We start from the raw sequence: 144,179 nt of genomic DNA, 5'->3' as shown, positions 1-144,179 counted from the left end.
TATATTTGAAGAGATGTGGACGTGTGGCCCCAAAACATAGTTATATAAACTAACATCACAGTAAAAAAAACAAAAATATTATAGAATATTAAAGTTATTTCTAATGTGGAGACTGGAGAAATAGTACAGAGTGTAAGATGTTTGTTTTGAACAAGGTCACGCCTGGTTTGATCCTGGGTATCACATATGGTCCCCTAATTCCAACCAGGTGTGGTCCCTGAATGAAGTCAGGAATAACCCCTGAGCACAAATGAATATTCCTCTGCCCCCCAAGTATTTGTAATTTGTAAAGTTAATATATGTATATATAATAGTCAAGGGATATTAATAAATGTTAATTATCATTTAATCTTTAAATATTTGTATATTTTCTTAAATATTATTCATTATTTCAATGGTGGACTGGAGTGATAGCGCAGCATGTAGGGCATTTGCCTTGCACGCAGCTGATCTGGGTTCAATTCCTCTGTCCTTCTAGGAGAGCCTGGCAAGCTACCCGTGGCATATTCTATATGCCAAAAACAGTAAGAACAAGGCTCAGAATGGAGACATTACTGGTGCCTCAGGAGCAAATCTATGAACAATGGGACAACAGTGCTACAGTGCTATTTCGATGTCAGAAAAATAATTTGCAACAATAAAGTATCTACTAGCAAATTGAAGCAATGATTCAGCAGTTTAGAATACAGCATCTATTCTAAAATTTTAATTGCTAGAGACTTACCAGCACCTGCGCGCTGTCAGTGAGAGCACTGTGGGCGCCCCGTCTGTGCCTTACCAGCCTGGCTGCACAGCCTATAATGTCACTGTACCTAAAAAATATTTTTTGCATTTTTGTTTATTGAATGAGTGAGAGGCTAGAGAGAGCAGTGGGTAGGGCGTTTGCCTTGCACTCGGCCGACCCAGTTCGATTCCTCTGTCCCTCTTGTAAAACCTGGCAAGCTACTGAGAGTACCTCGTCCGCACGGCAGAGCCTGGCAAGCTACCTGTGGCATATTCGATATGCCAAAAACAGTAACAACAAGTCTCACAATGGAGAAGTTACTCATGCCCACTCGAGCAAATCGATGAGCAATGGGATGACAGTGACAGTGACAGTGAAAATCATAAATCACTATTAATCATTTCATATTTTATAATTTTTCTGTTAGATATACTTTTGTTTCTTTATACTTTGTTACACTTTTCTGTTTCTTGATTTATTTATCCACAATATCATTTGCTACTTTTTAACATATTATTATTCACCCTTTTGGTATCATTTATGGCAATGATGGAACTGATGACAACAATAAATGGAAAACTTTTTTTATATTCTGGTCATAATATCAAGGATTAATGCAGCAGTTGACTATAATTTACATAGTATTCATTCTTCAGAAAAAATAATTCATTAACGGAAGATGCCAAAGAGAAATCAGAAGCCAAGACTCAAATAGACAAACTAACTCTAAGATATTTTGGAACTCTTAACTCTTTAAAGAAAACAAAATGAGCAGTTCTTATAAGAACTAATCTTTATTTTTTTAATTTTTATATTTTATTTTTAAAATTTTATTTTAATAAATTATTCACAATAATTCATTACATTTAATATTCGAACACAATACCACCACCATTGCACCTTCCCACCACCATGTTTCAAATGTTTCCACCCCAAATTCTAAACTTCCCCCTCAAAGCAGAACCGAAATAATTGATTTTGTATTGCTTGTTATTAATAATCCATTAAAAATGGTCCACTAAAAATGGTCCAATAAAGTTTCCGTAGAGGAAAGTGTGTGAAGATTATTGTATTTCATCCTGGAACCTGTTGCGTGCTACTGTAGCCCAATGGTATTTGCTCACTCCAGGAACACAAAGAGCCTCAACCATTTGTTCAGGGTTTTGACAAAGAAGTCTGACCATCTCATAGGTGGGTAGCCAGACAGTCTTTTGACGTCCCATGGAATCCAGTTGGTAACAACTCTAGTCCAGCCATCGTCTCTAAATTGCATTATGTGTCTGGCCCATCTGATTTTCGACGTCTTGGCAAATAAGACAGCATCCCTGATTCTTGATCATCAAGGAAGTTTGGAACTCTGGATTCCTTCTCTCATTTGAGTGAAACATGATATTCCAAGCAGAGCTCTCAATTCCTCTTTGAGATACCCGAATAGCATTCTCATCCTGCTTTCGTAGGGCCCAGGTCTCTGAGGCATATGTTAGTAGAGGAAGAAACATGGAGTTGAAAAGATGTGCCCGGAGCCAGAGGTTCTTCATCCTCTTAACCACTTCTTCGATGCTCTTGAAGGCCTTCCATGCTGCTCTCTTCCTCCTGTGCAGTTCTGATGCCAAGTCATTCCTCACGTTGTGTTCTCAACCCAGGTATACGTAGCTGCTGCATTTGGAGATGTTGGTTCCATTGAGAGCAAATGGAACATCAGGGACTAGATTTTTATGAACACTGTTTTGGTGTGATTCAGCTGCAGTCTGACATTTCCGCACTTGAGGTCGAAGTCGGCCAGCATTTGTGCTCCTTGGCTAATATTTGGTGTTATTAGAATGATGTCACCAGTGAAGCGGAGGTGGTGTCGTTGCCGACCATCTATCTTCACTCCCATTCCTTCACATTCCAGTTGTTGCATGATGTCCTCGATGGTGGTACTGAAGAGTTTCGGTGAAATGGCATTATTGAAACTCTTAAATATTTAATTATTAAATGTTTACTCAATTTTTATTTTATTTGTTTATATTTTATTGAATCACCATGAGAAAAGTTACAGAGCTTTCAGGGTTAAGTATCAGTCATACAATGATCAAACACCCATCCCTTCACCAATGCACATATTCTACCACCAAGAACCTCAGTATACCTCCCATTCCAACCCCTTACCCCCCACCTGTGTGGCTGATGATTTTCACTTTTCTCTCTCTTTACTTTGATTACATTCAATATTTCAACAGAAAACTCATTATTATTATTTAGAATTTTTCCCCAACAATCAAACTTGCTGAAAAGCTATCATTTTATAATTTGTTTTCCATTGCTGAGAATGAAGAACATATGAGGCTTTGGATTTCTGGTATTTTAATAATTAAGTCCAGAGAAATTTCTGCCAGAAGTCTCGTCTCTTCAAGCTCATACCTCTGTATAGTGGGCCTTATAAGGTGGTGGTTGCCAGGCCGCCACCGAAAGGAAAGGCCAAGAGAGAAAAGCCTCCCGGGGCGGCACGGGGCTGTAGCTTAGTTCACAGTCTAGAGGCATTTTTGCAAGAAGCTGCTGGTTTCTGAAAGTAGTTAGTGGGCCTCCAGGATCATGGGCATTCAGGAACAGAGGAGCCATTCTTGTGCCACCACTTAGGGTCTCATCTGGGCAGAGAGTGATTTACTCCATTTTTAAATACAGATTTTTTTCATTGCTAAAATATACCAGCATATATTTGCAACATTACCGTTCTGTCACAGTAAATGATGACATTTCTTTTAATTACTGCTTGCATTCATTTTGGCAGGTCACATCCAGCTGTGTACAGGGCATACTAGTGTCTCTGCACTCAATCACTGTTGGCTGAGCTTCTGTCCCCATATGAAGTGTCAGTAAATAAATCCAAGTAAGCTGCATGCAAACAAAGTGACTTACCTGCTGTCCTATCTCTACAGCTCTCCTCGCTTGCACCTTAATACATATACATTTCTCCCCCATTTATCCTGGTACTTTTCTAGAAATGCAATATACTATAGAGGTTTCAAACTCGGTAGTTAGTAAATTAACTTACCCAGTTGTCCTCATTAATACTCTAGAATATTAAACAAATTCAAACCACATAAGCTCTATTATGACATCTTTACTTAATATCTATTATTTATGATACTTTAAAGAATAATTTATGTACTTTGTGTTTGGTCCACACCCTACTGTACCAGGGCTTTCAAACCTTACTATATGTTCAGTCACTGCAGTGAGGAGTCCTGTGTGGTGCCAGGATTGGATTTGGGTTGGCCATATCACAAGGCAAGTACCCTACCTGCTATACTATCTATCCAGCCCTCATACATACTTAATTTTACTTAAAGCTTCTAGATAAAATCTTTATAATGGATAGACTTTTAGAAAGTTATTTTAAATATAGGCAAAATCATAATATTAAATATTAAAAACATTTTATTTTTATGCATCATGTAGGAAAATGACTTATTGCTAATTTTCAAGGAATATATAAACATTTTATTTTTTATGCATCAAGTAGGAAAATGACTTACGGCTAATTTTCAAGGAATATTTGTGAATGCACCTTTCATATCTTAACAGACACACTTAAATAAAAATCTTAAAATATTGCATAAAACATCCTTTAAGAAAAATGTGATTATGTATATGTTAGATATGACCTGAGAGGAAATGCTGACAATTATTTGTCTGAGAAGCTTTTTTTTTTTTAAAATTTAGGTAATATTGTTACAGTAGTGTTCACTTTCATGTTTTTTTTCATGAAGGGCTGAAGAGTGGGCCACACAACAGTGCTATGGAGTTATTCCTGGTTCTGTACATAAGAGTGACCTTTTGCAGTGCTCAAAGAACCATATGCAATACTGGCAGTTTGGGTCAGCTGCAATGAAAGTAAGTACCTTATTGCCTGTACTATCTCTCTTACTTTTCACAGCCTTAACATACAAAATTACTGCACTTTCATCGCCTCCAAATTGTTCATGATCTTTCATGACTATCTCCATATTAGTCTACTCCATCCTTAACCTTTACCTGACTGCCTCTCTTCAACTGCTTAGTGTCAGTTCTGTCAACAAAAGCCTAAGGTTTATTCTCCTTTGAATGATCTATTTTCTCTTATTTTGTTCTCTATATACCACAGGTGAATGAGATTGTCTGGTATTTCTGTCTTTCTTTTTCTGCATTTTTTTTTCTTTTTGGATCACACTTGAAGATGCACAGGGGTTATTCCTGGTTCTGCACTCAGGAATTACTCCTGGCAGTGTTCAGGGGGCCATATGGAATGCTGGGAATCAAACTCAGGTCAGCCACATGCAAGGCAAATGCCCTAACCGCTGTTCTATAGCTCCAGTCCCTTCTGCTTTATTTCATTTAACACAATATCCTCCAGGTAAGTTGCAATGAAAGAAAAATTTCATCTTTTCTTACAGCTGCATAGTTTTCCATGTGTGTAAAGATCAGGTCTTTTTTATCTATTCATCTAACATTGGGCAATTTGGTTGTTTATATCCTGGCTATTGTACTTACCACTAAAATGAAAATAGATGTCCATAATTTTTGTACAAATTTTTGTGTGTCCTTGGGATAGATGCCAATAAATGAGATCACTGAGTCATATGGAATATCTATACTTAATTTCTATAGGAAAATTAAATAAAATACATTAATAAAATGGTCACTATACCTTAATTATTTAGATAGAGCATATATAAATATTTTCACAGGCCAGAATTCCACATCAAATCATCAAACAATCCAAAAATCAAGTTAATATACATTTACATTCTATCTTGAAATTTCAGGATTCCACCAATTTCAGTCCTTGAGTCCTTCTTTAAGCCCTAAGAAACAAGCCTTCCCCATTATATTGAAAGAGAAAAAAAATATCACAAATCAAAGGAGATGAATGTAAAAAAGAGAGCAAAGAATGTCACATATGCAGCTTGCCACTGTTGTTGGACTTATTTTCCTTCAGCTGGGTCAGTGACCTCCCTGCTTGTGACTGTCAGGTGAAATGGTCTGAGTGACACCTGTTTTCCCAAAGCCCTTGACCTGCCTCAGCCTGCTGCCCTGACACACCCCCATGAAATGCATAGCAATGGAGTCAGGAAAATGGGCAGCTGCCAAGGGAATTTTGCCATACTTTTTGACTAACCGTATGTATTATCTCTCACCTCATTTGTAATAGAGAGAAATGCATTTTGGAAATTGAAGAGCAATATTGATTAGTCTAAAAAGCTTTAAATTGGGTTTAAAGGTATCATAGCTTTAGACACTAGCATTAGACACATATGCCAGGAAATATGACTTTGTCAAATATTTGAACTTCTTTCTTTTACAAAATCACTTTGGTTTTTTGTACCTTAGTATAAGTAGCCTAGAAGAAACATTTAGATCACTATTTCCTATAAAATTACATAGAAATTCTATATTTTCCATACAAAATTTAATCTACTTTAAAGAAGTGAGAGATTAAGAATTTCTGTCTAAGCTAAAATTTATATGAAATATTAAAGTGTTACTACAATATCACTTGAATTGCTTTCATGATTTTACTTTCTTTTCTTCAGTTTAACTTTTTCAAAATTCACTCAGTTTATGTATTTGGTGCATGGATTTTGTTATTGAGATGGCCTACCTAAAGGCTGGAATATAACACATAACACCTTGCATGTGTGAAGCCCTGGATTTGATCCCTAATAAACACACACACACACACACACACACACACACACACACACACACACACACACACCAGAAACTGATCAAATTGCCAGTAAAATATGAGTTTAGCTATATTTTCATGTATGAATGGGTTTCAGTACCAGTTTAATATATAAAAGGTGCAAACATAATATATTTTTCTAATATTTAAAAGAGAAACATCTCTCTCAATAAAGACATCATCTAAAAATAATCTTCACTTTAATCAACTACCCCACATTATAAAAAGGGGAGGAATTTGGAAATGCAGAAGCTAGCTACCATAAGAGATCAAGAACCTTCTAAGAATTAATGTTCTGAAAGATAAAGGGAAGGCAATCTTCTTTCTAGCTCCACTTCATTTTTTTCCAAGCTCAGAAGACTATGTACTACACACTGAAATAAGGGTCATAAAAGGCTGGAATCAGAGTAGTATTATAATTCTCTAGCCTAGTATCATCAGCAGACTCTCCTCTGGTCAGCTTAGTTGGCAAGACCAAAAATATGTTTAGACATCTAAACCCTTCTCTCTCTAGATAATAAGGAACTTAAAGTGATTATGCTAAAGTGAAGAAAGAAAGACTTTTATAGGGTGACTTTATTCACTATAGAACATTAATTACTAAAGCAAATGAAATATCAAGAAACAATAAAAAAAAATCCTAGACTGGGAAAAACTGTGAGGGTTATTAGAGGTATAAGGAAGGGGAATGGAGGAACAAGCAGAGGTGGTGGTAAGGTATTATAAATTAGGGTGGCAACTACAAGTATTACAAATAGAGGTATTAAGCTAACACCAGGAAATGTTATAACAGTGAAGACCAGTGGTAAGTCAGTGCAGGGGAGAAAGTTTGACTTGGAGAAATGCACACAAAGAGGAAGCAATACAGTGATTTCAGCTTCACACAGGATTCTACATTAAAAGACTGATTAATATAGAACAGGGCAAACTAATGTAGAACAAAGTACATACCAAAGATGTCAATTCTTCCAGGATCACACATTCTTGTGTTCTTAGTATCAGTTACTCTGGTAACTTTGTGAAAGTAACAGTTACTGCTATTCCAAATGAAATTACAGTAATATAAATGTTATATTATATAACACTATTGTTAAGATATATTACACAATATTATATGTTAACATAAATGTTAGTTACATTAGTATAAATGTCACAGAAATATAAACACATTTAGAAAAATACCAAAATCCATAACAGGCATATTGGGAAACCATGGAAGTGACATATAGTCAAGGTAAAAAATCTTGAATTTAGAAATTGGCCTATAATGTAGTAGCATTAGAGACAACCTAAAATAAAGATGTTCTTAGAAACAGGACTATCTTGTGATAATTTGATTATTTTTAAAAAGCAAAATGAAAGGAATTTTATCTTCAACTGATTATACTGTACGCTGTTATGAAAAAGTTTAAAGCTAACTATAACTATATTAAACACCTTTATTTAGAATCACACCTTAATTTAACTTCTGAAAATCTACACATATACTATTGTCATGTGTTCTCTCAAAATAAAAGCTTCCAAAAAATGAATCAATTACCTTTAACATTTTTGTGTTCTTGTCACAGACATTGTTGGGAAAATATATCACAATATATTAAAATTTCTCACAAAATATAGATTGTGACACAAAGATTTTCTTCATATGTTGCTTGTAACTCACTCATTCAAAAAACATTTGGGAGAACTTTCAATTGGCAGAGCAATGCGACTTCTGTTTAGGAAATATAACTTAAATGTCTTAAAAAAGTGTAGTCATTAATGATTATGTACAAGCTATTATGCAGCTATTAAAATTATGTTTATAAAATATTTGATAACTTAGAAGATATTAATGCTTCAATACTGAATTATAAATAGTACTTACCATATTATCTGAGACATGTAAATATTTCATTAAAAATGAGAAAATACTCCAAAATACTCCAAACCCTAAAGTAATTGCCGTTAGGTGATGGATAACATGATGCATTTCTTATCTTCTGCATTAATGCTTATAAAGAACAAGCATTTATTTAATAATTGTAAATAAATATTCAGAATTTTGTCAACTAAAAGATTAAAATTTGAACTAATGGACCATCTTAATCAAATTTTTATCTTTAGGTCTAATGTTTTGATTAAGTCTGAAAGAACAGACAATGCTCACACAACATTTTCAGACATGCTTCTCTGGAGTCAAAGTCCTTGACTTTGTGGATTTTCTGTACCTTGCTTCATGTTCTTGAAATGCTTCATATTCCTAGGAGCAAACTGATACATTTTAGACTTTTTATTAATAAACAAAAGCCAGTTGACATGGTTCTTACTGTATTCTTTTGAGGAGTATATATTTTACATAAAATTAAGTGCACCAATTTTAAATTTTAAGAGCAACTTTTGATAAATTCTGGCAAAAAAAAGATTCAAAAATTCTAATAAAAACACATAATATTTCCATGATCCCCCTAGGTTTCTTTGTATTTTGCTGCTTTGCAGGCAATCCTTAACCCCATTCTTGGCACTGAGCAAGAATGATCTACTTTAAATTTCATATAAATAGAATCATAGAGTACATATTCTTTTGTCTGTGATTTATTTACTTGAAATAGCTTAAAGTTTTTGAAATCTGTCCTTGTCCTTGCATGGTTCAGTATGTGATGTCATTAAATATACGTTTGAATGTCTAAAAATAAGAAAAGATTTATGATAACAAGTGCTGGTGAAGAAGTGTATGAATTCAAAATCTCACTGCCAGTGGGAATAAAAGATGGTTTATTCACTTTAGGGGAAAAAATGAAGTTTCTCAGAAAGTTAAATATACATTTGATACATGACAAAGAAATTCAAGTCCTAAGGTTTTTTTTTTATATTTTTGCAAGTGAAGCAAAAATGTTTTAATAGAAAGAATTTGAAAGAGATGTAAGGGAGAGAGACAGAGACAGAGACAGAGAGAAAGAGAGGTTCAAGAGAGAACACAGGCTTCTCCAGAGTGGAAAAAAGCAAGAGAATGCCTTTAGGGTGAATGCTATATACAATTTCTTCAAATTGTCTTGGCCTGGAGTTCTCTGCATAGATAAAATTAATTTGGGCATTTCCTCAGAGAAAGCCTTGGATGTTGATGCATCTTTTATGTAGTTATCACCTAGACTCTCCTGTAGCTTCTTCTGACCTTTAGGGGTCAACTCTTCTCTGAGTGATGCCTAGGTTTTTGCATCTTAAAAATGCAAAAATTGCGGCCGCGGCTCGGGGCTTCTCCTGAAGCCCCTGCCTGACACCTGTCCGCCGCCGCCGTCGGATCCTGACCAATCTCCATCCTGCAGGTAAACAGGCAATCCCTTGGAGAGCCTGCCTCAGCGCGGAGAAGCCCCCTCCCCGCCCCCTGCCCGCCGCGGCTCGGGGCTTCTCCTGAAGCCCCTGCCTGGCACCTGTCCGCCGCCGCCGTCGGATCCTGACCAATCCCCACTCTGCTGCTTAGGGGCGTGTCCTCATCTCAGGGGGCGTGGCCTAAAAAGTGAGCGTGGCTTCTTTCCGGAGCACAGGCCGCTAACGCGGCCGCAGTTATTCTTAGCTACCTCAGCTCAATCCGTACTGTGTATTCCTTTGAAAACTCACTTTTGCGATCTCAAACATTTACGCAAAATACCCATTAGCTTAGGCTGACACTATAAAAGCTATCAGTGAATAAGGGAAGTTAAGCACAATCGGAGCCCCTTCTTCCCACAAAAGGAAGAGGAATAAAGAACTACAAGGTTCCAACTCTGCACTTCCGTGACAATATGAAGAAACAGCGAAAATCCCCTCCACCAAGAGAGGGAGAAGAAAAGATACTAGAAACCTCAAAACAGTCTCCCAACATCTACGACCTCTCAGATAAACAATTCAGAGAGGAAATATGGAGGAGAGTCGACCTACTCCAAGCAAATATGGAACAGACATCCAATAAATTAAGGGAGGAGATGAATCAAGCGCTGGAACAGTCTACCAAGAAAATACAGGAAGAAATCAGAGCAGAAATGAGAGCAGAAATTTCAAACCTTCGAACCGAAGTCTCACAAATAAAGCAATCGGTAGATGAAATAAAAATCTCACTAGATGCCCTCAACAGCAGAATGACTACAGCCGAAGACAGAATCAGCGAGCTTGAGGATGAGCTGCAGAAAGCTTACAGACAGCAACAAATCATGGCCAAAGACCTCAAAATGGCTATAGAGCGAATCAGAGCCCTGGGGGATGACTTCAAGAGGAACAACATAAGAATCATTGGAGTACCAGAACCACAGGGAAGTAACCCCAAAGAAAAAAACATAGTCAAAGACATCATCGCTAAGAAATTCCCAGAGCTGGAGAAGGCAGGCGTCCAGATACAAGAAGTCCGAAGAGTGCCAGCAAAAAGAGACCCAAATAAAAAGACTCCAAGGCATATCATAGTCAGAATGGCGGATGCTGTAGATAGAGACACAATTCTACAAGTAGCAAGGTCAAAGAGGGAAATCACATACAAAGGAACACCCCTCAGATTTACGGCCGATCTGTCAGAAGAAACCCTCCGAGCCCGAAGACAATGGTGGGACATAGTGAAAAAACTCAACGAAATGAATGCCTCACCAAGAATACTTTATCCGGCTAAACTCTCACTCAAACTCGAAGGAACCATACACTACTTCTCGGATAAACAACAGCTCAGGTCCTTCATAGACTCAAAACCAATCTTGAAAGAAGGTCTAAAGGGGCTACTGTAAGGCAAGGAGGAGCCCCATAAGAACAACAAATCCCACAGAAAGATGACACAAAACCACATCACAATAATCTCTCTCAATGTCAATGGCCTAAATGCACCTATCAAGAGACACAGAGTAGCTAAATGGATCCGGAAATTAAACCCAACATTCTGTTGCCTGCAAGAAACACACCTGAACAAACAGAGTAAACATAGACTCAAAGTCAAAGGATGGAAAACAATCCTCCAAGCAAACAACCCCCTTAAAAAAGCTGGAGTGGCCATCCTGGTATCCGACAACATAGATTTCAGGATGAAAAAGATCAAAAGGGACAGCGAAGGTCATTTTCTGTTTATCAAGGGATATGTACAACAGGAAGAAATCACACTCTTAAACGTATATGCTCCTAACGAACGACCGGCTAAATATTTAAAACAACTCCTAACAGACTTCAAAGAGGACATCACTAACAGCACAATTGTAGTCGGAGACTTCAATACGGCCTTATCACCTCTAGATAGATCCACAAGAACAAAACTCAACAAGGAAACACTGACCCTGAATGAAGAAATTGAAGAGAGAGGCCTAATAGACCTATACAGGGCCTTACACCCCAAAAAGAAAGAATACACATTCTTTTCCAGTGCACATGGAACATTTTCAAAAATAGACCATGTACTGGGCCCCAGAACATACCTCAATCGAATCGGAAAAATAGAAATTGTATCAACCATCTTTTCAGACCACGATGCGCTGAAGATAGAAGCTAACCACCCACAAATACGGAAAATCAAATCAAACACCTGGAAATTAAACAATTCCATGTTGAACAATGAGTGGGTCAAGAAGGAAATCAAGGAAGAAATCAAAAGATACTTAGAAACAAATGAGAATGAAGACACGAGCTACCAAAACCTATGGGACGCAGCTAAAGCCGTGTTAAGGGGAAAATTTATAGCTCTCCAAGCATTCCTCAGGAAGGAAGAAAGGACCCACATAGATAGCTTGACTTTACAACTCAAGACCCTAGAAAAGGACCAGAAAAAGGACCCCAAACCAGACCGAAGGAAAGAAATAATAAAAATTAGAGCAGAAATTAATGACATCGAAACCAAAAAAACAATCCGAAAGATCAATGAAACAAAGAGTTGGTTCTTTGAGAAAATAAATAAGATTGATAAACCGCTAGCAAGTCTCACAAAGAAAGAAAGAGAGAAAACTCTAATAAATCGAATCAGAAATGAAAAGGGGGACATCATAACAGAAACCAGTGAGATTCAAAAGATCATTAGAGACTACTTTGAAAGTCTTTACGCCACAAAAAAGGAGAACCTAAAAGAAATGGATGGATTCCTTGATTCCTACAATCTCCCAAGACTGAAGAAAGAAGACCTGGAATACCTGAATAGACCCTTCAATGTTAAGGAAATTGAAACGGTAATCAAAAACCTCCCCAAAAACAAAAGCCCAGGCCCAGATGGTTTCACTGGCGAATTCTTCCAAACATTTAAAGAAGACCTATTGCCTGTTTTCCTCAAACTTTTCCAGGAAATTGAAAAAACAGGAACTCTCCCAAACAGTTTCTATGAAGCACATATCTCCCTAATACCAAAAGCAAACAAAGACACCACTAAGAAAGAAAATTACAGACCAATTTCCCTGATGAACACCGATGCGAAGATCCTCAACAAAATACTAGCAAATAGGATCCAACAACTCATCAAAAAGATCATACACCACGACCAAGTGGGATTCATCCCAGGGATGCAAGGATGGTTTAACATTCGGAAATCAATCAACATAATCCAGCATATCAACAAAAGGAAAGATAAAAACCATATGATCATATCAATAGATGCAGAGAAAGCATTTGACAAGATCCAACATCCTTTCATGATGAAAACCCTTGCCAAAATGGGGTTTGGAGGAACTTTCCTCAAGATAGTCGAAGCCATCTATCACAAGCCTACGGCAAGCATTATCCTCAACGGGGAAAAACTAAGGGCCTTTCCTCTGAGATCAGGCACAAGACAAGGATGCCCACTCTCACCACTCCTCTTCAATATAGTACTGGAAGTACTTGCGATAGCTATTAGACAAGAAAAAGAGATTAAGGGCATCCAGATAGGAAGGGAAGAAATCAAACTCTCACTATTTGCAGACGACATGATACTATATCTAGAGAAGCCTAAAACCTCTACTAAGAAACTCTTAGAAACAATAGACTTATACAGTAAAGTTGCAGGCTACAAAATCAATACCCAAAAATCCATGGCCTTCATATATGCAAACAATGAGGCAGAGGAAAGGGACATGAAAAAAGCAATCCCATTCACAATCGTGCCCCAGAAAATCAGGTACCTCGGAATCAGCTTAACCAAGGAAGTAAAAGACCTTTACAAAGAAAACTACATAACGCTACTCCATGAAATCAAAGAGGACATGAGGAAATGGAAACATATACCCTGCTCGTGGATAGGGAGAATCAATGTTGTCAAAATGGCAATACTCCCTAAAGCATTATACAGATTCAATGCGATCCCTATAAATATACCCATGACATTCTTCAAAGAAATGGATCAAGCAATCCTAAAATTCATATGGAATAACAAACGTCCAAGGATAGCTAAAACAATTCTTGGGAAAAAGATGATGGGAGGCATCACCATCCCCAACCTCAAACTTTACTACAAAGCAGTAACAATTAAAACAGCATGGTACTGGAACAAAGGCAGAGCCGTAGACCAATGGAACAGGGTGGAATATCCCTACACACAACCCCAAATGTATGACCATCTAATCTTTGATAAGGGAGCAAGAGAAGTGAAGTGGAGCAAGGAAAGCCTCTTTAACAAATGGTGCTGGCACAACTGGACAACCACATGCAAAAAAATGGGTTTAGACCTTGACCTGACACCATGCACAAAAGTCAGATCAAAATGGATTAAAGACCTCAACATTAGACCACAAACCATAAGGTACATTGAAGACAAGGTCGGCGAAACCCTCCACGATATTGAAGATAAGGGTATCTTCAAAGGTGACACGGAACTAAGCAATCTAGTAGAAACAGAGATCAACAAATGGGACTACATTAAACTAAAAAGCTTCTGCACCGCAAGAGATACAGTGACCAGAATACAAAGACTATCCACAGAATGGGAAAGGATATTTACACAATACCCATCAGATAAGGGGTTGATATCAATGGTATATAAAGCACTGGTTGAGCTCTACAAGAAGAAAACATCCAACCCCATCAAAAAATGGGGCAAAGAAATGAACAGAAACTTTACCAAGGAAGAAATACGAATGGCCAAAAGGCACATGAAAAAGTGCTCTACATCACTAATCATCAGAGAGATGCAGATCAAAACAACCATGAGATACCACCTCACACCACAGAGACTAGCACACATCCAAAAGAACAAAAGCAACCGCTGTTGGAGAGGATGTGGGGAGAAAGGGACCCTTCTTCACTGCTGGTGGGAATGCCGACTGGTTCAGCCCTTCTGGAAAACAATTTGGACGACTCTCAAAAAATTAGATATTGAATTCCCATTTGACCCAGCAATACCACTGCTGGGAATATATCCCAGAGAATCAAAAAAGTTCAATCGAAACAACATCTGCACATGTATGTTCATCGCAGCACTGTTTACAATAGCCAGAATCTGGAAAAAACCCGAATGCCCCAGAATGGATGACTGGTTGAGGAAACTTTGGTACATCTATACAATGGAATACTATGCAGCTGTTAGAAAAAAGGAGGTCAAGAATTTTGTAGTTAAGTGGATGGGCATGAAAAGTTTCATGCTGAGTGAAATGAGTCAGAAAGAGAGAGACAGACATAGAAAGATTGCACTCATCTATGGTATATAGAATAACAGAGTGGGAGACTAACACCCAAGAACTGTAGAAATAAGTACCAGGAGGTTGACTCCATGGCTTCGAGGCTGGCCTCACGTTCCGGGGAAAGGTCAACTCAGAGAAGCGATCACCAACTACATTGCAGTCGAAGGCCATGTGGGGGAAGGGAGTTGCGGGCTGAATGAGGGCTAGAGACTGAGCACAGCGGCCACTCAACACCTTTGTTGCAAACCACAACAGCTAATTAGAGAGAGAAAGCAGAAGGGAATGCCTTGCCACAGTGGCAGGGTGGGGTGGGGGGGAGATGGGATTGGGGAGGGTGGGAGGGACACTGGGTTTACGGGTGGTGGAGAATGGGCACTGGTGAAGGGATGGGTTCCCAAACTTTGTATGAGGGAAGTGTGAGCACAGAAGTGTATAAATCTGTAACTGTACCCTCACGGTGATTCTCTAATTAAAAATAAATAAATTAAAAAAAAAAAAAAAAAACAAAATGCAAAAATTGCATCTAAAAGAGTTGAATGCTACATGCATAATGGTTACTTCAGTGCTGGCCAATTTCTTCCCAAGTTTTATTATTTTTTCCAAAATTCATTACCAGGGTCTCTATTTCCTGCAACATTTCTAGCCTGGAGATTTGACCCTTAAATCTTTATGAGATATGTGGGTGAAAAAGGTTTGTTGTGTTCTGTAATTTCTTCATGCTGATAAAGGGACATGGATCCTGCCTATATAAGGATGTGAAATCTCATGCTAATGTCATATTAAAGGGGTCCAGGCAATGGTTTATTAGTTTTCAGATAAGTTTCTCGATTCTTATCCAAGAGAAATATAAGCATATATCCACAAAAAATATATATATTTAGGGATTGGAGAGATAACTCAAAGGACTAGAGAACAGATTTGCATGCAGAAGTTCTGAGTTTGATTTCTAGCACCAAATGGCTCTTTGAATGCCACTAAGCAAGACCTTGCTGCCCCCTGAGCATAGCTGAGGGACCACAGATACATAATATTTTTATATATGTATATATACATACTTATAAAACATATAAAGTCATATGTAAAATCACCATAATACCTGAACTAAAAGTATATAATTAGCCACTTTCATAAATAGAAACAACCCAGTGATTTTAACAGAGGAAAAAACAATTCATGAGATTAATATGCATATAGATATATAATATTAATCAGCAATGAAATATTGTCTTTTATAATATAATCTGTTTGTTTTGCTTTGGGGCTAAACTTGCTGTGCTCTCTGCCTACTACTGGTTCTATGCTCAGGGAGCCCTTCTGGCAAAATATAATTTTTTAAGTTACTCTAATAAAATATTATTCTGCTGAAAGGTATCAACAAGGGAAAATTTTGTAAATTCACTCCAATTATATACATACTACTATGAAGAAATTTTTAGAAAACTGTTTATCTTTAAATAAGCACCAAAGTTTAAATTAACAAACACAGCTGTCAATTCTAAAACATGATTACCTATTATTCATTATCAAGATTAATAAATGTTTTCATGATATTTGTTGCACATTTAGGGGAAGACATTAGACTTGTTAAATCAGAAAGGAACTTGAACTGACTAGTTATTATACAAAAACAAATGCATCTTAAATGAAGCCCCAAACCCCTACTGTGTAAACTTCAACTAACTGATGAAACCTAATTTTTTTTCAAATGAAAAACTCCAATAGTTTGAAATAAAATTGTTTCATTTTTCTTTCATTTAAAAATCAACTATGGAACACAGAATCAGATATGGTTCTTGCTCAGTGGGTTTCACAATCTACAATGCTTGCCTGATTTTTTTTAATTTTTCAGCCCAAACTCTATATTAGAGCACATTTGATAGGAACTTGTTTACTATGGCTAAGATGTACTCTTGTGCCTTAATATACTACTGAAAGAAAGTTCACAGTCTTTTGAAAAGCTGAGGCCTTGAGCATGCTCGAAGGCCAGGAATAATAACACACATTTTATCAAATAAAGGAGATTTCTATGTCAAGAATGGAATGCTAATAACAACTGGATTTTTTTTCCAGTTTACTATTTAAAAAAGCTTGACAGAAATATTCATAGGTCCTACAACACTTCTTGATGTGTGAACATCTGTACATCTAGCACAATGTATAGAATGTAGAAAATATTTAGTCAGTGATCAAATAAATTAAAAATAACACTTTAGATAGTTTGTGCCAACAATAACCTTACTAGTCACCAACCACAATATAAAATAATAAAATTACAAATTTTAAAAAAACTTTGAAAATTATGATTGATGGCTAATTCATATCCACTATTTTTATATTCTTCTTCAAATGGTCTCAATTTTTTTGCTGTCAATGGAGATTTTATTCACCATTCCCCCCTATTTTTTTTCTGATAGCGGTTATATAGCAGTGAGAAATTCAGAAATTCACCTTGGATTCATAGCTTTTAGATTCTTACATGGAGTAAGGGGAAAGGAAAAGGAAAGTTGATTGAAAAAATAGATAAATTAGTATATCATGTGTTCAGTGACGATATTAAATGTACTCATTTTCAAAACAATCATGTGACTTCAATATTTTTCTAAGGGATGAAACTGAAAGCCAGAAAATTCACTTACTTTGTTTTCATGTCAAGATGTAGTGTAAAAATATTTTAATTTGGGTCCATTTGATTGGACACTCATTCTCTTTCTCATTATCTATATTTAGAAAAATAATTAAAAGAAAATTACTGCAGTCATAAATTATAACCAACAAGAAAGACATAAAAGGGGAAATTGGAAAATAAAAGAGAAGTAAATGCATCTCTAGGCAAAAACCATGAAACTGGCCAATGTATTTCTCATTATGGAATATGTAGCTGACTGAGGGTCCCACATTGCAATTCCACTGTCACTGTGGCATTTTTTTGAAGATCATGTTCCTCATGAACTGCTCCCAACTAGTACTAGAGAGTAACTGGTATATTGACTTATGCCTATTCCTGGGAGTTACAAGACTCTTCTGGTTGCAATTTGGGCTTCAGATTTCCTGAAGGACAGTAGACACAAGGTCCAGGGATATTGTTCCATAGTTGGAAGCCTGTCTCATGAGCTGGGGGCAGATGAAATGGAGAGGAATAGAGAGGGTATCACTAAGTCAATGATGGTTGTAGGAATCATTCAGGATGGGAGATGTGTGCTGAAAGTAGGTAAAGGACCAAATGTGATAGCCTCTCAGTATCTATATTGCAAAACATAATGCATAATGCCCAAAATTAGAGAGAGAGAGAGAGAGAGAGAGAGAGAGAGAGAGAGTATGGTGGCAATGGTCTGCCATAGAGGCAGGTGGAGGGTTGTAAAGGGGGGATATACTGGGGACGTTGGTGGTGGAGAATGTGCACTGGTAGAGGAATGGGTGTTCAATCATGGTATGAATGAAACTCAAACATTAAAGCTTTATATCAGGGCTGGGGTAATCAGCGGGTAGGGCGTTTGCCTTGCATGTGACCAACCCTGGTTTGATTCTCAGCATCCTATATGGTCCCCTGAGCTCCTCTAGGAGTAATTCCTGAGTACATGATCCAGGAGTAACCCTTGTGCAACGCCAGGTGTGACCCAAAAATAAAAATAAAAAAATGCTTTGTAACTATATCTCACAGTGATTCAATTTAAAAAAAAAAAAGATTTCCTGAAGTGTCCTCTGACGCTTTCTTATGAAATCATTATCATGGATATTTCCTTCTTTCTTTTGCTGGGTTATATAATGGTGCTCCCAAACTCACCTGCCTTTCTCATAATTTTATCTAACAAAAATTCCTGCATAATTAAGCTCATCTTGTTGTCTACTTCTTGAATGAACCAGATAACAGATAACAAAACAGCAAAGCAGCTCTACGATAGGGCTGTAGCATACACCATCAGGCAGGAGAAGATATTTCATCTTAGGACCAAAGGCATAGAGATTCTTTAGCATATCATTGACTGTCAGTAAAGATTTCATCAGGAATAACCTGTAACAATGTTCTGACAGATATTCCAATGGCATCACGAAGCAAACATTTGGAACATTGTGGGGAGGTGGCAGGGTCAGAGGCATAGTTAGAAAGAGGCACACATGCATAGGATGTCATTCTGAAGAGTAATAGGAGACTGAGTGTTTAGCAAGGAGTTCATGATTAAAGGCATGAACCCAGAGCGTCTTAGTTGTAGCTTACAAAGTCTTCATCAACCATATTGGAAATGTTGACCCAGTTAAATGAAGGCTTACCAGTTTTTTGTCAAAACTGTAGACATGTTTGAATACTCAGTTGAGAAGAGAGTATCCTATGTAAAGATGACGGTTCTAGTAGGGAAAAATAAAGAAATGTTCTAAATTTTGGGCTGGGAAACCTGAAATATAACTCTGATGATGCCAATTAATGCTATACCTGGATCTTCTGAGTTTATATAGACAATCCTGCTAGTTACTACTCCATTGAGCAAGAAGGTTAATGCAAAAACTTCTCTCTCAGAGGGTTAAAGGCACCCACTCAAAAAATGTCTCCTACTTCTATTCTGGATGTGAGAGAAAAAAACTTAGGTTAAGTTAAAACATATGAAAGTGCATTCGTTTAATCAGGATAGAAAAACAATACACACTTTTTTTTAATCCCAAGAACTCATTATTTGACATATTCTGGCAAGAGTGAAGTCAGAGCTCTATGGATTTGTTTTTGTGAATGTTTGATCACAGGGATAAAAATGGATAGTTGTATAAGCAATAATAAATTGCATTTCATACATGGTCTTAAGACAAGGCACTTAGCATCCTAGCAAGAGTTCCCAGTATCAGACAAACTTGCTGCTAGGGTGACTTTTAGATAACTGTAAAAATTGACAGATGATGCTCAGAAAAGTACCTAAATTTTCTGGCAAAGAGAAGAAGAAAATGTAAGGTTGTGGGAAGTGAGAACACCCAAAGAAATGTTATATAAGACCTTGAGATGTAAGAGAGCATATATACACATACCCAAGGCCAACTGCATTGTACTAGTAAAGAACAGCACCAGAAAACTAGGCAAACTCAGAAGCTTTTCACAGGCCAGGGATGAAGGTAAGAGGCAGCTACTGAAATAGGTTAACTTGTGCTGTGATAGTACTCTCCTCCTAAGTAATAGACACCAGGAGTTGAAACTTAATTTCCAGTGCTAAGTGTCTTCAATTGTCACAGAGACAGAAGATTGTAAAGAAACTATGAAAGGATTTAATCTTCAGAAGGTTATGGAAAAAATTACTACAGGTGTCCAATATTATAGGGGTCAGAGATCAACATCAAGTTCTTCTTGGTATCTAATATATGAACAGTCAGCGAATATACAAAAATGTAGGAATCATAGTACCTCAATACTGAACCATCTCCCGCGTTGGCTCAATATCACTAAGAAAGGCTTCCAGATACATGAGTATAGCATGGATGGCCCTTCATTCGTCAATATAAGAACAAGAATGGTTACGGTAGCAGGTAATTTTAGCCATGATGCAACCAAGCTCAATATCTGATTCATAAAGTACTCTACAGTGTTGGAGGATATGGCAGACCTGATAGTATGATGTAATATGTATGGATGTAAAAGCATTAGGCAAGACAGAATGTCAAATTTTGTAAAAACACAACACAGTTCTTTGGAATTCTGTGGGTAATATCAAGCACTGTAGAGATTATTAATTCTCTGAGAAGTGGCTCTTGTACTCAAGTAAATACAGAGCAATTGATCTTAGAATACCTACTGGCTCTATACTTCAAACCGCCCACCAGAAAACGGATTTTGTAAGACAAAGTCATAATATCAAAAAAGGCTCAGGCATGGTGCATTGGCCATAAAATTGCCCTTATGACATATAACATAGCAGTAAAATTGGATGATTTAACTGTGACTCTCACTGGACTTGCCCAAATGATTATACATGAGTATCTGCGCCACCTGTTTGAAGAGAAAAAAACCTGAGACTGACTTTGGATTTGATTGCCTCAGATGTTGGGGTGATCTCACAAAATATAATGAGAGATTATATTCACATTTAGTTTTGGTCTTGAAAAGCAGTCTAGAGAAGAACAAAATCTTTGCAGTGGGAGCACTATGAACAGTGAACTTGGCCATCCATTTGTGTGTGTGTGTGTGTGTGTGTGTGTTTGTGAAAAGAGAAGTAGTTGAGGTAAGAATTCATGTAGATTTCTGCATTTAAAATTGAGAATACTATATTCAATTTGGAAGTTTTGAAAGAAAGGGAACAGAAGAGGATCAGAAACAGAAAAGTATTTGGCAGAGACATTTGGAAGGATACAAGATACATAGGCAAAGGCACAAAGTGTGAACATTTTTGCATCACCCAAAAAGCATTCACTGAGAAAAAAGCACCATCAAACAACCAGAAAAATGAAATGATTTATGCAGCTTCACATCAAACAGACTTCATTATCAGCCAATCCACAACTGAATAAATGGGCAACCAAAAGAAATGGCCACATTCACAAAGATAGAAGCAATACTTTGATCTAATAACATGAACTCCTACATAAAAATTGATTAAAATAATATTGCTTCTTATACCTAAAAACTGCATGGCTCAATTTTCATCCTGGTTCACCTTTCGGGGATAAATGTTATTCTGAAAACGGGTTTACTATAGATTATTCATAGTAATCTTATTTATAGATCTTTACCCTGGCTGGAGCAATAGCACAGTGGTAGGGCGGTCGCCTTTCACGCAGCCGACCCGTATTCGATTCCTCCATCCCTCTCAGAGAGCCCAGCAAGCTACCAAGAGTATCAGGCCTGCACGGCAGAGTCTGGCCAGCTACCCGTGGCATATTGGATATGCCAAAAACAGTAACAATAAGTCTCACATTGAGAGACGTTACTGGCGCCCGCTTGAGCAAATCGATGAACAACTGGACAGATCTTTACCCAGCACTTTTATCCAATTACTTACATTATACCTTGTTCAAAACAGGGAATTCAACACAAAATAGCATCTAACCCATTATACAACAAAGGAGCATGAGGTAGGTGAATGTTTACCAAACCACAAACTTTTATAATTTTCTTTGTCCTCAAGAGGAGGGATGCATGGGGCTGGAGTGATAGCACAGCGAGTAGGGTGTTTGCCTTGCACAAGGCCGGATGCATGAGTCTAAAAATATAGCTGTCATTAATGACTCACTGGAAAATTGTATGGTTCCCTTACTTACATTCTTAGACTTCTTTTCAGGGAACTTCTTTTCAGGGAACAAACTAAAAACTCTATCCAAATATAACTTGTGGTGACCATATGGAAACTTGTTATTAAGAATAGAAAACAAATGCTATTGTAGTATCAAAAATCTTGATAAATATAATTATTTAAGATTGGCGATGTAGTTCAATAATAGAATATATACTCTTTATATATGTTGCTGATTTCAAACCTAGGCAAGAACAATAAATTAAATTTTTTTAAAAAAGATTTCCTTACATAATACATCGGGGAGAGAATGAAGGGGAAACCCAGATTAATTAGTTGAATATATTTTGTACATATTAATTGTACTATGTAAACAAAAACTCATCTTAAGCAACCTGGTCTGTGAAGGGTATGAATAAATGGTGCAGATATTCCAGAAATAATGGTTTGCTTCATACAACCAGGAAAATCAGCAAAAATTCTTCGAGGATTCATGAAGAGAACTGGAAATTAGAGTGAAGGAGATAGGAGAGGATTACAGGTTGCCATTCAGGGATCAATTGCTGTGAAAAATGCTATAGTTTATACTACTCTTTCCTCCTTTGAGTTTCATTCTAGGAAGAAAGGACTATGAAAGCCATAGATGAGTTACTTCAGAGCTATGTGAAGTGGATCTTAATTACCAATATATATGCCATTACAATAAACTTTGCACATCCACCACTATAGGGAGTATAATTAACCATAGATCCCCAACTATTATGCTCTGAAATTTATAACCTTATTTATAATGAGATCCATAATTCATGGACTGCTCCTTAAATATCTAAGAATGACAAGAACAACTAATACAAATTTATTACAGGGAAACATGAGGCACCTATGATAGGGAACTTTGGTCTCACTGACAACTTTGGCAAACCTACTTATATGCCAAAGCTGTTTAGGTTTATACCGACTATCCTACTTCTTTCTTCCCATTGGTCAGGGTCAGATTTGCTTTGTGGTTTAATTAAGACACCAGCTTTTTCCACATCATTTCCTGTTTTCTTGCACAAGGATATTTCCATTAGTAAAATTGAGAATTGGACTGTGCTTTATCATATCTTTTTTGGGTTTATATGATATATAAATTAAATATTAAATATAACTTTCACGTAGCAGTCCCAAATCCTTATTGTACAGCACAAGAAAAGTGGGGGAAACTAGTGTGCTTTTATTTTAATAATTAGTTTTGATCAAAAACTAATTATCAGAAAGGCCAGTGGCACATAAGTGAGTGTGATATAGTATACCTGTATAGATCATACAACACTACATTAAAAAATCAGCATAGATAATCTGTCCAAATATTTTTGTTCTCTATAAAATATACACACAATAACAAGGGAAACTGCACAAGGTTCAGACAATTGGGAAGGGTCTGTTTGCAAACAAAATGCAATGAACATTTTCTAATCCTTATTTTCTTTTCTTTGAAAATCAAGGAAAATTGACTTTGTATTCTATAATAACACTTGGCAAAATCTCGAACTTGCTTGCATCAGTCCACATCTTAAGTAAGTGGACATATTCCCCCTAACTTCCTGTTGATTCTTCACTTTTTGTGCCCATTTTCCTTTCATTAGAAGAGATACCTGATTGTTGAAATCATTTCTAGAAAAATGATAAGATCTTCATAATGATTAGGAACACCATCAATAAGATATTGAAGATAGGATATTGAGATATTCCCAGTATAATTAGAAAGGACTTTTAAATGGTTGAAAATTTTAGTGAGCTATTCAACATGTTGATAGCTAAAGCCACTGGTCATCTTTGAGAGAAGGTAATCATCCTAATGTCCTTTAGCTTTCATTTTCAGTGATTTTTAAGCTTCCCTACATAGAATTCTCGAAATATTCTCTCATTAAAAGGAAGAAAAATTATTAGTTACAGGTGCTTTACATATCATTATCGACAAAACCCTGAGACCTTTTGAAGTCCTTCAATCAAGTTAGCATTTTATTTACATTTCCTTATTTTCTTCTGCAAAAAGCTAAAGATCAATTTCAGTCTGTCATATTGCATTAACTCTGAGTCATCAGTGTCAAAGATGTTATTTTTTATTCACATGAAACTTTTGTCTTTAGTTGGTTTTTATATTTCCTAAAGTAATAGGATTCTAGGATTCAGAATTCAAAAAAAATTTAGCATAATTTGTTTTGAATTAAATCATCACTACCAGGTAATATTTCTTCTGTCAATCAAGAAATGTAAAGTTTTCATGAATCATTCATTTTAGGTGTTCATCAGTATAAATAAAAAATATAAAAAATCATATTTCCTTCTCTTAAGCAGAAATTCTTATTCATGTTTTTCTTATAACTGTATTTATCTTTTAAAAATCTCACTTTAGGTATGTAAAAAGATCTTATTGCAATAAGATAAGTATCCTAAATTTTATTCATAATTAATATTATTTATCATATTTTTCCAGTGTTAGTTCAAAGTAAAAAATAAATTTTATAATAATTTCATGTTTGCTGATGCTGTTTATTTCAATGACAGAATCAACTTAGGTTATTTTGAAACTTTAATTGTTAGCAAATTTTCTTTCTGAGTCAATTGTCTACACAGCAAAAGTTACCATTTATTAGGGTACTTTAGTGTATATTTCCAGACAGGCATTTTTTATATTTACATTTACATTACATTTAGCCTATGTAGATATAGTTTCTTGAAACAAAATTAAGTAATGCACACACTTGATTTTAAGGTGTCAAGCAATGTCATCCTGGACACAGCATAAGAAAATGTATTTTGAACTTCCCAGTTGATAAAAGCTTGTATTTTTTTCCTTTCATCTTTACACAAGAGTCATGTAGTTTTTAAAGGTAGAAAGCTATCTAGCATAACATCAATTCCTTTGTATTACCTCCTTGATTTTTTTCCATGAAATAAAGACCTACACTTTCTAGAAGAACCTGAAAATGCCTTGACATTCCATGTCCTTTTTTGAGTTTTTCTGAAGTAATACTTCAGGCTCATAAGATTCTACTCCTTACATCTAATAATATACTTGTATATATTACAGCTGCTTTCAACACTTTCCAAGAAAAACTATATAATATGTATAGTCATATAATGATAACTCTTTTTAAGTTTGCTTATATATATTATATTTAAGATTGTTTACATGTATATTATATGAGCCCCAATTATTTTAAAGCAATAGATGTTAAAAATGACTACTTCATGTTATAATTGTTTATTTTCCCAAAGAGAGTACCTTTATATTTTACTCAGGAAGAAAATATATTAAAGTAACAGTTGTTGAGCTGGAGCGATAGTACAGTGGGTAGGGTGTTTGCCTTGCATGCAGCCAACCCGGGTTGGATTCCCAGCATCCCATATGGTCCACTGAGCACGGCTAGGAGTGGTTCGTGAGTGCAGAGCCAGGAGTAACCCCTGTGCATCGCCAGGTGTGACTCCCCCCAAAAAAAGGAACAGTTGTCCTTTTCAAACCCCCAGTTAACAAATCACTGTATATCACTGTATCACTGTCATCCAATTGATTATCAATTTGCTTGAGCGGGTACTAGTAATGTCTCCATTCATCCTAGCCCTGAGATTTTAGCAGCCTCTCTTTACTCATTCTTCCCAGTGGTGCAGCATTGGAGGCTCTTTCAGGGTCAGGGGAATGATACCCATCATTGTTATTATATTTGGCATATTGAATTCACCACGAAGAGCTTGCCAGGCTCTGCCCTGCTGGCAGGATGCTCTTGGTACCTTGCCAGGTTCTCCCAGAGGGAGAACTAGGCTATAAGATGCCACTTCCAGGAGCTTGGTTTTAGTCTCTGGATCTTGGCCATTGATGGGATTACATGGTGCCAGGGGCAGTTTTTGGGTGTGGCTGTCAAGCTACTGGAAAATGGGGGTTCTGGATGGAAGAGGCCAGTCCTGTTCTGAGCAGGCTTGGGGATCTCAGCCCGAGGTCCCCACACACCTGGGTTCTTCTGCCCTTCTGCCGGTTTCTTCATGTGTGAGGCTCAGCCAAATGTGTGGAGAGGGGCCTTGAGCATGGCTGTGGCTGGATTCCGGAGGTCTTCGGTTGCCAGCCTCTGCTCGCAGTGCGGAGGGAAATTCAACCTACCCTGCTCCAAGGGGCCCCAATGAAGACATCCAGGTACAGGGGCAAGAGACTCTGCCAGTTAACAAATATGATTACAAAGTGAATTTATAAATGTTAATCAAATGTGAAACATTTATCAACATGTGGAAATTTAATACAGAAACACAGTATGTAAAGCAAATATTAGCAGACCAAAGGGATAAATTGGAAGTAATACAACAATAGTTTTACATTTTCACACCCTCATTATATCAATGGATAAATCAACCAAGCAGAACGTCAGCATGGAAATTTTTTTTCTGTTTTTTTTTTTCTTTTTGGGTCACACCTGGTGATGCACAGGGGTTACTCCTGGTTCTGCACTCAGGAATCACTCCTAGTGGTGCTCAGGGGACCTATGGGATGCTGGGAATCCAACCCGGGTTGGCTGCGTGCAAGGCAAACGCCCTACCCGCTGTGATATCGCTCCAGCCCCACAGCATGGAAATTTTGGTCTTAAATGGCACATTAGACTGATGGAAATCATAGATAAATACAGTATATTCTAAAAGTACAAGAATGCACATTCTTCTTGAATTCACTGGGAACATCCCCAAGGATATACACAAAAACAGGCAGAGAAGTCTCAATAAATTATGAAGGTTGATATTTTATTAACTCTGCTTTACTACAGTAATGGTAAAAATCACAAGAATAATTCTGCAAGAATCACAAAAATCTCTGGGGCTTGAGCGATAGCACAGCGGGTGGGGCGTTTGCCTTGCATGCGACCGACCCGGGATTGATTCCCAGCATCCCATATGGTCCCCTGAGCACCGCCGGGGGTGATTCCTGAGTGCATGAGCCAGGAGTAACCCCTGTGCATCGCCGGGTATGACCCAAAAACCAAAAAAAAAAAAAAAAGAATCACAAAACTCTGGAGACTAAACATCATGCAACATACAACTTAGGGTAAGCAAATGAATCAAAGGATAGATAAAAACATAATCAAAGACACAATCAAACCTGAAAATGCAACTTGTCAAAATATATGAGATGCAGCAAAATATAAAAAAGGAAGTTCATAGCATTACAGATAAACCACAAAAACAAAAATATCTCAAGCTAAAAGAAACAAAATAACACCAAAAATCCATGAACCAGACACTAAGATGGGTCAGGTACTTGCACATGGTTCACTCAGTTTCTCTATGCCACACCCCATAAATTTTCCTGAAAACTACCAGAAGTGATCCCAAAGCACAAAGCCAAAAGTAGACAATGAGACCATTGGGTGTGGCCTCAAATAAAAGCAAACCAAAACAACATACCTAAAATAATTTTAAAAAGAGATATGAAACAAAATCCTACAGGCATAAGAAAAAAATTACTATTCAGAGTGGAAATAAGTAAGAGGGGGGAAAAAGCAATAGTTAGCCATAAAACCACGAACTGGTTTTCTTTTCTTCCCTTCTTTCCTTCCTTCTTCCCTTCTATCTTTCTTTCTCCTTCTTTCTTTCTTTCTTTCTTTCTTTCTTTCTTTCTTTCTTTCTTTCTTTCTTTCTTTCTTTCTTTCTTTCTTTCTTTCTTTCTTTCTTTCTTTCTTTCTTTCTCTTTTTCTTTCTTGCTTTCTTGCTTGCTTTCTTTCTTTCTTTCTATTTCTTTCTTTCTTTCTCTCTCTTTCTCTCTTTCTCTCTCTCTTTCTCTCTCTTTCTCTTTCTATCCTTCTCTCTCTTTCTTTCTTCCTTTTCCTTTCTTTCTTTCTCTCTCTCTTTCTCTCTCTCTTTCTTTCTTTCTTTCTTTCTCTCTTTCTTTCTCTCTTTCTTTCTTTCTTTCTTTCTTTCTTTCTTTCTTTCTTTCTTTCTTTCTTTCTTTCTTTCTTTCTTTCTTTCTTTCTTTCTTCTCTTTTTTTTCTTAATTTCATTTTTTTCATTTTGCTTTTTGGGTCGCACCCGGAAATGCACAGGGGTTACTCCTAGCTTTGCACTAAGGAATTACTCCTGGCGGTGTCTGGGGGACCATGTGGGATGCTGGATACCGAACCCAGGTTGACTGCGTGCAAGGCAAAAGCCCTACCTGTTCCAGTCACCATGAACTTATTTTCTTTGAACAGCAAATTTGGACAGGATTTGAGGGTGAATGGAGGCAAAGTTATATGAACGATAACCTTTCAGCAACAGTCTTGCAAAACACATTGCTAAGTGGGGAGAGAGAGAGAGAGAGAGAGAGAGAGAGAGAGAGAGAGAGAGAGAGAGGGGTGGGGGAAGAGAGAGAGAGGCAGCCTTGTGGAGTGGTGGTGAGGAAAATGGGAACTTTGGTGGCGGGAAATGTACACTGGTGAAGGGATGGGTGTTGGAACATTGTATGACTGAAACTTTTGTAACTAACAGTGATTCAATTAGATTAAAAAAAAGTCAGTAAACTTAAAAGTTTAGTAAGATCACTAAGAAAAAAATGAGAGAAAACCCCCCAAAAAACTTTAGTGAGATCACTAAAAATAAAAAAATAATAAATAAAAAATAAAAAATAAATAGTTAAAAATGAAAGAAGTAATATTACAATGAGCATCAAGAAATATAAAGAAAGAATCATAATACAATACTACTATTAACTAGATCTTTGATAACTGGATATTGGGAATAAATTATTATGCTCTTATAATCATAAACCTTCCAAGATTAAATCAGAAACAAAAATAAAAGTAAAACCGTATCATCTTTCATAATATTGAAGAGAAGGAATGCTTCTATTCATCAACATAGAATTTTATAATATGAAACAGCTACATCCTAAAAAAGTTGTTTTGAAAGTTGCAATTTGTCATTTTCAGTTATCATAAACATATTTTAGGTCCATTTAGTCATCAACATCATTTATAGTAACTGCATACTTTATTATTTGGATGTGCCAACATTTGTTTAAATAATACTTTGTAATTAGATATTAAAACTATATCAAATTGTTTCAAAATTATAAATTAGCCATTTAGTTAATATATAGTCAAGTCTTTTCATACCTAGATAACTTATTCATAACAAGCATTTGAAAGTATAGTTTTTAAACTGGTTAAGTACAGTTTAAAATATTCTTGCCAAGTTCCTATGAGAAAAGTCTACAACAATTTACATAACTATCAACCATGCATAAGAACTCTATCACTGGTCTTTAATGCCTAAAGTTAATTTTTGTCATCTAGTCTTAGTGCTGTAGAAGAAAATAAATACATATGAAAATTGAACTTGTGAAGTTGAGAAAAATATCTCTAGAGAGCAGAAAATTTCATCTTTGTGATGAATGTTGGACTATTCACTAAAAGACAAGATTTTCATCTCAAAAATAGAAGAAAATGGCACTAGAAAATTAGTTTTAACTTAAAATTAAATAGAAGAGAATTAATAGGAAAAATTCGAACTCTCTAAGTTGATCTTTATTATCGTCTCATTTAATTCATAGGTTTTCTTTTTATAGAAAAATATTGGTGGACATTTAAGGACCAGTTTATTTGCTTTGTGACATAAGAGTACTTTGAACTTGCTGAATTATCTGAACTGAATTCAAAAAACTATTTCTAAAATATCTGTCTTCTAAATATTGATTATTTCAAAACTATTAAGATAAAGCTGAAGAGATAGTCCAATGGGTAAGGAACTTGCTTAGCACAAAGCTGACCCAGGTGTAATTCTTAGCACCACAGATGATCTTCTTAGCCCTCAAGGAGTGATCTCTGAGCACTGAGCCAGGAGTAAGTCCCACATGCCTTCAGCAGTGACCCCTGAGAACTACCAAATGTGTTTCAAAACCCCCCAAAAATTATAAAGGCATAAGTTGTATATAATATGCACTTAATAGTACAAATGTATCTATGTATATGTGAAAACATCAGAAAAATTGACATAATAATATAGCCATCCTCCCAAAGTTTCTTCAGTTTCTATTGTAATGATTTTCCCATTCCTTTTGTATATATGTAGTAGCCTCATACCTGACTCCTCAGTAACCACTGATTGCCATATCTATAGATAGACTGTAATTTCTAATTTTATATATGGAAGAAATATTTAAAAATTTTTTCTTGGAATAATTATTTTAATTTTTTTCTTACACATAGTAATTGTTCATTTCATTAACCTAAACCATATATCTGCAAGTGATGTTATTCCACCTCATGTATAATATAAACTCTGAAAATGGTTATTTGAATTGTCCTTTCTTGGCCTGTATCCTATCATTGTAATGCTATATGTGTATGTAATCACTGATGTAATTTTTGCTATTATATTTAATATATTTAATATTTATCAATTATTTTCATATATAAATATTATTTACCAACTATATATACACTTTGTGTATTTATCTATAAAGAATGTATATTATATATGTCATACTATATATCTGTAGATATCTCTCTATATAAATTGTATATATATAAAAATAAATTTTGTGCATATATAAGTATAAATATAAACTACATGTGACTAAAAAAGTGGTCTCTAAAAATTTTGGGTTGGCTACTCCCAGCAGTACACTGTGGATTTATGACTCATTGCACAGGGATCACTCCTGTCAGCTAGATCCTGGGTCAGCACATGAAATGCAAATGGTTACCCACTGTGCTATCTCTCAAACACCCTAAAATTTGGCCATTTTTAAAGTAATTTAATTGCAAATAGTAGTTTAAATTTATATACACTATAAATTTAAACTTCTATGTCTGATATTCTGATATTTTGAAATTATTTGTATAGATCCATATTTCCTTCTCATAAATTTCCCTTCTGTCTAATACAAATTTTAACATTTTATTCCATGTGGGTCAGCTGATGATGAATTATTTCTGCCTTTGTGAATATTAGAAGTTTTAGTTTCATTTTTATTTTACAGTGATACTTCAAATATCAGATGCCACATTTTGTTTTCAACACTTCCAAAGATATTGATCCACTGTCCTCTCACAACTTTTGAATAATAAATGCACCGCCTTTCTTGTCTATGTTTCTCTATGTGTTAATGTGTTCTTCTCTTTAGGCTGCTATTAAGTATTTTCTCACCATCCCTATTTTGCACCAACTTATATTTTATTAGAAAAATTATTTTGTTTATATTTCTCATACGTGGATTTCTTTCTTTTTTTTTTGTTTTTGATTTTTGGGTCACACCTGTCAATGCACAGGAGTTACTCCTGGCTCTGCACTCAGGAATCACCCTGGAAGTGCTCAGAGGACCATATGGGATGCTGGGAATTGAACCCGGGTCAGCTGCATGCAAGGCAAACACCCTACCTGCTGTACTATTGCTCCAGCCCCAATACATTGATTTCTTAACGATTCTTGGATTTGTATAGTTATGGTTTCATACTCCAGTTTACATATTCCAGTAGGAAACATCATTGTTTAGTAGAGGTCACTGATGCAATTTTTGTTATTACCCTTAATATTTACCAATTAGTTTTTCCAGATGATGCTATTTTTACTTATTTTTTTTAATTTGGGGCCATACTCAGAGGTGCTAAGGTTTATTCCTGGCTGTGCTCAGTGGGACCTTTTGTAGTACTGAGAATCAAGCAGTGTTGGCTCCAAGTAAGGAATGAATTCTCAACTGCTTTAACTCTAACTGCATAACTCTCATGCCTCCAGATAGTACCTATTTTTATGTATTCAAGTACATTAATCTTTTCTTTTTCTTCAACTTCTGATGTTCTACTCAACTATTTCAATTTACTCTTGGTGAAAAGAATAATAGCTTTTAGTCTTAGAGTTTTATGTAGATCATTTTATATTTTCTCTATATTTTTTTACTGGAATGAACAAAGGTAATATAGTTTCACTATATTCAAATATTCTTGACTGCTTATTTTAACAATAGTGTTAGTTCTGGTTTGATTTTGATTAAGATTTCCCTCATCATATACTGTGATTTCCTTATATGCTTCTTTGCATGTTAATTAGTTTTTGATTAGATATGAGATTTTATGCATTTACCTTGCTTGGGTGGTAGATGATTTTGTATTCTTAAAATTTTCTAGCCTTTGTTTTTGAATATAGTCAAGTTCAAAGAAATGGTTTGAGTATTTATGAGCACAGTTGGAATTTTTTATTTTTTATTTTTTAATAAGTTTTATTAAATCACCGTGAGATACAGTTACAAACTTGCATGATTACGTTTCAGTCATACAATGATCAAGAACTCATCCCTCCACCAGTGCACATTTTTCACCACCAGTGTCCTTCCTGCCACCCTTACCCCATACCACTCCCTGTCTCTCTGGCAGGTACAATCCTTCTTTCTCTCTCTCTAATTTGGGGTGTTATGATTTGCAGTACAGAAACTAAGAGGTCATCATGTTTAGTCCTTGGTCTACTTTCAGCACATATCTCCCATCCTGGGCGATCTCTCCAATCATTATTTACTTAGTAGTTCCTTCTCCATCCCAAATGCCATTTCTCCAAGCATGTAGGACTGGCTTCTAAACCGTGGTGTGATCCTCCTAGCCCATATCTGTACTGTCGTTAGGTGTTTGTCTCATATATGCTACTTTATATTTCACAAGTGAGTGCAGTAATTCTGTCTGTTCCTATTTTTCTGACTAATTTCACTTAGCATGATATTCTCCATGTCCATCCACTTATATTCAAATATCATGATTTCATGTCTTCTAATAGCTGCATAGTATTCCATTGTTTAGACATAACAAAGTTTCTTTAACCAGTCATCTGTTCTTGGTCACTCGGGTTTTTTTTCAGATTCTGGCTATTGTGAACAGTGCTGCAATATATATAAACGTGCAGATATCATTTCTACTGTGTTTTTTTCTCTTTTTTTGCATCTCTTGGATATATCCTAGGAGTGGTATTGCTGGATCATATGGGAGCTCAATTTCTAATTTGGGGAGGAATGTCCATGTTGTTTTCCAAAAAGGCTGGACCAGTTGGCATTTCCACCAATAATGAATGAGAGTCCCTTTCTCCCCATATCCATGCCAGCACTGGTTGGAAATTATTTTAATCTCTGTATTCACTCAAGTGATTTCAGAATTATCCCCTTTTTCCCATATCTTTGCATAAAATTTGTAGACTCATGTCCTTCATCCAATGACATCTTAGACATTAAGATGAAGTGTCAAACTTCCAAACTTATCATTTGTTAACACTTTACAAAAGAAAAGACATGCTAACTAATAAAGTTCTGAGCTAAGACATTAATTTCACTGATAGAAAATGTTGAAATATGAGATAATGAAATACATGTGATTTATATTATTCAATATATGTGATTTAGATTTAGAAAAGTATTTAATCTCATAAATCTATTATTTTTAGTAACTAAGAAATAATGTTTTTTACAATAGTAAAATTGCTAAATTCATTATTATTCTTTATTACTTTATATATTAATCTTAAAGTCAGATTTCAATATACCTCTATAACATCTTAGAAAATAATTCTTCTCAATTTTTTGCATACACAATTCTATGTGTGTAGTGTTGTTTTCACATTTTTAACTTAGGATAAATTATATGTATAGAGTGATAAAATCAGCAAAGTTAAAAGCATCAATATGTTTATGGGCATATATTTGTATCAGTTCCAACAAAGATTAAGATTGGCATGCATATTAGTCAGTGATTACCATAGTGGTACTGCTTAACATATAGTTCCTAAACTACTCAGTGTTCTAAAATAATAATTTTTTTTTTTTTGCTTTTTGGGTCACACCTGGCGATGCACAGGGGTTACTCCTGGCTCTGCACTCAGGAATTACCCCTGGCCATGCTCAGGGGACCATATGGGATGCTGGGATTGAACCCGGGTCGGCCGTGTGCAAGGCAAATGCCATACCCGCTGTGCTATCTCTCCAGCCCCTAAAATAATAATTTTTTTAATATGCAACTGTTTTATTTTGGATTTGACTGAGTTTTATACCGTGTCATGTTTGCTTCATAGACATAGACTGTTATGTCTATGCGTTGCCTCTTGTACTCATTAACAGGTCAATAAGGTAAAAAGTAAACTAATTTTTGCATGATGAAATATATCCTAATCCCCATAATATATAGCTTTTAGGGATAATCGTGATTTCTTCCATAACTATATGAATATTTGCATATCTTGCTTTAGAATGATGTATGCAATCTTTACATTGTTATTGTGTGATTTTACATTTCCTGAATCTTTACCTACTAACATGACTGTTTAGGACACTACAACCTCATATGCTTTTGAAATTTGTTTTCTCTGAGCCAAATATCATAACATATTTCATGATCATGTCAGTTGTCTCCAAGTTAACCCAAAACAGTAAATAATTTTTCAAGAGAAAAACACTCAATCTTCATAGAATATAAGCAAATTTACCACATAATGTCTCATTTTAAGACTATAATTTTAACATACCTATTAGGAATATAAAACAAGGCAAATATTTTATTTGAATGGGAAAATTATCAAAATGAATAATGGTTTGGAAATTTAGTGGCTTATCAATACTTGACAGAAATCATAGCTTAGTGTCTTCAACTTTATTTAGTGCTATGAAATCGTCATAGTAGATTAAATGCCTGACCATAAACATGATAGCACAATTGCTCATTTTTCCCCAAACTATATTATTAATAAAATGCCTCTTTGTACAACTAAGTCATATGTAGACTGCTACTTGGCTAAGCCTCTTTAGAACCATTGTATACTAATAAAGCTTAAGTAATCATAGTCTTTATGCACACCATGGTAAAAAATGTTGAAAATTAAAATATCTTGTGTTTAATTGCATGCAATGCTAATTTTTTAAAGTCAAGAATAAAAATAGTAGCAATGCAAGCTTGCCTGAAAAAAAAAGTGTTTGCTTTCTGCTATTTGCTGCACAACCCATGTAGTTAGGATATCCTACCTAATACTTTACATTATGAAAGTGGATCGACTTATGTTTACAATGGTTGCCACGTGAAGGTAATAAAAACTTCTTGGACTTTAATAACCTAAACGTTTTGAATAACACAGTCTCTTGGAAGAAAATAAGAAATAAGAAATACTGATTTTCCAGTGAACAGAATAACTACTGAAGTCATATTAGTTCCGGTCCTTATAGACTCTCTCTCTCTTTATGTACGAAAACTTGGAATTTCTCCTAATAGAGACAAGTAACATATTTCATTTCTTTACTTATTTGGGGTTTGGGCTACATCTGTTGATGCTTAAGCATTACTCCTAGCTCTATGTTCAGGGATCACTCATGGCTCAGAAGATCATAAGGAACGCTGGGGATTGAACCCTAGTCAGCTGCATGCAAAGTAAGCGTCTTCCTCATGGTACTATAACTTGGGCCTCTGAAACATATTTTAAATTCTTCAGGGCATATAATTCTCTATTGATTCTTATTTCCTTGTAAATTTTGTTTATTTCTAGATGAAAACCATTTTACCCATTTTTTTCATAATGGAGCATTTTGACCAGACCTAAAAGCCAATAATTCTTGTTTTAAGCAATATAAAATGACTTTTATTTAATATTTTAGCATTGCAATAATATAGGTCAAATATTTAAGAGTTCAATTTTTTTTCTGATACTGCTACTTTTTTCTGATATTGTTACACCCTCCAGAATTACGGCTGCTTCTCCTGGAAGGGAGCATAAAATGAGGCCCCCAGAACCATGCCACTGGTCTCCACACCAGCCAGTTTCCACTCGGGGCACCCCAGAGCGGGGCAGGTGAGAGCCCTCCCTGCCCCAAGGGACCCAACCCCAGAAGCCGACCTCCACTACCCAACCTTGGCCATGTTCCAGGCCACTTTCCACACACTCAGGCCAAGCCTAACACATGAGTGAACATATTCTTGGACCATGTGGCCACTTCGACACATCATCATAGAGGTAAATATATATATATATATACATATATATACATATATATATGTGTTATAAAGAGCCTGACAAGCTATGAGAGTATTCTGCCTACACAGCAGAGCATGGCAAGCTCCCCATGGCGTATTCGACATGCCAAAAACAGTAACAATAACAGGTCTCATTTCCCTGGACCTGAAAGAGCCTCCAATCACTGGGAAAGACGAGAAAGGAGAGGCTGCTAAAATCTCAGGGCTGGGACCAATGGAGTAAATCAGTGAACAAGGGGGGTGGCAGTAATACAGTGATACTGCTACATTCTGCCAAAAGCTTCAAGATAATGTTGAGATTTTATGTAACAATTGGCAACATTGGATTCTAATAACCACAAATGCCCATGTTCATCTAGTTACAGAAATATATAAGACTATGATGTATACAGTAATATTTTCATTCTGATGAGCATTTATTGAGGGTTTACTTACCCAGTGTCACACTCTGAGACTGAAGAAGATATAAAACAATAAAAAATATATTAAATTTTAAGAGATTAAGAGAGAGGGGAAAAATTGAAATGAAGATAGGAAGGAAATAAAAGAATTAAACATTATGACTTACACATTCATACAAGTTGCAAAGATCCTCTTAGCTTCAAAATCACCATGATCTTATTGGCATCTGCCATGAGTCCGGTGCTGAGCACACTCGAGTCAGCTGTGCCAAAGGTTTCCTTTCTGACCTGTCACAACATAAGGAATTCAGCCTAGCAACACCTGTGGCCACAAATTAATTCACAGCCCATGAGTATGAGATTTAGCAGTTCTCAGGCAGGTCAGCTAATTTCTAGTTACATACCTGCTAATGCAATCAACTGTGCTTCAAGTCTGAGAGTGTTTGAAGAAATCAGCATTACACTACTAAACATCACTGCCTAAAATGACCATAATTTAACATTTGTAGGACACATTATCATATAGATGCACAAGTATTTAAAGGTGGCACCAAATACCTATACTTGAAGGGAGTATTAACCTATAAACCTGTAATATTCGTAAAATAATTCATTTTTTGGTTGGTTTTAGGTAAGATCTAATAGTGCTCAGAAATTATGCATGGCATGGTGTTCAGAGAGCCATAAGGTACTGGAGTATTAAACTTAGAGCTCCCTTATGTAAACTATGAATTAAAACCCTTTGAACTATCTCCCAGATCCTGGTACGAAGCATTCCTTAAAATAAATCTGAAGCTTATACATCTTTTTAATCATTCATACTAAAAAATATCTAGGTGCACCAGTGATGTGGGATACTGCGGAGCTTATACTTTGCTCACAGTTTGGTTGCCAATACAATACCCCCCCCCCAAAAAAAAGTCGAAATCTTCACTGTTACTACAATGACTAAGGAAACTTCCATTAAATGGCAGAATTAACACCAATCTCACATTGTTCTAGGCTAGAAAGAAATTGGGCATTTAAAATTTGTCAAAAGTCAAGTGACTTCCATATAAAAGTCACTTAGAAAGCTTGCTTAGGGTTCTGAGAAAGACATTTAATTTTGCATTTGAAACACTTTCTCAAAAATAAATAATAGAAATATTTCAACCACAGTGAAATATTGGGCTGGAGCAATAGTACAGCGGTTGGGCGTTCGCCTTTCACGCGGCCAACCCAAGTTCGATTCCTCCGCCCCTCTCGGAGAGCCCGGCAAGCTACCGAGAGTATCGAGCCCGCATGGCAGAGCCTGGCAAGCTATCAGTGCATATTGGATATGTCAAAAACAGTAACAGTAAGTCTCTCAATGAGAAGACATTACTGGTGCCCACTCGAACAAATCGATGAGCAACAGGATGACAGTGACAGTGACAGTGAAATATTTCTCAAAATTCAGTGACAATGCCAATGTTTTTTCCTCTGATTTTTCAACTAATAATTTTTAATCAATTTCAATCAATAAAAGGTACCTTAATATTTATAAAAATACACAATCTGAGTTATTGTTCAATATTTAAGCCAATTTAATTATGCTAGTATGACTTAGAACTTGGGACTTGGGCTATTACATATTTCATCAGAGTATTTGTAAAAATTGCTTCTCTCCTATTTCTTTTTAGTTGTTTGATTTGGGTGGGGGGGTGTCTAACCAGCAGAACTCAGAGATTACTCCTGGCTCTGTGCTCAGGGATTGTTCCTGATAGGATTCAGGGGACAATATGGAATGCCAGTGATAGAACCTGGGAAAACATCATGCAAGGCAAGTTCCAAACATGCTGTCTATCTTCCAGTATAAATTCTGATGTATTTTCCCTAAATAAATTAGAGTCCAAATACATGCTACAGATTTTCAGGAAAATTTTAAACAACTTTATAAATGTCATTAAAAAGTTAGAGATTAGCTACTGCTAAGGTGAAACACTTTATGAAGAACCCATTTTGAGGATGGGATCCCATTGACCCTTCTCTTGCTTCTGATGACCTGGGACACATAATCCAGAAAAAAACCTTTATAACTGCATGGTAAAAAAATGTCAGTTTGTTTGTTATTCCTACTTTTTGGGTCACACATGGTGATGCTTAAAGGTTACTCCTGATTCCACTGAGGAATTATTCTTGGCAGTGCTTGGGAGATATATGGGATGCTGGAGATTGAACCCAGGTCAGTTACATGCAAGGCAAATGCCCTACCCTATACTATAGTTCAGGTCCCCAAAATACATGTATATATATTTTTTAAAGAAAACAATAAAATGCAAACTTTGAGAGTCCTAAAATCAGTGAAGGGAAAAATACATAAATGACAAACTGTGACTTGTTTTATTTTACAAACATTTACTTTTTTTGAGACCTTAACATTATAATAGTGAATGATTGCTCTGATACAGTTAGAAAATATATAATATCATAATGAGCAAATGTACCTACTGAATATTAATTATCTCATACTATAATAGTCGCTGAACAAAAAACAAAACTGCTCAAGCAGAGATTCTATTATCTAGGAGTTTAAAATTGACACTAACCTTAAAATTGACACTATCAGTTATGTGGCACAATACCTGAGAAGTAAACAGGATATATTCATATGTTAATCTAAAGATAATATATAATGGGAATTACATAAAACAGTGAGCAGAATGCATATGGAGAGAATGTTCCTGCTCTGTACTAATCATGTGTACAAAGAATGCCTGAAAGATAATGGGACTTCCAAGCAATTCAGTTGGGGAAAGAGGCAGATCTGTGACCATAGAATCATATAATCACTTGAAAGAATGTTGGAAAATAGACCAAATTGGAAGAATGTAGGATATTGCATGAGTGAGGGTAAAGAAAAGTGTGCTCAGCAAGACAGGCAAAGTATGAAGAGGGCCAGAAAAACATAAAGTATCCAGAACCAAACTTGTACCTTCCAATGAATACCCCGGGGAAAGAAGTCACTTTTACTCTTAATTTTGGGTCCAGAAATTGAATTTTAAATTGAAGAAATTAGAAACATCTGAGAATTATTAAGAAATTATTATTCAGAGAACAATAACTATAAAACTATAACACTCACAAGTGTGCAAAACAATGCTTGATGCAGGAGTTATGCATATATGATTCCACTGAGAAAACATAAAAATGGTAAGTAAAAGTGCTAATTTTTACACATTATTTAGGACTTCCACTTGAAAATGAAGAACATCTATCATAGCAAAAGATCTGTTAGCTTATAGCTAACATTATAGACCTCTATTATAGACCTTTTCTAGATAAATGTTAAATGCAGATAAATCTGCACTCCCATCTAGAAATAACTCTCCACTCCCTCACACTTAACTATTCTGTACTGATTTTTATCTGTCTTTAATTCACAGGTTCAGTTTGCAGTGTATATTCTTTTAGTAAACTACATTTTGGATTTGAAAAATAACCTGCTTTCTATTGTGTAAAGAGATTTAGAAGGGAAAGATTAGTCAACTCAGAGTGTGAGAGATAGTACAGTGGTTAGGGCACTTGCTTTGTATGCAGACCTTGATTCAGTCTGTGGCACTCCGTATGCTCCAAGTCATAGTAGAAGTGATCTGAGTGCAGTCAGGAGTAAGCTCTGATCACTTCTGGCATGTCCCACCAAAAATAAATATGCAGCTTACTGCATATTTACTTTTCTGATGTTATGAGAAAATATATGAACCAGAGTTGAGAAATAGCCACCACTTGAATTAAATATACTCTGATTTCTTATTAGGAAATCTTATGCGTAGATTTAATTTGAAAAAGACTAAGGTTTTTTTTTTCTTCATTGTTTCTTAATAAACAATGAAGTTCAAAGAGAGGGTGGAGTATTGGACCAAGAGTGAATCAAAGTGGTGTTTTGATAGCAACTAGTAGTGTTATGACTACTGTAATGCTGAATTTAAGAAATATTTGCACTGCATTTCCTATTCCCTTTTCTTTTAGTCTTTGATGGATATATAATAATTATATTTTATAAGAATGCCAGTGGTGACGGAAGTGCTTCTCCTAATGCAAAAGCTGTAAAGCTATCAGGAGAGCTTTAAGCAAATGTTATCTGTTTTACAGAAGAAATCAATTACCCGAAGATTGCTTAAACCAGTGACAGGCATGGTAAGGAATAAAATGTGTTAAGTAGAAAAGTTACAGCCATCAACATGTAAGGAATTACATGATATATGAAAGCAATCACTTGTTCAATTTACCTTCAAAACTAAAACAAGTTCTTCTGCATTGGAAATAAACATGAACCTCTCTGAAAAGGGAACAATTTCTAACTCAATGGAAAAAGTACTGTATAAATTTTAACCAGCAGTAGTGCTATTAGGAACACACAACCAGGTTTTAGAGATAAAGTATGTGAACTGTTTAACATACTTATTTCAAAGTAGGCATCATTTTGTCTTCATTTTCCTGTAATTCAGCGTTATGAAAGTTTTTAGTTATACCTGGAATAAAGGGAGTCTCCTAGAAAATGCTACCTATTTTATAACATTTTAATATTTATATTGTATTGCAAAGGATCTTTCTCATTGGAAATATCTAATAAAATTTTGTTTAAAATTCTATAGCATATGTTTTAATATTTATCCTTCTCTGTTGATGACATAATTTATTATATATATTAGCAAGAAAAGATTTAGAAGTGGGTCTTTTTTCTGTGTCAAGAAGGAAATAAATGTTTCAAAGAGGTTGTGGCTGTTATATTGCAAGGTATGGTGACTTAAAATTCTCATCAAATCTGTTGATTATTCATGTAGAGTCGGTATCTTGCTTGTGAAACAAGGTCACCATGTCTAGTTTTTTATCAGCCCTCTAGGAAATTTTACATTGCACAATTTAATTTTTTAAAAACTTAATTCAGATCACATGTAACATAAAAAAGTGATTTCTTAATATTGCAAAACAGGAATCACTTTACCAGATGTGCCTTCAGAGATATCACAACATAACTATCACGTTTCCCCGTGTGTCATTGTGTGCAATGGCAGTCATGACGAAAGATACCTGCCTAATGAAGAACTTACATTTTTCTTCCCAGGTTCTTCTTTTTTTAAAACCTGAAAAGTGTTTAGAAGAATTTGCCCACATGATATTTTAATAGAATCAGGAGTAATATACCAGCTGGTGCATATCATTCTTCTACAATATTCTGAGGGAGAGTTCTATGCTGATTTAATTTTCTAGGGAATAAAATATGTATATTCAGATTTCATGCAAGTCAATTGTCCTTAATGGACAAATGTTAATGATAAATTTAAAGTACTACATTTGTAAGTTAAAATTTTTGAGGAGAGCCTCAGAAGCAGTTTCTTTCTTTCTTTAAATCCACTCTTACACTGGAAACAATACTGTGCAAATTCCCACATGCAAGACAACACTGCTAAGGGTTTTTTTTTTCTCTGCAAAATTAGCACGTTGATATAACGGTGATGTCCTACTGATTATTCACTACAGACCTTCTAGCAGGAGAATGCATTCTTAAAATATGAACTTGAAGCTGAAATATTAAATATGCATTCCTTCCTCCTATAGGACATGTTGAAATGCCACATGCTGTTGGTGAGAATGACCCATAAGTGTTGGATTTTTCTCCTTCTCGCTCTTTTCCAAAAACAGTTAGTATGGCGTGCAGTGAACCAAATCAACAATGTGATTCAAGCTGTCTCTGTTGCTTCTTGGCCAAAGAAAGGATAAACTATAAAAACTTGCCTCCTACAGCTTTCAGCTCTTGCTTCCCACACTTTAACATCTTCTGTCACCTCTGGCGCTGTTACTGACCCATGCTAAGCTAAACTAAAGGATGATAAGTTTGCTGCCTTTGCCCTTGTCCTGAGGGGCTGCACATTATCCTATCAAGTATCAGTAGCCATTTCTGTGGGATATTTGTCACCCACGAAGGCCTTTAGAACAAATGAAATGGGCAGCAAATTACAAAAATGTCATTCTCTAAAGGAAATGGATGAAGGCTTTTGTTTTTCAGTAATAAATGGATGCCATAGGCTTATAACACTATTTTTATATTAAATTTGACAGGGTTACTATTTCTAGTTCATTAAGGAAACAGCTTGAAAATCATTTCTTTCTGTATTTTAAAGAATAATGTTGTTTCTCTCTTTTCTTTCCAGTAATAAATATAAACAATACCTGCAGTAGATCCTAAAAATCACAAATCATGATTAATTTCTAGTTACTTTTGCTAATGATTGTTTTATGAATGTGAAAAAAATCATTTTAGGGAGGGATTTTGAGATTATTAATGGATTATGTAAGAGGCACCTATGAATGGATTTCAAAATTCTGATTTATACCCATTCCTCCTTTCTTTATAAATCACAAATATATTACTTCCTTTTCTCACTTTTCTCACACATTATAGTTTTACAGGGCATCATGATAAATATGCCATGGACAAAGGTCAAACAAAGGATAATAACTCAATTCCTTAAATGAAAGCTTCAAAGTAAATCCTCTGTGTTTAACAGCAGTACACAGGGGTCAAGATGACAATGTCTCAGACTAGAGAATAAAATGTGCGTTAATACCTTTGAGCCTCAGTACATTTGTTAAATGGGTATACTTGGACTGACATACTTAGATGTGCTTTAAAGTAGAACAAGTGAAAAAATTATGTAATAAACTAAATAGCATCACATATTTTTAGACTGACATGATCATGTAGCTTATCAAGTTGCGCTTCACATTTTTATGAGCATTAAAATGCTCTAATAGAATAGATATATTTCTTCTGTAGCTTCATCTTCCCAAACATTTTGGAATTAAAATGTATTTAATTTGCTAAGCCTATCCTATCAAATAATATTTGTAATATATGATATTGAAAGTGATTCAGGGCTATATATCCGCAATAATTTTATGTCTGGGTATATTGATGAAAATTAATATAGTCTTCATCATTATCAAATAAGAAAAGAAACAAAAATCAAAAAACAAAAAATGGTTTGATATACTCTGAAAATTATTTAACAGAAACACATTTGGGTTCATATCCAAATTTTCTGTTTCTGTGTCTTGAATCATAAATCTTGAATGGATGTATTCATCAATCTATGTTCAAATTTTGAGAAAATTGATAGGTAAAATAATGAAGGCTAAGATAAACCCATTCTAATTTTCAATTATGTCAAAATCATAATTTATTGGAGAAAAATGACTGAAAATTTCAACTATATTTTATTCATATTCATTAAACATATGTCTTATATTTCGGTTAAATTTCTCTTTAAAAAAATCTAAATATATCAGTCCACATCTATCCATTTAACACATGTTGTAAAGCTCAAAGACACTAAGGCACATTTTAATCTCTAGATGAATCAATGCATACTGCTGTGAGTCATCCAAGATCTATCCTTCATTATCCTTTATGTGACAGGTCAGTCTTCGTTGCTTTTGAATTCTTTCCCGAAAACTAATCGGTGATCCCTATACATGTGATTTTTTTTAAAGTGAGGAATATATAAAGATAAAACTACTAAGAGTAAGTGTTCCTTGCAAGTGGAAATGAGTGACTAACAATCCCATCTCCAAATCACTAATAGAATAATCAGGTATCTATTATGAAGAAAGACAGATGAAAATTATTATGGTTAATATAAAAATTTTTTAAATACAGTAGTTTATTCAAAAGGTTGAATAATTGTTTTACCTGTTGATCAAGTGAACTGAAGCTGGAGAGATAGGAGAGAGGTAGGGCATTTGACTATCATGTGACCAGCCTTCATTCCATCTGCAGTACCACATATAAAGAACCCTGAAAACTAATGCTGCCAAGAGTGATCTCTCAGCACAGAAGCAGCAGTAAACCTTGCGTACTGTGGGTGGGTCAAAACCTACCAAAATTAAGAAATAATAATTTAAAGAGTTGACTGAATTCTATTTAATTCCAAAGTATAGATAAGTATCATCTAAAGACTCATTCTTTAAAACTTGGTTTCTAACTTTATCTGAATTTTAACATAAAGGTGTATTCATTGTTTTTTAATTATCAAATGCAAAGACTAATTTAAAATCCAGTGATTATTTTATTTCCTTTTTTTGCATAATTTAGTCAGCAGATCTAAAACCAAGTTTCTTACTGTTCAAAATATCTTTCCCTTGATTTTCCTAGGGAAAAATAATTAATAAAGACAGAAGCATCAAACGATTATAGGACATGGATTAAAGGAAAGGATGCCTTCTTCCATAGCTAAAACAAACAAAAAAGGTAACAAGATAACAAACAAAAAGGTATAAGTTTTGCCACCTATTGATGAAAGTAGCACTGTAGCACTGTCGCCCCATTGTTCATCTATTTGCTCGAGCAGGCACCAGTAACGTCGCCATTGTGAGTCTTGTTACTGTTTTTTGTCATATCGAAGACTCCACTGGTAGCTTGCCAGGCTCTGCTGGACGGATGGGATACTCTCAATAGCTTGCCAGGCTCTCTGAGAGGGATGGAGGAATCAAACCCGGGTCGGTGCATGCAAGGCAAATGCCCTACCCACTGTACTGTCTCTTCAGGCCATTGATGAAAGTAAAGAGTATTAATTACATTCAAATCCAGGACTTCAGAGTAAGAAAATGAAATACTAGCTGAATAGATCACTCACAGTTTGGTAGTTCATGGCAGAACAGTAAGCAAGCCTGGAGTTGCTGCAAAGTCATGGCCTAATACAAAAAAGTTCTGTACCCAAATATTTTTTTCCAAGCTATTTGTTATAGTATGCTTCCTACCAACATACAGAATTGGTAAGAATGTTTCCTGACCATATCTAAGTAAAAGAAAATGTGAAATATATTATTCTTTGAACTTGCTGATATTTAGAACATGTATTTAATCTAGTTGACCAATCAGCAATCAGAAAGGTAGAATTTAGTAGAATAAACCTGGGAGTACAGAGGAGAATATTGAGAGGGAAAGAATAAAAGTTATTGGGTAATTTATTGAATTTATTATATTTAGGGAAATTATATTATCTATGCTAAGAATATTTGCCTTTATATGCACATACTTTGGAGAACAGAAGCAGACATTGTTATAGGGTGGAAAGCTGGGCATTGTAAAAAAATAGTCCCAGATAATTAAGAGAATTTACAAAAATAAATGCTAATTCATTAGTATCAGAGGCACTTATGCTACTTGAACATATTCATGTTGAATTTTACTAAAGCGAGTTGCTCAGTCTCAGCACCAGGGGAGTATTTTAAAATAAACAAGAAAATTAAATAAGAATTAAACTTTTAGAAGAACCAAATCAAGTTTAATAAAGAAAGTACAATTTTTCTTCTGTTTATGTTTTTTAAAAAAGCATGGCCATAATAAAAAACTTCCTTTAATAGAAGAAAGTCTTTGTCTTAGAGTACACAAAGAATCATGAATAACTTTATTTCTGTAAATTTTTAAAAATAGAATACCTCTGTTTATTTAGTCAGCTCTTTTGTCTCATTATTCATGCTCTTCTCTTCAAATTCTGCCTCTTTAGTCTCCCTTTATGTTTTAAATAGGCTGTTATTAACCAAAAACAAGAATATAATTTGAACTAGTTAGGTTTATCTTCAATTTTCCCTATTGTAAGTGATACTTTATAAATAAGTGTCTCCCTTATTCCATTAAGTCCAGTGGAATATAGCATGGGAAACACATACTTTTTTCCTCACTGAACATCGAAAGGTTGCTTTACATTTTTGAGACGCAATTTTCTCTTTCAGAAAAGCAGGACTAATAATAGTCTTTCCTTCGAACAGTTGATATTTTGAAAACACTTGAAATTTTGCAAAGTTTTTCCAAGCTATTTGTCATAGTATGCTTCCTTCCAAGATAGAGAATCGGTAGATATGTTTCCTAACAACATCTAAATAATATGAAATGCAAAATATGTCATTCTTTGAATTTGCTGACATTTAGAACATGTATTCAGTAATATTTAAAATGCTGTTTTGTTACAGAAATGATTTATTTTTCTTTGTTAAGAATATTGTTCTCTTCTTCTGGACTCTGGAGAATTCCAGGTCCTCCCTTGAGCCTCACCTCCCCCCACCCCATCAAGCTCTTTTTTTCTCTCTCCTCATATTTAAGTAAATTTCTTTAAATAAAACTTTTTTTCTTCACTAAAACAAAGTATTATATAGATCAATTTTATACTTCATACTTATATGTACATATGTTCAATACGAACTGGCGCAATAGTGCAGTGGGTAGGGCATTTGCCTTGCATGCGGCCGACCCGGGTTTGATTCCTCCATCCCTCTTGGAGAGCCCAGCAAGTTACTGGGCTCTCCAAGAGTATCCTGCCCACAGGCAGAGCCTGACAAACTACCTGCGCATATTCGATAAGCCAAAAAACAATAACAAGTCTCACAATGAAGACGTTACTGGTGCCTGCTCGAGCAAATCGATGAACAACTGGACTACAGTGCTATCTACAGTGCTATGTTCAATATAAAAGCTCCCCGAAGCACTGCTGAGAATGATCTCTGAGCATAATGGGGTATGGGCCCTGAACCAAACCAAACTAAACCAACTCCCCTAAAATGCTAATTAAATGAATGCCTGGCTCCTGAGGGAGCAAATCACTGCTTTTAAATGCAAAGCCATTTCTATTTTAAATGGAAAGCCATTTCCATCAAACCTGTATTGATAGTAGTTTCTTGAATGGCCAATCTTTAAAAAAAGTTAACTCTCATGGGCAAAGAAATAGTTAAGCTAGTAGAACATTTGCCTTGCATACAGCCAATCTAGGTTCAATTACGGGCCTACATATGATATCCCTTTCCTCTTCAGGAGCGATTCCTGAGCAGAGCCAGGATAGGTCCTGAGCACAGCAGGGTGTGCCTTAAGAAACAAAACTAACTAAATAAATATGAAAGTTTGCTTTCCAAAATTAACTTTGAGCTGCTACACAGCTACCACAGCGGGTAAAAAATTGCTCTGCAGAGTCATCCATAAAATGAGTATTATATATACATTTAATATAAAAAGAATTGTCCAAATCATAATATATTAATTAGCTACATGATATAGCAAACCGGAATCAGATTACTTATTGAACTAATTTAATTTGCACAGTGGCAGCTAATTTAAGGGATGCATTCTCTTTTCAGCCTGTTTTAGTAATTGTTAAATAAATATTAGTCTGTAATTTGAAAAAATTCAACAATTTTTACTCTTTTAAAGGGATGGGTTTTGATACTTATACCTTTGGCAGATATGAAAAAGCAATTATTTTAGGAAATGACAAGAATAAACTAGATGATGAAAATTCACTGGAAAAAGAAAATGAATTCTCTGTTCTAAGATTAGCATCAGATTTTCATCTCTTTATCCCCTTTTAAGGATCTTTTTGAGATGCATCAAAAGAATATACCTTAGTTATATTATGGGGTATACTCAGAACAAGCAAGTGGAGACGGAATGCAGCTACCTACAGGCCCATATACTCGTCTGTGTGTTCATGAATGCTAGAGAAGCAAATATTTTCTTGATCTCTAAGATGCGGAACAAAGAAAGAAAAAAATAAAGATTCCGATGCAAATAATAAAGTAGAATTTAAGTCATTAAGCCAAAATACATGTTGGAGAAATGTTTACATGATTGCCAATATATTTTTATTATATTTTTTTTGTCTAGGGGCATACATCTGGCTCTCTACTCAAGGATCACTCCAGGCAGTGTTCGGGTTATCATATGGGGTGCAAGGAATTAAACCTGTGTCAGCCACATGCAGGGCAAGTGCTTTGCTGCTGTACTATCTCTCTGCCCCCTGAAAACATGTTTTTAAACATTTTCATGAAAAGACTGTTTGAAAAGAACAAGCTTTGATAAGAAACAAAAATTAGGCACATGGCAGAGCCCCAAAGCTGCACATATATATTTTACATTATATTCTAAATAATATCACAGTTCAAATACATGTAATGATTTAGTCTCAGAAGAAAACAAATAAATGTAAGGATAAATATCTCTCATCCCTACTTAAAGTGAGTTCTCCTGGGAGGTTTCAGTAGAAGAATCTGAGATAGTGGTGGAGTGAAAGAGACCGTTGGGTTTGAGTTGGACACTGCACACAGGAAGCCCTCTCATTGACAATATTGTAAACCACAGTGACTCATTTTTTAATGCAGTTTAATTATAAAAAAAGTTAAATGATGCTTCAATTTAATCAGCTTTGCTTCCTCACCAATCTGTGTTCATTTTACTGCTACAATTTATATTTAATCTCAAATCACTCAGAAATATATAGCCGCATTGATCATTTACTAAAATAGACCTTTGACAATAGCACAGCGGTAGGATGTTCATTCGCCTTTCACGCAGCCAACCCGTGTTCCATTCCTCCGCCCCTCTCAGAGAGCCCAGCAAGCTACCAAGAGTATCTAGCCTGCATAACAGAACCTGGAAAGCTACCTGCGGCATATTCGATATGCCAAAAACAGTAACAATAAGTCTCACAATGAGAGATGTTATTGGTGCCCACTCGAACAAATCAATGAGCAATGGGTTGACAGTTGGCAGTGATAGTTCTCATGAGATGTGCATTCTGCAGAATTTTCAAATAATGGAAACCAATGGCAAAACTCTTATCATACTGTTATTGTAGACTTATTTGGGTATTTTTATGTGTGAGAGAGATAAGTACTACTGAAATATGCTTATAAACTCAGTTTCTAAAGTCTCTAAACCCCAGTGATGATTTCAGCTTAAAGTAGACAAATACTAGACATCAAATCACTATTATCACTAAAAGAAGCATTTGTGCATTCTTTATAGACAAAATCTAGATCCAGCTAATGTATTCAAGAAAAATTAAATTCATTAATTCTATTCAAGCCTAAATTTTTATTCTCCTAAGCAAAAAATAAATAAATATGTTGCCTAGGGCCTCCAATTTAATAGAAACTACTTAAATTTCACATATACATATGCTGTTATTTCATGTTGTACACTATAATGCAGATAAAAAATTCAGAATTAATTAAAAATAAAAAGCATAAGGTCAAAACTTTAGATAGAAACATTGTTATTGAGTCAGTTAATCTTATTCTCTTTTAAAACCAGAGTATTTCATGTTTTTGCTTTATTATTGGACTATAGAAACTATTCAGTATGAAATAAATTAATGAAAAAATTGATGCAGAATTTGTGAACTTTATTTGGATAAGAAAGCAGCTGATTTTCTCATATAACTTATCAAACAATGAACTATTGATTATATCAACAGAAGGTATTCAAAATGTTCTGTGAAATAAGAGTAGCTTTGCAAAGCAGTAGTTCTCAATTATGTTTTAAATTAAGGTAGAATATTCTGGTGAACCTCACACATATTTTTATATGACTTAAGAGTGAATTGTCTTCCACATTTTTAAGAGTTCAGATTTTATCTTATATTTCTGTATTCTCATGTGCATTTGTAGATCAATCATATATATAAGAAAATTATCTGCACCGCATGGTGTCTGAAGGAAAAATATGTGACAAAGGCAAGGAAGGAAAATAGAAAGAAGAGACAATGTGTGTGTTACAAGTAAAGAAGAAGATAAAAATATAAATAACATTTTAAATTTCCTTATACCAAATATTTTCACTATCAATCTATACCTTTTGATTAGTATTTCCCCTTTCATTTCTTTTATTATAAGACTGTTATCTGAATCACAGAGTCATCCTGATCTCCTCTTCGTTATTTTCTACTTGGAACCAAATTTCATCTACTAGCTATTTATGGCACATTAAAATTTTGTTCCATGCATTTGGAACAATGTATTTCTTTTCCCTTTGTTTCTCAAACCTAATACTCACATATGCCCTGTTCCCCAATTAGTGAAAGAAGAGGATAACATTAAAAGGAATGATGAGGGAGAGGAACAGACTCAGATGACCTTCCTCATATGTGGGATATAAAGAAATTTCCTAGGGGAATATTGAATGCCCAAAGGCAATAGAAATGAAGAGCAGGAGAACTGGTCTTCTGTAGAAAGCTGGCCACTGGGGCAAGGGTCATGGTAGATAAGGTAGGGTAGGGTACACTAGGTCAATCTTGGAGGAAAATGTGCTTGCCACAGAAGCAGGCTGGGGAATGGGAGAGGAAGTGTAAGTGGGGACATTATAGAGGGTCTGGGACACTGGTGAAGGGATTGATGTTGTGACACACTATACCAGCTACTCAATCACAAATCAATCATACATATCTTTGAAACTTTGTGATTTGCAGTTATTCAATAAAAAATATAAATTTCAAAAAGGAATGATAAAATAACTAGATTTTTCTATCTGGTCTTATCTACTTACATTGCCTTATTGCATTTTAGTTTACAGTAAATTTAAAAAATCATATGACATATGAACGGAGTTAAAAAAGAGGGCAGTAGTTCTAGTACCTTTGTAAAGAAAAAATAGGGGGTGTGGGGGCGAGAAGAGAGGAAGAAATACAGACAACAATCATGGTGACATTACCTGTTTACTGAGACTATACAGGAAATATAAAATTTCAGGCATCTAATAGTTCCGCTGGATTACTAGAATGACTCTACTACTCAACTGTTGGAATCTGTGTGGCTTTATTTCATTGATTCATTACCTGTGATCCTTCAATGTGCATAAAATTAGTAATATTAGCAGTAATTAGTGGTAATTAGTAGTAATAAATACAAGCTAACAGAAATTTTCAGCAGAACTTGGCCTATGCAGTAATAAAGAACTGGTTCCATACCAAGTAAAACTCTGATGTTTAACAATATAGTTAACACTTCACTAACCAGAATGTTCCCAGAATTACAGAAACTCTGTAGTTGTGAGGCTTGAAATAAACTAAAATTTTTAGAATCTTTAAGAGTACTCAGGTGCCCTATTTCTTTTTATTAGACCAGCTTTTGATTAGAGAGAGAGAGAAAAGCAGGCAGATCAACCATAGAGAATGAACTCAGTGGGAAAAAAAAAGATCAAGTCAAAGCAAATGCAAAATTAAGAGAAAACTTGACTTGTTGCATGTTATATGCTAATAACTTACCTGTCCTCTACTACTCATTGTGTTACTCATATTTCTATTGTTATATCTGGGAACTTGAGGACTTTTAATTTTTCATTGTGTTTATTTTATTTATTTATTTTTGCTATAATTTAGATAATATGGTTAACAATAGCATTTGTGGTTATAGTTTTTGTGTACATAGTTACTATACCTTGACCATGAAACAAGTGCTCAGAGCCCTCTGCCACTTGCCGTTCTCCACATCTTGGTAATCTCTATTTGAGCATTAAAGGCTAAGGGTTTGCCATCATTTAATAGTGTCTGTTCCCTTTCTCTATAGCACTGTAGCACTGTTGTCCCATTGTTCATCAATTTGCTTGAGAGGGCACCAGTTACATCTCCATTGTGAAACTTGTTGTTACTGTTTTGAGAATATCGAATATGCCACAGGTAGCTTGCCAGGCTCTGCTGTGTGGGCATGGGTAGCTTGCCAGGCTCTGCCGTGTGGGCAGAATACTCTCGGTAGCTTGCCAGGTTCTTCGATAGGGATGGAGGAATCAAACCTGGGTCGGCCATGTGCAAGGCAATGCCCTACCATTTGTGCTATCGCTCCAGTCCTAGGGAAGCAAAAAAATAGAAGGGTGGGGTAAAAGCATGGCTTATGGGGCGGGGAAGGAGGAAGGTGCACAACAGCTAAAAATGTTCATTTTCAGAATAAAAATTTAGGGTTGGGATTTAGCAATTTGTATTATAATTTAAGTTTATGTGATTACCCCTGTTACAACTTTGAGAAACTCTCCTAAACTGGTAACAATTTAGAAAGTCACTACTATTGATTACCAAATACATATATATGTATATAAAACTATTTAATATATATATAAATAATTTGGGTTCATACAGGGCTTGGGATTGAATCCAAAGTTTCCATATGCAAAGTAAAACACTAGCTCTTGAGCCATCTTCTTGGCCCTAATTACTTAAATAAAAGCTTAGTAATTTTATAAAACCCTGAAGATACAAAAGTTCAAATGAAATCCAGAGGATGACTGTGCATTTTTCTGTTTTTGAAGAATGTAAGAAATGAACTAAAGAGTCAGAGAGATAATATAAGAATTTTTGGGGTACACCTGGCAGTGCTTAAGGCTTACTCCTGGCTGTTCAGCACTGAGTTTACCTTGTATGCACCTGACTTTGGTTAGATCCCTGATCACAGTACCAGAAGTAGCCCCTGAGCACTGTCAGGTATGGCCCTCCTAAAACAAACAGAAAACTATGGGACCAGAGTGATAGTACAGTGGGTAAGGCATTTGCCTTGCATGTGGCCGACCCAAGTTCAATCCTCAGCATCCCATATGTTTCCCAAGAGCCAGCAGAAGTAATTCCTGAGTGCAGAGGCAGGAGTAACCCCTGAACATCGCTGGGTATGAGTCAAAAAGCAAAAATACAGAAAGTTATTTAAAAAAAATCAAAACAAACCTTAATATCTATGCTCTAAGCAATCATCCTATGATACAAACCTTAATTCTTCCCACTTAAAAATGAGAAACAATAGATCTCTCTCCCTCTCTCCCACTCCCTCTCTCCCTCCCTCCCTCCCTCCCTCCCTCCCTCCCTCCCTCCCTCCCTCCCTCCCTCCCTCCCTCCCTCCCTCCCTCCCTCCAACCCCCTCTCTCTCATTGACAGTGCATCATATGTGCTGCCAGGGATCAAACTAGGGTCAGTCACATGTAGGACAAGTGCCTTTCTCTATAGACTATAGATAATGGAATCATCTAATGTTTGTCCTTCCCCCAGTGCATTACCCTACCCCTAGTATCTGCTACCATATTGAGGTGTCTAGAAGACTTCTTATTCTTTAATGAGAAACTTCTCAAAAAGAATTAATTGCCAAAATTATTATGAGTTTAGAATGTGGTTTTGCTCTTCCATTTACAAATATATGCCCCTGCTTTTTTTTTAATTTCTTGGGAAGAAGCTTACTATTCTGTTGCAATCTTCTCTGTGTCCTTGTTTTCAACAATGAATATTCTGAGATGTATTAGAAGAAGGAGTCCTAATGTTTATGTTAAAGCTAAAGTATAAAAAGGAAACTTTAAATTATCTCTAATATTAATAACACTACTGAGATTAAATACATTCATCTTTTTTTGTTCTGCTTCCTGTCTCTGAAACCTAGCTGCACTCAATTCTACTTTTCAAGTTCAGGGGAGTTAAAAAAAAAATCCTACTTAGGCTATCACACAGTACCACTATATTTTTTTCAAGTTTTCTTTGTTGACAAGATATATTATAGAAAATATAAGTAAAACAAAAACATGTTTTTATTATGATAAAGAGTGAAACAACTTAATAAGAAACTCCTGGAGTAAATGGGTTAGCCTTTTCTCACCCTAAAGGATGAGCTGCTAGCTTTCTTGCCCACTAATGAGCTACTTTTGACCCAACTAAAACCATTTCAGGACCCCACTGGTGTCTACTCATTCACAAAGGTCTCCCCAACCCCCATACCATTTCCATCCAATGGGCTGTCTGCCTGATCTGCATGCAATATTGTCCGCCAGCATGAACGATTTACAATAGGCACTTTATTTCTGTAATTTAAAAGGAAAAAGAGAGAGAGAGACAGACACACACACACAACTACTGATGCAAAATATCATTTTTTCCTTTCTAATGGATGAGTAATAGCCTGTAGATTTCTGAAATGCTGTCCAGGGTGCCTGTCAGCGCTGGCAAAATTTCTGACCCAGAGAAATATATTCACAAACAGCCCCTGTGATTATGAGTTACAGGCCCCATTGGAAAATGCTGTTTAGAGAAGTACCGGAGAAATTATAAAACTAGCCTAAATACTTGGCACATAGAATTTACCATTCATACATACAATGTTTCATGAAAGAAAATATATGACATTATATGTTCCAAATTAAATTTAAAACACACACATATATGGATATCGATATGTTATAGAAGTACTCTGCAATGAAGTCCAATTTCAATAGATGCCAAAGGACTAAAATCAGGAAATGGATGTGAATTAGATCAGACTTTGGCACCTATCGAATCCATATTCCCATTAGCCCCAATCCTTGTGCTCCAATTTAACTTGATTCTGAAGATCTTCTTTGTGGTCTGATTTGGAACCTATTACTTCCCTTTTGAGATGAGAACAATAAGGGAGGAGAGAAGGAATATGTGAAGAAAGGTAACAATAATTCCCTTGAATTAAGGGATCATTTTGCTTCATGTTCCCTTTCAGTCCTCCCTGCCCTTGCATAGATCTTGGCAATGGTTGCTGTTCCAGTGCCAATTTAGTGACGGCAGCACTGGGCATCCTGCTCTAGTGGAGAGAAGCAACATAGTGTCTCCAAACAGAAACTGTCAAGTACCAGGAGTGAACACAGGGCTTTTGGAAACTAGGAGTTAAAAAGCAGTGTGATCATTCAAATCAGATCTTTGTTCAACACGGGGGCTTTTCGTAATAGGGTCTGTTCTTGCAGCAGATGCCCCTGGCTAGTGCCCTGGGAAAACTCTGCAACTTAGGCCAAACTTTCCTCTAGCCAGTGTTTCAGAGTGCTGTTCACATCCCAGACTGTGAAAATCATGTCTCTAATAAGTGAAGTCTGTACTTACAAAGGTAGATGCATAAGATTTACTCTCGATTATTTGCATAGGTTGCAGTGAAATTGAGTAATGCAGTGTTTATACAATCACCAAACACATAGAAAGTTTCTTGGATAAAAATCAGTTAAAGTGACAGTTTGGCATCCTGTGGGAAAAACATCTGGTTGGTTGACTGTCTGCAGTTTCATTTATGAATCAGTACATATACAGAGATAATCAGAGATTAATTTTATGACATTATCTGTACTTATTTGTACTTCATTTTTAAATGTAGACAAATATTCAAGTGTGACTGGGGCTGGTATAGTAATGACTTTGCCTGGGAAGTAAATCATGTACATATGAATAGGATAAATCATATAAAGAGTCATTTATGTCTTATTTACAGTCTGCAGAGTACTTCTGTAGGTATTATGTCGGTTGGTTCTCATAATAACCATGCAAGATAGACAGAAAAAGAACTCTCAAATTCAACATTAAAGAAACTTATGTCAAAAAATGACCAGAATCCAAGTAAAAAAAAAAAGTGTCCTTTTTTTGCATATTTTGTTTTTGTTTTTGGCCACACCCAGAAATGCTCTACCCTTGTTCCTGGCTACGCTAGAGCAGAGGTTGTGCAGGGTGTAAGGGTAAGGTGTGTATGCAGTGCCAGGGATCAAAAGACAGTCTGCTCTGTGAAAGGTAAGAAAATTAACCTCTGTACTTTCTCTGGCCCCGCTAACTTTTCAAATAACAGAACTTTATTCCAGGTCATCTGAATCTAATTCTGATTTTTTTCTACTTATGAGGAATAGAGAAGTATATAAAATTTAAAGAAGAGTATGTTAGACAGGATTGTTACTTTTGGTTCATAAGTTCAAGAGCAAGAAGGCATCAAATGTCAAATGCTTCCTCACAATTCAGAGTCTGTTCTAGAATGTCAATGGTACACATTAACGTAAGCATGCATGGTTCTTTCTCTGTGTGATCATGTTCTGCACATATTGATCAGTATTCACATGGCTTAAGTGGTTAAACACTGTGTTGGTAGGTCTGGTCTTACACACTTTGTCACTTTAAACTTGGCCTGCAACAGTATAAATTTCTTAACTTCCACTATTCCTTCTTATTCTTTAATAAGATACACAGCAGAGGTAAATAAAGATATTTCTAGAAGGGAACAACTCCATCAGCATTTTTATCATACCTGGATAAAGACAATTTTCCTCTTTACCATCACTGAAGCTAGAATTTGAATTCTCTATTTTTTGCATTTGAAAACAAATGTAGAACATATCTTTATTTTAATGTGTTTAACAACATTTGAATGGGCCTTCCATTTTTAAAAGCTGCAAAATATTCAACATCCTTATATTTTAAGGCATAGTATTTATATGGTATTCTAAACATAGTGTGCAACTCAGTCAAAATGAAAATGTAGTTTGTTATTAGCCTATAACTTTTCCTAACATGTAAATTTAAAATTCAGAAAATTAACCTTACATACATCTGTGCGCAGAGGAGGTAAAGGGAGTACCTGTACATTACTGAAATAAGAAGATAATATAGAATAGGAATGCCATGAATCATGGTCAGTTATACTAGCTTGATTTTTAAAATTCCTGCTACTTTATTAACACTTGAGGAGTAAAACAACAAACAAAACTAAAGATTGATGCAAAAAAGGGGGGAATGGATTCTTCCCTAAACATTCCATCTTTTCATCCCACACTGACTGGAAAACGGCTTGATGTTTCTGAAACGAAGCAGTGTATTTGCATTTCGCTATATTAGAAGTGCATTTGTAAGACAAGCTCCAAATTTTTGCCATTCATGATTCCTGGTCACGGGGTGATATTCTTCAGTGACACAATCGTCAATGTGTATGAGCCAAAGGATCATTTCTCATCCAGGGCACACGACATAGTTAAGGCGCAGCTGAAACGACCCCTCCCACACCCTCCACTTCAACAACAGCAGCTCATTACCAGGAGCACGTTGCAGAGGGCGGTGCGAGCTTAAAAAAAAAAAAATCAATCTGATTGCCTGTATAGCTCTGCAAAATCATTGCATGGGGAGAAAAAAAGAAAAAAACAGGAAAAAAAAAAAGTAACGTCGCAGAGGAAGGAGAAAAGGGCCTGGGAGGGTAAAAAAGAGCAGGAATGAGGACATCAGCCTTCACAGGCCCATAAGGACTGAAGTTTAATGGCTGAGTGCTTGTTTTGAACTGTGACCTGAGGTTTGGCTGGGCACTAACGGTGGCATGCCTCATCAGCCACTGTCATAGCCACCCCAGGGTATACCTCCAGCAGGGAGTCAGCTCCATATCCTGAATTCTCAACTACCAGCTACCCACTGCCTCCTCCGCACGCACTGCTGAGACCCTGCCGAGAAATCAGCATGCAACCCAAGGAAGCATCCTTTCCTCTGGAATAAAAATTAATATTACTTGTCATATTTCATGTCTGAGCTCTTTTCATGCTTTATCCTCTGGTAATGAGGGCTAAATTACCAATATTAGTAGATTTTCATGGCTAGCACAGAAAGAGCTGTTACCAGAATAAATGTTTGCCTTGCTTCTGTTGGACACAGGCTCTGCTAATGCAGCTTTGCTAATTATTTCTAAATAGGCAATAATCTGCATCCCCTAGTGCTGGATAGTGGATTGGCCACGTACCTGCTATTTCCCTTATTTACATGTTTTACAACTTTATCAACTACACTAATTACACTCTGAGCACTGTTTAAAATTTTCTGTTAATAGAGATACAATGATGCACCAGAGGATGTGTATTTATGCCATAATTACGCCTCTGTTCCTACGATGCAGTCTCCAATTAGCTGTCTACGGTGGCACAAGCAGCTGCCTGATATTCTAAAGCAGTGAAACATCTGCACGGCGGATGATACGCTCACATGGATTTTTTTTTAAGCCTAGAAATTTACACCCAAGGGAGTGCAGACAAATAGGAGCCTGTCATGTGTAGGGATGATTAGAAATCCTCACCATGGCAACATTGGAGCAGCCATGTCACAGAGTGAGGGGACACATGTCTAGATGAAGGCGCTAAAAACATTTGCCATTTTTTTTAAGCTTCAGTCTTCCAAACTTCCCTCCCTCCCCTTTCTCTTTTTCATATTCTTCTCTTTGCATCTAAAGCCAACCAAAACAGCAGGTGAAAAGGCCAAAGTCTGCAGCCATGCAAGGCATATGACACACGGGATTTAGTGTTAGGAAAAACAGTGCACAATCAGAAATGCTAGGCCCAGGAAATAAGCAGGGCCAAGGAAGGGGGTGTGTGTGTTTTGTTTAAAAAATATTGTAATTATTATTTTTTAGTGGTGGGCTGTGTTAAGTGCAAGAGGCAAGATAGAAAATAAATATTAGAGAGACTATAACAGTTGAGGTACCTTATTCAAAAGATGACACCTAATTTAAAATTTCCTTTTAACCCTCATTAACAGTTACAATTTCTGCATGAACAGTTGGCTAGCACACATTAGTGAGAGTAGGGGAAGGCACACAAATGTCTTCTAGTCTGATATTGAATATATTTCTTAATGGCTGCATTTTGATAGGCTTTCCTGCAAAAAAGACAGTGCAAGGTTGTTTTTAACCACACATAAAAGGGCATTAAACTCTATGTGGGAAAATGTAGGAAATGCAAAAATGCAAAAACGCACCATCATGTTTTCTATAATTACTGATTTGTATGCTATACAATCTTTTTTTTTTGTTAGACATAACATTGTAATTTGACTACAATTCAGCTATATTGGCTTCAAAGATGCATTTCTGGTATTCTTTGCTCTATTGTATTGCCTTTATCCCTATATGAAAACATTGAAGTTTAAGTTATTCATTTAAAATTGCTTTTTCAAATAATTATTTTATCAGATGGTCATGGCAACACTTCAAAATTAATAACAAAGACTTGTTTAAAGGTATTTAATTAGCAGAGAGCTGAGAGGTGAAGGGGCCTACTACTAGTGAAATAATTAGAGGGAAAATGCTTTAATATGAAGAGTAATTATAGGTAGGAGCAAAACCGTAACATATGTGTTAAATTATAAGAGTACCACAAGCAATGTGAACTGCATAAAGGATCAAACCTCATCATTTGAAATCAGTGCTTATTCTGGGATAGCAGTATACTGATGAGAAGGCACTAGTATATATCTATTCCTCTGTTACTTAACGTCTTTTTACATGCTACCATAGGATTTATAAGATATGGACATCTCTAAGGAAAAAAAATCCTCAAAGTGCACAATGAAAACATATTCAATTCATCCCCTTAAAAGGAATATAATATTAGGAAATGCTCTAATTATTAAACCATATACAATAGCCTTGGTTACATTAATTAATTGCATATATGTGTATATATATATATAATATATATATATACATGTTTGTAGATAAACCACAGATTGGAAATGCTTTCAAATTAACTGCATACTCCATGACTATAGTGTGAAACCTAAAAGTTCAAGAAGTATACTTTATAGTCAGGGTTTTATAGTTCCTCAATATGTTTAAAATAACCACACAAAACTCTAATACAATTTAAAAAGAAAATATCACCTTAAATTAACAGAATACATTTGTGTTGTCCTCGATTAATGGCAGAAAAGTCTCCCCGCCTACTTCTAATTTCCCAACACTCTGCCATCATCGGGCATATAAAGATCAATATCTTGGCCACCCCCTCAGGTGCCTGGCTTTTATCAGACTATGCCACTAACCTACAGTGTTTACCAATGAAATCATACAATGTTATGTTAACAGGGAAAATGTCTTTCCTCTACTTAACACTTTAGGTAACATGGGACTTTGTCACTTACTCATTTTCAAAACAGAAGCTGAGAGTTGCCTTCATTTCCCCTCCTCTAGCAAGTGAATTCTGAGTGCAGTTAGCTAGAAGCTACATAAACAATTCTTGTCATGGTTCTGTTCTGTGGGTCTCCCTGTCTCTCGCATACCATATTTTGTACAGCCTTATATTAGAGAAGTATGAGACTGAAGATCCACCATCCACCACATCTGTCAGCATAAGGACAGAGTTTATCTGATAAACAAGTCATTTTTGGAAACTGCAGATGCTCCCACTGTGAAGTATTAAATGTGGCCCCGCTAAGATACATAGAATGGGGTTCCGGTTGACTGAACGCGGGCTGATAAGCTCTGCACAGCTCAGAATGCTGTTTGCCCACATACTAATGTTAAACAAAAGAACCGCAGACTGCAGAGAAAGGATGCGGGTCAGACCAGTAAATTGCTTAAACCCTTAGGCAGTCTCCTGAAAAGAAAAGGCATGAAAGAAGCTGATATGAGCTTTTATGCAGAATTGTTCTGTTTATTATCCCTGTTAAGAAAATGATGGCAAGTGTCTTGTTAAACTCTATATTCCCAATAAGACAAGGGACTCTTTCTAAACAATATGTAATGTGCCATTGGTCATCACTTGATAAACCTTGCTTCTGTATTATTTGTACATTATAAATGCCATGAAGGACAACACTAAAGCAGTAAACATGATAACCATAAATGCTATGAAATTTGTATCTTTGTGTTACCCTACCTGATTTGTCACTGGACATTCCAAGTTCATAAGAAACTATCACGGCAGAATGCATTTTGTATACAAATCACAATCTCCCCCTTAAAACTTTGTTCATTTTCAATTATGATGATTCAGTATCCAATGGATTTCTGAGACAATGAATGATAAGATCAGAATAAAATATGTCAGGGTGGCAACATATAAACTTACTGTAAATAGCACAGGTATGATTTTTGCAGTAAAATTCTCCAGTGGAAAATATGAGAGTCAAAATTGAATCCCCCCTCGTGTTAGGAGTTGGAGCTGGTGGGAAGGAGGGGGGTGATTCTTGAGTCCGCTAGACTTTCAATACTTCCCCTTCGTGCAGACCCTCATCAAGCAGCATCTTTTTTGAAAGCAGGTTTTTCTTGTCCTCAGACTCCTCTCTTCTCCCTCCCCTCCTACAGAGACAGTCCTATTCTGATTCATGTATTGGGACAAAGGAAATGAGGAAAGATCCCAAGGCTTAAGGAAAATCTGATGAGAGAAACCTAACAGATAAGCAATCCATTCCATCCACATCACAAAAGCAAGAAAAGATTTGGCAATCAAAGGGCCACTGTACAGGAGGAAGGAATAAAACAACATGATGTAAAGACAGAATAAAGAAAAACACACACAGGCAATTGTGGCAACAATAAAAAATTAAAAATTACCCTTTGCTTAAAAGTAGTAAAACATGTCATTGAGTACTACTTTGACATTTCCCTGCGGCTTTTCTCAACAGGCAACAAATGAAAACAATCTTGAAACCCTTCTGCTAAAGGCTCAGTGTAAGAGGCCTGTCCATACATTGTCATTGGATAATCTTACAATCAAGGTCAGGCTTAACCTGTTTATGCCTGAGGAGCAACAGGTTTTTTTTTTTTTTAAACATAAAATATGCAGCTCTGGACCCACACATTTTAAAACAAACACAAAAATGTAAGGCTCACACAAACATGATGTTTAGTATCAGACTCAAATTTTAGAGGAAAATTAAATGCAATAATTGTCTTGCCAGGGACAGAGAAGCTGTGAAACACTTTAAAACCAATTTTCAAAGTAGTAACAAAGGTAACCCGAGCAATAAGAGGAAGATGGAAAGGAAATGGCTGGTCTGGCCTGCCTGGGTCAGTGTGGCCAGAAATTAGGAGATTCAGGGAAACCTGTCAGGGTCAGTTCAGTTAAGGACAGATACAGAGGAAAAGGGAGGTTCGCAGAAGTGAAAAACATTCAACTCTGTAGTTCAACAAAAATAATAGCAACAAAATTTCATGTACCAGATTCTGACACTGTGACATTGCAACTCTAGTGAATGGTCCGTGGAGGGAGCTGTTGACACAAGTTCCTGGGTGGAGATAAAATGACACCATTACATCCATCTGAAAAGAAAGAAACGGAAGAGAACTTAACTACACAACACATTTGAAATGATTTGGCAGAAAGAACTTTCCTCAAAGTTACAAATCTGCTCTCCAAGGGTGCTGCCTAATGTAGATTCCCTCCCAGGCACCTCCCGGAGCCCTCATGGATCACAGCCCAGTGTCACAGCTTCTGTCTCTCCAGAGCAGAGGCAGATATTCTCCAGATCACAGGAATAAACCTACCACTCCAAAGGAAAAAAACTCTGAGAAGGGCTAAAAGGAATTGAGTTAACCCCTGCAATGCCAGCAAAATTATTAGGCAAATACTTCCTGTGGACGGCGCACCAGGTAAATAGGCTTGTGGGACACCTTCATCACAAAGGTGACTTTCATGCTTTTAGAAGGGCAGTGTCTGAGGGAGGGGTTTCTTTTCAGAGAATGGTTTGACTTCAGAATTACACAAAGGGGACAGCAGTTCAAATATGTTTTATTTCACATATTTTTCCTTTTCAGAGTAACTTTTTTTGGTCTTTTAACTTTTGATGCAAAGGCATTGGTGATTTGATAATGGCTAGACTATATATTTAGACTGAGGAGGATACCTGTATGAGATTAATTCCCCAAAACTTTACCCACCTAATTTGGAGGATCCCTCAGGGCTTACTATTTGCCTAAAGAGTGTTAGAGAGAGGACAGAGCTGTAGTAAAGTGAGAGGGTAGGGCAATGGCCTTGCTTGTGGCCGACAGGAGTTGGACCTTAGCATTCCTTATGGTCTTCTGAGCTCACCAGGAGTTATCCCTAACTGCAGAGCCAGAAGGATGCCCTGAGCATGGTCAGATGTGCCCTCCACCAACACTGCCCTATACCCTCTCTCCCCCAATAAAAATTAAAAGAGTGTCAGATAACAGGATTCTCAGAGTAGCCTGATGGTGGCTCCCTTTTGCTCCATCCCATCTGAGGAAGACCAATAGTAAGAACATGCTAGAATGGCAAACTCTGAAAGCAATAGTGATAACATTGATTTACAAAAGGAGGTCCTGCTCTTTTTTTCCGCAGGGCCATCTGGTAGTGCAGCCCTGACTAGTTTAGTGCTCTGGCCTCAGTCAGGCTGGGAACTACTAGGTCATATCCTGTGAGATAGGGCACCCTGTGTCAGGATCAACTCAAGGCCTCACACAGGACCCTTTGAGCCATATTCCTGGTGCTCAGTTTTTGGTTTATTTGTTTTCAGTTGCAGACTTCCTCCTGTTTGCATGAGTTTGTGTGGGTGTATGTGAGTATGTGTGTGTGGTATGTGTGTAAGCCTGTGGGTGTGTGTAGGTGGAGGGGTAGGGTAAAGAGCTAGCTCAACAGGAATATTTTGTAACTTGTTAAACTTCAATTGTTTTTATATTGTTTTGGAAAATAAAACAGTATTTTTTTTAACACTGCATGTATACTTCCTTTTACAAAACTTCACAAAAAGTTACTGATCTCAAGTTAAAAAATCGTTTTGAGTATAAATATGAATTGAAATGAGAAATTATAATCTTCAACTTTTCAATATATATCTAATTTGCAATCATATCCAGCTATGATCACAAATAATTTCTCTTACTCATAAAATTATGTGTATATTTGAGATGTAAAATATGAATCAGCATGCATATAAAATTTCATATTAAATCTATCTTTGACAACACTTATTGTTGGAGAGACAGTGGGGAAAACATACTGGGGAATTCTTTTTCATGTAATTTTGGTAAAACTGAATGAAAAGATAAGGATCCTATATGAGAGGTCAAGGATGATCTTGATTTGATATTTTCCTTGACCTGTAATGTCTGAGTTATTTAATAATCTACGGAAAATTTTGGACAGAAATCATGATTAACATCAAGTTATTAAATAGGCACATTATGGAAAAATTTAATGACCACTCATTTATGATTTAATTAATTAATAGCTATGTTTTTATTCTATTAATCTTTTTTAGTAGTTCATACATTTTATCGAATAACTGCAAGCTTTGGAATAATTCCTAAGGATCACCATTAATGTATAATCTAATGTTAGTCCTCAAAAACATGGTTCCTATGTGTTATCCATTGCATTGCATTAATAATCTACATGTTGATCTAATTCTTTACTTTTAAAAAGTAATATTATTTTCAGTTTGGTTTTCTTCTATCTGAAATGCATAGGTTAAATTAAATTCTACTATATGTGTGCATGTGTATAAATATACATGTGTTACATATACATTTATATGTTTTATAGAATAACTTCCATGTATATATATTCCATATAAAAATATATGGAAATGTTTGGTCATTTTCTATTAATGTGAATATACTCTAATACTAATTTTATTGGTAGAATCACATAAATATGAGCACCTTTATTAGAATTCAAGACAGTCTAACTTGAAATTTCGCTTCCATAACTTTGTACATTATTATGCTTGAGTCTTGGGAAACAGTGATATCTCTACCTTTCCTATCCAGATTTCCCCTTTTGATATGAACATTAAAAATGCTTTTACTCTCCCCTTCCCTTCCTTAGGCTGTTGTAGTAATAAACAGGGGTTGTATATTCTCAGTTGTGGAGCATCAGAGATCACACTCTTGCTCTATCACGGCTCATGCATGTGTGAGGTCAAACTCTGGGCCTCATATCTTCAATCAGGTATTCCATTCCTTCCTGGATGTAGCCATGTTTACTTCTAACCTACTAGACCTGCCAGGAATCTGTTTCCTCATCTATAAAATGGTTATATTAGTACCGAACACATAAGGTTGATGAGAATAAACTAATTATTTAATGTGACTAAACATATGGTCAATTTTAAATTCTAGTAATGAAATTCTAGTAATTAAGAATTTTGTACTGAATTAATTTCATATTTTTATTTTACTTATAATAGCTCTTGGTTAAAAAAAATGGGGGCCAAAAAAAGAAATCATGCATATGCACGCACCTAACATTGTTATTTTTGAAGTGAAAGTTTTAAAAGTTGGCTGGAAAAAAACACAAAAGAGTCACTGAATAAATATTTGTGGAATACCTTCAATTTCTTCTCAATAGAAAATTCTATTTCTCAGTGTGCTGCTCTGCAGAGCTAATGGGAACTTACCTCCAGATAATCTTCAGCACTCACTGGCATACTTGGAATTTATGATAGCCTAATTTATACATCTCTTACTTGGTTTATAGATTTACCATACAAATAGTTACCTTTGGGAATTTAGGAAAAGCACTGTTGACAACCACCCTCTAAGTACGGATGAAGTAAATCTAGATTCTCTCCAGCAACAAGGACATGTAGTCAATCTATAGGTGTCATTCTAATAGTGGGTGATCAAATTAATCACAAAGTTAAATTAACCACAAAGTTAAGAACTTGTAGGATTATTTGCATACTTAATTAATCACATACTTAATGTTTAAAGCATATTCTGGAAAGTCTTTTATTATAAAAAATAAAATCAAATTTCAAGCAAATTCCTGACTGATTTTAAACAAATAAAATATAACCTATTATATAGTATGAGTAACATCTTTGCACTACTGAAATTGTTTTCTGCAATCACTGTCACTGTGACTGTCACTGTCATCCCATTGCTCATTGATTTGCTCGAGCAGGCACCAGTAATGTCTCCATTGTGAGACTTGTTGTAGCAGAGACCTCTAAAGTTTTCTTAGATTAGTATGGTAATATTGACACACTTATGCATAGAAAATTTTGTTGAATCCACCTAATCAGGGAAGTAGCCTGTAATTTTTTAGAGAATTTTAGGTGTACAAAAGTTTGACATTAATACTGATTTTTGCCTGCATTTAAAAATGAGAACTATTATTACAGAGTACTAAAAAGACTTATCTTCCCTCATTTACACAACTTCTGAACTGGTACCATAAAATTCTTTTGCAGCAGTTATGATGCAACAGAATCTTTCTGGCCAGATGAGGGTAACAAAATCAACTCAGGATTGTTGCAATAGCTCTTCTACTGGGATACAAGATCATCTTGCCATCAAATGTGACCTGACACACTCAACAACAGTTGATATATGTGCAGTAGTTACTAAGGCTAAACTCTTGATCAATATGTCAGATTTCTAAAGCGATTGCAACAAAGTAGACTCTGGATTATGAGGGAGCTGAATGCACAAAAGCAATGGAAGGGTAAGTCAGGCAGGACTGCCTGCATTTTGCATGTCAAAGGACAGAAAGCATGATGCTAGATCCATAAATGCTCCCAGCACTTTGGAAGGCAGTAGTCTGTGGATCACTTGGTGGACTAAAAATGTTTAACGTTACAAGTTAATTATTAGTAAGAAGAATAAGAGAAGAGAAGAGGAGCTTGAGCACACAGAGTTCTATAAACGTGGTAATTCTGCCCAGGCCTGTGACTTGCTCAGACCTCACCTAAGCATCTATTAACATGATAATGCTCATTAATCCCGCCAAACACAACTCATCTGTCATCCTCAGTGGCAACCCATCTGTGTGCATGTTGAGGAGGGAAATTCACAGTCTTAGCTGTCGGGGGATTAGCTTCAGAGGAAAGGCTGATTTTACGTAATTCTTTGCTAGGAAAGCACTCATTTATTTGCATTTATTGAAGCACCTATTTACTTTTCAGCTTTCATCATCTCACCAACATCTTAAGCAAAAGCTAAGCAGAGGATGGATAAAATGGCAATGAAAACATCTCAGGGCAATCAAGCTGAAGCCTAATTTAGTTCTCTCTCAAAGTTTGTGATATTTACTCATATCTTCACTGATCTCAGAAACCCTATCTGTTAAAGCAAAAAGAAAAATACATACAAATTATGTATCTTTAAGTATTGTTCATTAGGCTGCTATGCTCTTCTATATTGCTTTTATATAAATGATGTAAAATTGACAAAATCCATGTATGTTTTATTATATAGTCTTCGTTGTGTGAACAAAAAAGAGAAATGAGTCCTCTAGAAGAGATAAGATACTTTTCTCCCCCTACTTATTTAAAGACAAATACAGTGATTTCTTTTCTTGCCATGAAGCCTCACCAGTGGTTGAATTTGTCTATTCTTTGAACTACCTCTACTTTGAACAAATTACTTGTATATCATGATAAAAATATAAAATCCCGTTAAATGTAACCTAAAAAAATATTAGCAGCACAGCCAAGGAAAACACAGACACAGACACACACACACACACACACACGCACACGCACACGCACACGCACATGCACACGCACACACATTACAATGTCTGAGAGAAAAACCACCTTCCAATTTGTCAAGTTCAGTGAAAATAAAACCGAGTCTCAAGGCATCATGAATGGTTGGTTGACGTAATTGTTCACTTTTCAATGTGCTATCTTGGACTATCCAGCAATGATCTGCTGTGATAAGAAAAATATGAAAATGACCATTTAAAATAAGTCATCACCATCAAAATGTAACCAATTTGGCTTTTTGATTTGTCATATCTATTGGCTAGCAAGCTTATCCAAAATATTATCTTGTTTTATAATTTTTGCTATCACAAAGGTGGAAAATCTCACTTACTTTTTTGTTCCTTGTCTAGAGTATTCTAAATGTGTGTTGTATGATGTTAAAAGATCTAGCTTGCACAAAGTGTTCTATTACACAATACATTTAGTAAAAATTGGGCTTAAAAAAGTGAACCAAGTTAATTCGTGATAGGACTTCTTAATGAATTTTATGTAAGTATTAGTAGGAAAAGATGAGTAAGTTATTTTGCATTTTAAACTGTTTCCTCACCTGTAAAGTAGGAGAAAAAATAGAACCTTAAGCCAATTAATACAAAGCACAGATAAGCACTTAATCAAGTTAGCTAATATGATTAGCATGTATTTTTCAAAGATATTTAGAAAACTGTGGTTTCCTCAAGTACTATTAATTGGAATTACATTTGCAGTACCCCCTCTTAGATCACCACCCTATACTGACTGGAAAACAAATCTATTAGAGATTGTTCCAACAACCAAACCCTCCATATAAAAAAAAGCTAACAGCATGAATTATTTAAAAGTCCATATTAAAGAAAGAATTAAAATTAAAGCCAATGATTTATATATTTGTTTATTCTTTGTTGTTGCCTGTTTGTTTTGGGACCCCACCTGAGAGTACTCAAGGATTACTTCTGGCTCTGTGCTCAGGGTCACTCCTGGTGGTATAAAATCAGTATATTTAAGGAAAAAGGATTGAATTGTAAAAATTGTTACATGAAAACTTCTTTCTCAATACCTTAGTACTGAACATTCATCACAACCTGTCCATCACACCTGGAAAATGAAACAGATGTTGAGAAGCTGACACAGTAAAGTGCACATTACTATTTAGCTTTTGTTTTCTTTTTCCTTCCTTCCAAGATGCACTAATGAAAATGACACAGAAATCTGTGTATGGCAGCACTTCTGAAAAAGAGCATCTATGCAAATAGAGCATGAAGGAAGCATGAAAGAATCTAGCAAGCTCCATTTGGGTCTTTAGACCTAATAGCCCAGATTTGGCCCTCAGATGTGCATGCATGCACAAGGTGATACTGAATTTGACCGAAGCTATGCAAATAATCCAAAAGCAAAATGAGTGTGATGCTTGGTGCCTAAAGTGTTGGAACTGCAATTTCCAAATGAGATTGTCATAGAAAAGCTGCCCAGGCACAGAGGAAATGTCCTGTTTCATTCTCAGTGAGATCAGAGTGACATTTTAAAAAGAAGGAAATGTTTTGAACTTTAAAGTTTGTTTGTTTGTTTTTTCATCCTCAGGGAGCTAATAACCCATATGTGTTTTTTCAAATTTATTTAAATTCATTGAAAGTAAATTTTGTGAAATAAAATGTACTTCCTTTTAATCATTTAAAAACATATGGGTTTTTATGACCTATCAAAGTCAGTAAAAGATTTAAAACTTCCATATGTGTATAGAACTTCAGCTCCCCCAACATGAACACAGCATTTACTTGGACATGCAATGGTGAAATCACTAAAATAAATGTACTTGCTGCACTCAATTAAACATTGTATTGTACACGTGTGTTTATTCGATTGTGTGACGATACAGTGATTGAAACACACATGCTTAGCACATTTGTCTCAATCTGTAGTAAACTTATTTAAATGTACAATCAATCATAGTCTTCTTTTTTTTCAGTTTTTCCTTTGTATTTCTAGAGAGTAATAAATATAAACCACTGTGTACTTGGTATGACATGGTGAAGAGAAGCAAAACACATTACATAGGCAATATAAAATTGGAAATTTCAGGGAAAACTGTTCAACTGGCTGGTTGAATAAGCATCAACTATCCAGTTGAATAGGATAAAAGTTTTATATGCTGAACTCCTCTTGTCAACAAATGATTGTATGGTAATAATAATAAACATTTTATAGTTACTATGGACTGGAGCGATAGCACAGAGGGTAGGGCATTTGCCTTGCAAGCAGCCACCCTGGGTTTGATTCCTCTGACCCTCTTGGAGAGTCTGGCAAGCTACCAAGAGTATCCCGCCCACATGGGAGAGCTTGGCAAGTTACCTGTGGCATATTCAATATGCCAAAAAACAGTAACAAGTCTCACAATGGAAACATTACTGGTGCCCACTTGAGCAAATCGATGAATAACTGGATGACAGTACTACAGTGCTAACAAAATTATGTGAAGTAAAATATAACAAAATTATTGCTTTATATTTGAGTAAATTTTATTGAATAATTTTCTATATGATTATAATCATGCTTATTATTGGACCCATTATATTAATATATTATCTGAGTTTGTTGCAACTCATTTTTCTGCCTGTTATACCTATGACATTTTGCTTACAGTATGTCACGGAGTATATTAAAGAGTAATAATATATTTAGTAGATCTTTACCTGTGGTTTTATAGTCTATTCTATATAATCTGCACTGATTAAGTAAACAGTGTGTAGGTTGTTTTTGTCTGCTTGTCTTTGTTTTTGCTGGACAGGCACACCTGATGGTTCTCAGCATACCTTGAAATGTTGAAAACCCTGCCTTAAAATTCTGGTGTTCCCAGCACAAAAAAATTGTTTTGTTTCGTTTCTAGCCATAGAAAATGGTGCTCAGGGCTGACTCCTGGTGCTCTGTACTCAGGGATCACTCTGGGCTGAGTTCAGGGAGCTAACCATATGCGGTACTAGGGATCAAGCCAAGATTGGCTACATGTAGAATAAGCACCTTAATCCTTGCACTTTTTTTTCCCCCCAGTGCTAAGCACAGTTTTTAATAGTGCTATGTTTTCTAAGCATAAAGAAAATCTATGGGGATCAGAAAATTATATTTCATAAAAGACTCTCCCTTAACTTTACCAAATAAGTTTTGTGCTTTGCAAGGCAGTAAATTGTAGATATTCAAATATACAGCTGTGTGAACACAAAATGGGCAGCATCGCTCTATCTCTCTCCTGCCACCTGAGCCTGAGTTTGGTAGTCTCACACCGCTTTCCCCACCCCGGGGAGGTGGATGGCGATGGGCAGGCAAAAGAAGGAACAGAACGAGGGCCGGGCCAGGCTGGCCGGTCTCAGTTGCAGTTTATTCCAATCCCATCTCCATTCTCCTCTGATTCTCGTCCTGCTTCTCCTTCCCCCATGCTACTTCATTCTCCTTCTCTATCTCTCATCAATTTCCTTCTGCCTCTCTCATTCTCCTTCTCCTGGCTCTGGATCTGGATCTCCATCCCCCAGCCCACTCTTACAGCCTAGTTAAATCCCCAAGCATGAGCTTTGGGACTTACACATAGGTGTGGTCACAATCAATAGGGTTAAAGTTCTTTCCCTCAGGGGATGCTGCTTCTAAAACAGATTCTTTCAGCAGGATGACTCTCCCAGGACTGAAATTCTAAGTATGAGTGTGTTTCTCCTCTCCTTAGTCCAACAAACATATAAACATTCATAATATTAATCATTTTGTATGGACACAGTAAGAGATACATTAAGCTTATATAATTGCTCTCCTGGGGTCATCTCAATCTCAGACTTTAGTGCTCAGGCAAGATTTGTCTTTCTTATCCCTAGCAAGGTCCTAGTCTCATTACTTTTGGATCAAGACAGCATTTGTCCAAGATCAAGATCTTAATATATAGTTAAGAATCGTGGCACTTTGGCCTGGTTCATATCGATGCCAGGGTAGCTCACAGCTTGCCCTGGGTCCACTCAGTCCCTCGTGGGACCCTGCTTTTGGAGTGCTAGGAACTAAGGGCAACTGAGGCTTAAGTCAAGAGAGAAGAAGCCCAGGAGTGAATAATATTCTAAGCCAATTAAACACCGAGTTATAAAAGCATAATATTAACTGTCTTCCTTTGTCCATACAAAAAGGACATTGCTTTAAACTAAACTATTCAAATGACATAAGGAGAGGAGAAAGGCAATATTTCACTCATACACTTAACATCATAGATTTCTTTTTTTTTTTTTGCTTTTTGGGTCACACCCAGTGATGCCCAGGGGTCACTCCTGGCTCTGCACTCAAGAATTACCCCTGGCGATGCTCAGGGGACCATATGGGATGCTGGGAATCGAACCTGGGTCAGCCGCATGCAAGGCAAATTCCCTACTTGCTGTGCTATTACTCCAGCCCTTAATATCATAGATTTCTGAGAAATCTGACCTTACAAGTTAACAGTCTGATTAGAGGAAAAAGGTGATAAACCAGTTGGGGAAGAAAGCATGGAGAGGAGTTTATAGATAAACATAGTGGAATGGAAGTGTCTCAGGAGCACTGTGATAAACCTAAGCTTCCAGTGCAAGGGGAACAGGGCATACCAATGTTGTCCTAAAATGTTTAGAGCTACATTCCAATAAACACAGAGGAAGGGAGGTGCTCCAGGAGCACTGTGATGGGTATCACCTGAAAAACCTAAGCTCTTTGTAGCAAGAGAGAAAGGACAAACTAATGTTATCCTATAGACATTTACAAAAATTATAAAAGATAATGTTGACACTTAAAATTCTGGTAAAAATCAATGTTATTATTAAAAGTAGTTTTGAAAATAAAAATCTGGGGCTGGACAAATAGTACAGGTATTAAAGCACCTGATTTGTAAGAAGCCAACTCTAGCTGGATCCCGGGTACCACATATGATCCCCTGAGCACTGCCACGAGTGATCCCTGAGCACAGAGCCAGAGCATTGCTGGATGTGATCCCCAAACAAAAATATAAACAGAAATGAGACATTAAAATATCTTAACTTTAAAATACTTTACACATTAGAGTTATTATTTCTAACAATAAAGACAACAAACATCTGGAGAAATAGACTGCAGAGAACCAAGTGAAAGTTAAGACTTCACTTTCCCTTATTTGAAACCAATTTTTCTGTTGCGATGATCAAGAAGAAATTTTCTTCTTTATCGCAATTTGGAACACTCTGATATGAGGAGTCTTGGCCTAATCTTTGGCAGAAGCAGCTGTGGGGAGTTCAAGAGAAGGCTAATTTTATCCTTGAAAGTAGATTTCAACAAGGATCATCCAGAGAGTTCAAAGGACTGACACTTCAAGTTTTCTAGGAGTCTAAGCCACTTTTTGTCTTTCACAAAACCTCAAAGAGGTGCACTCTACAACCTTTGGCATGGGATTGCTATGGGCACCAAGAGGGAATGTCTGCCTCCTTCTCCAGGAAGCACCACTGCCTGGCTCATAAGATCAAGGCTGTCAAACCCAGGGGAAATCACTGAGGTCGAATTCTGTTTGTCTTGCAGCTGGAGAGAGCCAGATAGAAGTGGCCATGTTGGTAGATTACTTGTATCAGGACAAAATGTCAGGTGACTTCTGAGGTATTTATCAATTCTTGCAGCTGCTGACTAGCATAAAGCTTACCCTATCTGATGCTTACTACTTGGACTATATCATTTTTGCATAATCCTGACTATTCCATACTACACTGATACTGGAGCAGTCAGTTAGCAGTGCTTCTACTACTGTCCCTTGTTACTAGAACAGTTAGATCTCCCTGAGATAGTTCAATCTTGTACCTACTGCTCCTATGTGACATCCACAACTCCCTTTTTGCTCACAAAGCTGCCTTGATTTGGGAACATAAATTACACAACCATACTACTATATCCTGACTTTAAGGAAACTGCCTTCGTAGTTATTCAGTAGAGAAATGTATCCATAGCTATATATATAAATCAATCACTGCTTTAGTTTATTCAGAAAAATTAACAAGAATTAAAATAAAAACATACTGGCTCATAATACCATGGCAGTTTTCAAGAGCTGTTAAACTGTATTCTCTATAGCAATTCATAAAATCCAAGAAGAATAGTAGAATTTTAACCTTGTAACACTAACAGGAAGATGGCCAACACCCAGAGACTATAAAACCAAGCTCCTGGAAGTCAATGTAAAGTCTCTTGCCCTCACACCTGGCTGTCTTCACGGGGACCCCTCGGAGGGGGTGGGTTGAGTTTCCCTCCTCACTCCGAGAAGAGTCCCGGCAGTTGAAGACCTCTGGAACCCAGCCACAGCCATGCTCAAGGCCACTCTCCACATGTTCGAATGAGCTTTATGCATGAAGGAACCAACAGAGGAACACAGGTATGCGGGACCCGGGGCCAAGTCCACCCAGATTCCCCATTTTCTAGTAGCTAGGCAGTCACATCCAGAAACTGCCCCCAACAATGTGTAATCCCATCAACGGCCAACATCCAGAGAATATAAAACCAAGCTCGAGAAGTTGCAGCCACATTTGAGGCCAAGCGACCTCTGATACCCTAGTTCTCCCTCTTGGGGAACCTGACAAGCCACCAAGAGTTTACTGCGTGGATGAGGGAGCCTGCCATGCTCCCTGTGGCATATTTATGTGCCAAATAAAGTAACAGTGATGGGTCTCATTCCCCTGACCCTGAAGAGCCTCTAATGTGGCACCATTGGGAAGGACGAGTAAAGAAAGGCTGCCAAAATCTCAGGGCTAGGATGAATTGAGACATTACTGGGCCCACTCCAGCAAATCATTGATCAACAGGATGACAGTATATGCATACCTCTCGGATTGTCCAGCAATCTACCAAGAGTATCCCACCCACACAGGCAGAGCTTGGCAAGCAACTTGTGGCGTATTTGATATGCCAAAAACAATAACGATAGGTCTCATTCCCCTGACCCTGATCATTGGGAAAGACGAGTAAGGAGAGGCTGCTAAAATATCAGGGCTGAGAGAAATAGAGACATAACTGGTGCCCACTCCAATAAATTGACGAAGAATGGAATGACAGTGATACAGTGAAACAGTGATCTTTAATCCTAAAAACAAATTTACAACGTAAATTGTTAGAAGAAGATAGATGGGTGGGGAGGCCTGTAATGTGTTTGAGGGGAATTAATATCGCTAAAAAAAAGTTGCCCAGCCCTGAAGCACCCAGAAGACATGAGCAACACATTCTTTTGAGATGCAAATCCTGAACTCTTTGGAGATGCAGAAACTGAGGCAGTATCCAGAGATGCATGTACCTTCACAGAAAAGAAGCAAGAGGAAAATATAAAGTTGATAATAAAAATGTAAAAGGACCATCAAGAGTCCAAGGATTTCCTTGGGACAACACTCAGATTAACTTTTACATGTGCAGAAAACTCTAGGCCAAGACAATCTGAAGAAGTTGTGTATAACCTTGTGCCCAAACCTGTTCTCTGCTTTTCTCACCATGGAGAAGCCTGTCTTCTCTCTTGAACATGTAGCTATCTTTCTCTCCCCTCACATTTCAATAAAACTATTCTGCTTTCTTCTAAAATTATATTCTGTGAGGAACAGCAGCATTCCTTGAATTCATGTGTCACACAGTTAGGAGTTATTTTCTTTTTCCTGCAAAGATTCGTCACTCCAGCCTGAATCCACAGCTTTCTAAGAACTCAGAGGGTGGGGATCAATTTCCTGTCCTATAGAGCAAATGGACTTCAGGCATAACTTGACAATTTCCATGTGGAACTGGTGGGACATGAGCATTTCCCTATGTGACTGAGGTTGGGTAGAGCAATAGGGTAGAAGCAATGGCTTCTTGAGACTACCTCTCTGTGTCCCCACTTCACCCAAATCCACTATAACACAATCATTAATTTTAAAGATGAACAAACCAAGGAATAGCAATACATATGCATACAACTATTGCGCTGAGTGCATGGAGGACCTGTTTGTTCTGCTGAATCACATTGATCTTTCTTTTGCAATTTCAATTTAGTGAGGACCAAAAACAACAAAAAAGAGGAACAACCCTTTTGTTTTAGCAGATTAGTATACAGATTAGTTTTAGAATAACTACATGCTTTCAGTTTCTGTGAAGATATATTTTGATTTTTTAAAAACCAATAAACTGAAAACTTGTCATGCTTCCAAGTCTGAGAGTAGTTAATGAAAAAAGCATATGCCTCATTTCAGTGTTTCTCTAAGATGGTTAAAATTGCTAACACTAAATCAGGCAGTGTTGACTGCACAATCTCCATCTTGCTAGTAGACAGTAGAAGGAGCTGTTAATACATTCAGCATCCAGGTATAACGAATTGGCCAAGGGGAAAAAGGGACCACCAAACAATACCACACATTTCATTTGGCTTTCTTTTTTCATTAAGTGTTTTGCTATTTTATCCCGAACTTCTACTCTAAGAACTTCTTTTAGTCAATTCTGAATGTTATTTGTTAAATATGGCTTTACACACTAAAAAGTTAGCTTTTTTTTTTCTGTTGAGTTTCTTCCTTGGAATCTTATTGTCATTCAGATGAAGTCTGAACTACCTGTCCAAGCCCTGGAGGATTATCACCACTCCACTCTTTTTCTCTCCAGTCATTGTCGCCTCTGACCTTCTCACCTCCTCTCACAATCTCAACCATCTGGAACAATTTTCTTATTTTCTTCTGACGAGTGTCATATCTTACTTAAGAGTCTCTTTAAAACTCTTCCTTTCCGGGGAGATAATTCAAAGTTGCTATGATAGAAATATGGGCATTTTGTGCAAGACTTCTACACTCCTTCGCCAGACACTAATGATGTTTACTGTTCAGTCAGTCAAGCCCCCCTTTTTCACAACCCATGTATATCCCTATCCAAAAAATGCCTGCTAAATGAAGAAGTGGGCTTTCCAAAGAGAGGTTGAGTCCTTTCACTCAAGAATTTCGGTACCACTAAGGTCCTCTACCAAAAGTAAAGCACCTGATCTTTTTGGTTTGTAGAGAGACATTTTTTTTCCTATCTCTGAACACCAAAACCAAGCTTAATCATGCTTCATTTGTCTGTCTCCTCTACATGGTTCTTAAAATATACAGGGAAATACCCCATACTGTGTATTACCTGAATTTCTAAAGTTACAATGCATGCATGGTTTATGACAGAGAGCCAGGTTCTATTATAATTTCAGCAGGGAATCTAAATTGTGAAAGAATTCAAATAATGTTTCATAAATCTGACATCAGGGACCAGGACCAGTAAAAGGGGTAGGATGTATAGAAAAGTATGAGTGAGACTCTAGTTCAATATGGCCCAATGTGGACCTTGGAAAGAGTAGGTCTCCCAAATACTGCCAGGTATGATTCTAGTAGCCCCTAAGCACCAATACATGGTCATGGCCACATAAGGCCTAAGCAGCACAGCATCATTGTGTCCTCTCAATGATCTTCAGGCCTGTTAGTGGAGAATCTCTAGGACCCAATAACCATGAACGACCCCAATCACCTGAGCTGTTAGGAATCTTCTATCCTCTATTGACCCCCCAAAAAAAAACAATTCTGAAATTAATAGATAAAAACTTAAAAGATTCCATGGCCATCTAATACTGGAAAGCAATGCACTCATACTATATAACTTTGTAGTATATAATGAAAAGTAATAATCAATACCAGAATTAGACTGAGAAATTCTCTCAAAATACATATTTTCATTAACAGCTGCCTAAAACTGCCATCATTCTTTTAATTTACATTATACATATTGTTACAAAGAAGTTCTAATAATTCACAGTATATAATTTAACAAAAATTAATACCTAAAAAAAGTTTGGAAACAGACTCAGAAAAGAAATCAAGTACAACTACTGGTCTTCCTAGAAATAAACTTATACAAGGAGAATATTTCTTTCGTATTTCTAACTTGTATTTTGATTCATCAGCGAACCTGAGTCTGTCTTCCCATTATAATCTGTCTTCACCTATGCTTAAATGAATAATTTCTCTGTGCCCCTTTGTAGCACTGTAGCACTGTCATCCTGTTTGTTCATTGATTTGCTCAAGCTGGCACTAGTAACGTCTCTATTGTGAGACTTGTTGTTACTGTTTTTGGCATATCGAATATGCCACAGGAAGCTTGCCAGGCTCTGCCGAGCGAACGGAATATTCTTGGTAGCTTGCTGGGCTCTTTGAGAGGGATGGAGGAATTGAACCTGGGTTGGCCACATGCAAGGCAAACGTCCTACCCAGGTTCAGTTTTTGCAAAAGATCAGTTCCATCAGCAATGCCAGGAGTAATCCCTAGTCTCGAAAATCCAGAATATGTCCTTAGCACCATTGAATGTGGCGCGCGCACACACACACACACACACACACACACAATCAAACTCAATAATAAGAAAAATATATATGTATCAGAGTTATAGGTACAGTGGGAAGAGTGCTTTTCTTGCTCATGTCTGACCCAGGTTCCATCCTTGTCGACCTCTAATGGTCCCCTTAGTTTCACCAGGAGTGACCCATAAACAGAGCCAGGAATAAACCCTGAGGCCTGCCAGGTGTGGCTCAAGAACCAAAAAAGAAAAAAGAAAATGAAAGAAAGGTAAGAAACAGGACTGGAGCAATAGTACAACAGATAGGGAATTTGCCACATATGGTCTCCTAAGCCCATCACAAGTGATCCTTGAATGCAGAGTGTGGAATATACCTCAAACACAGCTAGGAGTGCTCCAAAATCCAAAATAAAAATTAGGGGAAACAAAAAGAAAAATAAATCAATTCCATGTTCAATAATCAGAAAAATGAACATTATTAAATTGGCCAGCTTACCTAAAAATTAAACTACAGATTCACCACCTATTGTCATAGGTGGTGACGTATTGATGACATTTTTCCAAGAAATATTACAGACAAAAGCTGAACATATAGTAGTACAAGGATTAAGGACCTTGCCTTACATGTGGCAGGCCCTAGTTCTGCCATAGGCCCTCAGGTCCCCAGATAACCACCAGGAGTGATCCCTGAACACAGAGCCAGGAGTAAGCCATGAGCACTGCTAGCCCAACAACCCACCATAGAACATACAATTCTAAAATTTGTATGAAACTCATTTTAAAAATGCTCAAGCACAGATGACTGGTTTAAGAAACTTTTCTAACATCTACACAATGGAATACTATGCAGCTGTTAGAAAAGATGAAGTCATGACCTTTGCATATAAACTCTCTGGGGCTGTTTCCCCACCCTTTTTTAAATTTTTACATTTTTTTTATTAGTGAATCACTGTGAGGTACAGTTACAGACTTACAAACTTTCGTACATGTGTTCAGTCATACAATGCTCGAGTACCCATCCCTCCACCAGTGCCCATTCTCCATACTTGATTATCCTAGTAACCCTCTCACCCCCCACCCCATGCCCCACTAACCCACCCAACTTCTGTGGCAGGGCATTCCCTTTTATTCTCTTTATCCTTTTAGGTGTTGTGGTTTGCAATAGAGATATTGAGTGGCCATCATGTTTGATCTATAGTCTACTTTCAGCCTGCATCTCCCATCCTGAGGTGGTCCTCCAACCACACTTTACCTGGTGTTCCCTTCTCTATCTGAGCTGCCTTTTCCTCCAGCATGTGAGGCCATCTTCCAAGCCATGGAACAAACCTCCTGGTACTTATCTCTACTACTCTCCCATTCTGTTACTTTATATTCCACAGATGAGTGCAATCTTTCTATATCTGTCTCTCTTTTTGACTCATTTCACTTATCATGATACTTTCCATGTTGATCCACTTATATACAAAGGTGATAACTTTATCTTTTCTAACAGCTGCCCCTTTGTGGCATAATCTAATATCTCAAAATTATCTCATTTACATACTCTAGATATTATATTCCTTAGTATGGCCTTACTTGACTTGGGTGAACCAAATGTGTAGCGTCAATCTTATCTATAAGAGGACAATGTGCTAACCAAAATGTTTTTTTTTCCCCATTTGGTATCTGACTTTCCAGTCACCTTCACATTATGCTTTGCACCAAATCCTATGCATTTTTACAGACCCTTTCCATAATACTTTTTCCATAAATATTTTGAAGTCTTTCTTAGTAGCAATTCCATAGTGACTATTTCCAAAGAACAATATGAGTGTATTTGTTGCACCTTCAGCAAGTTATATGATGTTCTTTTTAAGGACGTGGTCTGTGTTTGGTTCATCTCAGAAACCTATTGCACAAATAAATTTCACACTATATGACATTAAATCATATGTTTCAAGCATAAAGGCATGTGGGTTCATAGACCTGGATCTTATACCTTCTAGCACTAGTGGCAGTGCTAATAAGACCTAGAAAATGCCATGGGGATTCATATTGCAGGTACAGTTTTGTACTTTTAATTCTTCACGTGAATGACAACATATCATTAAAATTATCATTTCTACAAATTCATCTATTTTTATTTTGTTAACACTTCAAGGATGAGAAATAATGAGATGTGAAATTACTATGTAACTTGCAAAATGCTATCTTTAGATGATTTTTATAAAAGCAACAAACTGTGGACATTATTGTTTCTATAAATAAGTAATAACAAAATGATTAGAGTATGGCATAAGGCAAGGCGACAGACATGAATTTAATCCCTCCTTTAGGGACATTCTAGTTAACCGACCCCATTAAGTGTTTAAACGTCTGTTTTTTCATCTGTAAAATGTCAAACAACATTTATTGAGTACTAGCCATGTGTTTTATGCTGTGAATATAGCTGCACTTAACATATATTACCTTATATATTATATGAATATATTAATGAAATTGTATTGCTATAGTACTTGAAAATTTTAACAAATAAGATTGAGCATTATTAAAAATAACAAAACTAAAGCACATAAATAGCTACTATATGTATGTCAAAGGTAGGAAACACCCAACCATTCAATGGTAAAGCAAAGTTCATTTTATATTTTCTGTTGCAAAAGTAATTGTGATAATTAAATTAAAAGATTATATAAATTACTTTATGTAGCATATTTTAAACTCAATTTATTCAACAGATGTTTTTTTTTCTTTTTCTCTCCCTTTTCTACTCATGCATTACTGGGAATTATACAAAATCAAAGAGGGGAAGACCTGCAATTAGGACATTTTTGTATTACACTATTTTAATAGTGGTCCTTTAAAAGTAGGACAGGAGTTAAAGTGCTCACCTTGCTTGTAAACAACCTAAATTGATCCCTGGAACTACATATGTTATCTGAGGTTCTGCCAAGAGTGATCCCATAGCACAGAACCAGAAGTAATGCTCGAGTAACATGTGATGTGGTCCAAATCCTCCAATGTCCCCCCAAAACTGGAAAATGAGACCACGCATTTTTCTGTTCCTAAAGCCAAAACTGAATTTAGGTAGCTAATATTTCCCAATGAATTTTGTCTAAGTATCTACTACTATTAATCAGTTAAATCTACCTATCATTCATACTTGTTAGTAACTTCCAGAAAAGTCCTATAATTTGAATTTGAGCTTATTGGTCCTTGAGATGAGATTAATATGTTGAGAGAAATAAAGAAAAATTCAGAGACCATTGCTCTTTTGCTCGGTTTATTTTATCTGAGTGGTAACACCTTGTCATATTTTCTTTATACACATACACATACACACATGTACAGACACAAACACACACATAAGCATACACAATGCCAAAAACATGCAGATGTAATGTAAAAAACTTACCCAATCATCTAAATGTTTAAAAAATATCCAGATGTTAGATTTAGAGTAGACACACCATCTGGCAGATCAGCTTAGTTTTTGACTTTTCATCCAGCTGTCGGGTGCTATGGAAGGACAGTCTAGCTCTGTACTTAAAGATGAGAAAAGAAAATGGTGTAAGATGTTTATTGCTAGTCTTCTAGAAAATATTTCATGTAGAAGCAATTTTTATTCAGAATTGCCTACTGTAAAACACTTTTTATACTGAAATTTCAAGCAATTGACTTATACTAGTAAAATTTCCAGATTCATATTTGAAGTCAAATACTTTAAAAAGAAAATTACCATGCATTTGTTTTAATAAAATAGTATGGAAGATATTCTACCAGAAAGCAAATTATCTTTTGCAAAATAAAAAATATCTGCGCAACGTCATATAGCACTGTTAGAGACCAAAAGATGTTCTCCCAACTAATTCTATCCTTCTTTCTACCACAAACTACATACTCACACATGACAATACACAAATTCAAGGCCAAAGATATATTCAACGCCAAATTCAATCTTCAAAGGACAAAGATCGAGGGTGACTATTAGGCATTAAAATTAAGTTTTGTTTTGATTTTAACTTGCATGAAGATACCTCTAGAATTACCTCTAGGATTACCCATTTATTTTAGGTAAACGTCTAGGATGCCCAATTTATTTTTTAATTCACAATCAGAAGAAATTAAGAATTATTTTTTTCTAGATAGTCTAATAGTCACACATCACAGACTTTAATATATAAATATATAATAAAATCTAACATGATACATGTTATTCTACTTCCTATATTCCTTTATGCAAATAAATATTTTGGTATTTACCAAATATTTTGTTAATGACAAAGTAGCCAAAAATCACAATATATACAAGAACCTCTGAAAAAGTACTGAAAGATGTGAAGAGATTAAGTAAGGAGAAATGGTTAAAACCAACAGGAAAGTCAGATATTCTGGAGAAAGCAAGAAGCAAAGGAAGAGCATGAAAATTTATAGACAGTTTGAGGGTAGATTTTCAAAGTGGCATGTGACAGAGCCAAGCACAAATCCTCTTACTTATTAACGGGATTTGTCCCTGTACCTGTCACACAATGCTTTGAAAATATCTGCCTGTGTGAAAGGTATACTGCTTCTCTCCATCAGTTTTATTCTTAAGAGACTAATGTATAATCTCTTTAGGTTTCATCTTTTGTATTTCTGTGCATATGACAAATTGTTTTGAACACTTCATCCATACACATAAGAAGGCAGATACTAAGGGCTTAGCACTACATATCTAAAAATCCCTGAGATAAAATTTTCCTCATTGGAAATAATTATTCTATTAAAATAATATTTAAATTTATCACTGAAACTTGTCCAACTAATGCATTCATGCCTTGATGCCATAAGACAATTGTTCTCAACCTTATTATACTTAGTGCCTCTTTTTATAAAAAAATATTTTGTAACCCAATTACCATACTGAAATAAAAAACATAGTTATTATACTACTTAAAGCACATCTCTTAAAAATCAATACAATATTCCAACTAAAAATAAGAGAGGTATAGAGTATTTCTTAATAAAATAACATATTTTCAAAATGTAAATATTTGAGCACTGCTATATAATGAAAGCATGAAAAAGTCAAGCACTGAAACCTATACAATTTTGCAAATTTGTAAATGCACCAGGAAACTGACACAAAACTGTTTTTGTTGACTGAGCAAAACAGTAGATACTGTAAGTCACTGTGACTAAAGCAAAATTGAAAAAAATAGCACATGAAGCTCCTGTCAGTAACAAGTAGATGGTCAAGTTTACAATATTAAATTCCTTTGAATTTACACATATTTTTGGAAAATTCAGTATCTATAAGCTGTGAATGTATTTTATAATAATGTATAACAGATGGGTGAACTACAGATAACAATGAAATGGTTTTTCATTTATATGAGTGTCTATTAGAACACTCAAAAGTCCTGTAGGATAGGGCAAGTTTTCAAGTACTGGGTCCCTCTGCAAGTTGCACATATTTATTATTCTTGACACCAATCAAAACAGTGGTAATATTGATACCATTAGATTTTTGTAAAAACTAATATACCCTCACAATTCCCAAAATTCTCCTTAAGGTGTGATTTGGCCCTCTCAGAAACAACTGCTGCTATAAGGTTAAAAAGGAAGGCAAAAAACCCAAAACAAAACAAAAATGAGTACTTAGCATCTTTTTCTTTTATATATATATGTATATGAATATATATACATATTGCTTTTGAAAGTGCACAATGCACTTGAAATCATGTTTACACAGTTGCTTCTTAAGGCAGGAGTACTTGAGAGTCTTTTGATAACTTTTAGTAATAAATAAATGGATTTAGCATATCAGTTCAGATTGTCAGTGAAACTGAATGAAGTATTATGCATGCTAATATTGACTACTTAAAAATTGAAAGAATAGCTTTTCCTCCATTGAACTCATATTTCTCTTGTATAAACAATAAATCCATATACAAAAATGTAATTTATAAATCAGAAGATAAAATGAGATGCAGAAGAAATTTGGAGAAAAAGAAATCATGATGTAAAGCGTAGTTTCAAGTAAAGATACCATTGCCACACGGCATGATGTGGTTCTAAATTTATTATTCCATTTATCCTTAAAACAAGCCAGCCATAGACGTTTACCTTAGAAATCCAAAGTTGCATATTTTTGTGTAGTACAGTTCTATAGAACCATGGATTAATGGTTTCATAAGGTATCAGTCACACTTCCATAGCATTTGCTGATATAAATATAAAAGCTCCATTTTAAAAGATAAATAAAGCCACACTATTATCTAAACAGGGTAAAATTTAACATCCTTGTGGTTTGTGGAAATTTTTGATGTGCCTGCTGGCTTTTCAATAAAAATCAATTATGCCTTAAATGCGAGCGGTAGTCAACATACTACAGACTATAAATTCAATTTCATACTCAGAAATATGGATTAGCTGAACTTGATGCCCTTCCATTGATTTCAGAAAGCAAAAGCTGATAAGGTAAATAATAGTAAGAGGCTTTCTGACACTCCACATCAAGTTCCGGATTTCCATATTATTTTTGTAAGAACTTTGCAGTCACCACAATATCCTCCTTGTGAAATATGTATGATGAATAGATATTATATGGATTGCTGATTCATCTCTCCATACAGAATGGATATTTGGCTTTCATAAGTCAGTAAGGAGCACAGGATAAAATAAAGGGAGTATGCTTATTTCCTTTAGCTCAGTACAAGGTATATGTCAACTGATTGTCAATAAATGCAATAGGTAATTAAAGAACCCTCAGATTAAATATTATGTAAATCCCACATGTATATAAAATTATATAAACCATTAGGTTATTGATACTTTACAAATGATTTGGTGTTGCACACAAATGTGTATGTGTATGTGTATGTGTATATATATGTAATATGTATAAGTATATACACTTTCATGTGTATATAAATGCATATAACAACACATATGGAGAGAAATAAGGGGGGATAGGTATGAAAATCTGAAAAAAATTTAGTTCTGTTTGCTCAAAGAGCACTTTAAACTGGCAAGAATCTCATGGGGAAAGGTGTCTATCAGAGAGGGGAAAGAAAGAAATGACTTGGCACTGAGAAACCTAAGGAATGAAGAGGAAGGAAACCTAAGGATGAGGAGGAAGAAATTTAGAATAGTCATAAGCATAAATGGAAATCCAATCACATCTGTAACAATTTTCTTTTTTCTCCCTCAATGTGCAGAACATTTAGGTTTTATAGAATTGTTCAAGTCTACACTTGGAGCATTTTATGATTTAGCCATTCCTTTTTGTAGTAAACCTAAAGAATTCAGCTTAAATTCAAGAGTTCTTAGGAATATTAAGTCCACAGAAAAACTCTCACCTTTTATCAAAGTGTGATACTGGTTTCCTGGTACAAATGACACAAACATTTCTATGTCACACTCTCACAAAATGAGACTAGAACAAATGATGACTCATAAATTTAAACATAAACATTTCTAAAAAGTTATCTACAGCTCCCCTAGAAGCCAACATTTTGATAAATATCCAGAGCAGTCTATTTCTTAAAAGAAATTTTAGTTGAATCTCTCAAAAGAAACTAAGATGTCTCTTTTAAATAAAGCACAAGTAGTTTTATTTTTAAAAAATTAAACATTAAAATAACCTATAAAAGTATCACATATGTAAAATATGGTATATACTATAGAGAAACATTTTCAAGCATAATTTTTTTAGTATATTAGCTAGAGTATTTCTGATCTTGTTCACTTTCTAGAGAAATTGTACTGGAAATGGCAAGTAATTACTGCAGGTTCTACTAACAAATTTAAAAGTTGCTTACACACACAATAGAAACACACACATAAATTGGTGTAGTCCCATTTTGGGCTATTTCATTTATTTATCACCTCAGAATGAAATTTAAAACAAAATACCTTTTTGGAAACTCCTAAGAATCTATGGGCATGAATGTTCTTTTATAAATATATTTTTCTTTATAACAGAGTACAGGAATAAACAGTTTTCAGCATACCCTTTCACATTATCTAAATTTAAATGAAGAATATGACTATAAATTTTATTTTTCTTTTATCAGCACATAGACATAAATCTGCAAAACAGAAATATTTACATGTGATATAAATAAAATATTTACTTGTGAATTGTAAAATTTTAAGCTTCTGTATATGGAACAATATTATCTTTAGAATGTATCTGATAGAAAAATGCCACAACTAACAATTTCTTTCATATGTTGTAGCGTAACTGTAGCATATGAGGAAAAAGGCATCACATTGTTTATGAAAAAACAATTCTTGTAGATACACTTGGAAAACTGCAAACATTCATAAACAGTTACTCTTTGGGGATAGAGAAAAACTGCCATTAAACAGGTGTTAGAATTTAAATGACATCTCATTAGTGACTCCTTTTTGCAGCTCTGAGACAAATAAAACCTTCATTTAAAAGCATTAGTGCTATTCCTAAGGGTTTCTGGTATCATAATGTTTTGTTTTATGAAGATATTTAGTTTCTTCCAGCATTCTTGCTTATTTGTACAAAATAAACCAATTGCATTTCCAAGTTGAACTAAGTGTGAAGTCAAGGGGTGAATCAGGAATTTGCAGTGCTGTAAATACCCTCTCCCTCCAATGAAAGGAATTAAAGTTCCCGGGTCCTAGTCCATTGAGCAAAGGTATTTTTGAGAATCACTTTCACGTAAAGTTAGTTCTTTTGTCCTCACCAAAAGTAGAGTCATATAAAACTCAGACTTGGGGGCTGGAGGGATAGCACAGCAGATAGGGCATTTGCCTTGCACTCGGCCAACCCAGGTTCGATTCCCAACATCCCATATGGTCCCCTGAGCACGGCCAGGAGTAATTCCTGAGTGCAGAGCCAGGAGTAACACCTGTGTATTGCCTGGTGTGACCCAAAGAGCAAATAATAAATAAATTAAATTAAATTAAAAATTAAAAAAAATTAAAAGAAAACCTCAGATTTATTCAGTATCAAATTCACAACTATATTCCCATTTTGCCTCAAAGTAAAATGTGAGACATTTTTTTATAATTTAAGAATTATACCAGATTGGGCTGTGACTGAAAATTTACATACTAATTAGGACACTTATCAGCACTACTATTTTATGCTATACTTACAAAGACAATTCGTTTCCTAAAGTATGGCCGAGCACAAGTCCTAAAAAGTAAGCCAGGATTATAGGAATTTGATTTTCTCATCACCTTGAAAAGTGGCATATTATACAATCTAATTCAGTTGACTAGGATGCTTAGAATTTGATTTATTTTAATTCTATACTATATTTGGGAAAGCATATGCTAAGACAAACAGCAAGGAGACATAAACTTCAAGTAGTTGTTCCCTTCAAAAAGAATTATTATTTAGTATTGAATAAAGGAACTTCAGTGCTGTGCTTTGGAAGTGAAAAGATAATTAGACCATCTCTATTTTGTAATGAACTTAAAATTGAACTGGGAAAACATGGTAGGAAGAAAAGGGAAACTATAGTTGTCAGGAATGTCAGACTTGAGGTGACACAGTCCTGGGAGTGGGAGGAACAGGGATCTTGGACACTTTGGTTGCTGGGGTGTGCAGTAACTTTGCACATCAATACCATAAACATGAACACTACTGTAACTTTATTACTTAAATTATAATTGAAAAAGAACACTCTCTAAGGATTTATAGTATGATTAGATCCGTGAACTGTTGGAAAAAGCAAGAGTGATTTTCACATAAGAAAAGAAAACACTGGCCAGGAAAAAGAAGATATAGCATCTCCAAAAAGTTGTTACTGGAAGAAGATGAATTCATGAACAACAAATGGGTTTGGGGAAAGATAGATTTTGATCAAGGAATTTTCAGATGAAACTGGCCTTGATAATGCACAGATAGTGTTATGTGAAAGAGAATACCCTGAACTTGCTAGGGATAAAAACTTTTGGATGATAAGAAATAAGAAATGTAGGAAAATTTTAAAGGAATGATAATTTTAAAAATTAAGTGTGGAGGAATTTCTTAGAAAGCTACTTTTTGGTGAGTTGGCAAGAAGTCTCTTCATACTAGCATGATAGAATCCTGAAGAGAAGATAGAAACACAGTAGAGTTAGACACCATTGAACAAGGACTGAGAATTGAGGAGTGCATAGGAACTCTGAAACTTTAGCCTGAGTGATATAAAATAAAGGAGCTGGTTTGGGGAAAGATACAAGTATGTGTTTGAGACATTGTATAAGGGACATTAACTAAAGAGTTGTTACAAAACAAATGAAACATTGGCTAAAACTAAAAGACAACTGAGCAGGAGAAAATATTTAGACTTAACACACCAGATAAAGTTTTAATATCCAAGACACACAAAGAACACACAAAGACCAACAACAAAAACTATCAAAAACTTGGAAAGGAAATGAAAAGACACTTTTCCGAAGATGGCCAAGAGGGACATGAAAAAGTGTTCCTTATTACTTATTTGGGAAATCCAAATCAAGCCAACAATGAAATATTATTGCACTTGCATGGAAATGGAACATAGGAGGCAATATTATTAAGAGGAAAAAGATAAAGATATTTTTTTAAAAAGAGGGAAAGGGTGAAATCATGGGGATGGATACATAAAGCAAACCAGAAAACCTGAGTTCAACTTTGTAATGGACCAGGATATATTCAGAACTGTTTATAAATTGGTGAATAAAAATAACAATAAGAAATGATGAAATTACTTATGTAGAATTGCTTATTTAAATAATTGCTAAATATATTCCAGTTGATTTTGACAAGGTTATAACACTGATCATTTCAAATTATCATCCAAATCTCATTTAATCACACAGCTTAAGCAAAATAAAGCCAGAAACAAAAGGGGATGAACAGAAAACCAAAAGGTAGTTTAGACACAGTTAGTGACATTTATTCAAAAAGAACAAGTAGCAGCCTGCATGAAAAAAAAAAGTTTCAGCTGAAATCAGCTTATATTAAAAATATCTGACCCTGTGACCTAAACAGTGGAACATTAGTCTAGGATAACTCTAGAACGACAGAATATAAATATGTGTGACATTTTAAAAAATATTTCTCCTGGAATATAATGAATAGGCACGCATTCTTATTCATTGGCATTATTCTTGTCTCATCTGGGAAATGAATTAGATGTGTATGGAGAAGATGAAACGAAAGAGATTGTTTTAAAAAGTATACAAAAACATTCTTTGGATACTTATAAACACAGGTAATGTGGTTTTACTACTCTGTTTGATACTGAAAACATTTGGACCAAACTGATAGTAGAGCCAGTAAGGTGCTTACCTTGTATGCAGCATACCCTGGTTCCATTTCTGGCATTCTATATCATCCCCTCAGCACCACCAGGAGTGATTCCTGAGTGCAGAGACTAGAGTAACTCCTGAACATCACTGGGTGTGGCCCCAAAACAAACAAACAAACAGCAACAAAAATCAACAAAATCTCAAAATTTGGATTCATTTTATTCTCCCAAGTGTCAGATGCACTCAACTTTAGCACACTGATTCTCTCACAACCAATTTTTAGGCATAATCTCTCTCTTGCTTAATTCTTTTTTTCTTCTTAATACTTTTTCCCGTTTTATTTTCTACAGAATCACTGGGAATTGCAAAATTACAAAGGTATTTATGGTTGAATTTCAGGTGTAAATTGTACCAACTCCAACCTTTTCACCAGTGCCTACTATCCTCCATCAATGTCCCAAGTTTTCCTCCTACCCCACAGCCTGCCTCTGGGGAAGGCACTTTTATCCTCCCCCATTGCCCCAGTGTTCCCATCCCTAACTTTCCCCCTCACCCCTCCCCAATACCAAGCTTCCCCTAGAAGACCATTCCTGCTCTTTTTTTTTTTTTTCAATTGCAATGGGCAGTTGATACTCCCCTGTAAAGTTTCTTTATATCCCACATATGAGAGAGATCATTCTGAATCTGTTCCTCTGCCTCCGGCTTGTTTAATTCACTGTTATACTTCCAGATTCATCCATATTGCAGAAAACTGCATGACTTTATCTTTTCTTAGTGTTCCACTATGTATATGTATAATAGTTTCTTTATCCAGTCAAATGTTGATGGGTACATGGGTTGTTTCCATATTTGGGTTTTTGTATATAGTGCTGCAGTGAACATAGAAGTACAGATGTCTTCTCTGATTTGCGCTTTTGGGGCCTTGAGGTATACTCCAAATAGAAAATTCCTGGGTCATATGGTAGAAAGCATTTCAAAGCAGAGACAAAAAATGGAACTACATTAAATTAAGACTTCTACACCTCAAAGGAAATGATCAGAATATAAAGGCAGTACATACACAGTGAAAATTTATTTTTTCACCACTCATCTGACAATGCCTTAATATCCAAGATATATAGAACACTGGTAGAACTGTATAAGAAACAAACATCAAGCTTATCAAAATATAGAGGGAGAAGAGTTAAATAGGACGTTCTTTTATGTTCTTTTGTTGTTGTTGTCGTTGTTGTTGTTGTTGTTGTTGTTGTTGTTGTGGCCATATCCTGCAATCCTCAGGGTTCTGCACTCAGGAACCACTAACTGCAGTACTCCAGGAACCATATGAGACGCTGGGAATGGAACCCAGGTTGGCCACATGCAAGGCTAATGCTTACCGGTTGTACCATCACTCCAGCCCCTAAATAGGAACTTTCTCAAAGAAGAAATTCAATGGCCAAGAAGTATATAAAAAAAATCCTCTATATCATTAATCATCAGGGAAACGCAAATCGAAACAACAATGAGATATCATCTCACCCCACAGACACTGGCTCTCATCAAAAAGAATATCAACAACCAGTTTGACAAGTATGTGGGGAAGAGGGGACTCTCATTACCTGCTGGTGGGAATATTGACTGGTCTGGTATTTTTGGAAGACAATATGGGCATTCCTTAAAAATATGAATTGAGCTTCCATCTGTTTAACTCTATGTGACTCCAAGTCAACTTCTTACTTTTCATGAACAGATTAATTCAATGACGTTATTTATTACCATACATTTGGCATCTTCCAACTTACTGTGTCTATACTACATTTGCAAACTGTGTTTAATAAAGCCATTTTCCCCATGGTGGTCTTATTTTTCTTGAATTTATATATGCCTAATTGTTGATTAAAAAGTCTTTACCCATTTTATAGAATAACTGGATAATTATGATATAGAGATGCTTGAACAAAAGAATAACTTGAGTCCCTACAATCTCTCACAGTACATAGAAGCTATTTTATTTTATGATTTTTAGTAAAGCAAGATCATTTTTATTGAAGAAAACATGCTTATAATGATATAAGAGGAAGGAAAGAGGGGGAATACATTTAGGAGAGCACACAGGCATCTCCAGAGTGGAAATAAGCCAAGAAATAGAGATAAATAAATGAGATATGTGTTCAAGGGAGGATATGGGCTTAAAGATCAAGCCAAAACTAAATATTTTAGCAATCATCTCTAAACCAGACAGAAGAAAGGAAGAAAGAAAGAAGGGAGAGAGGGAGGGAAGGAAAGAGGGAGGAAGGAAGGAAGGAAGGAAGGAAGGAAGGAAGGAAGGAAGGAAGGAAGGAAGGAAGGAAGGAAGGAAGGAAGGAAGGAAGGAAGGAAGGAAGGAAGGAAGGAAGGAAGGGAGGGAGGGAGGGAGGGAGGGAGGGAGGGAGGGAGGGAGGGAGGGAGGAAGCTGAAAAGGGAGTTCTATTCTGGTTGATTTAAAATACCTTTCCTAACTGGAAAATTTAAAACACACTTGAAGCAATAAAGGGTAAGAATCTTCCTTCTTAAATCCTGTTCAAAGTTTCTTTCTTAGCTAATTCAGATAAGTTAAATTGTAAATGATCACAGAGCTAATGGTTTAGCTTGGTTTCGGTGATACGAAAGAGCTGTCATCTCCTGCCCTTTGACACTGGCATAGGAAGTAATACAAGTTAGAAAGACTGAAAGGATCTTGTTTCCATAGTTGTCTCAGGCACCCAGTGTCATTCTATGGGTTCTGCTCTTTTTTTTTTTCTGCACCTAAATCTAGTTTAGGCTTCTGCTCCAGGATCTGTATCTATTTGTTCAATACTTTACACTGATGGCACTTGGAAACCAGAGAGTAAGTTGCAACTTGTGAATCTAAAGCCATGAAAATTTATTTCCAAGCTGTTGTCCACTCACCTGCTGCCCAGATTACTGATGCTTGTGGCTTTCCTTCTGGTTCATTGCCACTGCATCCTCTTTAATATTTGTAAATGAAAGAGCCCTAATTAAAGAAGGCATATAAATTTTTTAAGGTATAATATTTCTAACAAGTGAAAAAAATAGGATGAAATACCATTTTGATAAACTGGAAATTTCATAATCTCTCACCAGATCTTCAACTCACATGCATATATACAACTACATGTATATATACCATTTCCCCCTAAAACAGTGGCTTTTCAAAACAAAGTGCATGAATCAGCATTACAATCTTCAAGTAAAATAAAATAAACATTAAACAGAAGTCAATACATGTTGCTGAATAGACACAGATAAATTTAGTCCCCCAGCAAGGCATTTAATTACTTATTTTTACATTATACAGATCTTTTAGAGGATCCAAGTGCTATTTTAAAGACAATCATCAAAGTTATGTTTTATATTTTTATATAAATAGGCACATTAATGATCAGAGGTAACATGTCTCATTAACCAGTTGTCCTTGATTGCAGCCCTCGAAGTTCCTTACATGTGATCAGGTACAACCTCAGAATATTCATTTATATCATTTTCTTTAAAAGTTCTTGAATATGGCCATACGTGTATCTCAGTTGTATACTAGAAAATCAAGTACTTAATTTTCATTGTTTTTCTTGTCCCAGAGAGAAAAATAAAATATAAACTTGACCTAAAATAATTACCAACACAAAAAAAATTCTATACAGTCATAGTAGTAACCTTTTTAATCAATCATTAAAACATTTTCCTGACTATCTGGATGTTTAGAGTCCAGCAAAAAAAATACTGGTAGAAGAAGACTTTCTATATTGAAAAATTAGATCCACAACAAGGACTTATAGACCAGATAAAAGTTATCAATAATTGTATCAAAATAAATAGTAAAGTTTATCTTTTAAATGTAACATGCAGTTTATTTGAGCAATTTTAATAGATGTATCTAATGGAATTATTCAATGAAGAGTAGCTTTTAAAAGATCTAATAAAAGAAGCATGAAAATAATGAATTAAAATACTTTTTGGTATACTCATTTCACACTATCTCTCAGTATCTGATGATGCACTACTGTGACCAAAATAAACTTAATCTGAGCAATGCAAAACTAGTTTTCTTGAAACAAAAATAATCAAGTCCTCAGGTTTTTATTTTTAAATTTTGTATAACTTCATTACCTCTTCATATTCACACTTTTTAATCATTCACATTTAATTATAAAGGAAAAACTTTCACAGAACAACCCTCACACGCTTTCTAAGAAGCTAAAAAGCTGCATTATTTTTATTTAAACCACAAGTGCATTCCTTAGGAATGTTTGGATCCTGTGCCTTTGTCATATACTCTAGGATACCAAAGTTCTTACATATGACACTGGCCTGGATACTGCTTAGTATTACATATAATTCAGTGAAGATCCAGTCCAGGATGGCTTTTTTTTTTTTGCTTTCCCCTTCCATTTGCCCTTTTTTAAAAAGGGGGAAACTGTTTTATATCGACAGCCATCTGTGAGGCTGTCTTTCAGACCATCAAACTCTCCCATCCATTACAGAGCCTTCCTCACCTCCGCTGCATGACAGCACAATAAAGATGACATACTAATTCAATGACTTGTAATTTCAGCTAAACAAAGACAAGTGCTGCGGCTTCTTCTTTTGTGTTAACAGTGCCATATCGGTGAAGCCAGCTATGCAAACATAGCACTGGGAGGGTTTTATGACAGCAGTTGAATGGGGAGACTAGCTTGGTGTTGCTTTTTATGGTTTTTGGCTCCATAATTTTTGGCTCTGTGCTGCTGGCCATGGCTATTGTGTCTGGATTCTGTGTCAGCAGCAGCTAATTGTTCCAATAATGTTTATCATAGGGATCCACCAGGGAGCTGTATATGTGGAGATAAGCTACAGGGCAATGATACACACTATCTTACTGATCTCTATACACAGTGCTTTTGCCTCATGCCAAAAAGCTTTTTAGGTTCCCAGTCCTTAAAAAAAAATAATAACAGCTTAATCATCGTGCCAACAATAGTGTCTAAGGGGATGTAATCAGGTTCCTCTGATAATCTTAGCAACACATGAAAGTCATGCGCAAAAGCAGTAATTGAAGCAGTTGGTTCATTCTACCACCTGCTGTTGAAGTCACAGGTTAATCTAAATGAGGTCCCCTTCCGATGAAGCAGTATGCAAGGCACTTTTTATATCATAAATGTGCATTACAGAAGCTTTACAAAATAATAAAGTAACAGCTCATTAAATGAACTGTATGAAGTATCAGAGGCTTGTCCAGCTTCTCCCACTGCTGTTGGACGGCAAGTGTAAATTCTGTCCTCATGTCTATACCCCAGTGCACACTTCAGTTTGCATATGGTCGCAGACAATGGGAGTTCCTGAGACAGATGCCCAAGTGTAACTAAACGTCAGGCAATCACAGGAATCAGCTGCAGGAAAGTGAAACATTTTTCTTTGTCTGTTTTTGATGCTATTTCCCCCAAGATTACTAAGCAGAATGTTGACAAATGTAAAAATAGACATAGAATCAACAATTAAGAAGGTTGCAATAGTCTCAATTAACCCATATACAAGGGGCACATTTTTCTAATTGTGCTTTTAATACTTAATTTATACTTTAAGTTTCCCTCAACTTGTTTTTCTGAGATCTCCATGTGACAAAGAAAATGATAAGATTATACATGTGGTATGATGCTCTTCGAATAGTTCCTTAGGAAAAGTGATTTTCCAAATGAATTAGAAATGTCAAAGTAAGATTCTAATAGAAAAATTTTAAATATAGAAGTGATACCTTCATATCAAAATTTGTGTTTGGTTTTAAGCTATTTCATTGGATAGCAATAACTATCATATATTGAAAGCCAGTTTGGCATCAGATGCTAAACTAGATAATATTATCTTAATTAAGTTTCTTGGACATCCTCTGAAATTGGTATTATATCTGGAAAATACAAGAAAACTAAGTCCTGCATAATAATCCAAGTGTCTGGGTAAATAAGTGAAAGTGCTAAGACTTTTAACAAGCTCAGTCTGAATTTAAAGCATGCACAATTTCCAGCAAGACAAACTGATATAATAAATTTACTGTACAAGATGGGAAAAAAAGAGTGCTAAGTCTGAATCCCCAGTTCTAGATTAGGCACCTACAATAGGGCAAACATAGAGAAAAAATTGTGAACTTAATTTGGCATATTCATGATTTAAAGGAATCATGGACAATTTTTTAAAAACCAAGGTATATTAATTTAATCTAATTAGGCAGTATAGTGTAAAAAGCAGTTAATAGAGTGACCACGACATTGAGGGTGTATAAGAGGTGTTCTCAAAATTAACAAATAAATAAATTCATCAAGAAACACTTACAAAAGCAATTAAAGAAGTTCCTGTATTTCATTCAGGGAAATTTCAGGAGTTTACATCTAATTTATCTTATTTATAAGGACACTATGCTATTTTGGAATTATTACTCCCATTTTACAGATTAGTATATTGAATATTCAAATGATAAAATCACAAATTCATAAATATGTTTACAGAAAATTGGGAAAATCAAGATATGAGTGAAAGATAATCTGGCTCCTCAAAGTTTTTGCCTGAGCAAAGTAATAAATTCATTTTAAGTTAACACGAGTGGTAATGTTCTGTTTGGTCATCAAATATTCTTAAATTATCTACCACCATAATAGTCCTATGTATATGGTAATACTAATGGAAATGTTATTTATTTCAGCAGAATGATTAAGTTCAGGCATTCAGCAAAATTTTTTAAATGGAAGGATTATGAATATCTCAAATACCCTTAAATAATGTTGGAAATAACCTGTTCAGTTTATTTTACATAGAAGGAACTGAATAAAACATCTTTTCCTTTATTTCTTTGACTTGTTTTTGTTTTGATGCCATATTTGTCAGTGCTCATATTTTACTCCTGGCTCTGTGCTCAGAGATTACTTCTGCTGGGGGTTGGGAAACCATATGGAGTTCCAGGATCAAACTCAGGTAGGTCAGGTTCAAGTGTATGTGGGCCTCATAAACTACCTTTAAATATACACCTACAACTGAATTTCTAGGAATAATTGAATGCAATTTTTAAAATAATTCTGTGTGATAGATAACTAATCTATTAAAACATATGATTCTTACATTGTTTCTAGTAATTACCATATTGTCAATATAATAGTAGTGTGTTTCATAAACTGCTTATTGCAAAAGGTATATTCATAAGTCTTGGGTTTTAATATTCTATTAATCAATGCCTGTAGACAACATTCAGTTAGAAGAAATAAAAAGTGGAAGGCAAAAGGAAAGTAAGACAATTTCTCTTAATATGATTCTCTCTTTTAATATCTAAACTAAAACAAACTTCAAACAACCTAACTTTAAAATAAGCTTTAGAAAATAACTTACTGTCTTTATTTATTACTATAGTTGCCAGAGCTGACTAAATCAAAAAATTCATAAAGGCATTAGTATAATTCATGCATATGCTACGGTAACAACTATAATCTCTTGCAAGCTTTGATTCATATGATGTATTGTAAATAGTTATGAAAAATTATGTTCAACAAAATATATGTAAATAGTGTTTTGCTTTTTTGTTGTTTTGTTTTGAGACCATACCTAGCAGTGCTCAGGGGTTACACCTGGGTCTGCATTCAGGAATTACTCCTGAGACCATACGGGATGGGTTTGATGGTTGAACATGGGTCAGTCACATATAGGCAAATGCACTATTTGCTGTATATCACTTCAGTTCTTAATATTTTGCTTTGACACTTAATTTTCTTTTTAGAATTAAAATTGTGAGCATTTAAAATTATCAATGAAGCAAATTTTCTATTATCTGTGTCAGAGGTAGAAGTTGTGACTTATAAGTTATGACTCCATCTTAATAACAAGTGAAAAATTGAGGAAACTGGAAAATCAATAACATTATTTGATCCATTAGAGGAGAGAGGTCTTACATAGGATGAACTGGTAGCCAAACAGACAGATATAGAGATACAAACCCATGGAACAATAATTGTGGTAGGTAATTGATTAAATCTTGGAGGATCAATGTGAACAATTTGGAGAGGTAGGAAACCAACTCATAAGCACATACCCAAACATTTATGAGATTTACAACCAGGAGCTTTAACAAGGTGCCAGAGTGAGTATTGGGAAAACATTTTTTAATGGTCTGGCAGGAGAAAAGAAAAACAAACAATTTAAAATATATTCCTGAGCATCCTGTTCCTCAGAAAAATGTCTTAAAAAGAAAAATTATCGAGTCTCAGCCCGTGGCCAATACCAGCTCGCGCTTCGCCGAGATTCGACCCGGGTGGACATGCTTTTGCACAGCCACTTTGCAGCTGAACGACCAAGATCCAGAGGCCAGCTACACTACTTCTGGTCCCAGCAAGTGCTTGTAGCCATGTCTCTAGACTGTGAACTAAGCCTTTGCCCCATGCCGGCCGAGGAGGGGAAATATCCTTCTTCCTGGCATTTTCTTCCTTTTGTGGGAAGAAGCAGCTTGGGGTCCGCCATATTATGGGACGTTTAAGCAGGTATGAACTTGGTGGCATGGGAAGGAGGAAAATAAAATGTGTTTTGAAATTGAAACAGCAGGACGCTTGGGCAGTTTCGGGCCGGGGCCAACACCAGCTCGCGCTCCGCCAAGATTCGACCCGGGTAGCCATGCTTTTACACGGCCGCTTTGCTGCTGAATGACCAAGATCCAGAGGCCAGCTACACTACTTCTGGTCCCAGCAAGTGCTTGCAGCCATGTCTCTAGACTGTGAACTAAGCCTCAGCCCCATGCTGCCCCAGGAAGGGTAATGATGCAATTTCCAACATAAATCTCCCTGGACTTAATTACTAAAATCCAGACTTCCTAAACTTTGTGGCCACAGAGGTTCATATCTCTTCATTCTCATCGATGGAAAACTAATTATCAAATGCTTCCTTGTCAGTAGGGCCGTATTTTTTGGGGGTAAACTCCAGCAATAATAGTGAGTTATGTGTTGAAATTCCAACAACAATAGTGAGTTTTGTGTTGAAATATAGAATGTAATAAAGGTAAAGAGAAAATGAGTGAAATTTATCAGTTATGCAGGCGGGGGTGGGGGGGCTTGGGGGTGGGAGGTATACTGGGGTTTTTTGGTGGTGGAATATGGGCGTTGGTGAAAGGACGGGTGTTTGAGCATTGTATAACTGAGACATAAGCCTGAGAACTTTGTAACTTTCCACATGGTGATTCAATAAAATAAATTAAAAAAAAAGAAAAATTATCATCAGTGAAAAGGTACTGTGTAATAATAAAAGAGTTAATTTTCTTAGACAAAATTAAAGCAAAATATAATGTGTATTGCCTTAACAAGACATTTAAAATATATTATGTAAAAACATATTACTTTTGAGAGATAATATAAGATTTCATTGCCACAGTCGGATGCATTCCTACTTCTATATAAGAACTGGGAAAATTTATTCAATAATAATGAAAAATATCCCCAAATTGTCTTGGACTATTGGACTTTACTGGTGAATTTTACCAAACATTTAAATAAATGATAATATTATGTTAGATAATGTTAGGAAATGATAGGTATACAGGTAGAAGGAATAACAAAATTAAAATGTCAACATGAAATTATCATATACTATAGAAAATTCAAAAGAAAAACAACAAAATTTTAAAAATACTGGGACTATTACTCAGCAATATCACAAGTCATGATGCTAATATATAAAATTGAAGCCAGCAGGTCACCCTGTGGGGCGAGTGCATCAGCAGCCTGATGGTGCTTTCAGACATCCAGATACCCCAAAATTGCTGCTGTGCTTTTGGTTAGACCCCAACAACTGAGGGCCAAGTTTTCCAAGAACTTAAATGGCCAAAAGTTACGTATCTGGAAGACACACCCACAAACCACCTCCAGCTCATCTATTTAAGCTCAAGGCCTCTGCCCCTCTCGGAGAGCCTGGCACACTATCAAGGATATCCCGCCTGTACAGTAGAGCCAGGCAAGCTACCCTTCACATATTTAACATGTCATAAACAGTAACAACAATGTGCTCTTCATGATCCTGGAGTGAGCAAGACACCATTGGGCTACACTGGAATGCAACAGGCACGAATGGAGATGTTACTGAAGCCCGCTTGAGCAATCAATGAGCAGCGGGATGACAATGATACAGTGATACAGTGAAAAATAAAAATAACGGAAATTGAAAACATAATACCATTTACATTAGAACCCAATAAAACTCCAAATACTTAAGTAAATATGTAACAAATACATCAAGTTTTATGAAAAGTGTGTATAAATAAATGATAGGAGATAAGAAAAGTAAGTGGAGGGGTATTCTTGTTTGTCGATAGGAAGAATATTGCAAAAGATCTATGTAACAGAATAGAGAGACCAGATATATAATTACATAAATATAACAAAATTATCCTTGATTAAGAAATAAGTGAAGGTAATATGATAGAACAAGTATAGTATTTCAGCTAATAGTATTGGAACATTAACACACAGTAACACTGTCATCTCGTTGCTCATCGATTTGCTCGAGCAGGCACCAGTAATGTCTCCATTGTGAGACTTGTTACTGGTTTTTTTTTGCATATCAGATACGCCACGGGGAGCTTGCCAGGCTCTGCCGTGTGTGCGGGATACTCTTGGTAGCTTGCCAGGCTCTCTGAGAGGGACAGAGGAATCAAACCCACGTCAGCTGCATGCAAGGCAAATGCCCTACCCGCTCTGGAACATTATATATGCAAAAAATTAATTTAAGGGAAATTCTCATACTCTTCATATAAATGAAAACTGATCCTGGGAAATTCAATTAAAAACAAGATAATAACCTCTGCTCCCCGCCCAGACAAGACCCCAAGCGGCCGCCCACGAATGATTTCTCTACTCTTGATAGCCATGATCCCAGATACACACAAACCAGTCTCAGAATGCAGTGGCTGCTGGCAGAAATGATCCTGGACTGTAAACTAAGCTATGGCCCTGTGCCACCCCGGGAGGGGAAGAGTTTTTGTCCCACGGCCTTTTTCCCTTTGTGGCAGCATGGTGACCACCACCTTTCAGAGCCTATTGGACAGAGACATAGGAGCTTGCAGTGATGGGGCACTTGGGAAATCTCTCAATGGGTGGGGGTGGAAGCGGACCTGCCCCCTGCCTAGACAAGACCTCGAGTGGCAGCCCATGAACAGCTATTTCACTCCTGAACAGCCATGATCCCAGAGGCACACAAACCAATCTCAGAACACAGTGGCTTCTGGCAGGAACAACTCTGGACTTACTTAGCAAAATACCAGAATTCCAAAACCGCGCAGTCACTGTCACAGCCTCAAGACATCATATGTTCTTCATTATCAGCAATAGAAAACAAATTATGTAATGATGCCTTTTTGGTAGGTCTGATTGTTGGGGGAAATTCCAAATAATAACAGTGGGTATTCTATCGAAAATTGAATTTAATCAAAGTAATGAGAGTGTAAAGTGAAAATCATCTGAAACACAGGCAGTGTAGGGGGTGGTATGGGGAGTATACAGGGGTTCTTGGTGGTGGAACATGTGCACTGGTGAAGGGATGGGTGTTCTATCATTGTATGACTGAGACTTAAACCTAAAAGCTTTGTAACTGTTCTCAAGGTCATTCAATAAAAAAAAAATAATAGAAATTAAAATTAAAATTAAAAAATAGGAGCTGGAGCGATAGCACGACAGGTAGGGTGTTTGCCTTGCACACTGCCAACCCGGGTTCATTCCCAGAATCCCATATGGTCCCCTGAGCACCACTAGGGGTAATTCCTGAGTGCAGAGCCAGGAGTAACCCCTGAGCATCACCGGGTGTGATCCAAAAGCAAAATATAAATTAATTAATTAATTAAAAAATAAATAAGTAAAAGCAAGATAACAACTTTAGAGCAAAGGCACAGATAGAAATGAATAAGAAATGAACAACTACTGCCAGTATGGACTTGAGGAAAAGAAATCTCATCTACTTTTGGTGGGGATGCTGATTCAACCTCTTTATAAAAGAATAAAATCCTAAAAATTGATTTTCCATATGATCTGCAATGCTGCTTCCTCACATCTACCAAATGGAAATAAAATTATTTAAAAATATTGAATACCTATGTTCACTGCAACATTATTCACAATGACCAAAAGTTGGGAGCAACGTAACTGTCCGAGTACATAACTTGATAAAGAAATCATGGTACATATATACACTGAAATGCCACTCAGCTATGTAAGCAAATGAAATTATGCAATTTCTATTTTGCAGATGCAACTAGAGGGGCATCATGCTGAGTAAAGTGAGTTATCACAAGAGGAACAAATACAGAATGATATCTCTGATACAGGAAATATAAAGAAATGTAGTGAGAGTAACAAATGGCTAGAGGTAACAGTCTGCTGAACTGAGTTTACCAAGGTTAAGGGAGAGAGGGAACTTATTGCCATTAGTGGAGGGAAGTGGATATTCTGATGGTAGATGTGGTGTTAGAACACTGCAAATATAAAACTAGTCTTAACAATATTGTAAATCATGGTGCCTCAATTAAATAAAAATGATCATGGACCTAAACTAAAACTATAAATTTAAATAAGTCTTAGGGAAAAAAGAGAAAATCTTGATACCCTTGAAAATGGCCATGATTGTAGAATGGATACATGACCAAATGTAAGATCAATGATGGAAACAATAAATAAATTTTACTTCACTAGAAGTAAAATTTTAAAAATGAATCTTTAAAATCTTCAGTCTGAAAATGTTATTATCAAGAGAATGAAAAGAAAGCCACAGAAAAAATATTTGCAAAATATGCAGTTGAAAGTAATGTTATCCAAAATATAAAAATACTTACAATTCAACAATGAGTAAATAAACAACTTGATTTATTAGGCAAATGATTTAAATAGCAACCTTGCCAAAGAAGATAACAGATAAAAAGTAAACTAGTGAGACTACACCAAATCAAATATAATTATATTTTATTACATAATTGAAAATTAATGATAAGATCCAGTACACAATATTAAGACTAGTAAAAATCCATAATACTAACAACAAATCTTGTGTAAAAATACAAAGTAATAGGAACTTATAAATTACTTTTGGCAATGCAATATAGTTTGACAGCTCTTATAAAAAGTATGGTAGTTCCTTACAAAATTAAGCATATTCTTGTCATATGGCCCACAATTACACTTCCTCAGTCTTTTAAAACTTTTTTTTTCTGCTTTTTGGGTCACACCCAGCGATGCTCGGGGGTTACTTCTGGCTCTGCACTCAGAAATTTATGCTGGTGGTGCTAGGGGCACTACATGGGATGCTGGGGATAAAACCCAGTTCGGCCATGTGCAAAGCAAATATCCTACCTGCTGTGCTATCTCTCCAGCTCCAGTTTTTGAAAACTTTTAACAGTAAACTAGCACAATGATATTTATATGCATTTTATTCAGGAAATGAAAATGTTGAGGCAGCCATAATGTCCTTAAGTAGGTGAATTATTAAATGTTGCTGTAAAGAAAAAATACATTTGAATCACTGTTCAAAAGAAGCTATTAACAGATATTTTTCATAGTTATAGAAGTATGATATGATGTCAGGAATGAACCCTATTGGAAATATGTACTTTGGGCAATAATGATATTTCAGTGTAGGTTCATCAGACTTAACACATATATAACAGACAAATACCTGTGTTAATGAAAAAATACAAGTAGGTCAGTTATATGTTGGTGCAGAGGCATGGGCAGGGAATATATGAGAATTATCTGCTCTTTATGCTCAATTTTTCTATAAACTTGCAACTGCTCTACAACTAAAATTTACTAATAATAAAAACTGTAAATCAATAGTCACTTAAAAATAATAGGACAATGAATTACTTGCACAGTTGTCAAGTAACCCAGTTAAAATTTAATCCATACCAGTGATATTAGTAGAGACAAACAGGAATAGACACAAACAATGCTGGCAGTGATGTGTTAAAAAAAGAAGTCTCATTCACTGTTTGTGTGACTGTTGATTGGTTCTTTGTCTTAAGAAATCAAAATGGATGTTTCTCAAAAAAACTAAATGATGACCTCCCATATAATAAATCAATTTTACTACTTGACTTCTACATCCAAGGGTCATAAAACATGCTTTCAAAAGGATATTTGGGCCCTTTCTTCACTATAGCACTGTTCAAAATACTCAAGGTTTGGGCAAACACCAGCTATCCAAGAACAGTTGACTAGGAAACAAACAGACTATCCAAAAACAGATAACTGGATAAAGAAATTGTGATATATAAATACAACAGAATACTACTCAGCTATGTGAAATAAATTGAAATTATGCAACTTTTCAATATGTGGATGTTCTATCAGATATCATGCTGAGTCAAGTCAGATGGAGAGGGACAAATACAGAAAGATTTCTCTCACATATGGACTATAAACAAATATAGTAAAGGATAACAGATGGATAATAAACAGAACCTGATAGCTGGTTAATGGAAATGAGTATACTAAGAGTGAAGGATATATGGGAAGGGACCTCAGGACCTTGGTGGAGGGATATGGACAGTGGCAGCGGGTGTGGTGTTGGAATGTCATATGAATGATACTGTCATTGACAGTACTATTAATCATTGTGCCTCACTAAAACATAAGGTAAAGTAAATCTTTCCATAAATATTTCATTCCTTGCTGAAAATCCTCCAAACACTCCCCATTGCATATCTGAGCAAGTGTGCTTTATGAACCATTTGTGGCACCTAAGATCTTTTAAAGAACACATGGATAACTGTTTTCTAAACTCAAAACTATAAGCCATTTGGCATAAAATATATTAAAAATATGATTAGTATAACTTTTTATTATTAAAAAAAAGCAGGACAGATAGCTCTGGAGTCAGGGTCGCATACCTTGCATATCTAAGACCCCTTATTTGACACTCAGAAGTAAAGGGTGCCCTGAGTGCCACCAGTTATAGCCCTACATGCTCCCAAGTGTTTTTTGAAAATTACCCCAAGACTAAATGACCCCGAGTGCTATTTAGTATAGCACTATTTAGTATAGTATATTTAGTATAGTATATTTAGATACCCCCAAAAAGGGTAAATTAAATATAGTATGTTTAGTATAGTATATTTAGATACCCCCCAATAAAAGGGTAAATTTAAAAAATCTGTTTTTTTTATAGAACAATGTTTCTTAAACTGTACCCTGTTTCATAGTTATTAGAAAGCCTACCTAAATTCAAGGACTGAAGCAATAGCACAGTGGGTAGGGCGTTTGCCTTGTGTGCAGCTGACCTGGGTTCGATTCCTCCGGCTTTCTTGGAGAGAACAGCAAGCTACAGAGAGTATCCCGCCCAAATGGCAGAGCCTGGCAAGCTACCCGAGGTGTATCCCATATGCCAAAAACAGTAACAAGTCTCACAATGGAGATGTTAGTGGTGCCCGCTCAAGCAGATCGATGAACAAAGGGACGACAGTGCTACAGTGCTACAATTAGTATAATAAAAAAGTAAAAATTGAACATTCATTTGATATTTCTGATAACTATCTTGATGCAGTGCTGTTCTGCACATTGGTGAAAGATATATTAACAACTGAAGGTACTTACAAAGTATTTTTCCTCATTATTATCTATAGTAAAATTTTGGATATTTTCTGCTTCACAGGATGATGAATTCTAGCGACTTGAATATTAAATCTGCTCTAGCACTGTAGCACTGTCATAAAACTGCCGTCCCGTTGTTCATTGATTTGCTCTAGCTGGCACCAGTAACGTCTCCATTGTGTGACATGTTGTTACTGTCTGTGGCATATGTAATACGCCCTGGGAGCTTGCCAGGCTCTGCCATGTGGGTGGGATACTCTCAGTAGCTTGCCAGGCTCTCTGAGAGGGATGGAGGAATCAAACCCTGGTTGGCTATGTGCAAGGCAAACGCCCTTCTTGCTCCAGCCATTAAATTTGCTAACATCTTTAATCACTTAGCTCACAGACTGAGTTCTTAATACCAAGGTAAAACTTTACAGTACTCAAAATATTTCAAATTATAAAATAAGCATAGCTGCAAAGAAAAAGTATTAGAATAATCAGAAGTAGAATTAATTTCTTTGGTGAAATCAAATAACAATTAAATTTTTTTCCATCAGCCTTTTACAAATAGGATTTCAAAGATATCATATGCTAGGTAATTATTTATGCTTTCCATGTTACCTTTTTATATTTTTATCACCTCTTGACTATATTGGCTTTTTAAAAAATAATTTGTTTAACTTATATTGCTACACAATCAAACTTTTTTACCTTGGCCTGGAAAAAAAATCACTGTTTCCATAACTAAGGTTTAACATGTCAAGACTTTAAAGAGAAGGTTTTTCTTTTATTCCTTCTATTAGTAGGTCTTCCTATAAGTAATTGTTAATTGAGCCTGGCAAAATCCTACAAGGTCTGAAAATGAAATGGTTATGAAATGTTTCAGTCCACGATGAGGTCATAGGGAACTTCCCTCAAATACACCTTAAGCTACTGCTAAAGCAAATTGAGAATCCTTTAAGTCTAAGGATTTCTTTAGGGGTAAAACTAAATTTTACACAATAAGCAATCTTATAATTCCTTATATCCACAACTACATTGCATAATTTCCACACAATTTGCCATAACAGGATATTTAAAAGTGACTTAGCTTTTGATGTCTTGTTATAGTCACATTTATTAAATAATCTATACATGCATGTTTATTAGTAGAACAATATGGAAATATACCTGCTTGTATTAGATGAAATATACAATCATGTATCTCTAGGCACAGTGTGAATGATTTTTATGTCAAGAAAATCCTTAGAGATGATTTTTAGTTTTCTGATTAGCATTCACTTTCTTCCAATATTAAAAGTCTGCTAATGTCTAAAATTAATAATTAAACTAAATGTGAGCTCCTTTGAATACACATAGGAAAATACTTGCAAAGACTGTAAAACATAATAATTCAAATATAATCAAAAGGAAATAATATTTTAATTTTTATCTCATTGATGTAACTTTTCAGAAGAAATAAAGTATAGACACTGCAGTAATTTTTAGTTTATTTCTATTAAACTTCATTTGAAAGTAGAGACTAGAAAAGCATTATGCTACTTTCTTATCTAATAGAATGTGCAGCAAAATGTATCAGTGATGTTATCCCTTTGGTGAGTGTCAGCTGAAGAAAATCTAAGTACTAGTCATTCAGCAGAACCTAGTCAGTCTTATTCCATGCCAAGCAATCAGGGGAAAAGTAGAATGGTAGATAAGGCTCATGTTCTAAGGTGGCTTATATTCCACTAGGAGTAGAACAACCGAAATTATGTAATAATTATATAAAGTAACTTGAGATTGTGAAAACTGTTTTAAAGGTATAAAATAAGCCAATACTTTAAAGATTGACAATACAAATATTATCATGATAATTAGGAAAATCTTTTTTGAGAGTGTGATATTTAAGAAAAGGCAAACTGCTATGATCAATACGCTAACACAGAGTTGAACATTTTCTTTGGTAGAAGTAGTTCTACAAATGGAAAGCTTAGGAAATGATCAAATTTTATTTTAAAAATTTACCTGAAAGAAATTTGTTTGCTTTAGAAAAGAGTGGGAAGAAAGATGAGCAAAAATAAATCCAGAACATTGAAAATGTAGGAACAGATAACTGAAACGCAAATAGACAAGCATAACTGGATTCTGGATCCAAAGAGTATGACTTAAAGCCCTCTCTAACCTATAAACTGAGAAGCTTTGAGCAAGTCACTTTCTTCCTGTAACAGTAGTTACCTAAGGAAGAATGGATTCCCTAAGAGACAACCTTGGTTTTCTTTAAGGTGGAAACATTTTATCATACAAAGCATCAAAGTAGTTTGAAAATTCCCTTGCCTCTGAAGAGAATTAGAGCAAATAAGAAATGCTAAGATTAAGTGAATTTTCAACAATCATCAAATGATGAGCAGGATTTAGATTTTTATAAGAATCTGCAGGAAATCATAAAAGTAGAATTCATGAAGTTTCCTTTCACTGTAGACTTTTTCGTACTGTAGCTCTGGAGATTCCTGCCATATATTTAAAGTCCACAGAGTCTTGTTACTTATATTGAAAACACTGTAGCACTGTAGCACTGTTGTCCCTTTGTTCATCTACTTGCTCCAGCAGGCACCAGTAATGTCTCCATTGTGAGACTTGGTACTGTTTTTGGCAAATCTAATACACCACAGATAGCTTGCCAGGCTCTGCTGTGTGGGCGGGATACTCTCAGTAGCTTGTCGGGCTCTTCGAGAGGGATGGAGGAATCGTACCCAGGTCAGCCACATGAATATTAAGCACACTATCAGATTCTCACATATGTAAACTGTCCCAGGTAACATCACCCTTACAGTGAGAACAACAACAAGAATAAATAACAACTAATAATAATATTATTCGAAAGATTTGACCTCCATGCATCTTTCCAGTTAGACCATTTGTGTTTAATAGAAAAGGCTGCTAGCCTTAATTTTGCAATTCTATATAACACAATAAATTCTTGCTATTTTAAATTCTGCCTCATGTATCTTTAACATAGCCTTTAGCTAAGCTTCAGTTGTAAGATCATTGTGGCTAATGAAAATATATGACTCAGAAAGTTTTAGAAACCACATTCATCTGCAGTTCTGAGAGGGCGAAAAACAGTGTTGTTGGCTTTTTATTTATTTTTTTACTTTTTAAATTAAGAAAATCTGATTTGCAAACCAAGCATGAAGAAAATGCCATAATGGTGAATGTGTTATTAAATACTAAGTTTTAATATTGCTGTAAATACCTTCCAAATATCCTTGTTACTGCTTTCCCAAATTACAGTAGTGATATTTTTTCAAGTAAAATTAAAGAAATTTTTTTTTTAAAAAAAGCCCAACTATAAGAAATCATTTCAGTTCTGTTATGTAACTACTGAGTAATCCTTCTGAGCAAAGCAGGACAATAGAATGAATAAGTACACTTAAGGATCTGGCAATCTAGGAGAGAAAACAGAAAGATGATGCAGAAATAGCAAATCTATTTGTGATCCTAGACAAATGGTTAGGGAGGCACTTCCAATTCATTTCTTTGTTTTACCCTCTCTGAGAAGCATGTGACAGTGAAATTAATAGTTCTGTGGTCCTTCAGCTTTAGAATGATTCCAAATCCTTAGGGTGAACCTTAGTCAATGGCTTCAACCAAAGCTGAAAACTTGTCTTAGGATCACTTTACCTTTCTGAAAGACTTATCAAGAACTACAAGGGTAGGATGTTTATCTTGCACATGGCTGACCCAGGTTCAATTCCTTTCTCCCTCTCATCAAGACTGGCAAGCTACCAACAGTATCCCGCCCGCATGACAATGCTTGGCAAGCTACCCGCAGCATATTCAATATGCCAAAAACAGTAACAACAAGTCTCAGAATGGCTATGTTACTGGTGCCCGATCGAGCAAACTGATGAACAATGGGATGACAATGCTACAGTGCTATACCTTCTTGCCTCTATGGAGAAACTTTTAGTAGGTGGATTTATAAAATAACTAGCACTCGAAACTGAGAGTTAGATGCAGTGATTCTTTTCAGTAACTGGATATCTGACCTTGTTTTATGTCTAGTTTTATGAAGAGTAAGGAGCATAATGACACCCCATATGTATGTATTATAAAACTATAAAACGAGTATCAGAGTAAGCTTAGTTGATATCATCACCTCATGGAGTTATCAAAAATATTTTCATTTTGTGATAAAAAAGCTTTTTGTCTGCTCTCTGAGCAACTTTTGAATGTGCAATGAAGTGTTTTTACTACAATAATCATATTTTTCTTTACTCGCAATTATTTACTTTACTACTAAAAGTTTACACCATAACTCACATTTCCCCCATAATTTTGTGATTTTTATATTCCATGTATAAGAAAACTATGCAATTATAAATATATTTCTAAATTATAAAAGCCATGACTAATACCATTTATTCAATTTTCTACTCTACAGTCTCTCTACTTAGATATTGAATTGGCTGATTAAGTGACTCTCTCATGATTGCAGTTTTTATGTTAATGTATTTTTTACTGATACATTTAAGAGGAATAATAATTAATACTTGAAATATAATTTACCAATGACATTTTATTTTTAGTATACAATCTGATGATTTTTGACAAATTTCTATATTGTTCAAATATTAATACATGATATGGATATTTTCAGATTTATTTACTTGGTTTAATTCTTAGGATAAATCATATGGAGTTAGAAATGAGAGACATGTACACTTTTAAAGCTTTAAAATGTGCTGTGATTTGTTACAATTCATCCTGCATTCAATTATGAGCGAGAATGTTAACTTTACACAAGAGATCATTGTCCTATTACAGAAGTATTGATGCTTCTGGTAATAGCCAAATTTTTATTAAAATGAATAAAAAGAACTTTGAAATTCCTTTGGCCATTATACTTAAAGCATTAAAAAATAATCAATACAATTACTAGAAAAATATCAATGGCAATTCATCACAGAAATTGAACAAAATATCCTCAAGTGTGTGTAAAATTATAAAAAACTTCAGTAGCTGAGGAAATTCTAAGAAAAAAGAGCAAATGGAGATATCACAATCCCTGAATTTTAACTATATTACTAAACTGTCGAAATAAAAACTGCATGGGCGTGCATTATCACAGTTTAGGCATCAATAAAACAGAATTGAAAGAACACAACAATTAAGCTGCATGTATACAGTCAATTTATGACAGTGAAGTCAATAATGAACAATGGAGACATGAAAGTGTTTTCAGTAAAATACATTAGAAAAATCGAAGATCCACATGCAAACGTTATTTAAAATAGATTACTATCTTATTCTATACACAATTTTTTAAAAAAATTGATGAAGGACTTACATGTAAGCCATGAAATCATAAATTCATGGAAGAAAATATAAGAAATATAGGAGTAAGTTCTTTGACATCAGTCTTAGAGATATCTCTGGAGGTTGAGTCCATGGACAAGTAAAAAAAACAGTAATGAACAATTTGTACTAGATAAAAATAAGAAATTTCTTTAGAACAAACCAAATAAAATGAATAGGAGAGATTACAAAGGTCTAATTTCCAAAATATATATAGTAAAACAAACTCATATAAATTCACTTGCCTTGCATGCAGCTGTTCTAGGTTCAATCCCCAGACCATCTATGGTCTCCCCACTGGGGCAATATCAAAGAAAATGCTGAAAAAACAAAACAAGATATGCATATAATCAATGATAACATAGAAGCACATTTATCAGATTTTCTGTTATAATAGAGAATGCTAAATCAAATCATAGTGATGTATTACCTCATATGCATGCTATTATTTCTGCTTGTATGAAAAAGGTAAGAAATGGATAGTAAAAGGGAATGTGCCTGCCAAAGAGGCAGGGGTGGGTGGAGGGGTGGCGGGGGTAGCAGGAGGGATACTGGGAACATTGGTGGTGGAGAAGGGTACTGGTGGAAGAATGGGTACTCGAACATTGTATGACTGAAACATAATCACGAAAGTTTATGTCTTCACTTGATCTTAACCAAAAGGCCGAGAAGATATACTATGATATAAGTATTAAAACATATATAAATTTTGTTTATTAAAAAGATAATGGGGACACTGTTGGAAGAAGGCAGGCAGTGAGTGTGAATGTGCTGTTTAAGAAAGAGAGTGTGGATATCTATCTGTTAGACGAAGATGGCCGAAGGCATATAGTTTCAGATGAGCCTGTAGAGTTGTGTTAACATGCTGCTGAAACATAACTATCTGTTGTTATTTTTTGTGAATTCTATATCTCTGAGAAATATATAAATCTAAAGCTTAAATAAAAAGATATTCCTTTGTAGGACTAAAAATCAGATCACAGACCCATTTTAAATGAAAACCAAATCACTTATTAAATATAAACCTTGATAGCTGACTGGAGAAAGGTAGGTTTGAACTATAATTATGTCCTTGAAAACCTTTGAAATTTACCTGCTCTCAGAATAATAGAGCATAAAATTTGCATATTCTTTAAAAGAAAATTATAGTTAATGTTTGACATATTATTTTACGAAAGCTATATTGTGACAGTGTTTTCTAGAACAACTTAAAATTCAAGTATTTAGTAATGAGCTAGTTTAATAAAATCTAAAAACCCTTTGACACTGCTCTAGGACTAAAGACTAGGCACATGAAAAATATAGTTTCAGCAATTTACACAAACTAGCGTGGGTATATCTATATATGAATACTCAGGATTCTGTTTCTCTTCAGAAAATTGAAGTGAAATTAAAAGTATATTCAGGAGGTCAAGGAGAGTCTGATAACATATCTAAAAACTATGTCGATCTTATTTGTAATGGAGGATGACAATTTTATGCATAGAAATCTGATAAAGATTTAACAAAATCCCAATAAGCCTCATTTTTCTACTGCTATATGTTAGCAATGGCTTGTTAAAATAGCTTACCGGTGTGGAAAATATTGCATTCAATGATATGTTTTACAAACTCTTTACTTCTCAGATGTATAGTATTTGCATTTAATGTCAAATAATAATATAAAAATTGGTGTAACTTAAAATATGAAACAGAATTCTTCATGTTAAAATATACTGCTTATTAAATTGATCTATAAGACTTGTGATTAAGTAATGAGTGTCATGAATTGTAAGCTTGTAATATATCCCAAACACAATAGTGATAGTTTTGGTGCTGGTAGTATAATTTAATATTTAGATAATTCTTTTGAACTAAGAGATGCAAAATATCAATGCAATTTTGATCTGCAATAGTAATTCTGGGAAAGATAAACTTGTATCATTCCATTTGCTATCTTGTTATTTAGGGATTAAATAAAACAAAATGTTTGGCTTTAACTATTCATAGTAGAGGCTTGACTACAAAGTGCTCAATTGATTGCTTGACTGCTCCAACTGATGTTTTATTGAATTGATCACTATGAGGCACAATTTTGTCTTTAGATAGTCATTTGTTGGTCTCTGCAGTCAAAACCTCTTAGCTTTTAATAGTGCTTTGAACTAATAGAGTTCCTAAAGGTTTCTTTGAAAACCTCACTGTTACTTATCTCTATAAATAATAACAGTATTTATGACACGCTCTCTGAGCAGTTACCTCATTTTCCTGTCTAATAATGTGACATCTGACATATTTATTTGAAAGGGAAAGTGACCAAGAATTAATCCATTGCAAGTCACCAGCACTTGAAAAACTTTACAAACATGTGACATTATATAACAATACCCTAATGTCTGCTCTACATATAGCATTTGTTTTGAGCAAACAAAATCAACCTTTAAAGAAATCTTTAGATATTTTACTAGACCTTCCATTGAAAACAATTTTCATTTTACTGTTATCTCAGAGTTGCACATTAAAACTTTGAGTGAAGTAAGATATTGATAAAACAATAGCTTTTACACATTAAACTTTAAAAATCAGAACTGTGTTCCTACATTTGAGAATAGAAAAAAACTGCAGTACTATGACTATTTTTATAAAATAGTGTAATTGACACTTTTAGATTCCTACAAGTCAAGCACAAATAATCATATAATACACAGGCTAAACCATAAAATTATCACTCAAATAAAGCTTTAACTATATAAAAATATTTAACTATAAATTCTATAGTTAAATATTCCTCCATATGTAACAGCACAGTTTAAAGCAGACACTATTCATAAAACTAAAAGAAGCTCTAAACAATGATAATTACACAATGTTGTGGTATTGGAGATATAGCACTGCAGGTAGGCACTTTCTTTGCACATGGCTAACCCAGTTTCTATTCCTGGCACCCCAGATGGTCCCCTGAGCACTGTCAGAAATGTCCTGAACACCAAATCAAGAGTAAGATCTGTGCACCACCATGTGTGGGGCCCCAAAACTTTTTTTTTTAGCAAGCAAAAATAAAACCAAAAAGTTTTGTGTAAACAGTTCCACTGTACTTAATAAATCTTGCATATTTCTGAATTCTTTACACAAATACCTTCAACTGTGTCTATGCAAATAGTGTTATAATTTACCACACATGGCATCATATTACCCATGGATTTAATAAGTCCCAACCTATTAGGCATAGTCAATTCATGAAATAATTCACAAAATCACTATCAAAGCACTACACTATAATTGAAACCAAACTCTAATCTTTGTGATTTTCAATAACATTAAAAGAAATATGGCAATCAAATGAAAAAGTACAGTTAGCATAATTATGAGTTGTTTTTGTAAGAATAGTTTTCGTTGAAACAATATAGAGTCAAATTTTTTTTTAAACATTTAGGAATCTGATGCCTTATCAAATATAAATTAATATATATTTTATAAAAATTATATTATTTTACATGAGAGAAATAGTCAGAAAATTATAATGAATACACTTCTACCATCTAATACTTAGATGCCTTTGAAGTTTCACCCTTTGCCTTGCAGCAAAAGGATCCCATTCAGATTCATGTAATGGCTTAGTTGTCCTGTCTAATTAGTTACCTTTAGCCTGGTATGGTTCTTCAGTCTTTTTATTTTTTTTGTTACTCTGATACTTTCTAATGTACTAGACAAGTTACTTTTTAGAATATCTCTCATTTTAGGATTGTCTATGCTTCTTCATAATTAGATAAAGTTTACATTCTTATTAGAGATATCACATATGTTGCATTTTTCCAATTGTATCCTACATCAAAAGGCAGAAAATGCTCATTTTTTTAAATGATTATTTTCTAGGTTCATTTGTTAGAGTTTTACTTGAGCAACAAAAATCACTTATTGTTATTTTAATTGATAGCTTAATTATTTATAAATTTATAAAATTATTACTAATTCATGATTGTTTTATTTATTTATTTAAATTTATTCTTTTATTGAATCACCATGTGGAAAGTTACAAAGCTTTCAGGTTTAAGTCTCGGTTATACAATGCTCGAACACCCATCCCTTCACCAGTGCACATATTCCACCACCAAGAAGCACAATGTACCTCCCCCCTCATCCTCCCAACCCCCCACCCCACATGTGTAACTGGTAAATTTCACTTTACTTTCAGTTTACTTTGATTACATTCAATATTTCAACAAAAAACTCACTATTATTGATTTGGAGTTTCTCCCCCCTAAAGTCGATCTGCTGAAAAGAAAGCATTTGATAATTTGTTTTCCATTGCTGAGAATGAAGAGATATGAGGTTGAGAGGCCACACTAGCAGCCACACGGGTTTGGATTTCTGTATTTTAGTACTTTAGTAACTAAGTCCAGAGTAACTCATGATTTAGAAGTCCAGGATCTCAGGGCCAGCAGGGCTAGTTCCTTGTAAGGATCTGTGAGACGTGCTTTACAGGAGCATCATGCTAATTTTCAAATTCATCTTCATGTAATAATGTACTGTGTGTGTTAATGTGTTACCATTCTAGAAGAATCTCATCATATTGGATACCCTCACCCTTTTCCCAAATTATCACATCTAATTCAATCTGTAATAGCATTAAAGTGGTCCTTTTTATTTCAGAATAATTTATTTGGATTCTGTACATAATTTAAAAAATCTATATTTCTTCATTATTATATGTTAATTTTTTCTTTTCACAATTTTTAATTAAAGCACTGTGGTTTACAAATTTATTCATAGTTGAGTTTTAGGTATACAATTTTTCAGCACTGATCTCACTTCCAGTATCAACTTCACTGCACTAATGAAAACAGTCCTTTTAAATAAACTCATATCTAAGGACTTGGAATATCTATATTTGACCATATGACTTATTTGAATACACAACTTAACCCTACCAGAGATTAAATGAATTGCTCAGTACAGTCTGAATCCTATTTCTGTCAATATCAACATTTCTTCAGTCTCACTAGGGAGTACTCGGTGAACCTGTTAGTTCTGGGGAAAGAGTCAGTTGCATTTTTAGGTGCTTTCCCCAGTCACAGGCATTAACAGTTACAATATGCCCCATAAAATTCACCTCATCAACTTTCTAGGGCCACCTATAAGCGAGTCTCAGCACCAAGGGAAGCATATTTAATCTCTTTTGAATGTATTTTTGCATATGCAGGAGGAAATAGTTCTATTTCCCTTTTTACACAAGACTTTCCACTATTCCCTCATCTTTTTTAAAAAAGAGATTCTTATTTCTTTATTCTTAGATCTTTTGTCATAAATCAAATATTAATGAGTGTATGGATTTGCTTCTGTGACTTCAATCGTAGTCTATTGACTTGTATGTGTTATTTTTTTCGTGTTCTCAAATTTTTAATTTTTTATAGTGACTGTGGTTGGTGTTCAACCCAGAAGGATGAACCTAATGGTTCAGTGCTTATGTTTGGAGATGCTCTAGAGACCACCCAAGCCATCTCAGCACACACAACTTTAGTTACTGAAGTTTTGTTGTGTAATGTAAAGTCAACTAATAGAACGTTTTCATAATTCTTTTGTTATCTCAAGATTACATTCATCATTTGAGATTTTCTGTGATTTAACAGAAATTTTAGTACATTTTGTTCTATTATTATAAATTGTCTTTAGGGTTTTAATTTTAATTAAATTCAATATATAGTTGTATTTTGTTAAAACTCAATTTGGGGGAATAAAATATAAAAATTACAGGGAACAAGAAATTAGGAAGATTTGTGTTTACCTATAAAAGTTTCCTTTTTTGGCTATACTTATTTATCCATCATTTATTTTTTCGGGGGGGTGGTGCAGTGATAAAACTTTTCTTGATCATTTGTGTAACTGCTGTAAGCTTTCGTTTTGTACTTTTTACTTTATAAAATCATGCGTTTCTGTTAACTCACCTTCTAGTTATAATAGTCTATTTTATTCTAGTAACAATTTAATTTTTTTTAAAGTTCTACAATATAACTACTAAAACTCAAATTATTTGCAGTTAAAGTAAAAACTTCCTTAATACAATATAGAGCTATTTTGGAAACCTTAGGGTTCAAATTATTTATAACCAACTGCTGTATTAGAATAATTTGAATTTGTCATATGTTTACCTTTATCCAATTCATTTCATACTTTCATGAATTTCATGTTACTAATTACCATCATTTTACCTTAAACAAAAGAACTTCATTAAGCACTTTCTTGTAAGGCAGATATTGTTTTGATAAGTTACATCGTTATTTATTTAGGAAATTATTTATCTCACCTTCTTTCTACCATACAACTTCACTGGGTAAAGAATTCCTGGTCTGAAGGAGTTCTTCATTTTTTCTTGGAGCATTTTGAATACAGGGTTCTACTTGCTCCTGGATTACAATTTTTCTCTTGAGAAATATTGAAAGCTTTATCTAAGTTATTTTGTTTATTCTGAATCATTTTTTCTCTTTCTGCTTTCATAATGATTTTATTATCTGATTATTATACTTTAATTATAAAATTTCAGTGAAAATCATTTTAGAAGTCTGTAAATTTTGTGTACTTGAATGGCCATTTTACTTCTCAAATCTGGTTATGTTTCAGCATATTTTGAAGTATATCCAGTCTCCATCACTTGTTGAATTCTCTATCAAATCCCTATTAGAGAGATCTTTAGCCCGGTTAATTATTTTGTCAATGTTGTTTGCAGATTGTTATAGATTTGGTTATTTAAATTTAACTTAACACTTTTGCATCAGAACATCTGTAAACTGGGACAGCAAGTATTCTATTTCAGTTAAAAGGATGCATAAAAAGAAAATGAATTGAAGTAAGACAGGAAGTATATTTTTATTTATTTTACTATACTCTCTTTTCTCCTGCCCAGCCTGGGAAAACAAGTTAAACTTATGTGATTAAGGGAAGCAATATGACTCAGACAAAAATGCCTAATAAATTTTTTCCCTAGATTTTATTTATTATAGCTATATTTTTACTAATTTGATGTCACATCATTATTTTATTTATTTATTTATTTGGTGGTACCAGTGATCAAACTCAGAGTCTCATATATGCAAGGTACATATCCTGACACAAACACATTCCTGACTTCTCAAGTCATCAATTTTAAAACTTAAATATAAATAATCAAGAAAATTCTAAAATTGCATGCATTTATTCTACATTAGCTTCCTTCAATTTAGCCTTTCAAGTACAATCAACTATTAGGTTTCTATAGTTTTAATTTTTATGAAATATCTATATGCCACTTATATAAATCCATATAGTAATTTTCATTATGTGAATAGAAATAATAAATATGTATAAAGAATAAATGTGTGCAGAAAAATATAGCAGTAGAAACTACTTTAAAATCAAAGTCTAGAGACTATTTTGAAGGGAAAATAGAGAGTGGATTAAAATTACAGTTGATAGTGAAAATTGATGGCCTTGAAATAAAGTAGAAAAAATGAATATTTATAAAGTAACTACAAATAATTAATTTTATTTAAAATACATCATTAGGAAGCTCTTATAACATTATGATAGTCTCATGAGTAGCATAGGTGAATGGATTACTCTATCTGAAGTAAAATTTCACTCTATAAAATGTATCTCTGACACCACAAATTATAAATTGATGTGGATTTGTTTGAAGACCTAATGGCTTCTCCGTTTCTCTATTTCCTTTTATATTAACTATTATAAAGGACTTCAACCCTAATCTGATTTGCTGAAGAGAGGAACTAACCACCTACTTAATTTTTTATAAATCTGCAAGAAGAATAAATAAAATTCTGCTCTAGTACCTGTGCATTTGACTATTATTCTTTTAATATTTTGATACATAATCAAGAAGATAAATAGAACATTTTGACACACTTTTATTAATGAATAAGTGAATGAAAAAATAAAATACTTAAAATACTTCAATTCAAGGCATAAGCAATAGTACAATGGGTAAGGCACTTGCCTTACATGCAGCCAAGCTGGGTTTGGTCTCTGGCATCCCGTATGGTCATCGGAGCAGTGCCAGGAGTAATTCCTGAGTGCAGAGCCAGGAGTAACTTCTGAGAATTGTCAGCATGGCCAAAAAATTAAAACTACATAAATTTAAAATTTCAATACATATAGAATATTGTTATTTATACTATCATGATTTATTAAGGCAATAAAAATTCTTATTGAATTTTCATTTCCCAACCATAAATATGAATTTATTTATTTAATTATAATATTTCTGTAAATACCGGTAATTCCTTCAAACAAAATTTCAATTTTATTTCTTCTTCATATGAAAATACAAAGTTCTTTCTTCAGTGTAGATTTCTATTAGGTCCATCTGTGTATTTTACAGGAAATTTAACATATAGCTTAATGGCTGCCATTCAGTTATCTATTTCTCTAATGAAAAATAATTACTCATAAATTGTACAGACTTTACATGAAAATAACATTACATTAGTTGAACGTGTATGTTTAATAAGCAAACATATAAAAATTACCAACTAGCAAGGTGACCTAAGGATCAATTATTTAATTACATTTAAAAATTAATTATATTTCTATTCCAAAATTATATTTCAGCAAGAAAATTGATCTACAAGAAATTTTTTGGGAGGGGGAGTTTGAACTACCCCAACAGTTCTCAGGGATTAGTCCTGGCTCTGCACTCAGGAATTACTCTTGGCATGCTCAAGGGACCTTATGGGATGCCAGGGATTGAACTTGCTTCAACTACATGCCAGCCAAGCATCCTATCACTATACTATCTCTCTGGCCACTGTTAAAATTTCTTTTAATAGCTTTAGATTCACCTAAGGTAAGGATCTCACAAATAGTGGTCAGGATACCTGGGATCCCACCAGAAATTCTCTGATCAACCTTATAGATAGTTTCATGCAAGGGGCCAAGGATAAGGTACTGCTAGATACTGCACTAGGGCCTGGCAGTGCTCCAGATACCTCCAGTACAGCACTTGGTGATGCTTGGGGAAATGACTTTTTGACTTAGTAGTTAGCCCCGACTTTTCTTTTGTTGTTGTTTCGCTTTGGTTTGGGGGCCACACACAACAATGCTCAGGGTTTACTCTTGGCTTTGCAATCAGGGATCATGCCAGACAGGCATTAGTGGATCATTTGAGGTGCTAGGGATTAAACCAGAAGTTCTTTTTAAGCTACATAAATTTCTGAGGGGGAGGTGTGGAATATCTAGTACTCCAATCTTACAGTTATATAGTTGATAAACTGGAATGCCAATGTTACTGTCACTGTCATCACTTTCATCTTGTTGTTCATTGATTTACTTGAGCGGGCACCAGTAATGTCTCTACTCCTCCCAGCCCTGAGATTTTAGCAGCCTCTCCTTACTCATCTTTCCCAACAAGTGGAGGTTCTTTCAGGGTCAGGGGAATGATATCTATCAATACTGTTTTTGTCATATAGAATAAGCTACAGATAGCTTGCCAGGCTCTGCCCGTGTGGGTGGGATACTCTTAGTAGCTTGCTGGGCTCTTCGAGAGGTATGTATGTGTGTATATATATATATATGTACATATATATGTATATATATATAACTCTCTATGATTTGTTGCCTACTGTCTGAACTCCATAAAATATGGAGTTTATTCTAAAAATTCTAGGAATTTATTCTAAGTATTTCTCAAGATGAGGGCTGCAGACTCAAGTCTGTGTTGTGCTCTGAAGTGAAAGGGCCCCACTTGGTTTTGGGGTGCTCAGGGTCACATCTGGTGGCGCTCAGGACTTATTCCTGACTGTCTCAGGGAGAATTTCTGGTGGGGCTGAGGGACCTTTTGCGCTGCCGTGCCAAGAACTAACCCAGGGTGGCTGCATTCAGGCAGGTGCGTCACCTACTGCTCCAACTCCGGCACGGATAGGGCTGCTTATAATGACAGCTTACGGTTCTAAGGCTGAGAGGATCCTCACCTATATCCAGAGGAGAGAAGAGGCCAGACCTGATCTCACTCCTGTCCTACCTAGAATCAGATTCCAGCCCCTTGGTCTCCACCAACGTTTTGCAGACTGTGTTTCTGAAACACATAGAAATTGGAATGTGAGGCAAGAAATATGGGACATCAATAGAAGTCAGTGACTTCTGGAGCCATCTTGGGAAGCTCTCACAACCTTGCTGTTAGCAGAGCTGGTTCATGTCCCATTGGATTTCACTGGCCGTGTTAATGGATCCTGAGGGCAAATTCTTGATACTTCTATCCCAGACAGCTAAGCTACTTGTGGTTGAGAAGCAATTATCAAGAGAGCTAACTCCTAGAACCAAATAGCACAGCTAGTTCCTACCACATCTGACTGCTAAGAAGAAAAGTCACATGACTATGACAGAAATCTCCCTATAGACCTTGAAAAGCATAGCCAGATAGTGATGGATCACTAGTTCTTGTGATGCTTCTTGTGGCTCACTGTCCAATCTGATTCTGGCCCTATCGCTACTCAAGTTTTTGTAATTTCTTCAACAAAGTGCCTCTAGGAGACTGGAACTGAACCTCTAGTGTACACTGAAACCTTGGTGGAAACTTTGGTCCTTCTGAATTCCATCCACAGGCACACATGATCTTTATCTAGATCACCATCCTGCACATTTAATATCAGAGCACATATAACCCATGCACTTTTTACCACACACTCCAGGTACTTGAGTAAGTCTACTTGAGCTTGGTAAACAGGTGCCCTCTATAACTAGTGACTTTGAGCCTGAGATTTCATCTGATTGGCTGGAGCCCAGTCCTGATTGAACTCAGTGTCAAGACTGAAGCCAGTAACTTACAATTGTGAATAACCTAATTACCTCCAGGTCTGACTTGTCTTCAATTCCACAGATGCTTTCAGATACTCATAACCTTAATCTCATAAGTACATTCAAAAGTACCATGTTTAATTTATACTTGCTTTAATTGTCTCAAACTCTTTTCCGATTTTTTTATGTCCAGGACAATGTTAACTTTATAGCTGGAGTAGCCACTCCATGAACAAAATATGTCCTGTTCTCAGGCCAGAAACAGCAAATGAGATGCCCACTCTGTCCTACTTTATCTTCTAAGTCTTACCAACCTTGCAAAATGTTGCCTGCATCTCTTCAATAACTTCCGATCATGTAGATTATGCTTTTATTTTGTGTATTTTATAGTTGTTCTAGAAGTGCCAATGCAATGTGAACTTTCTTCACATAGAAAGGTGTTCTCAATAAAAACTTTAATCCCAAATAATAATTTATTTATAAGAACTACCAAGATTTTCTCTCTACCTCCCATACTACAGTTTGATCCATTTTCTAATTTACTAAAAATTCATTAGGTATCAAACACATAAATAGCCATTTATTGGTGAAAAAGGTATTGTATACATTGCTATAAATGCCCTGCAAAATAAAATATATGTCCCACCATGAGAATATGTCTCATGAAACAAAAAACTCATGTCCACATACAGGAAACCTATCACATGATGCTCAGGAGTTGCTCCCAGAAGTGCTCAGGGAACCAAGCTGTGCTATGGTTAAAACCAAGGACTCTAGCAAAGCAGTTATTTCAACCCTTTGAGTCATCTCATTGTCCTATATATTAACATTGTTTAGTAGATGATTAAAGTCAGCCAATAGACCTGACTCCCCTGAGAGTACCTGCAACAGTTACCTAGTGTACACTCTCATTCTCTTTAACATATATCTTTCCTATTACCTTGAAAACACACACACACACACAAACACACATACCGCTTCATAATAATCATCATCATCAAATCACCTCAATAAAGGGGTTGGAGATAGTACAGTGGATAGGGCAGTTGCCTTGCACTTAGCCGACTCGGTTTGTTTTCCAGCATTTCATATGGCCCCTGAAAGATCTCCAGGAGTAATTACTGAGTGCAGAGCCAAGATAAACCCTGAACATTTCCAGCTGAAGCCCCAAAACAGGAAAAAAAAATCCTTCATTAACTGTAGGATAACATAGCCTCAGGTAGTTTAGATTTATTGGGTTACTCCTGTCACGGTGCTCCCATTCCTCTTTGTTTATTTGTAGCTTCTTTCTTAGTGTTCTGTTGACTTGTAAATAATGTTTTTCTCTTCTTCTTGAGTCCTTTGCATAGTTTATTCAGAGCCATGTCCTTTTTGTAGGACACAGGAAGACTAAGCAAATGCTATGCTTTTATAACCTGGGAGTCATTTGACTCTACATGATATTTTCCTCCTGGGCATCTGTTCTCTCAACCTAAGCCTCAGCTGCCCTTACTTCCTAGCACCCCCAAAAGCAGGGTCCCAAAGAGGGATGAGATGGACCCAGGGCAAGCGGTGAGTTGTGTGCTACCCTGGCATCGAGATGGGCCTGGCCAAAGTGCCTAATACTTAACTATAAGTTAAGAGCTTGATCATGGACAAATGCTGTCATGATCCAAACAGTGATAACTAGATATGGACCCTGTGAGGGTGAGGAATGATTAATCTGGCCTGAGTGCTGTGGTCTGAGTCTGTGGCAAGATGTTGCCAGGAGAGCTGCCTTGCAAGCCTCAATGTATCTCTTGCTATGTCCATAAAAAAATAACTAGTATTAAGATGTTAATAAGTGTTTGGACTAAGGAAAGGAAAAACACCTTAAGAGTCAGAAAGGGCTTTGGAATGCCCTGCCCTCAGGAAGGGCTTTCTTACGTTGATTTTGCTACTTGTTTGGGTGTAGCTAGAGGGCAAAGTGGGAGAGACAAGTAGGAGGAGAGACTGGGAAGCCTGAGAAAGGCTGCAGTAGATGGAGAGAGAGGCCAGAGCCGGGAGTTCGGGAGATGAGAAAGATGGAAGATTGAATAAACGGTAACTAATCAGCAACCAGCTTGGTCTTTGTTCTTCCTTTGCCTGTCCTTGGCCAACGGCCTCCCCGATCCAGCCTATACACAGAGGTTCCAGAGCACCAAATGCGGGCGGTGAGACAGAGCCGCCCAGAGAGCCAGTGAGTGCACATGCCTATTGGCGAAACATTTCATACTGATTTTCCTTTAGAATAATTTTGCTTGTATTTTCTTATTTCCCTGATATTTCCGATCTTAACTCTTCACTCATGTGGTTTTTCATTTTTCTTAAATATTAAATTTATGACAAAAAATTGCTGGATAACAACTAATGGAGTGGTAAAACAAATGATAAAAAACTGGAGTCCTTAGGGGTATATATTGAAGGACGAAATATATTTAGATTTACTGTAGAGTTCTGGGTGGAAGAACTGAATTCAGAACTCTACAGTAAATCTAAATATATTTTACATTTCTGCCTAGATCCCTCACTTCCTTTAGCTAGGCAGTCACACCCAGGGACTGCCCCTAGTGTCATGTAATCCCACCAACAGCCAACATCCAGAGACTATAAAACCAAGTTCCCGGAAGTGCACGGCACTTTATAGCCTAGTTCTCCCTCTGGGAAAACTTGGCAAGCTACCGAGAGTTTCCTGCCCACATGGGAGAGCCTCACAAACTCCCCGTGGTGTATTCATATGCCAAAACCAGTAACAATGATGTGTCTCACTCCCCTGATCCTAAAAAAGCCTCCAATGAAGCACCATTGGAAAGGATGAGTAAAGAGAGGCTTCTAAAATCTCAGGGCTAGGACGAATGGAGATGTTACTGAGACTGCTCAAGAAATTTGACGATCAACAGTATGAAGTTGATCATGATGATGACTGTAGAGCTGAAATAATTCAAAATGAATTATAGATATCAAAGTAATCTTATAATTAAAATGAAATCTTCTGACTTCTATATCTCCTAAAACTTCTGATTTGGGATTTGATAGAATAGTCTTTTAGACAGAATGATAATCATTCTATTATGCTTAAGCATTCATTCAGTTCTCTTGTAATTTTATCAATATTGTTGCTATTTTATCTTGATTTTATTAGATTATTTGTGTACAGATTCATCTGTTTTACATTATCATGTTGTACTGATACTTTAAGTGATTTGTAGTGTCTTTTCTTTACTTAATAATAATCTTGTCCTAAAATCTTTCATTATCCAATGTTAATTTTCCAGAATAATGTTGTTTGGGCCAGGATTTTTGGTTGTTGTCCTTGTAGTTTAACTTTGCATGTCTTTTTTTTTTTAAATGTGCTTTTCACGCACACACATGCATATACATACATACATACATACATATATACATTCATACAAATATATCAAAATGTTCATTCATGTTCTTTATATGTATTTTAATAAGTGATGTTTAAAATTTTATTTCTAGATGTAATTTTTTGTTTGCACTTATAATTTCTTCCTTCCTGCTTTCTACTTCTCATTTTAAAGTGAATATTTTTCAAACTACATTTCAATTGTAAATTCACCATTTTTCTATTATTTCCTCTTTTTCCTTTTCTATTGTTAATGAGTTTATTCCTATCTTATTTTGATTCTCTTAATTTTCAAGCAATGGGAATTAAATATTTCATAATTATACTGTTTCTAAAGTGATTTTAAGCTATTTTCTACATTTCTCTGCCATTCAATGTAGATTATAACTTCTCTCTTCATTAATATTGACGTTTCATTCCAGACAATTATTTGGAAGAGGGCACTGTGTATACATTTAGGATATTCAGCAGGATCTCTGGCCTCTATCCCCAATTGTGACAAATACATGTGTCTTTAAGAGATTGCCAAATGTTCCCCAGAGGGCAGAACCAGTTCTCCATTGTCAACCACTGATTTAGAGAATAAATATGACCAATAAAGCTCCAATGTTGCTATGTTTGAACCACAAGAAAAAAGTAAAAACTGCAAGTTTATATATACCTAACCATCTTGTACAATTAGCCCCTTAATTAACAACTAGAGAAATTACAAGCCAGCCATATGTCTAAACTTTCAGAATTATAGTTCTTGCAAAATTGTTTGATCATCACCTATTTTCCTTTCTTTATAAAACCAATTAGATGCCAAATAAAAATGAAAAAGAGGTTTTTTTTTGCTTTAATTTATTTCCCTAAAAGTATCTGTGTGTCTACAAAGATTCAGACAACCACTGGGGCCAAGCCAGGATTCCCGTAGTGAAACAATTGACTTGGCATCACATTGACAACATATAAACAACAGTTTGTCAACAGGATTCACATTAGTGACAGAACATTTTTTGGCAAAATAGAGGCATCCTTCTGGGCACCATGGCAAAAACAGCTACTAGCTTTCATTTAAGACTTCTCTGTGTAGAGCACCAAATTAATTAAAATATTATATTTGTGCATTTGTTTAGAAATGATTTTTTAAAGGAAAAAATCAGCAGAGCAGAATTTCTGCTAAAAAATTGCCTCTAGCGTTTTATTCATAGCTGCTATAGACTTCTAAACTCTGGGTAACTGTTAAAGGTTTTGTGTTCCTGTTTTGTTTTGTTTTGATTTTTTTCTTAAGTTAAAACTCACAGTAAGTAAGTTATTTGATAACCAAATTTGGGAAAGAAAGCAATTTTCCCACAGGACAACCATAATACTTTATCTTGTTCTGCTTTCAGATATGATTTGCAGGATATTGACCATAAGAAATGAAATGAAAGAAAATATGCAACATCAATAACATAATTGTTTGAAATAAATGTTGCTTCATAGTTTACAAAAAAAGTGATTTAAAACAAGGACATGAAAATCCTGGAAGTGGAACTATTTCTCCTAAATCTGAAAAAAATTCAAAGCTTTTAAACTCAACCACCAGCTCATCACCAAATCCATCTAATGAAGTGAAAGCAGTTTAGAAAGTTGTGATGATAGATTCTTTGCTATATCCAGATATAGCACGGTAACACTGTAGCATTGTTGTCCCACTGCTCATTGATTTGCTCGAGCGGGCACCAGTAATGTCTCCATTGTGAGACTTGTTACTGTTTTTGGCATATCAAATACGCCGTGGGTAGCTTGACAGGCTCTGCCATGCAGACAGTATACTCTTGGTAGCTTGCCAGATTCTCCAAGAGGGATGGAGGAATAGAACCTAGGTCAGCCACGTGCAAGGCAAATGCCCTACCCGCTGTGCTATCACTCCAGTCCATATACAGATATAATATATATCATTTAAAGAATTTGAAATTATAATTCCCATATATGTATATGTTCTTTTAAGCCAAAGATAAAATGTATTATACATTGATAGGTGTTACTTAGGAAGATAACATAGAGGTGGTGGGTGTCTAAATTACTACGTCTGAAACTCAAAAAAATCAAGATTTTTTTATCACCATTATGATATGGATGTGTTACTTGATATAATATCTATATTATTTTTAAAATAATAATAGTTTAACCATATTCCTGAAGGACTTAGGTATATAAGTGGTATATTTGTCTTGTAAATAACTACCATAGTCTCTTAGAAAGATGCTCAACTCAATCATTTTCCCCAATACTCTGTGCACCTAGTCTATCCCATTTTCTTTTAGTTATAAAGGTAACATATACTGTTTCCTCTTCAGGAACTCAAAATCTGAAAGATTAGTACAACATGTGATAGTCCATTACAAATAGTTCCTGAAGAAACATTCACTACTCAAACTTTCATGTTCAGTTAATCTGACAAAGAGTGGGGGTAGTTTCAAGGTGAGGTTGTTTTGTTCAGAGTTAAAACAAAATGCTCTCTTCAAGATCTTGGGGGAAAAAAGTTTAAAGTGATGTATATAGATGAGTATTTAGGATCCAATGAATAATAATAGAGAGCTTGAACTTTGTTCAAAGTTTTGGGGACATATCTGAAGAATTCTGAGAAAAAGAATTAAACAAAAATATTTTGCATGTTAGAAAGTTGGTCATAAATATTGTTCAATTTTCTTGGTTATTGTAGCTATATAATAATTTTTGAAGTTAGACAAAAGGAACTATATTATTTTTCACATTATTTTAATTTATATAAATTTCTAAACCTGTCTATGTAAAGGTAAAAATAAGTTTTATCTTTGCCTGCATAATAACGCTTGCTTGAGTTTTGATGGGGAATGGACATGAAGTCACTTCTTTAATAAAGACACAAAGAGAGGCAATAGATGTATGAAAAAGTTCTCATAACTTAATAGGGAAATGCAAATCATAATGAAAATAAGGTATCATCTCACACTAGTGACTATGTTTTCTTTCTTTTTTTTTTAATGAGGCAACCAATGTCTGTGGGAATACAGTGAAATTTAACCTCATTAGAAGTAAATGAGACAACACTCCTACCATACATTATTGATAAGAATTTGTCTCATTTAACCTCTTTGTAAAACCATATAGAGTATTCTCAAGAATTTGAAAATAGATCTCCCATTTGTAGATGTTCTTAATTTTAGGAAATTCTAAGTTCACTAATATTTCCAAAATTAAAAAATAGGTAAGGTGTTTTGACAAATGCCTATTGCACATCAATGGCATGATTATGTGTTTTCTCTTATATTTCTTTCTAATCCTGGTAATGTGGTGGCTTGCATTGTTCAATTATTAAAGTTTCTGGGTATTTTGTTTGTTGTTTGTTTTGGGGAAGCCTCCCAAATAGTACTTAGGAAGCCCAGAAATTCCTCTGTGATTTAGAACAGCTGAATCAGAAATTCAATACATGGGTCAGTACAAGTATGCAGTGTTGCTCGAGCCATGCAGTACAAATTAACCAGGCCACCCCCAGAGCTTCTAGTGGCAGAAGTCTCAGAGTCACATTTGGTGATGCTCAGCATTCTCCAGAAACCCACTCTTTTAAACTGTGCTTGACAAGATTCAATGCACATACATAAACCACTGTACTATCTTTCTGACCCAAATTTTGAATTTTATACTGGTCTTTAATCCTTCAATCCCTGGATTAGATTCCAGTTGATACATATATAATACATATATAATAATATATGTATATAGTATATAACATATATTATCTACAAATAATATGTAATACAAACATGAATATATATTGTACATATATGTATTATATGTTTATATAATTGTTTATACATTGCTAAAATATGTTTCATACATTTTGTTAAAAATATTAGCATCTAGATTTTGTGGAGGATGTTGGTCTGTTGCTTTATTTTTTTGTATTATCTTTGACTACAGTGTGAATGTATCACTGGTTTCATAAAATAGGCTAGAAATTTATTTTCTTTCACATTTTGGAAGAAATTGTAATTAATAAAAAAAAAAGAGAGCATGGGGGACAGGGGCAGAGAGCTAGCACAGCAGATAAAGAACTTGCCTTGCACGCAGTGAATCTATTTGATCCCCTCCAGCACAGTGTCTCATGAGCCCTGCCAGGAGTGATCTCTGAGTGCAAAGTAAATTGATGTTGATCATTTGCATTGCACAAGACTAGAATGTAAGATAAATTGCTAAAAATTATCTATAACTTCTAACATTTTATATAGCATCTCCAGATTACAATTTATCACTGTGAACTTTTCAGAAAATAGACAGTAGATGGAAAGGGACAACAAACATGAAAACTAAAAGCTCTGTGTTCCAGGCATGAAAACAGCAATCTTATCAACTATTATCATACCCATAATATTTGTGAGAGTTATCAGTAGTCAGTCTTTATTATAATATGTTTATGTATCACAATTATTTACTTCTTATGCCACAAAGATATTATATGTCTAATAAATGTCATCCCGTTGCTCATCGATTTGTTTGAGCGGGCACCAGTAACATCTCTCACTGAGAGAATTGTTGTTACTGTTTTTGGCATATCCAATATGCACGGGTAGGTTGCCAGGCTCTGCTGCATGGGCTCGATACTCTTGGTAGCTTGCCGCGCTCTCCGAGAGGGGCTGAGGAATCAAACTCAGGTCGGCCACGTGAAAGGCAAATGCCCAACCACTGTGCTATCGCTCCAGCCCATGTCTAAGAAATATTATGTCAAATTTTTTTGACAAAATACTCTGTTTAAGGTCTCACGGTCTTGATGTCAGCCATGATGGAAGAATTTAATTCTCATCCTTCAAACTGAAATCATTCTTTAGCTTAAGTTGATTTTACCTCAATATCTAAAAAGTCTTTTTCTCTATGAATTTTCTCTGCTTGTAATTCTACTATCTTTAGTGCTTTGTTTGCTATATTTTTATTTAATATATTTTTCATGAATGTTACCATGTGCAGTTAAAAAGAAGTCAAACATTACATTCCTTCATTTTGCCTAACAGATCATGGATCCAAACTATTTGCATTTAAGTATCTCCACATGGGGACACAGGAAAAAAACTATTATATGCAATTCAAAAAATATTATATGAAATTCAAGGTTTAGATTTCATGACATTCTCATACATATTTCAATTTCCCTCTAAAAATGTTAATGAAGACAGAAATATTTTATATCTGTATTACCCATTATGTGGTAACAACTAGTCAAATGTAGATACTGAACAATTGAAATGAAATTGTCACTACTAAGAAGATGTATTTTCCATTTTCTTTTAATCTTCACTAATTTCAGTTTTAAAAGTCATATGTAGCTAATGACTACAGTTTTGAATGAACAGTTAAAAGCTGATTCATTGGAGAAGAACAGGAGATTATTACTAAAATATGCATTAAATAATGATTCTAACATAGCCAGGAATGCTGGGAATGATATTCTGAAAGGTACTGGGAAAGTATTAGAAAGTTCCAGATGTGTGAGGGAGCATGCCTAGTTTAAGAAGCTACAAAATTTTGCAGCAACTTAGATGTGGAGGCACAGTGAGAGTGTTGAAAAACAAATGAAGAACTTTTTCTGTCAAACAGAGAAATGTAGACTTTATCCTGTTGACAATAAAAGCTATTAAAGAATTCAAATGGAACAGAGCATAATAATATATGCAAATTAGAATGATCATATTTTGGAATAATGGACTTTGTAAAAAGTTATGTAAAAACCTAAAAAAGTTACATTATAAGTAAGGTGACAAAATGTATTAAAGGATAGCCAGTGAAATATTAATACATCCAATAATTACTTTCAGACATCAATCAGATTACTGACCACAAAGAAAACAATAAATCTAATTCAAAAGTAGAAATTTTAAAGGTTAAAGGCTCTGATTATAAATACATGCCTACAAAAAGGTTTTAGAAACAGCAAAGCAATAAAATATATTGTGTTACAGAGTATGTAACTATACAAATTGTAGTAAACCCCCCAAATCTCCTTTTATGCCCTAAGTACTTTCTCCAATATAGGATTTTATTATCTTTTATATTATTTGTTTTTTTGTATCTTTATTTGGGGGCCACACTCAGCAGTTCCTAGGGTTAGCCCCTAGCTTTGTACTCAGAGATGAGTCCTGGCAGTTCTTGGGGAATTAGATGTGATTCCAGGGGTGGAATCCTGGTCACTTATATGTAAGCCAAGTGCCTTGCCCTTGTACTATATCTCCAACCCCTCCAATAGTAGAGTTTTACATTTTTTCCACTTTAACCTAGTGGTCTCATCTTTATGGTTTGATCAAACTGCAGTTGACATCCTAGGAGGTTAAAGATATCTATGCTTCCTAAAAGTAAAAGCAGTCTATTGCATCTCTACCTGAATTCAAAACAATGTAATTAATATTCAGTATGCTCTGAAAGAAATTATATCCTTATTTGAGCTTTTTAATTTGGATATAGGTGTTAAATATCTCAAATTTTCTTCTGTATAAAATTGATAGTTTAAATAGATGTTTAAGTAATATTTGACATAACTAACCCATTTTCTTTTCCTTTTTTAAAAATTCTTTTTTATTAATGACTATTTTCTATAGCTTATGGCTTCTACAAATTCTATTCCTTGGCAGGGTGAGCAGGATATTCAGTATTTGAAAAATAGAACAACTGCTTTACATTACCAAACAACAAAAATAATTTGATTGATTTTTAGCAGTCAGGTTTTCAAAATACTTCAAAGTCATATTATATGCTTTTAATCAATTCAGTGAAAGGTTAATATTTTGAAATATAAGGACTTGCTTTATGTATTTCAACCATTATTTTGAATAATAGGTACTCACCTTTAAACAAAGTAAATTCAAGATTTGTAGCATTTGGTAAGTATACTATGCTTTTATAAAGAACTGAGTTTATATTTAGAACACAGAAACATCTTTATAAATAAGCACTAACAAGCAGAAATAAACTTAAAATGTGCAGATCAAATAAAGTTTGTTAAGAATTAAAATTGGGACATTTCATAATAGTTTACATACATGCATTTGAGGTTCACTAAAATGACTTTGATGACATAATTTTTACAGTAGCATTATTTTACAGATAAACAAATTTGATAATTAAAGACTTAAAAGCAATTTACTTAAAATAGTTCCTAAGCATTGTCCCTGGAGAGAGAAAATGCACAGGGTTTGGCTTGTTTTAATATATATATATGTATATATATATATATACATGTGTGTACTATATACATATGTGTGTATGTTCTAAAATATGCTTATGCTCATTATATGCCCATGTACTTGAAAAGAAGCTGGTAAACAAAAGGTGAAACAGAAAGATGAAAATCAAATGTTTAACCCAATAAAAGTTCAAAGTATCCTTACTACTAGTGATACAAGAAAATTGTGTTAGAGATGAAGCAGAGCAAGTAAGTAAAACTGAGGACAGAGCAATAGCAAAGTGGGTAGTTCATGGGCCATTTGTCTTGCATGTGGCTGACACAGGTTTGATCCTTGGCACCCCATATGGTCCCCAGAGCACTGACAGCAGTAATTCCTGAGTGCAGAGTCCAGAGTAACTGCTAAGCATTGCCAGGCGTGACCCAAAAAACAAAAAGAAAAAATAAAGTATCTAATCAAACAATTTCTTATGAAATGTGTATCTATTATATGATTAGTCTTTAAATGTTCATAAAAATATTTTATAACTTTCTATCATTTTTCAACATCCTTTTGCTATTCATTCATTTAACAATGTTGACATTGCTAGCTTTTCATAATAAATTTGGGTGGGTTGTTATGCCACATTTAGTGTTGCTGGAGTGTACTTCTAGCTTTGTGTTTGAGGGTCACGCTGTGGTGGTCAGGATGCCATGCTCTTCCAAAGAGTGAACTTGAACAGGCACATCAAGTAAATACTTAAAACAACAGTTCAAACACATATAAACTATACTAACTAATACACTTCCAACTATTATGATATCCTTCTACTTGGTATTCTGTTTTAAATACAAAATATTATTTTTAAAAACAACAAAGGAAATAAAGTTAAATAATCTCTTAATAGAATTTAAAGTTAGTTAAATTAAGTAATTTTATATGTATTTAAATATTTTTTAAAAAGTAGCATAATTCTTTTGATAGACAGACATCTTCTACAAGTAAATTTATCATTTTAGTCAGTACAGATACAAGATAGTGACTATTTGAATAAGTAGCATTTTTGAAATACCCTGCCTTAACATGTTTGTTGAGTCATTCCTCTATTACACTCTCATAAAAGTTGTAATATCCAGAAAAATAAAAACCCATTTTAAAAATACTAGATAATGTCACTTTAGAAAACAGACATTCATTTGACAAGATATATGAATTGCCTTCCAAGAATAATTTTGTGTCATGTATAGACAAAGATTGAACTACTCAGAAAAGATTTGTGAGTTTCTTAGGCTAAGAACTTTTCAAGTAAGATTTTCCAGTCTTGATATATTTTTTATACCGTGAATAGTGGCTGAAAATAAACACAGATTTTTTTTCTGAAAGGTAATTTTACATTTTGCCACATATTTGTCACAACATTCCACCTTAAAATAATATTTCTGGTTTCTTACCTTAACTGACCCATTACTACTATTCTTCCCCAATTTCATGCTTCAGTGTGATCACTAACAAAACAGTCTACATTTCTTAGCTGAAAGGCAATAGCGTTTTCGAAGGACCAGAAATCCTTTGGAATTGTGCTCTACCTGATTTTCAAGGATGCTTAATCCATTTGTATGCTCCAAATTTTCCATTTGAATTTGCATCAGGTCATGTAATATCAGTTTATTCTGTGTCACCTGATGTAGCAATGACTTTATGTAATGTGACACTGTGTAATGTACAGTTTTTTTAAAACCTTTCTTCCATGAGTGGAGCTTATCAAATACTAGATCTATTCAATATTACAGTCCTAATTATCCATACTTAACCATAAAATAAATTGTATATAACAAGTTCTACTATTACACATAACTTTTCAAACTATCCATACTATTTAGTATTATAGTATCTATATAATCAAACCTGGACTCCGTGCCAGGCTATTTTCACTCAGGACACCCCAGAGAGGGGCTGGTGAAAACACTTCCCACCCCAAGGGACCCAGCCCCAGCACTCGACCTCCACTACCCAACCACTGCCACACTCCAGGCCACTTTCCAGACATTATAAGACACTTACTACTCATTTTCCATAATTACCACACCATATTTGATGGAGTTCAGCCAGTATATATATATGTACATATATATATATATATATATATATATATATATATATATAGTACTCCTCCAATCATTGCAATCATTGGGAAAGACGAGTAAGGAGAGGCTGCTAAAATCTCAGGGTTGGGAGGAATAGAGACGTTACTGGTGTCCACTCAAGTAAATCCATGAACAACGGGATGACAGTGACAGTGACAGGGACAGTATCTATTTAGAGGTGAATCTACCTAGAAATAGCCTCTAAATAGATTAAATAGAGAGGCTAATCAACTTGGATCTATTTATAAGCTAATACAGAGACTAACACATCAAACATTAAGAAATATTACTTATAGAAGCTAATACATCAAACATTAAGAAAATGTTACTGGGGGCAGAAATATAATATAAGAGGTTCTTGATTTGTATGTGGTTGATCCCAGTTCAAATCCTTGGAACTGCATAGAGTTCTTCAAGAATGATCCTGGAATGATTACTGAGAACAGAGCAAAGAGTATGCTCTAACTACCATCAGATGTAGCTTAAAAACTCAAACATAAGGAAAATAATAAAGAAGTGACTATTCTAACTTCCCTCCAACCAATGCAAGGGTTAATGATAAAATATAAGAAGGCCAGTTCAGTATCATTAAGTTGTATTTGTATACTTCTGTTTAGCAGTGGATTCTGAAGAGGGAGCATTTACTTGGCTGAAATTTGGTATGTATTATATGGAACTGTTAGCTTTTTTCTTTTGAAAAAAGATACATGACAATTTTGACTTACATCAATTATTACAAAATTAAGGTTTACTGGGACAGAGCTATATCTTTGTTTTTCTCATTTTGTCTATTATTGCTTTTTGGCTGCAAAGGCAGAACTCAAGTGTTTTCCAACACTTAAATCCTATAATGACCCCCAAATTCATTATCTTTACAGGAAATGTATTATGACATTTATCCTAGATTACCTATAAATGGGGAATTCTTGTTTATACGCTGTTAAATTACACTATCATAAGTTTTCACAAGGTGTCAAACTTTTTAAAAGTAAATAGAAGTGTGGGATCATTTAAAAAAAGATTTCCCTGTAATCTTCCATGTAAGATCTATGAAACAGTTATCTATGCCTCATGAGTTATTTTTTTAGTATGATATCCCATCTAATTAAGAATTTGGAAAGAGAAACTTCACTTTGAAGAAGACATCTAAGCTAAAGGAAACTTTCCTAAAGTACGAAAGCATTTAAGCTTCCAGTCCAATCAAGAATAATTTAAAAAATAATTCTTAAAGAGTTGATTTGCTCTTAGAAAAGAACTAAAGATTAACTAATGTCTATAGCACAATATAGTTTTATTCATGAATCCTGTATTATCTATATTAAACTACTACTATTTTCTGATTGCCTACCCTGTGCTTGATTCCATGTGGTATGAAAACAGTGCACCACTATAGCCTAAATATTTACACTCCTGTAATCTATTATTTCCACTTGGAAAAGAATACATATTATTTCTTAAAAGTTACAAATGATTACATTATATAGGTCTAGAAACATGATCGGCTAATCAGTGAAAGGCAGTAAATAAATTTGTTAAGAGCAGCCAACAATGAGTACAGATGCAACCTCATCAGAGGTCAGCATTGAATAGACCACATGGAAGGGATTAATGAAGCCTGTTAAATAAGCAGATTCCCACATGCAAAATAGCATAATTTGATATGAAAATAATCTTTTCTTTTATTAGCTTCTAATGATGTCTGTTATTATTTAATGTTTTGTTTTGAGGAACTATTTTCTTACATAATTTATTCTAAAAGAAAATACAGCTACTAGACATCTCTAATTACTCTAACCACTGATCAGCACCCAGTTTTAAAAGACTCTTCTAGATTGGAGAGTACATAGGTTTAGACATCTGCCTTACATGCTGATGACACAGGTTTGGTGGCCATCTAGAAGAACAGCAATTGTTACCACTTTGAAGAACTGTGTCTGAAAAAACATACTCTCTCACATGTCGGCCAGATTCTCAACTATTTCTCCCTACCTATATTAACATGAAGATATCCTCCTTTGTTACCACCTTGCTTGATTCTAATTTCTTGAGAGTATATTCAACTTGCATAAACTTAACTGTCCACCCACAAAATGCCACATACACTAGTTTTTTTCACACCGATAAAACTCTCCTGAAAATTTCCAAATTATAATGCTAAAATCTCAGGTCCAGTCTATCTTATTAAAAACTTTGAATTCTGTGTTTTTATCCTAATAGAGTTTTTGTTATTTTGAGAACCCAGTTGTTGGTTCCTAAGTAAGCTATATCTAGTCCCACTATTTTTTATGCAATTGCTTGTGTTAAAACTTTTTGAAGCATCCTTCCTTCACTTTTCCCACCCCACCCCACCAAAACTCAGAAGAACGTTGTGGGGTTACGTGAGAAACAGACTGGTGTGAAGCTTGTAGCTTGGAGTGAATGACAAATACTTTTGCTAAAAACTATTTTGTAGCATTCTATTGGCTCTATGAGGCAAAAATATAACTTTAAGAGCACTTTTTTATTGTGAAGGATCCCACTTTCATTAAAGTTCCAACCAGTGGAAGCTGCACTCTAGAACCCTCTCAATATTTGGCTTCCTTTCTCTTCATCAGACTATAAAACACAACCTTAATTACATTCTCTGCTATTTTCTTTACATATATGTTCATTCCATGTCTTCAAATACATGTGCTCCAAGTTATTCCTCCTTAACATGTATGATTTCCTGAAAAGACTAATAAAATATGCATAAGTGGTTATGTCACTATCTCGGCTGGGAACAAAACCAGATCCCCATTCCTTCTCTTTATGGTCTGTATGTGTGGCCATCTTTCCCAGCTTCAGCTACTTGTATTTCTATGAATTCCTTACTTTCTATCCCATAGTTTCTGTGTTTTTCCCTAGGACGACATTAACCACTACCACTAAACTGCTGAGAAGTTTTTCTACTAAAAATGTTAGGGAGAGTATCCCTCCCACATGGAAGAGCCTGGCAAGCTCCCCGTGGTCTATCTGATATGCAAATACAGTAACAATAATAGATCTCATTCCCCTGACCCTACAATTGTTGGGGAAAATGAATAAGGAGGGGCTGCTAAAATCTCAGGGCTGGGACGAATGCAGACGTTACTGGCGCCTGCTCCAGTAAATCGAACAACAGGATGACAGTGATACAGTGATAATACTGTATGAGAAATCATTTATTTCTCAAAGTATAGCAAGTTTATGCTAAATAAGTTTCAAAACAAACAAACTATTTTGGAAATTGAAAACATAAAGAAGGATTTTCTATTTTCTTTTCTTTTTTAAAATTCACTATAGCTTATGTTATGTGTTTACAATAGCATTGACATTTGTGGTAACAGAGTTGATAATTATCTCATCTCACCACCACCAGAGTGCTCAAGAATCACCACCTATGTCCACATATAACCTCCATCATCCAATTTCTCACTATTGATTATATCAACATCTAACATATACATGAATATGTAAACTATGAATTATATATGTTATGTTACTGTTTTTATTTCTATATATTTTGCTTTGAATATTCTATCATATTCAAACCAAAGCCATGGCAAATATGAAGGTCCTATCTCAGTCTTTCCTACTCATATTTCTTCCAATTTCCTGTAGATTTCTAGATTTGTCTTGATTTATTTGCCTCCTTTAGAAGCTTCCATTGTTGCCAATAGTAGTCTGCAATATGTACTGATATTATTGAAATTAAAGCAGAGGTAAACATTTGAAGTTGTCTCTACGTTTTCTAAACTTAAAACATTTTAGGGATTCTCCCTCCAAAACTCACTCTTTCACTTAAGACACTTTCAGTTTGAGTCTGATTATAGGATACAGAACCCATTGTTGGAAATATATTTTGATTAGCTGATTTGTTTAAATTGATACACTCATTTACTTGCAGAAATCATTACAATGTGCAAATAGTTTTTAAATATACACTGCATTGTTTTTCTTGTGAAATTAACAGAACTGGGGAAAAAGGTACTCATTAAATTTGCATTTTTACTTGGGTTTTTCAGGTCCACAATTGCAATCTAGTTTTAAAATTAAAGAAGGCTAACGCCTGTATATTTTATTCCTTCTATCCTCTGGTTTATCTGTTCCATTACTTTAACAGGACTATGTATCCAATGTAAGTGCTATGTACTTGTACATTTGTAGAGTTCACAGACAAAATTCTTTGTGTACTTTTATCAAATTTAAATTACACTTTTTAAAGACTGTTTTTGGCTATCTTACCATCTGTATACAGGCATTATCTTTTTTTTTTAGGCATTATCTTAAAAGGAAAACATGAACGGATCTATTCAGGGGTGCTCTTCAAGTGTGCTATACATATATTATACAAAGCTGAAGAAGCTTTCAAAAAATAAAACTCAGTTTTTATTTCAACAAGTTTCAGGAATATTCAACCGTCTAAATGAAAATTCGGGGAATAGTAGCTGTTAGGAGCAATCTAATCTCTTGTTTTATCTTAATATACGTGAGATGAATTGACGATTGCATTTAGTTTATTTGTATGAATTCCCCAGAATTTTGTTTTTTTAGATTTTGGCCACACTGAGCACTTTTTAGAGCTTATTCCTGGCTCTGTATTCCGGGATCAATCATGCAGTGCCGAGAGGACGATATGGATTACCAGGGAGAGAACCTGGGTCAACTGTGTGTTAAGTAAGCCTACTGATCTATTGCTCCAGAAACAACATTTATAGTTTTGTTTAATTGGTCAACTGGGCAGAATAGAGTGGTTCTGCCTACTCAGCTAAGTGATCGGCTATACTACCTTGGGACTTAGACACAAAGAAAGATAATAACTCTAGAAAAAAAAGTAGCATTTTGTGTTTTCCTTCTGCAAAGACACGAGTTTTAGATTGCTTCCCCAAACGGGCACCAAAATTCAGCATCTGTAAAATAAATTTTGGTGCATTCTTTGACTCTTTAGACTACTATTGTCTGAAGCAATTAAGAGAACTTTATTTTTCCAAATACTTTTCATAACATAGGGCAAAAACACTAAGTAAATAGCACTCATTGTTGCCACAAGATGGTAATGTTGGAAATACCCTAGTTTCTAACACCCCCATACTCATCTCCTTAAGTTACAATTATGGCACCATTTAGACACATGTATATTTGGTCAATAACAATCAGTATTTTCTAAAGTGTTTAGGGCATTTGGGCCATCTCCAGAAGCTCAAGGGGTTTATTTTGGCTCTGTTTCAGGAACCACTCTTGGTGGTGCTCAAGGGACTATTTGCCATGCTAGTGGAAATGAATCTAGGTAGACCGTATGCAAGGTTAAATGCCTTTATCTCTTTACTATCTCTCTGGCCCATATTCTTACGATTGAATTACAAAATTCATATTTCAAAGGAGCTTGATGAAATTTATTACTCTTAAGAATTTAACTTTAATTTATGGTATTTAAAATATAATAAAATTGAAATTAGCTTTGAAAACTATATTGATAATGTTTTTACTGTTTTCCAGGAAGAAAATTACAAATGAGATAAACACTAGAAACCATATTTTAATAAAGCTAAAAAGCATCTTAAGGCTACAGAATACTTTTTTTCATCTTTAAAAAAATGACACTAGCTTTTCCATAATTCTAAGCCAGGCATATTTAATATTTATTGGCAGATTTAATGTTTTTAAAATGCCAAACACATTACCTCATTGGTAGAGTTGGATTGATACAGATTTAACTAGATTCAGGGGGAACAGTTTCACTTGTGTTGATGGTTTTACCTGGCATAATTTAATTTCCTGACAATTGACTGGTAGCACTAACAGAATAATTTGGAATAAATTAATGTATCAGTGGACAAGTTCGATGATAATCTTTAGAGTGAAAGGTAAAATTATCTCAGGCTAAGAGTGGAGAATTTTTGCTGCCCCCAAAATTCTATCTTCCTTCCTATCTAAGGAGATAAGGAAGAAACTTTGGAAGAGGAATAAACCTACTGTCTTCTTGGGAGTGTGCCATGGGAATACAACTCAGTCTCCCTCAAAATCTACTTCCTAATCTTTTGTCTGTCTCTACTACTCACTGAATCCAACCTTAGGGCAGAAAATAGAGATGCCACTAATAAAACTTATAAAAGAGAATATGGTGTCTGGAAAGGTAAATAAGAATATAAAAATATTAAGAGAAACATTATGAATTAGATAAATTTTTAAGTATTTTTATGTTAAGTATGAAAATGTGTGTCTTAGGGCTGGAGCGATAGCATAGCGGGTAGGGTGTTTGCCTTGCACGCAGCCGACCCGGGTTCGAATCCCAGTATCCCATATAGTCCCCTGAGCACCGCCAGGAGTAATTCCTGAGTGCAAAGCCAGGAGTAACCCCTGTGCATCACCAGGTGTGACCCAAAAAGCAAAAAAAAAAAAAAAAAAGAAAGAAAATGTGTGTCTTAAAGAAATCAAATTATCTTAAGTGAACTGATAGGATGGGCTGGAGTGATAGTACAGCGGGTAGGGAGTTTGCCTTGCATGTGACCTACCTGAGTTCGATTCCTCCGTCCCTCTCGGACAGCCCAGCAAGCTACCGAGAGTATCCCGCCCGCACAGCAGAGCCTGGCAAGCTACCTGCGGCATATCTGATATGTGAAGAACAGTAAGAACAAGTCTCACAATGGAGACATTACTGGTGTCTGCTCAAGCAAAAATCGATGAACAGCAGGATGATAGTAACAGTGATAACTGATAGGTTGAGAGTGACTTGCTCACTTTTGCAGGAAAACCAGTGAATATCTACAATATGAATTGTGCTGTGACAGACTCTGAATAAAATTATTCATTTTATTTGAATTTCATCAATTATTTACAACACAGAAATGAAATGCCAAGTTTACAACCTGATGCTATAAAATCAAAATAAAACAGATGAGAGAAAAAGAAGCTAAGAAGAGACTTCCAGGAAGAAATAAAATGAGTCAAGCATTAAGAAATTATTGGCATTGAGTCAGAGAGAGAGAGACAGACATAGGAAGATTGCACTCATCTGTGGACTATAGAATAACAGACTTATAAGACTAACACCCAAGAATAGTAGAAATAAGTACCAGGAGGTTGTCTCCATGGCTTGGAGGCTGGTCTCTCATTCTGGGCAACTCAGAGAAGGGAACACCAAGTAAAATGTGATTGGAGGTCATGTGGGGGAAAGATGATGCGGGCCCAATATAGACTAGAGACTGAACACAATGGCCGCTCAACACCTTTATTGCAAACCACAATACCTAATCAGAAAGAGAGAACAAAAGGGAATACCCTGCCATAGTGGCAGTGTGGGGTGGGGGGAGACAGGACTGGAGAGGGGGGAGAGGGATGTTGGGTTTACTTTTGGTAGAGAATGGGCACTGGTGAAGGGATGGGTTATCAAACTTTGTAAGGGAGAAACATGAGCACAAAAATGTATAAATCTGTAACTGTACCCTCACGTTGACTCACTAATTAAAAATAAACTATTAAATTTTAAAAAAAAGAAATTATCGGCATTATTACATAAGTGGACAGGGAGGTGATAAGTAGGAGAAGTACAGTAAGTTCTGGTTGAGCAAGTTGAAATTGAAATTACTGATTACACCCCATTTTATAGAAATAAAGTACTGTTTTTAAGTCAACTTCTAAGATTTTAGCTTCTAAGAGTCTAGAAATGGGATATGTGTTATAAAAATCTGAGATAGGTGCTTGGGTGTTGATATGGATTCTTAGGGACTGAACTATTTAACTGGGTCAGCTGCATGCATTGCAAGTGCTTCAACTTCTGCATTATCTCTCAGTCAAAAATACAAAATATTTACTTACACGTCTATATATCCCAGTTCGATTCCTTCTTCCCTCTTGGAGAACCTGGCAAGCTATCGAGATATCACGCCCGCATGGCAGAGCCTGGCAAGCTACCCATGGTGTATTAAATATGCCAAAAAGAGCAACAACAAGTCTCACAATGGAGACATTACTGGTGCCCAGTCGAGCAAATTGATGAACAATGGGACCATGATGCTACAGTGCAGTGCTATGCCTATATAAAAGCTATGTATATATCTGTATATATCTCTAGATATATATTCAAAGAAAGAATAAAATATGAATTTTTGGTAAAAAGTAAATGATTCAATTTATTCTATGATTGAAGTATATTTTTCTGGCATAATTTGCAATTTAATAAGTATATTTTTTATTATTTTACATTTTTTGTAGCAGATATACAATATGTTTGTGTTAGCACATATTGGGTAATTGTTTAAGTAGCATATGGACAATTAACTTCCATAATTATAAATGTAGATCAATGACTACATCTTTCAAAAAGTCATATATAAATTCAATTACATTTAAAAATATACTTATTAAGACGCAGTGATTTATGAAGTTATTCATAGTTGAGCTCCAGGAATACAATGTTCTAGCACCATTACTACCACCAGTGTCAACTTCCCTGCACCAATATCCCCAGATTTTCTCCCATCCTCCATCCTGCCTCCTTTAAAAGCATATTTTAAAGTTGGTTGTTGTAATTTAAATCTCATGCATCAGTACTGTGGTTCTGTGGTTTATATATAAAGATATACCTCATAAGTTCCATTTCATTTAAGGGAGAAAATTTATTTCTAAACTTGATATTTTAAAGCTTAATTTTTATTTTAAAATCACTAGGCATGAATCCTTAATTATTTAAAAATATTCTGGTAATCTTTCCAAGATATTGTTGGGTGATAAAAATTAAAAGCAAGATAACAATAACTATCAAAGTACAATGTGTATGGTATTGTAGTTTATAGCAATATACATTTGAGTAATATACATGCATGACGCAGTGAAAACTTTAAACATGACTTTGTAGATAATATTAGATACCATACATCATTTTACAAGATATTCATTTGTTTTTGATCATTAATTAATCTAACTTTTGCTATTATGTAAAATTTCCACCAAAAATAAAATCATGCACCTTCATTGGAAAGACCCCGTTTTTCTTTTCAGTGGTTCCTGCTTTCTTTTCCCTTCTTACCTACAAGAATCATAGAGAAAAAAAAATCATATCACAGTGTGAGGCCACGGGTGTGTATAAAAACCCTTGACAGTTACTTTCCCTTCAGCAATTCCCTGCTGGCAAGCTTAGGTCTCTCCCACTCCCCTTCTCCTCAGGTAGCTGCTGGCTGCTAGATGTTTACTGATTAATTTGCATCAGATGCTCTCCTAGCAACCAATACTAGGATAGGATTAGATACTTTCATAAAAGACTGTTTCTGTTAAAGAAGCATGAACTTTATAACATGCTATAAACAAAACCTAAAAACCTAAGCAAATATCTAATCTGATTCCTCCACAGTTTAAAAAAAAAAGTTCAACCAATTGTTTTCTATTGTTTTTATATTTAAGAAAATCAGCCAGATTTTAATTTCTAACATTTTCATTGTGAACACCCTATTTATAATGCAGCTAGTCTTGAAAATTAAAGAGTATATTTGTAATATTCTTTAAATAAATCCATAAAGAATTCATGCTATTTTGGAACAATGGTAAAATCAAAAAAGGAAAATGAACTGGTTTCTAATTATCAGTTCAATTATACGGAGAGTAGACTTTTCTATATCATTTAATTATTACTTAAAGTGTTTTGAATGAAAATAATGTAAACCTAGAAGTTCAAGTTGTTTTACTTTACTGAAAAGTTAATATGCATGTGTTACTTTCTACTTTGTGCAAAGTATTATTATATTAGTAATAATTTATAAGTACCAAAAGCAACTAATTCAAGACATTATATCATGGAAACACCTGACCTAGGTGAAAATATGCTAGGCATGATGAATCATCTGAACTAACATTAAATAAACCAACATTATTGATGTCTTAACAGGTTTTTGAGATAAGAGAAAACTATTTCATTATGTGTATTAATTTTGTTGTTGTTATTTTAGGCCAATAACCAGCAGTTCTCATTAATCCTGACTCAAGAGCCATTCTAGGGTAACCCAAGGAACCACTGGAAATACGGAAGGAACCCAGGTGAAGATTGTAGAAGGCAAGCACTGATGCTCTGTACTATGTCTCCAGAACTTCCATTAATATTTTAATGAAGTAGGGAATAATCAGAAATTAATAATCTCAATAAGATTAATTCACTAATATTAAAATTCATAATATTTAGACATTAACATATTTTATAATTTAAAATGCAATTGGAAAGAAACAACCTATAGTTTGCTAAAGATAATACAGAATTTTCCCTGAGGTGAGAATAAAGTAGAAAATATTTCCCAAAAGAATAAATTAGCAATTTAGCATTGATGGCTATTACAAATAGAATATTAGAAGAGCAAAATTTCTACAGTTTATCTTTGACAATAAAGGTGTTTGGTTTTAAGAATATTTATTAAGCTTATAAGATTTAAATTCACTTATTTCAAGCATGAAGATTTTTCAGTTGCTGTAATATAGGAAATCTAAATCAAATTTTAGATACTATAGGAATAATTACTCTCACTTTTTAGCATCTTGATGGGTCATTGTGAAGCAAAGTGTATTTTACTTAGTAGGTATAGAAATATAGGAAGAAATGAAAACTAAAGGCTTGCCATATTCTCTGAATCCTCTCCAGTATGGGTGAGACATATAGGATTGCTCCCAAATTATATATCTAATGTGAAAATTAGATTATAAACTGACAAGAACCATGTTTGAATCCTGATAGAGAATTGTAAATATATTTTCTTTTACTTCATTAAACTACCTTTCATAGTTATAATCATAAAAACATTTGCATCAAATACTTGGAAAATTTTAATATCCAGTTTTTCCCCTAGCTATAGACCCAGAGGTATCTGAAATTTAAAATCATTTCCATCTTTCTGGTTACATTCTAAAACTGCTACCATTTCTAGATAGCAAGGGGAAAAAGGAAACTAAACTACACATAAATCCAGTTTAATAAGTCATCAGTTGTAAGTGTTTATGTGAAAGTAAAGAATGCAAT

General features: G+C 35.1%; 1 long non-coding RNA gene across 1 annotated transcript; it reads right to left on the bottom strand.

The window, feature by feature from the left end:
• Positions 1 to 25,271: 25,271 nt before the first annotated feature.
• Positions 25,272 to 89,367, bottom strand: LOC129404171 (uncharacterized). The gene is made up of 5 exons (XR_008629706.1): positions 88,910 to 89,367; positions 81,035 to 81,164; positions 62,054 to 62,155; positions 36,739 to 36,859; positions 25,272 to 26,377 (listed from the first exon to the last, which is right to left on the bottom strand). It is a non-coding gene; the product is annotated as an uncharacterized LOC129404171 (long non-coding RNA).
• Between the last annotated feature and the right edge of the window lie 54,812 nt (positions 89,368 to 144,179).

The sequence above is a fragment of the Sorex araneus genome, chromosome 4, assembly GCF_027595985.1.
Source record: "Sorex araneus isolate mSorAra2 chromosome 4, mSorAra2.pri, whole genome shotgun sequence".
Classification (NCBI taxonomy): Eukaryota; Metazoa; Chordata; class Mammalia; order Eulipotyphla; family Soricidae; genus Sorex; species Sorex araneus.
The sequence above is the reverse complement of the archived record's forward strand: the minus strand, read 5'-3'. Positions and strand labels throughout refer to the sequence as shown.